The 121,378-nt window shown below is 53.4% G+C and overlaps 40 protein-coding genes and 1 non-coding gene across 41 annotated transcripts; 13 read left to right on the top strand and 28 right to left on the bottom strand.

Moving 5' to 3' along the window:
- Window positions 1–4,291: 4,291 nt before the first annotated feature.
- On the bottom strand, window positions 4,292–5,251 carry BZA05DRAFT_453814 (uncharacterized protein; the record flags this gene model as incomplete). The annotated part of the gene is made up of 2 exons (XM_051487503.1): window positions 4,585–5,251; window positions 4,292–4,540 (listed from the first exon to the last, which is right to left on the bottom strand). The coding sequence occupies exons 1-2, from the start codon at window positions 5,095–5,097 to the stop codon at window positions 4,292–4,294; spliced, it is 762 nt and encodes a 253-aa protein (XP_051338837.1). The 5' UTR covers window positions 5,098–5,251.
- A 1,260-nt stretch (window positions 5,252–6,511) lies between these two features.
- Window positions 6,512–7,975, bottom strand: BZA05DRAFT_474384 (Alpha/Beta hydrolase protein). Its single transcript, XM_051488122.1, has 3 exons — window positions 7,850–7,975; window positions 7,589–7,792; window positions 6,512–7,523 (listed from the first exon to the last, which is right to left on the bottom strand). Exons 1-3 carry the CDS (start codon window positions 7,857–7,859, stop codon window positions 6,913–6,915), a joined length of 825 nt encoding a protein of 274 aa, XP_051338836.1. The 5' UTR covers window positions 7,860–7,975; the 3' UTR covers window positions 6,512–6,912.
- Window positions 7,976–8,459: 484 nt separating this feature from the next.
- BZA05DRAFT_399727 (uncharacterized protein) lies at window positions 8,460–10,968 on the bottom strand. Its single transcript, XM_051483834.1, has 3 exons — window positions 10,527–10,968; window positions 9,303–10,454; window positions 8,460–9,247 (listed from the first exon to the last, which is right to left on the bottom strand). The coding sequence occupies exons 1-3, from the start codon at window positions 10,575–10,577 to the stop codon at window positions 8,684–8,686; spliced, it is 1,767 nt and encodes a 588-aa protein (XP_051338835.1). The 5' UTR covers window positions 10,578–10,968; the 3' UTR covers window positions 8,460–8,683.
- BZA05DRAFT_399725 (cytochrome c oxidase biogenesis protein Cmc1 like-domain-containing protein) lies at window positions 10,969–11,932 on the top strand. The gene is made up of 2 exons (XM_051483833.1): window positions 10,969–11,361; window positions 11,418–11,932. Exons 1-2 carry the CDS (start codon window positions 11,199–11,201, stop codon window positions 11,669–11,671), a joined length of 417 nt encoding a protein of 138 aa, XP_051338834.1. The 5' UTR covers window positions 10,969–11,198; the 3' UTR covers window positions 11,672–11,932.
- Window positions 11,933–12,967, bottom strand: BZA05DRAFT_399724 (transcription initiation factor IID, 31kD subunit-domain-containing protein). Its single transcript, XM_051483832.1, has one exon. It carries the CDS (start codon window positions 12,848–12,850, stop codon window positions 12,152–12,154), a length of 699 nt encoding a protein of 232 aa, XP_051338833.1. The 5' UTR covers window positions 12,851–12,967; the 3' UTR covers window positions 11,933–12,151.
- A 249-nt stretch (window positions 12,968–13,216) lies between these two features.
- BZA05DRAFT_399723 (histidine biosynthesis trifunctional protein) lies at window positions 13,217–16,310 on the top strand. Its single transcript, XM_051483831.1, has 3 exons — window positions 13,217–14,276; window positions 14,345–15,886; window positions 15,947–16,310. The coding sequence occupies exons 1-3, from the start codon at window positions 13,427–13,429 to the stop codon at window positions 16,141–16,143; spliced, it is 2,589 nt and encodes an 862-aa protein (XP_051338832.1). The 5' UTR covers window positions 13,217–13,426; the 3' UTR covers window positions 16,144–16,310.
- A 946-nt stretch (window positions 16,311–17,256) lies between these two features.
- On the top strand, window positions 17,257–18,413 carry BZA05DRAFT_338541 (RGS domain-containing protein; the record flags this gene model as incomplete). The annotated part of the gene is made up of 3 exons (XM_051480893.1): window positions 17,257–17,393; window positions 17,457–18,310; window positions 18,364–18,413. 3 exons carry the CDS (start codon window positions 17,257–17,259, stop codon window positions 18,411–18,413), a joined length of 1,041 nt encoding a protein of 346 aa, XP_051338831.1.
- A 971-nt stretch (window positions 18,414–19,384) lies between these two features.
- On the top strand, window positions 19,385–22,100 carry BZA05DRAFT_58765 (glycosyl hydrolase family 3 N terminal domain-containing protein). The gene is made up of 4 exons (XM_051488457.1): window positions 19,385–20,061; window positions 20,118–20,251; window positions 20,301–20,776; window positions 20,834–22,100. The coding sequence occupies exons 1-4, from the start codon at window positions 19,480–19,482 to the stop codon at window positions 22,090–22,092; spliced, it is 2,451 nt and encodes an 816-aa protein (XP_051338830.1). The 5' UTR covers window positions 19,385–19,479; the 3' UTR covers window positions 22,093–22,100.
- A 517-nt stretch (window positions 22,101–22,617) lies between these two features.
- BZA05DRAFT_474378 (uncharacterized protein) lies at window positions 22,618–25,216 on the bottom strand (the record flags this gene model as incomplete). The annotated part of the gene is made up of 2 exons (XM_051488121.1): window positions 22,966–25,216; window positions 22,618–22,915 (listed from the first exon to the last, which is right to left on the bottom strand). The coding sequence occupies exons 1-2, from the start codon at window positions 25,140–25,142 to the stop codon at window positions 22,618–22,620; spliced, it is 2,475 nt and encodes an 824-aa protein (XP_051338829.1). The 5' UTR covers window positions 25,143–25,216.
- Window positions 25,217–25,306: 90 nt separating this feature from the next.
- On the top strand, window positions 25,307–26,687 carry BZA05DRAFT_399716 (cell division protein ftsj). The gene is made up of 5 exons (XM_051483830.1): window positions 25,307–25,591; window positions 25,645–25,671; window positions 25,738–26,115; window positions 26,180–26,341; window positions 26,395–26,687. Exons 1-5 carry the CDS (start codon window positions 25,340–25,342, stop codon window positions 26,515–26,517), a joined length of 942 nt encoding a protein of 313 aa, XP_051338828.1. The 5' UTR covers window positions 25,307–25,339; the 3' UTR covers window positions 26,518–26,687.
- Window positions 26,688–26,741: 54 nt separating this feature from the next.
- BZA05DRAFT_338277 (DDHD domain-containing protein) lies at window positions 26,742–29,834 on the bottom strand (the record flags this gene model as incomplete). The annotated part of the gene is made up of 8 exons (XM_051480883.1): window positions 26,742–26,864; window positions 26,918–27,424; window positions 27,484–27,730; window positions 27,785–28,184; window positions 28,238–28,367; window positions 28,422–29,188; window positions 29,244–29,607; window positions 29,697–29,834. 8 exons carry the CDS (start codon window positions 29,832–29,834, stop codon window positions 26,742–26,744), a joined length of 2,676 nt encoding a protein of 891 aa, XP_051338827.1.
- A 575-nt stretch (window positions 29,835–30,409) lies between these two features.
- BZA05DRAFT_58673 (calponin homology domain-containing protein) lies at window positions 30,410–32,829 on the bottom strand. Its single transcript, XM_051488455.1, has 4 exons — window positions 32,364–32,829; window positions 31,628–32,292; window positions 30,635–31,561; window positions 30,410–30,579 (listed from the first exon to the last, which is right to left on the bottom strand). Exons 1-4 carry the CDS (start codon window positions 32,595–32,597, stop codon window positions 30,492–30,494), a joined length of 1,914 nt encoding a protein of 637 aa, XP_051338826.1. The 5' UTR covers window positions 32,598–32,829; the 3' UTR covers window positions 30,410–30,491.
- A 277-nt stretch (window positions 32,830–33,106) lies between these two features.
- Window positions 33,107–34,745, top strand: BZA05DRAFT_58697 (uncharacterized protein). The gene is made up of 2 exons (XM_051488456.1): window positions 33,107–33,737; window positions 33,794–34,745. The coding sequence occupies exons 1-2, from the start codon at window positions 33,486–33,488 to the stop codon at window positions 34,652–34,654; spliced, it is 1,113 nt and encodes a 370-aa protein (XP_051338825.1). The 5' UTR covers window positions 33,107–33,485; the 3' UTR covers window positions 34,655–34,745.
- Window positions 34,746–35,078: 333 nt separating this feature from the next.
- On the bottom strand, window positions 35,079–35,518 carry BZA05DRAFT_399706 (uncharacterized protein). Its single transcript, XM_051483829.1, has one exon. The coding sequence runs from the start codon at window positions 35,395–35,397 to the stop codon at window positions 35,134–35,136; it is 264 nt and encodes an 87-aa protein (XP_051338824.1). The 5' UTR covers window positions 35,398–35,518; the 3' UTR covers window positions 35,079–35,133.
- Window positions 35,519–36,186: 668 nt separating this feature from the next.
- On the bottom strand, window positions 36,187–36,863 carry BZA05DRAFT_374237 (uncharacterized protein; the record flags this gene model as incomplete). The annotated part of the gene is made up of 2 exons (XM_051481757.1): window positions 36,801–36,863; window positions 36,187–36,669 (listed from the first exon to the last, which is right to left on the bottom strand). The coding sequence occupies exons 1-2, from the start codon at window positions 36,837–36,839 to the stop codon at window positions 36,187–36,189; spliced, it is 522 nt and encodes a 173-aa protein (XP_051338823.1). The 5' UTR covers window positions 36,840–36,863.
- A 3,026-nt stretch (window positions 36,864–39,889) lies between these two features.
- BZA05DRAFT_354135 (serine hydroxymethyltransferase) lies at window positions 39,890–41,774 on the bottom strand. Its single transcript, XM_051481359.1, has 3 exons — window positions 41,526–41,774; window positions 41,404–41,460; window positions 39,890–41,348 (listed from the first exon to the last, which is right to left on the bottom strand). Exons 1-3 carry the CDS (start codon window positions 41,634–41,636, stop codon window positions 40,020–40,022), a joined length of 1,497 nt encoding a protein of 498 aa, XP_051338822.1. The 5' UTR covers window positions 41,637–41,774; the 3' UTR covers window positions 39,890–40,019.
- Window positions 41,775–43,362: 1,588 nt separating this feature from the next.
- Window positions 43,363–46,612, top strand: BZA05DRAFT_399702 (magnesium transporter NIPA-domain-containing protein). Its single transcript, XM_051483828.1, has 6 exons — window positions 43,363–43,814; window positions 43,905–44,074; window positions 44,214–44,290; window positions 44,351–44,652; window positions 44,711–44,846; window positions 44,903–46,612. Exons 1-6 carry the CDS (start codon window positions 43,774–43,776, stop codon window positions 46,310–46,312), a joined length of 2,136 nt encoding a protein of 711 aa, XP_051338821.1. The 5' UTR covers window positions 43,363–43,773; the 3' UTR covers window positions 46,313–46,612.
- A 91-nt stretch (window positions 46,613–46,703) lies between these two features.
- BZA05DRAFT_419131 (uncharacterized protein) lies at window positions 46,704–47,201 on the bottom strand (the record flags this gene model as incomplete). Its single annotated transcript, XM_051485562.1, has 1 exon — window positions 46,704–47,201. The coding sequence occupies one exon, from the start codon at window positions 47,199–47,201 to the stop codon at window positions 46,704–46,706; it is 498 nt and encodes a 165-aa protein (XP_051338820.1).
- Window positions 47,202–49,664: 2,463 nt separating this feature from the next.
- On the bottom strand, window positions 49,665–51,132 carry BZA05DRAFT_58563 (uncharacterized protein). The gene is made up of 4 exons (XM_051488454.1): window positions 50,828–51,132; window positions 50,311–50,729; window positions 50,122–50,241; window positions 49,665–50,071 (listed from the first exon to the last, which is right to left on the bottom strand). Exons 1-4 carry the CDS (start codon window positions 50,837–50,839, stop codon window positions 49,780–49,782), a joined length of 843 nt encoding a protein of 280 aa, XP_051338819.1. The 5' UTR covers window positions 50,840–51,132; the 3' UTR covers window positions 49,665–49,779.
- A 609-nt stretch (window positions 51,133–51,741) lies between these two features.
- Window positions 51,742–52,561, bottom strand: BZA05DRAFT_58545 (uncharacterized protein). The gene has a single exon (XM_051488453.1). It carries the CDS (start codon window positions 52,371–52,373, stop codon window positions 51,888–51,890), a length of 486 nt encoding a protein of 161 aa, XP_051338818.1. The 5' UTR covers window positions 52,374–52,561; the 3' UTR covers window positions 51,742–51,887.
- A 1,193-nt stretch (window positions 52,562–53,754) lies between these two features.
- On the bottom strand, window positions 53,755–55,494 carry BZA05DRAFT_374232 (uncharacterized protein; the record flags this gene model as incomplete). Its single annotated transcript, XM_051481756.1, has 4 exons — window positions 53,755–54,177; window positions 54,361–54,595; window positions 54,677–54,917; window positions 55,005–55,494. The coding sequence occupies 4 exons, from the start codon at window positions 55,492–55,494 to the stop codon at window positions 53,755–53,757; spliced, it is 1,389 nt and encodes a 462-aa protein (XP_051338817.1).
- BZA05DRAFT_58523 (uncharacterized protein) lies at window positions 55,470–56,230 on the bottom strand. The gene has a single exon (XM_051488452.1). The coding sequence runs from the start codon at window positions 56,183–56,185 to the stop codon at window positions 55,628–55,630; it is 558 nt and encodes a 185-aa protein (XP_051338816.1). The 5' UTR covers window positions 56,186–56,230; the 3' UTR covers window positions 55,470–55,627.
- Window positions 56,231–60,293: 4,063 nt separating this feature from the next.
- On the top strand, window positions 60,294–63,735 carry BZA05DRAFT_374229 (PXA domain-containing protein). Its single transcript, XM_051481755.1, has 3 exons — window positions 60,294–60,836; window positions 60,892–60,980; window positions 61,042–63,735. The coding sequence occupies exons 1-3, from the start codon at window positions 60,342–60,344 to the stop codon at window positions 63,371–63,373; spliced, it is 2,916 nt and encodes a 971-aa protein (XP_051338815.1). The 5' UTR covers window positions 60,294–60,341; the 3' UTR covers window positions 63,374–63,735.
- On the bottom strand, window positions 63,713–65,346 carry BZA05DRAFT_399686 (glycoside hydrolase superfamily). Its single transcript, XM_051483827.1, has 4 exons — window positions 65,062–65,346; window positions 64,470–64,903; window positions 64,138–64,414; window positions 63,713–64,077 (listed from the first exon to the last, which is right to left on the bottom strand). The coding sequence occupies exons 1-4, from the start codon at window positions 65,173–65,175 to the stop codon at window positions 63,970–63,972; spliced, it is 933 nt and encodes a 310-aa protein (XP_051338814.1). The 5' UTR covers window positions 65,176–65,346; the 3' UTR covers window positions 63,713–63,969.
- Window positions 65,347–67,419: 2,073 nt separating this feature from the next.
- Window positions 67,420–68,784, bottom strand: BZA05DRAFT_419126 (uncharacterized protein; the record flags this gene model as incomplete). Its single annotated transcript, XM_051485561.1, has 3 exons — window positions 67,420–67,562; window positions 67,624–68,580; window positions 68,670–68,784. 3 exons carry the CDS (start codon window positions 68,782–68,784, stop codon window positions 67,420–67,422), a joined length of 1,215 nt encoding a protein of 404 aa, XP_051338813.1.
- Window positions 68,785–77,103: 8,319 nt separating this feature from the next.
- On the bottom strand, window positions 77,104–78,231 carry BZA05DRAFT_58358 (uncharacterized protein). The gene has a single exon (XM_051488451.1). The coding sequence runs from the start codon at window positions 77,830–77,832 to the stop codon at window positions 77,209–77,211; it is 624 nt and encodes a 207-aa protein (XP_051338812.1). The 5' UTR covers window positions 77,833–78,231; the 3' UTR covers window positions 77,104–77,208.
- Window positions 78,232–78,974: 743 nt separating this feature from the next.
- Window positions 78,975–79,576, top strand: BZA05DRAFT_419125 (uncharacterized protein; the record flags this gene model as incomplete). The annotated part of the gene is made up of 2 exons (XM_051485560.1): window positions 78,975–79,189; window positions 79,246–79,576. 2 exons carry the CDS (start codon window positions 78,975–78,977, stop codon window positions 79,574–79,576), a joined length of 546 nt encoding a protein of 181 aa, XP_051338811.1.
- A 4,660-nt stretch (window positions 79,577–84,236) lies between these two features.
- On the bottom strand, window positions 84,237–85,576 carry BZA05DRAFT_58341 (uncharacterized protein). Its single transcript, XM_051488450.1, has 2 exons — window positions 84,783–85,576; window positions 84,237–84,676 (listed from the first exon to the last, which is right to left on the bottom strand). Exons 1-2 carry the CDS (start codon window positions 85,452–85,454, stop codon window positions 84,383–84,385), a joined length of 966 nt encoding a protein of 321 aa, XP_051338810.1. The 5' UTR covers window positions 85,455–85,576; the 3' UTR covers window positions 84,237–84,382.
- A 2,806-nt stretch (window positions 85,577–88,382) lies between these two features.
- Window positions 88,383–90,163, bottom strand: BZA05DRAFT_58323 (uncharacterized protein). Its single transcript, XM_051488449.1, has 6 exons — window positions 89,775–90,163; window positions 89,678–89,703; window positions 89,574–89,610; window positions 89,430–89,506; window positions 88,988–89,364; window positions 88,383–88,928 (listed from the first exon to the last, which is right to left on the bottom strand). Exons 1-6 carry the CDS (start codon window positions 89,935–89,937, stop codon window positions 88,448–88,450), a joined length of 1,161 nt encoding a protein of 386 aa, XP_051338809.1. The 5' UTR covers window positions 89,938–90,163; the 3' UTR covers window positions 88,383–88,447.
- Window positions 90,164–91,229: 1,066 nt separating this feature from the next.
- Window positions 91,230–92,585, top strand: BZA05DRAFT_436612 (uncharacterized protein; the record flags this gene model as incomplete). The annotated part of the gene is made up of 5 exons (XM_051486417.1): window positions 91,230–91,305; window positions 91,352–91,395; window positions 91,463–91,536; window positions 91,979–92,015; window positions 92,053–92,585. 5 exons carry the CDS (start codon window positions 91,230–91,232, stop codon window positions 92,182–92,184), a joined length of 363 nt encoding a protein of 120 aa, XP_051338808.1. The 3' UTR covers window positions 92,185–92,585.
- Window positions 92,586–98,912: 6,327 nt separating this feature from the next.
- BZA05DRAFT_374224 (uncharacterized protein) lies at window positions 98,913–101,538 on the top strand. Its single transcript, XM_051481754.1, has 4 exons — window positions 98,913–99,617; window positions 99,689–100,091; window positions 100,148–100,306; window positions 100,363–101,538. Exons 1-4 carry the CDS (start codon window positions 99,205–99,207, stop codon window positions 101,314–101,316), a joined length of 1,929 nt encoding a protein of 642 aa, XP_051338807.1. The 5' UTR covers window positions 98,913–99,204; the 3' UTR covers window positions 101,317–101,538.
- Window positions 101,539–103,908: 2,370 nt separating this feature from the next.
- Window positions 103,909–104,158, bottom strand: BZA05DRAFT_399666 (uncharacterized protein). The gene has a single exon (XM_051483826.1). The coding sequence runs from the start codon at window positions 104,152–104,154 to the stop codon at window positions 103,939–103,941; it is 216 nt and encodes a 71-aa protein (XP_051338806.1). The 5' UTR covers window positions 104,155–104,158; the 3' UTR covers window positions 103,909–103,938.
- Window positions 104,081–105,441, bottom strand: BZA05DRAFT_58243 (uncharacterized protein). The gene is made up of 3 exons (XM_051488448.1): window positions 105,015–105,441; window positions 104,811–104,952; window positions 104,081–104,755 (listed from the first exon to the last, which is right to left on the bottom strand). Exons 1-3 carry the CDS (start codon window positions 105,208–105,210, stop codon window positions 104,170–104,172), a joined length of 924 nt encoding a protein of 307 aa, XP_051338805.1. The 5' UTR covers window positions 105,211–105,441; the 3' UTR covers window positions 104,081–104,169.
- Window positions 105,442–106,131: 690 nt separating this feature from the next.
- Window positions 106,132–107,316, bottom strand: BZA05DRAFT_419117 (uncharacterized protein; the record flags this gene model as incomplete). The annotated part of the gene is made up of 5 exons (XM_051485559.1): window positions 106,132–106,168; window positions 106,253–106,270; window positions 106,415–106,447; window positions 106,769–107,250; window positions 107,308–107,316. The coding sequence occupies 5 exons, from the start codon at window positions 107,314–107,316 to the stop codon at window positions 106,132–106,134; spliced, it is 579 nt and encodes a 192-aa protein (XP_051338804.1).
- Window positions 107,317–110,067: 2,751 nt separating this feature from the next.
- On the top strand, window positions 110,068–110,885 carry BZA05DRAFT_474360 (uncharacterized protein; the record flags this gene model as incomplete). The annotated part of the gene is made up of 2 exons (XM_051488120.1): window positions 110,068–110,198; window positions 110,261–110,885. The coding sequence occupies 2 exons, from the start codon at window positions 110,068–110,070 to the stop codon at window positions 110,502–110,504; spliced, it is 375 nt and encodes a 124-aa protein (XP_051338802.1). The 3' UTR covers window positions 110,505–110,885.
- Window positions 110,377–110,885, top strand: BZA05DRAFT_399649 (uncharacterized protein). The gene has a single exon (XM_051483825.1). It carries the CDS (start codon window positions 110,520–110,522, stop codon window positions 110,730–110,732), a length of 213 nt encoding a protein of 70 aa, XP_051338803.1. The 5' UTR covers window positions 110,377–110,519; the 3' UTR covers window positions 110,733–110,885.
- A 2,349-nt stretch (window positions 110,886–113,234) lies between these two features.
- On the bottom strand, window positions 113,235–113,307 carry BZA05DRAFT_t194. The gene has a single exon. It is a non-coding gene; the product is annotated as a tRNA-Lys (tRNA).
- Window positions 113,308–113,453: 146 nt separating this feature from the next.
- On the bottom strand, window positions 113,454–114,167 carry BZA05DRAFT_58062 (uncharacterized protein). Its single transcript, XM_051488445.1, has one exon. The coding sequence runs from the start codon at window positions 114,042–114,044 to the stop codon at window positions 113,571–113,573; it is 474 nt and encodes a 157-aa protein (XP_051338801.1). The 5' UTR covers window positions 114,045–114,167; the 3' UTR covers window positions 113,454–113,570.
- Window positions 114,168–114,290: 123 nt separating this feature from the next.
- BZA05DRAFT_445434 (uncharacterized protein) lies at window positions 114,291–115,832 on the bottom strand (the record flags this gene model as incomplete). The annotated part of the gene is made up of 1 exon (XM_051486995.1): window positions 114,291–115,832. The coding sequence occupies one exon, from the start codon at window positions 115,830–115,832 to the stop codon at window positions 114,291–114,293; it is 1,542 nt and encodes a 513-aa protein (XP_051338800.1).
- A 306-nt stretch (window positions 115,833–116,138) lies between these two features.
- Window positions 116,139–116,829, bottom strand: BZA05DRAFT_399643 (uncharacterized protein; the record flags this gene model as incomplete). The annotated part of the gene is made up of 1 exon (XM_051483824.1): window positions 116,139–116,829. A coding segment is annotated over exon 1 (302 nt), but the record flags the coding sequence as incomplete, so codon positions are not given.
- A 3,668-nt stretch (window positions 116,830–120,497) lies between these two features.
- On the bottom strand, window positions 120,498–120,813 carry BZA05DRAFT_58050 (uncharacterized protein). Its single transcript, XM_051488444.1, has one exon. It carries the CDS (start codon window positions 120,766–120,768, stop codon window positions 120,592–120,594), a length of 177 nt encoding a protein of 58 aa, XP_051338798.1. The 5' UTR covers window positions 120,769–120,813; the 3' UTR covers window positions 120,498–120,591.
- Window positions 120,814–121,378: the final 565 nt, after the last annotated feature.

The following is a 121,378-nucleotide window of genomic DNA, read 5'->3' as shown; positions in this document are numbered from 1 at the left end:
TGTTTTTGTGTTTTCGCAGCGAAATGATTGGAATTTGGACTTGCAACACGGCGTTCCCTTTTTTTCTTTTCGCTTCTTGTAGATATACATATATCCTTTTTTCCCCCCTTCCTTTCGATTCATCTTTCCTTTTTCTACAGACTCAGCTCAGTTCAGCTCGGCTCAAACCAGATCGGATCAGCTCGGATCAGCTCGGCTGGATTAGGTACCTATATCATATCATAACCATAACCATAACACATAACAAAGCATCGATCGATCAATCTACTATGCATAAATACATAGAGTAAGTATGGTACGCAACCAAACGCTTCAGCCTTCAGCTAGATAGAGCAACTATGGTTGCGTATGTAAATCCACACACACACACACACGGGTTTTGTGTGATAGATATGATTGTGGGGGTGATTCGACGCTAGTTAGCGCGGCATGTAGTTATGCGGCTCTGCGGGAACACTATTATAACTAGAGTATGGAACTAGTGGCGACATGTGGTCCAAGGATCAGGAGGGATCGTCGAGTGTCGGTTGGGTTGGGATGTGCTTGGCTGTGGATAGCCTGTGAGCCTGTGGTGTGGGGACAGTGGACGAAGTTCGATGTTCGATGTTCGGACGGGAATGTTTTGGGAGGTTAGTGGGTGAAACACTGAAAGGGCCGGAGAGGACCAGACGGAGGTCTAATGTGGAACATGGGGTGCGAATTGTTTAACTGTTTGACTGTTTGGGTAGTCGAGGTATGGCTGCCTATGGCTACTCTAGGTACTCGTACATAACTACATTGATGTAGATTGAAGTACATAGGTTGATGTGCGAAATTGAAGCAGAAATTGAACTAGAAGTTGAAGCAGAAGTTGGGAGTTGGAAGTTGGAACTGCCAAATCCAATGGATGAGTAATTTAGGTAACGTAGGTAGTGTGCAGAAGACACCGAGTTATAAGCTGTCTGGCTATCTGGCTGACTGACTGGCCGGTTGATGCCTAGCACAAAAGGCTGTTACCTACATACGGCTTGGATACCAGTACTTACGTACAAGTACAAGCACACCGAGATGACGGGATCCAAGCCTCGCCGCGGCTGGGACATGGCACTTCACAACCCATCACTCACTCGCATGTACTATTCAGTGGCCGCCTCGCCGATACAAAAAATGCTCTCTGTGAACACCTCCCCCTCCTCTTCTAGTCACTGGTATTCAATGACTTGTTATTCCATTACATTGTGGAGTAGCCGTGTCCGAGGCCCCGTGTAGACTTCCCTGGTGACTACTCCGGCAGCCACGGTTCACGGAAACTCGAAAGTGAACTCACTCGCCCATTCACTCGCCCGGCACACCCGCCAGATCACTCGCCGGACCACGAAATACCTCTCGAGACGCAAGTCGAACGGGCACCGTCGGAGTGTACCTACCCACTCAGCTTTCGGACGCACGTAGTCGGTAGTCGGTGGGGTAGGCGGTAGTTGGCGTGCGTTGGGCGGTAGTCAGTGGGTGGCAATCGATAGTCGACGGGCGGTAGTCGGCGAGCTGTGGGCGGTGGGCGGGAACAGTGCGCGGATGCGTAAACTTGACGTATGTACCGCGCGGATGCGGACAACGTGGTGGGTGTGTGAGTGGGTGGATCGGTGCAGGAAAGTGAGCGAAGAGCCGCGGTGTCCCCCGTCCCCCGTCCCCCGTCCCATCCCCCCCTGTTTCGGCGGCTGTCATGGTGATCAAGTCGGATTGAGCGCGAAGGAGTCTGCAGTCTGCAGTCTGCGGGCTAGGCTCGCGCATGCCACGGGAGAAAGAAGGGATATCTACCTATGTATGTACCCTTGTAAAAAAAGGGGGGTCTTATAAACGTGAGCGGTGGGTTGGGAAATGGTTGCGCGATCATTAGATTTCACAAGCGGCCCCGCAGCATTGCGCAACTATTCCGCAACTATTGCATCTAGAATAACGTGAGCCACGTAAATCGATGCGGAAATAAAATAGTGATAGATAGTACACCCATTTTAAATTGTAAACTCGGCAAAAAGCCAGACAATGTGTGAATTTGTCATACGTTGATCTAACGCTTAAGTAACAGGAACTGGTGGAAATATAAAAACACAAGTTCGAGATATATCGTTGGTGCTCACTTAAGCGTTTTCTTGGCATTTTTCTACCGTTGTCGTCACGTTTCGACAATTTAAACAATGTCTTGGTATTTTTCTACTGTTTTCCGGTGTGGGGAGAGATGAGCGAGCTGCCACGGGAGGGAGTAATAACAGGAATGACTGAGTCAATCCGGTAAGTGACTCTAACAATGACTTAATCAGTTCGTCAAATGACTCTAGTCATCGAACAGGAATGATTGAGTCAATCCGCGAGATGACTCTAGTAATTACTGAGTCAATTCACAAGATGACACTGGGAATGACTTACAGTAACAAAAATATAGGGTTTTATCTTACTACAGTAAGACGGCTGGTGGGAAATAGCGGTACTGCAGTTGGCTTGGATGTAACCGTGCCACTGGAAAAAACTTAGATTGAAGACAGCCTGATTTGTAGGCAAAGCTAGCTTAACTGCTGAGCCGGAGCATCGCAATTTCATCTCTTTTACATCCTCGCCATCTCATCTCTTCCGCTGCAAATACTCCTTGCGAACCTATACACCTTACATGCAGCTATCGTCACGAGCCGGCTGTTTTGATGAAGTTGAATGCCGATACAGATACTCACACCTTCCTACTCAGCGATCCTATCTCCTGATGGTGCGGAGGAGCTGTGGGAGGAGGTCCCAGCAAGAGGAGGAAGTGAAGGAGGACTCTTGTTGGCGGGAGGAAATGAATGTGGTTAGTAGAGGGCACCAACGTTGGCGGGCATGGCGGGCATGGCGGGTCGTATGCTTTTTTAGCCATCTTCCTCTTCTTTTTCTTCTTCTTCTTCTCCCACCACTCTCCCTCCCGCCGCAATTGCTATTGCCCCCTCGCCGCAATTACTACTCTCACCGCAGCTCCTCATCTCCCTAATAGCTTCTCTCGCTAATAGCTCATGTTTCTTATAGGTAGCTCACCTTGCAGTAGAGTAATGCTTGTCTGGCTGCCGTGGATACTGGACACTGGATATTGGATACTGGATACTGGATACTGGACACTGGCCCGTAAGTAGTACTAGTACATAGAATAGAAATCCATTTAGGTGCTCAATGCTTCAAGACCAATTGAAAAATGCTGCATAAGCGAGAAAACCCGAGCCCAGTTTCACACGTTGCACTCCTGCTCCCATGCTTCAACAGTTCAAAAATGGTTCAAAAATGCCAAGAAAACGATGCTGTAACTTTTTAATGCACTTAAACGCTTTATTTTAACTACATAGGAGAAATTTGCAACATATTGAAAAAAAATTCGAAGTAATTCTTTAAATGTGTCTAATTGCCGGCCATTTAACTCTCTATAATCGGGGTCACTTGTACTACGGCTTCCAATTTTCACGGGAAAAGCCTGTGAACTGTATATCCACTCCCTCCGTTAAAAACTTGCAACACGTCTGTAAATCCAACACGGAATGTACAATGTTTTGAGTGGTGCGATTATCAGTCCAAATCCGATACTATTATAGAAACAAAAACTCTTGAAACCGAACCAACTATCAATAGCGTGCTGGAAGCGCCGATGATACTCTCTAGAATACTTCCGAATGACGTGATATATTGTCCTACCTTTGCCTTCATTCTGCTTGTCCTCGCTGTCAAACGCTATTATCAAGATCGCCGGAGTGGCCGCAAAACCAGAGACCGCCGTAATGCATACAGCTCCATGATCGATTTCAGCACAGGGTCTAGTCAATGATAGAGGGGCAGGGCACTGTTGATCTCGTAATACCTTTCCAGAGGTAATGTTCCGCCTCGGTCGGAAAGTGGAGATCCCAGGCCGACAAGTGAATGCCCCCGTACACCGCGCATAGAAACCCAGGGATGCCAAGGATGGCCGACCCATTGGTATTTAATATGTCTGCTGTGCTGACGTTTATCGCTCGTCTTTTCAAGTAAATCCCACCAACCCAAGAAGTCTCAGAAGACCGCAAACCCACCTTAGAAAACCGATTTAAGGTAGGCTGTGTAGCGTTGAACACAGTGGGGTCTTGGATATCGAGAGGCTTTTTGAACCAAAGCGCGTACATCGCTAAAGCGCAGATGACATGGACCAGCGTGTGAACTTCCAGCAACGTCAAAGCATATCCGTTGGCCTTTCTGGCAATCGATTGACAACATACTATATTAGCAGAATGAACCTGGGAGGTGCTGAGACTCCACCTACTTGGATGACTAGAAACTAAATCTGGAAGCAAACAAGGAATTTGGCAAGTACGTTTGCCTTACTCTTGTCCTCAATCGTTTCTGCGCTGGCGATGGGGAGGGCGTCTCCTTCTAGCCCTACTATATCAATGATCTGATCCGGCGTGAGGGTATATCTCCCAGCCGGATAACTTCCCATGAGCACCGGAGTATCCATGACATAACCTCCCATTACTGCGTAGAAGCCGTCCGCTAAGGTGAGCGACCGGGTCTCTTTCGCGGTAGCCTGCTCCTGTGTGGTAATATGAGCTGTGAGCATACTGCACCTACAGTATTCTCATCTGAAGATACAGCTAAGCGGATTTCCGAATCCTCGTTGCCCGAAACCCGGATAACTGATTTGACCTCTGGTGGCTGGGGGCTGCTTGCGGAGTTGACTTGCTCCTCGACACTCTGCTTGAACCGCCACTCGAGGACCTCATTGAATTCCCGGCAAAAGTGTCTCGCTCCATACCACTGCTCCCAGGCTGCGTATAGTACCACTTCAGGTCCAAAAAGTGCAATCAAGACCCACTTGGCCTTCCGTAGATAAAACGAGGACCGGGACTCCTTCAGCAGCACATTCAGATGGATGACGGTGTAGACGCAGAGGGCGAGCGTGAAACTGCAATTGTACAGTATTTCGAAGGTTCCCCGCGTGCGAGGACTGGAAACCCAAGGCGGTGCTATCACCTCTTGCAGTGCTGAAGAGTTGCCCAGTGGCGGTCGCAAATCTTCGATCGGAGCTCCGAGGGCGCCGCAGGCCAGTCCGATGACATGGGAAACAAAGAGGAGAGTGCTCATATTCGACGATGCGCGGTGTGTCGGTGTGTGTTGTGGAGGGTATTGGAACTCGAAGAATCGCTCGGATCCGCTACTTAGGTAGGTGGAGGTTGAATGCTGGACTTGCAATAGTTGCCATCAACGAAGTACTCATGTACCTACTTATGAGCCCCACGGTGCGGAGACCGTCGATTAAAGCAGATTATGCGTGTTGCGAGCGGAGGATGGAGTCTCACACGTGCATGTAGAGCATCGCTGCACCGCCCGTGGCCACCGCCATTGGTGAAGCAAGACTCCTGTGTGAGACAACTGACCTGCAGCAACTGCGGTGGAGTTACCTAGTTAAAGCACAATGCAAACAGACCGACTCGTGGACTTATCTAATAGGTATATATTTTTGGCAATGTCGCAATTCATAGCTGCTTTCCAAAGCGGTGAAGAACTTGTAGGATTTTTACTACCGATGTAGTTGTGTACACGTAGAGAAGCTTCTCAATTGTGCCAGTTCGATCATCGATGCTCAGCGCTCAATGGCGCGAGTGACATCACATGCACGGAACTTCTGGATCAAGCAGGGTTAGACCAAGCTGCTTGGATTCCCACGTCTACAATCTCCCAGGTAATATATGGTGTGTCAGAATACGCTGAGCACCCACAGCTGCTGATCGTCTGTGTGAGAGGTGTTAAAAGACAGTAGGGGTCCTCAAACCTATTAGGAAAGCGGCCCGCTACGCTTCTCTCCAGAACAGCACCCAGATAGGTTTGAGGACCCCTAGTATGTATGTGCTAGAGTGGCGGCTACTATCTATTCCTATAAAGGGCAGTGGTGTGGCATTAATACTGTTCTTTAGATGGAAGTTCAACGACTGCCACGGCAACGACGAAGAGTCAGAACACTACAAGGCGTGGAAACAGATACTCAGTCTCTATTTCAAGATCGTATTTCGAATGATGCCGCAGAAGTTACGATGCCGCTAGATCTACCGATTGAACTGACTGTACCTGCTCCAACTCACTCTGGGGATGATACCGCGTATTGCAGAACCTGCCGGCAATCACTTTCCGTCATTGCGTTTGCTTTCTGGAGACCTGGAGTACGATACAATGAAGGCAACTGCATCGTGTCTGCCACAAATACGCCCTGACCGCAACGTATATACTTATGACTTTACATTAAGTGGCGCTGTCCTAATGACCACACACCGTGTGGTCGCCACATGGATGTTTACTAGTACCTAACGATTAGTTGGTAGCGACAGATTGGCGAGTCTCGGTTGTTCACGAGTGGAAGTATGGAAGGGCTAGATGTGTTGAAAGTATGCATAGTACAACCAACAAAATGAGAAACCCGTATCCAGACATCCGAGCCTCGAGGTCCTGCTTAGGCGACGGACCAGCATCGCAAAAGGTAAACCGGCTCGTTTGTACCAATGTTGTTTTCAGTTCCAGTTTTAGAGTGAAATTCAGTTTCCCGCCGGGACACCGAATACTGTCCAGTTTCAGTTTCCGGAAAACTGTGAGGTGAACAGAGTGTTTGGCAGTTCTCAGATTACTCAGCCATAAGTCTGAATAATGGGCTTCACCAGAACTCTAATAGTGGACACATTGTGGCCCCGCTTTTTTCTCTTCCCCGTAAAGGGAGTCCATGGTTGAAGTTAAAATGCGATACTGAGTGGCGGCAAAGAAACGACCTCTCGAGGTCAGTACTAGTTTCTTCGCTCGAGCCGCATATTTTTAAAAAGTTTTTGTGCCATTCAAACGGGGTCTCAGTTCCATTTGCTCGGTTTCTCGAAAAACTGAGGCCATCCAAACGGGCCCTAAACAACAAGATTCCGTTCAGAGGAACTTCTTGAACCACTCGACTGCCTGCTTCGCAGCACCCTCATAGTGCTCCTTATCCATGACCTTCCCCAGATCCGCCCTAACGGCAAACCCATGTAGCGCTCCCTCATAAACGTGGACCTCAGTCTGCACCTCCTCCGGCGACGCCGCCTTCCCTTCCAACAGCTTCTGAATCTGTTCAACAGTCTTAATCCCCATCACCTCATCACAGTCTCCAAGCGCGAGACTAGTCGGCCTCGCAATCGCCGTGATATCCGACGGAACTGACAGCAACGTGGGATGCGCGACGAACGCGGCATTGACGAATCCTCCCTCGCGGTATCCCCCGCCATTGCTCATCATCCACTGGTTGCGGTGCGTCAACAGCAGTGCGTAGCGTCCGCCCCACGAGTATCCCGCCACCATCACCGTCCGTGTTCGATCCTCTTTGTACAGGGCCTCGAAAAAAGCAGTGACGATCGGCAAGGAGACCGCATCGCGGTGCCGCACCAACCACGGACCAAACGCCTGCACTCGACGGAAATTCCATTTTGCTTTCTCCATAAACCCGGGCTCGCCCTCGGGCTCACCGACCAGCTCGAGATGCTCCGTCGGCACGGAATCGCCTAGTAGACATCCGCGTCAGCAACCCCGCACTCATGTCATTCCACGCTCCTCACTTGGAACTCACCGGCCAGAAAATCGGGAACATAAACCGTCGCGCCCGTCTCCCGACGTATCCGATCCGCCAGCAACCGTGTGTTCGGCAGCTGCCACCCGAACATGTCCGAGATTATGACGATGATGCCGCGGTTCGGTTCGCCAGCCGTGACATAGGTGGGAAGCGAGTGGATCTCTTCTTCGGTGCCTGCCGCATGCGCTGTGTGGAGGTAGCCTAGGCGCACGATGTTAACAGAGAAGCTTATGGGTCGCGGTGCGCGGTGATACGTGCCTGGAGCCATGGTTATTGTTCTATTGGTGGCGATGTTGAATGTGATGGCAAGATAAAGGTATCTCGGTGGGATTGCTCGGCGGTTATCAGGACGATAGGTATATAACTGGGATAATAGCAAGGGTGCATGCGGTATTCTGTGTAGATAGCCGGCGGCAATATATGGAACGTAAATTAGTGCAACCACCTTGAATGTCATCCATCCTACACAGTCTACATTCGGCTTACTTGAATTTCCTCATCTCCAAATTCCGTCTTGCCTGATCACAAAATCAAGTAATCCCTTTGATTGTTTTCAGGCGCTGTTACGGTCTCAGAAGCGGGGAGTGGGAGGACTGACGAGGCCAGTGTGTAGGGGTGAGGTCAGACTGCTGGCGAGTGCTGTGGCGAGCGCGGCGGAACAGAAGTTTTGCTGAGTGCCGCCACTTCACCTAGGCATCACCGCAACACCCATCTCCGCTGCGCCGCGATCTCCGTATCACAAGCCAGCCTTCTTCAGCTTGATGGTGAATTAATTCTGGCGAGTGCTCTGTTAGTTGCTCTGTTGGTGACTCCCCCTCTCCCCCACTCGCGCCCAGGTGGGCTGAATTCTAGACGATGTAAAGGATGTAGAATGTGATGATCAGTAACATCATCATTAACATATCAATTCCTCAGCGCAGGGTAGAACCCAGCCGCTAACCAAAGTCTTCAGAAGTTATACTACAAAGAATTCCAAGAACGAACAAAAAGCACAATAAAGAACACCAGCAATGCAGCACAACCCATCTGATCCCATCAATATCAAACTCATCTCACTCTTCCACATGCATTAACCACACAAGCCATTCAGGTCTAGAGATCCGCAATCGCCAACACCGTCCCTCCGCCAAGTCCTTTGCCCTTGTGTTCCGACAAGATTCCGAACCGAATCGTCACCTCGAAGAGCGTAACCAAAATACTCAGCAAAATCAGCCAGATGATGATCCACGTGATACGGCTCATATTGGTGTCGGCAATGGAATCGGTCAAGATATCCGCGAGGTCCAAGAACACCCGGCAGCGGCTATTGAGCACCATGACACGTGGTTGGATCTCAAGGTACTCTCTAACCGCAATATACAGTGGATGAAGCGTAGGCTCCGCCCAAAAGAATTCCGGCACGTCGAGGACATTCGAAGAAAGATTGACTTCGACACGTAGACGGAAGAGGCGACCGGTCATCTTGATAACTTCTTCGCGCTTCATGCCTAGTGTTCCGGTGAGGGCGAGTTTCTTAGGAATGTGCTCAACGCCTGCCATGGTGGTGTTCATGCTTTCTTCAAAGCGACACAGCTTGGTGGACTGCGCTATTGCATGTGAGATCGCGAGCTTGATCATTATATCGCCGGATCGGAGGGTGATCATGTCGTTGTATATCTGTGCAGTGTTATCAACTTTGTCACTCGTCTCAGACTAGAATGGGTTTGCTTACCCGAGGAGACCTGGTTTTCGAGGAGTACTCAAAGTGAAACTCCTCGGTCTCGAAATCCTCCTCTCGCATCGGTCCGGAAATAAGAGGAGAATCATGTCCCGGCGCAAATGTCAGGTCGGCGAGGATGTCCTTCTCCTGCCTTTCGGTGAAATTCCAGAAGACGACAACGCCATAGCTGAAGATGAACATTTCGGCGATACCATTCATATCCATAGCATTATGCGAGTCCTTCGGGCTTCGTGGTCTTTCGTGCAGTTCGGGGTCCGTACTTTCTCCCTGAATATTGACATTTTCATCCCTGGGCGTACTGCCAGGTTCTCTATCGTCCTCCTCCACGGAATCCCTGCGCCCTCTGTATTCCTCATCGAAGTAGCCCTCATGGTAGTTCCGTTGCTCCGAACGCTCAATCTCAACGTCCAACACTGGTTTCCCGCCAGGATTCTTCAGCGCCGGAGAGCTGCGAAGGCGACACCCTTCGCCACCAGCCAATAGCGGTAGATGATACGCGACGTAAAGGCACTCATCATACAGCTTTGTCCTAGCATGATGCGCCTCCCTCAAAAACGTCGACGCACTCTTAAGCCGATAAGCATCCGCTGTGCAATATGCCGTAACCCTTGAGAATTTCTCGGCACGTCGACTCTTAGGTAACCGCTCAGCATAACTCTTCCGGGGCGGCAGTCGTCCGACCGTCTCATCGCCCTCCTCAGGACTATGTCTCGAATCATCTTCATCATCCCTCAACGGCCCATCTTCATCCTCCTCCTGATAATCCCATCTACCGAGCTCATCCTCCTCAGTCTCCGGAATCAACACCAGCTTCTCAGAGACCTTCGACGATCTCGACGGCAGCGTCTGTCCCTGATTCACCACACGGCGCGGATTAACCGGGCCTGGCGGAGCCCCACGATATGACGATGCTGAGGAAACGGGCGTTCGAGAGCGATGCAGATACGAGAGGGCGTTTCCACCGCGCACCTGGCCGGACGGGATCTCCGAGGTCCCGCGGAGGACAGAATCGACCGAGACGAAGCGAACCATTCCAGGGGCGTTTCCGTGTGCGCCAGCATTGGAGGAGAGGGCCGACGATGATGCTCGGCGCGAGTTGGGGCGACCCGAAGAGTTGGTGGGCAGGTCGCGAGAATCGGTGACCTGGAGACGACGGCCGCGGGTAAGCATGGTGCGTCCGCGAAAAAAGGAGGTGGAGAGTATAGCTGTACTTACTAGAACTGTGGCTCGCCTCTTCGGTGCCATTGAAGGAGGTGGTGGAGGCATTGTTCAGTCTGTAGTTCGTGATTGCTGGATTGTTGGCCAATATAGGTATTTGTATGTTGGGGGCTGAATGCCGAAGGGCGATGGAGGTTGCTTGGGTAGCGAGAGCCGTTAGTGACGTCTGCGGCTAGAATAACCAAACTTGGGGCTTGAGTCTTGGGAAGAAGTCGATAACTAGAGTACTTCATGCCCTCCTCTCTGGTCTTCAGTTTATGGTCTGATTGTTTATAAGACACACTTTGGCTGTTTGCTTTGGCTGCCACAACTAAGTTTGTTCAAGAGCACTCCAAGTACATGCCACATCGTGATATTCTCAGAACTAGGTAGTCTTTAAAGATCTACATGACGAGAATCTGCGTGATATCTACCGCCGCTTTGTTCAAGGAGCCTTCCCTGCGTGGCAGTCTGTATGCGCTTGCTGCGTGTGTGTGAAGGATTTCCCATCGATGGCGCCCGTCCGTGCATTGAACTTCGGATGATGCAGCCAATCTCACCACCGCCGCTTCCGTCATCAACATTCCCCCCACCTCACCTCACCTCACTCAATTCACCCCTCCACAACTCCCCACCACAACCACAGCCCACCATCACCACAAGCCACGAACGGACGAACGAACACACGGAATGACCATGGCAGCCGAGAAAGCATCCCCAGCAGCAGCAGCGGCAGCAGCAGCTTCGCCCCTGCAACCCCGAAACCCAATGCCCCTCTCAGCATCGCAGGAAGGTCAGGTCCGCGACCTTTACTACGCCCGCGTCCGTGGGTTCTGCGCGGAAGAAATCCGACGTTTGGCCCATCCACTCCGGCGATGTCCCGCAAAGACTAACGCTGGGGGAAAACAGTCTTTGCCGAATGCGCGCGCGGGCGAACCGTCACAGCGACATGGGCGTGCCGTACCGAGCGCGGGAACATGAACAAGTGCATGGTCTCGCACGCAACACAAGAGAACAATGACGCTGCCCGCGAGGAGTGGTTTCGACAGAGGATGGAGAGGAAGAAGTTACGGCAGGAACAGGATAAAGCGAAGATTGCTGTAGAGGTTGTCAAGGGTCGTCCGAGGGAGGAGCCGATTTCGGCTGAGAAGCGCGCTCTGTGAGGAGGTGTTGTTTCGTTGGATTATACGCTGTCCATGGGATCCGAGTTCCAATCTCAAGGAAACTTCCTTTCCCCACATCCGGATAAGGGACAGAAACGGACGACGGCCTTGCGAAGAGAGGTGTATGGTAGAAATGGCGTTTGATTCTGGAATTCATGCGCTTTGTTGTCTTCAACGTGTTTAATAGGTATGAGGAACTGTACATTAAAACTGTATATAAAGCTGGGGACGCCAAGCAACATCAGAGTAAGACTTGAAGCAATTCTCTACACACGTAGCAAGTAGAGATCGATACACACAACCAATACCATAGCGCCCAATAACTCCATGAACTTGATGAGATAGGTGCCCCGTACAACCCAAGAAAGAAACCCAGAAAACATAACTCGCGCTGAAACAAAAAATACGAACACTATAATGAGATATACCCACGACACCGAACTGCGCGGACAAGAAGCCATGCACTTTTAGTTCTACAGCTCATGCATCGACCATATTGCTATCCCCTCCGTCGCCAAACAAGTCCTCCACATCCATCTGATCATCACCCTCCTCCGTCCTGGTGTCAACACTCCCTCCACCCATTCCAATAGGTGGTCCTCCCAAGCTCTGTCCCAGTTCGTCCTCATCCTCATCGTCCTCGACATCCATCCACTCGTCGCCGCCCGCCTTCAAGTCCCAGTTAACGCCGGTCAAACAGTACTTCTCCGGCGGCAGCCGCACGCCGAATTCCGGGCCAACAGTCGGCAACGCCACGCGATTCCGCTCCTGCGCAATCTCCAGCAGAAACTCCTTAGGTAACGCCGTGTTGAACTGATGATTGATTCTGCTGCCGATCGACATCCTAAGATCGTCGTTGCTGATCATCGAAGGCGGGTTCTGAGAGCCGGTATTGGCCGTGCCGTTGATTGCATCTGAGAAGAGGAGCGCGTCCTGTAGTACGCCGGACGTGTAGCGGTACGCGAAGTCCATCAGCATCAGCGGGACGCGCTCTTGGTAGGCGGTGACGTTCATGCTCGCTAGCACGAGGTGGATCAGGCGTGCATCGCGTGGTTTCGGAGGCGACGACGGGTTCTGTTTCGATGTGTCGGCGGGAGCTGCGGCGGCTGCTATCGTGGGGTCTGCTGGCGCTGGCGCGGGAGGAGCGGGAGCGTCCGGGGTGCCGTTTCCATTAGTCATGGCGGGCGAGGTTTGGTGGTGGGGTGACGATGGTGAGTGACAGTGGTGGGTTTGAAAGTTGGAGGTTGGATGTTTGGGCTGGACTGTTGCGCGATTCGCGAGTTCGTTTTGGTGAAGGTTGCACGACTCGAAGAGCTCCAAGCCTTCCCAATTGGTGGGGAAGATTTAGGAGGCTGAAATCGACGCTAAGCCGTTTCCAGTCACTTCCATCCCCACCCCACATACATCTCCCGAACCCCGGCATTCGCATCGTGTTTATGGAGGACCAATGATTATCAGCATGCCGAAAATTCTGCTGTCACATGCGGATATCCCGCCTTCAAACTCGATGGTCAATTCTGGAGGCTCGACCTACATACAGCTTGACTAGCATCGAAATGTAATTTTGGCTTTGGCTTGCTTAGTGCTGGTACCCCCACTAAAGCAAAGTAGAACCCCGCCATCATCAAGCAAACCTATCCTTGGAAGCGTTTTTGCAGTGACTCGGCCGACTCTTCCATTCTCTCTCGACATATTTCCCTCCTCCTCCTCGGTCATTGACCACTAGAGCAACTTCTTCCTGACACCACATTCACCATGGCACTCCCACTTCTAGCCGGCATTGACATCTCGCAGCAGCCCTCTACTGGCCTCTCAGCCAACGACCTTTCGCGACTAGGCAATGTATACCTCGATGCCACTCCCGAGAACGTCGACGATACCATATCCTACATCTTCTCGCACTTCCGTTCATACTCGATATCCGTCAACGTCACCACTCTTCCCGACAATGCGCAGGTCACCTCGTTGTTGGATGCCGGTGCCGCGAGAGTTTTCGTTTCCCACAGACAGCTAGAGACGATCCAGGGCTCCGTTGACGACACTCGCCTGGTCCTCTTGCTCGAGCCCGATGTTCAAAACAAAGAGAAGATCATTGACGCCATCGCCAACACCTCGGTCGGAGTCTACGCGCACCAGATCGAGGACATTGACTTCATTACTGGCTGGCTGCGGGAGTACGGAACGGGCGACAGACCCCCCGTTTTCGTGTCGTTCCGAGCTCCGGTCACCATCGAGACCGCCGTGGCAGTAGGCAAACTCGCCGCTACACCGATCATCCCGCAGGAGGCTTTGACGACCGATCCCGAGAAGAACCCCGAGCTGCTCTCGGTGGCAGAGATCTTCATGGCCGGTGTTACTTCCGACAGACCGGATAAGCTCATCGCCACGGTGGTTGTGGATGAACAAGGTGTTGCTCTTGGCTTCGTCTATTCTTCCGTCGAATCCGTCAAGGAAAGTCTGCGGACGGGAACTGGAGTGTACCAGAGCCGCAAGAGGGGCCTCTGGTACAAGGGTGCTACGAGCGGCGCAGTTCAGGAGCTCGTCAAAATCGACAGTGACTGCGACCAAGATTGCTTGAGATTCTTCGTGAGGCAGAAGGGCGCTGGTGAGGCTACTGCTCACCCTGCAACACTCTCGGAAAAGGGAGGGAGGGCTGATTATACAAAACAACAGGCTTCTGCCACCTTGAAACCGCTACATGCTTCGGCCAGTACACTGGTCTTCCCAAGCTGCAGCAGATACTGCAGGCCAGGAAGGAATCGGCGCCGGCGGGATCTTACACTGCCAGACTCTTTTCGGATCCGGCGCTTCTTCGGGCAAAGATTATGGAGGAGGCAGAGGAACTTTGCGACGCCACTGAAAAGCAGGATATTGCCTTTGAGGCGGCTGACCTGATTTACTTTGCTCTCGCAAAGTGCATAGCCGCTGGCGTGTCACTGACGGATGTCGAGCGCAGTCTTGACGCGAAGAGCCTGAAGGTAAAGAGGCGGAAGGGTGACGCTAAAGGCAAGTGGGCCGAGAAAGAGGGACTGCCTGCAACTCCATCTCAGCCTGTGAAAGCACCTGAGCCAGTGAAGATCGATGGCAGAATTGAGATGAGGCGCTTTGACGCAACTACTGCGACTCCCAAAGAACTCGAAGATACCCTCCGTCGTCCTGCACAGAAGAACATGGACATCATGGGAATAGTCACACCTATTATCAACGAGGTCCGGACACGCGGAGACGCTGCTTTGATTGAGTATGCCGCCAAATTCGACAGGGCAGTAGGTCTCAAGTCGGCCGTCATCAAGGCGCCTTACCCAGCAGAGCTCATGCAACTTGACGAGGAAACCATCAAGGCGATTGACATTTCCTTTGAGAACATCCGGAAGTTCCACGAGGGGCAGAAGGAGGATAAGCCCCTTGTCGTCGAGACCATGCCTGGTGTCAAATGCTCGCGCTTCGTGAGAGCAATCGAGCGTGTTGGATGTTACATCCCGGGTGGCACTGCAGTGCTCCCTTCCACAGCGTTGATGCTCGGTGTCCCAGCACTCGTCGCCGGCTGCAAGCAGATCGTGTTCGCCTCGCCACCCCGGCCCGACGGAACTTGCACTCCCGAGATTGTCTATGTCGCCCACAAAGTTGGTGCGGATGCAATCGTGCTTGCAGGAGGCGCACAGGCCGTTGCTGCACTGGCATACGGAACCGAGAGCGTCCCCAAGGTGGACAAGATCCTCGGTCCTGGAAACCAATTCGTCACTGCCGGCAAGATGTTTGTTAGCAACGACACCAGTGCTGGTGTGAGCATCGACATGCCCGCCGGTCCTTCCGAAGTTCTGGTTGTCGCAGACTCGGATGCCAAACCGGCGTTTGTCGCGTCAGACCTGCTCTCGCAGGCAGAGCACGGAGTCGACTCGCAGGTCATCTTGATCGCTGTGGATCTGACCGAAGAACAGCTGAAGGCGATCGAAGACGAGGTCCACGATCAGGCGATGAAGCTGCCCCGCGTGGATATCGTCCGAGGCGCAATTGCCCACTCTGTTACGCTGCAAGCAAAGACAATCGAGGAGGCGATCCGGTTGAGCAATGTGTACGCGCCAGAGCATCTTATCCTGCAGGTCCGCGAGGCCAGCAAGATTGTCGACTTGGTTGAGCACGCAGGAAGTATCTTTGTTGGCGCGTGGACTCCAGAAAGTGTTGGTGACTACAGTGCCGGTGTCAATCACTCGTTGCGTAAGTTTTCCTGGTAGTACTTCGTCTTTGGTGGGGCATTGCTAATTAGGGGATCAATAGCTACTTACGGATACGCCCGGCAATACTCTGGTGTCAACCTGGGAACGTACATCAAGCACGTTACATCGTCGGAGCTGACGGAGGAGGGCCTCAGGAATGTGGGTGCGGCCGTGATGCAGTTGGCGAAGGTTGAGGAGCTGGAGGCCCACAGACGTGCGGTCGAGATCAGGCTCGAGTACGCTGACAGCAAAAAATAAGCGGCTGGTTGAAGTTGTGGATTTATGACTGCTATGTAGACTTTTTCTTCTTGTTTTGCGGATATATTGGTTCCCTTGCATTTCTGGGGTACATTGTATGGAAGTTGTTGCTGTGCGACCTCGGTGTTGACATGCCTCCTGGCGGCGATAAACATAGTTATTTTCACACTTCTTTGAAACTGCCCTGTGCAAGAATCTGAAGCCGCTTGTCGTGCTAGCGGCGGGCATGCATCATTACTACTAGCAGCAAGTGGATAGAGGGCGGCGCGGGTTAGCCACGCTGAGGAGGGGCACCGCTCTGGAAGGCCCCAAAATTCAGCGGCGACATCACTCGACACGAGTTAATCTATCTACATCATGCTGCATGGATTGCCGAGAGAAGCCCTTGCCCGCACAATTTCCGAGCAAGGTACGCATCACGGGATTCCCTGGAAGGGGGATTGTCGCCAGGCAGTGGATGTTTCGTGACACCGGTCAGCGTCAAATCAGGGGCAAGAAGCGGTGGATACGATGGAAGGGGTCTAGAGAGTATCCAGAAGCTGAAGAGTTCATTCGGCGGCATATCAGAGTAGAGTAGGTACTCTACATAGAGCGCATCTTGCTGGTCTTCTTTCTTTCCACCCACACTCTCTCATCTGCGCGCATCTCTCATTTTCTCGGCTCACCCATTTTCTGTCTGACAACCCCCCCGTTGAACGTGGTGGCTGTTGTTGTTGTTGCTACCTATTGTTGCCGTCCATTCATTCATCCATCCATCCATTCATTCATTCATTCCTTCTTTTTTCTTTCCTTTTGCAACGCTCGCAATCAAATCTGGCGCAGATCGATATCTATCCTGCGCTTGCTCGCTCGTCCCACCACCTAACTACGCTCCGAGCACACGGCCGCCAGCACACTTACGTGTACACCCACCCACCATCACCGCTTCCAAACTCCTACACCACTACCACAACATACACGACCCCCATACCCGCCAACTCCGAACTCCGCTCCGTTTCTCGCGACAGAAAATTTCGCGCTCGTTCACTCCAATCGATTCCGCATCCAGCACGCGCAAACGCTCCGATCTAAGCCTCGCAGTTTCTCAGCTTTCTCCCGCTACCGACCGACGGAATGGAGGCCACTACCAGGAACCGACTCCCGACGCTGTTCGAGGTGCTGAGCAGGAGGACCTTCCCCCCGGTCGACCTGTTCTCGTTCTTCATCTACATGAGGGACCACCAGCGATCGCTGGACTATCTCGATTTCTGGTTCGTGACTTGCTCCGCAACAGTTCGCATTGTTGGGCAGGTTGGCTGATTTTTCGCTCGCAGGCTCGATGTCGCACAGCACATGTCGCTCTGCCGCCACTACGTGCGTGAGCTCCGTCGTAGTGTCCTCGTGTCGACGCCGGAGCTTGGACAGGAGAGGGATGTGAGCTCGGGCCAGTACGATTTCGCGGACGAGGACGATAAGGATAGCAACCAGAGACTCTCCGCGTTCCTGAGATCGGCAACCCCGGACCCAAGTATGTCGCAGCAGCGACGATCCACGGGCGACCACCTCGAGACTCCTCCCACTGGCGGCCCCTCGTTCATGTCGTCCTCGGGTAACGACCCGACGACTTCGTCGTCGATCGCCCATACCGTCAATCGTGCCGATGTGCGCGCCTCGGCCGAGAAGATTCTCTACACCTATCTGCTGCGTGGTGCAGAGCGCGAGATCGTTCTCCCCGAGCCGATATTGCAGTCGATACAACACGCGATAGAAATCGAGTTGAGGGATGACCCGGATCTGTTCATGGACGCCAAGGACTATGTGTTCCAAGCGATGGAACGCGATGCTTTCCCCGGCTTTCTCAGATCGAAGGCGCTCGGGAACCTGGTGCCCACCAGTGTGATGTTGCGGTTGGTGATTGGACTGCTAGCGATGTTTGGAGGTTTCTGGGCCGCGTTCTCGCTCATCTTCCTCGACATCCAGCCGAGAGTGACACGGCTTTGGCTCATTCTGCCGTTCCTCATCGGTGTGTACTGTCTGATCGCGAATCAGTACGAGCTGGACCCGATAATGGGCTTGATTGGAGTCAGCGAGTACACCTTCATGGAGTTTTTTGCAGTCCGGGAACCCTACGTCCGCAGACTGTTGGTCAAACGCTCAATCTGGATTCTCATTCTGACGCTTGGAATTGGTGAGTCACCCCGTCACATGCATCCTATCTGTTCCCCGTGCTAACTGAAGCAGTCGTGGCGCTGGTTTGTCTCTACACATTTGTTCCAGGCAAGCGATTATAATATGCTACGCTGGACGGGAAATGGATGTATTTCTCACGAACTATGGGCCTTCTTCTCTTCTACCTTCCTTAGTGTTTCTTTGCCTCTTTTTTATCCTGGCGTTTTCTTTTCTATGGTGGGAATTTTTTTTTTTGTGTTTCTGCAAAGGTGTAATCTGAGGATGCGGGTGCAGTTTAACGTAGTAGTATACCCCCTAGTTGAGTAGTTTCTTGCTTTGCTTTCCGATGTTTCAACTTTCGTCTGTCTGCTAGCCACTGCGCCGCGCCGCGTTTTTTATGATCTTCCCCTCGTCTTGTCTTGTCTTTTATGTATGCAAACAGGCTGTGGGTCTTGGTGGTGAGAGCGGGTTACTGTGATACATACCTCGTACCAGAGAACAAAAGGATTCATGAGGAGTAAGGCATCCAGCTGCGGGTGATGCACGATGATTGGCTGTGAGGAACCAGGAACCTTGATGTGTAGACACGGGCCATTGTGTAACACCGTTGCTCCGCAACGCAGCGAACTCGTCCGCCCGGCGCGTCACCGTCAACAACAACGGCAGGTAGATATCTCAACCGCGTGAAATTCACACAATTCATACATACCACAACAGCTGTCACCCTGCGCGCAACGCTACGTTCATGCCGTGAAACCGCGACTTCTATCAACATATTACAGCCATCAACCGCCGCAGTGGCGTCAACAGCCCTCCTCCCCTCCTACACCGACACCCCCACGAACGTCCTCATCCCCTCCCCCACGCCCAAGTCGCGGCTGAACACCTCCTCGCCGGGCACATCCCTCCGCGGCTCCGGCGGCGGCGGGGGCGGGTTCTGGCGTACAGCCCGCAGCTGCAAGCGCTATGCCGTCGGCGGAGTGCTCTGCATCCTCGTCCTCCTCGGGCTCGGGCTCGGGCTCGGCCTAGGACTGAAAAAGCACACGGAAGCGAGCGGGCCGCCCGGCTGGCGGAGCACGTACTCCCTCCCGCTCGCGACCCTCGCCGCGCGTGTACCCGGCGCCGCGCGGCAGCGGCGCGGGGAACTGGAGCGCTGCGTATCAGAAGGCTGCTAGGCTCGTGGGCGGAATGTCGTTGGCAGAGAAGGTTAATATCACCACCGGCACGGGGTGGCGGATGGGGGCTTGTGTGGGGAATACCGGCCAGGCCGGGGGGTTTCCCGCGTTGTGTTTGCAGGACGGACCGATGGGTGTGAGGTTTGCGGACGCGGTCACGGTGTTTCCGGCGGGGGTCACGGTGGCGGGGACGTGGGATCGCGAACTGATGCAGCGGCGGGGGAAGGCGCTGGGGAGGGAGATGCGCGCCAAGGGCGTTAATGTCATGCTTGGGCCGAGTGTGGTCGGCGGGAAGTTTCCGGCTGGGGGGAGGGGGTGGGAGGGGTTCGGGAGTGATCCGTATTTGGCGGGGCAGGCGGTGGGACGGACCGTTAGGGGTGTCCAGGGAGAGGGCGTCGTCGCTTGCGTTAAACATTTTTTGGCGAATGAACAGGAGACTTTTCGGCAGGCGGCGGAGGGCAGGGCCCAGGGCTGGCCGTTGATCGAGGCGTTGAGTGCGAATGTGGGCGGCAGGGCGTTGAGGGAGATTTATGCTTGGCCGTTTCAGGATGCGGTAAGGGAGGGTGTGGGGAGTGTTATGTGCTCGTATAATCAGGTGGGTTCTTCCGGTCGGTTGGGCGTCATTCGTGCGGTGCTGACTGCGTGGTCGAGATCAATAACTCGTATGGCTGCCAGAATAGCTATCTGCTCAATGGAGTCTTGAAGGAAGAATTCGAGTTCCAGGGATTTGTCGTGAGCGACTGGATCGCTCAACGCAGCGGCGTGGCCAGTGTTCTTGCCGGCCTGTGGGTTCCCTTCCCTCTCTCCATCATTGTTAGTACTGACGGGACTCAGCGACATGTCCATGCCGGGCGACGGGGACTCCTTCTCCGACGGCGCACCCTTTCTTGGCTCCTCTTTAACCCGTGCCGTTCTGAATGGCAGTGTCCCACTAGAACGCCTCGATGACATGGCGCTCCGCATTGTTGCAACCTGGTATCAGATGGGCCAGGACACCAACTACACGGCTCCCAACTTCTCGAGCTGGTTCCGGACCCCCCAGGGGCCACGATATTTTGGTACTGATGATGAAGGGAAGAAGGAGCTAGAGGGGAGGAATCAGTATGCTGATGTCAGAGAGGAGCATCATGAACTCGTCAGGGAGATTGCGGCAGAGGGGATGGTGCTGTTGAAGAATGGTGATGCTACGCTGCCGTTTGGAACTGGGAAGGATGCGAGGAAGGCTATTGTGGTCTTTGGGAGTGGGGCCGCTGGGAATCCAATGGGAATGAATTCGTGCGGCGATCGTGGGTGCAACATCGGCACTCTTGGTAAGCTATACTTTCGATACGAGGGGTGGGAATGTGATGCTGATTGAGTTGATTCAGGCCAGGGCTGGGGATCCGGTAGCGTCGACTACTCAACCTTCAGCAGTCCCTTATCCGCCATCTCTAGCCGTGCAGAGTCGGACCGCACCATGCTCGAATACGTCCAATCAGACGACGACTACAACCTGATCTTGCCCATGGCCTCAAAAACCCCCAACAGCACTTGCATGGTCTTCGTCAGCTCTGACAGCGGCGAAGGCTACCTGTCCGTCGAGGGCCACAAGGGCGACCGCAACGATCTCAAGCTCTGGCATAACGGAGACAAGCTCGTTCGCTCAGTGGCAAGTGCGTGCAAGGACACCATCGTGATCATTCACTCCGTCGGCGCAGTCGACATGGAGGCGTGGATTGAGCACCCGAACGTTACCGCCGTACTTCTCGCGCACCTCCCCGGGCAGGAAGCCGGGAGCTCGCTGGTCGATGTCCTTTGGGGCGACGTTAACCCCTCCGGTCGGCTGCCCTACACGATTGCGAAATCACTCGAAGACTATGGCCCGGCGGCGCAGGTCCTGTACACACCCAACCACCGGATCCCGCAGCAGGACTTTACAGACGGGGTGTATACCGACTACCGGCACTTCGACGCATACAACATCACCCCGCGCTTCGAGTTCGGGTTCGGGCTCGGGTACACGACCTTCAACATTTCCGACGTCACCGTGGAAACGCTGGTGGAGAGCCCGGGGGAGTTCCCGGCGGAACGGACGGACTCGGCCAACACCACCACCCGGATCACGCTCAACTCCACCCTGCCGGACCCCCAGGATCTAGTATTCCCGCAGGGCCTCCGCCGAATCCAGAAGTACATCTACCCGTGGCTGTCCTCTGCCAGCGTCGGCAGCGGCCCGTACCCATACCCAGCCAGCTACTCGACAACGCCACGCCCCCGCGCAAAGGTCTCGCAAAGCACGCTCTACGAGCCCCTACTGCGGGTCACTGCCCGAATCCGGAACACCGGCTCCGTCGCCGGAAAATCCGTAGCCCAGCTATACATCAGCTTCCCTGCCAATGCGGCCACGGCCGAAACGTTTCCTCCGCGTGTGCTGCGAGGGTTCGAGAAGGTCGCGGTCGGCGTGAATGGCACGGAAGTGGCAACGTTCGATCTCACCAGGAGAGATCTGAGTTATTGGGACGAGAACGAAAATTCCTGGAGGCTGCCGGTCGATAAGGATGCACGGTGGGGCGGGTATACGCTCAGGGTCGCGGAGAGTAGTAGGGGGGCTGGGGCGGAGACGGTTGTGGAGTGGGTGGATGTGTAGATACCAGGACGTTTTTTTTTGGGGGGGGGGGGGGGGGGGGGTTTAATGAGTGATGATTCATGAGGGATGGTTTACAGGGGAAATTGAAGTTTTTTTTGGGTTCAATTAATAATTGCTTGTGACCTAAGTAGATCATGGTTGTATTATAGTACACATCTCAAAGGGAAGTTGAAGGGTGATACGCAACTTCCAAGTGATCGGACGAGTGAGTGATCGTTAATGATTGGCGATATTCAATTGAACGGCGAGTGACTGGCAAGAAGGAAGCCAAATGAATGGCAGTTCGAAGGCTGATAGGAGGTAATAATCCCCTAAGCCGAGCAGATGAAATTTTCTATGTCAGAATGAATGAGCCCAAGGGAAGTATGTAGCATAAGTAAAGCCAGGCATCACTAGTGCATCATCCGAATGGATGGATTAACCACTCACTCCGTCCACGTCGCTTCCTTCCACCGCCCAAAACAGCCAAATAACTAAGTACAGCTAAACCAAGTGAAAGATATAATACAAGAAAGACCGCCTCCCCTAGTTCCCCACCCTCTTCTCGAACGCCTCCCTATCCCTCCCCGCCCTTTCTGCATCGAACCCCTCACTCCCCCGAATATTTAGCGAGGACTTAAACACTGGTTGTTCCTCCGGCATCTCTGGTTCCAAGAAGGCAAGCTCGTCTGGCGGTAAGAACTCGCCTAGTTCATTTGGCGGCGGGAGATTGGCGTTGAGCTCCTCCTTCACGCTAGGCCACGTTTCCGGGAAGTCCTTTTCTAACCACTCCTCAAGTTTGAGGAGGCGGGTGCGGTCGAAGGTTGAGTGGAGGGTTAAAAGGCTATTCACGTTAGCGAAGGAGAGAAGTTGGTAGGTGTGGGGGAAACAAACACGTTGTGCCCAGGCTTAAAACCTAAAGTTGCCTCTAAGCTAGCAATAACCTTCAATACCTCATCCCAGCGCTCTAATTTAGCGAGAGCCTCGATGTAGGCGGCCACATTCTCCTGCGTCATCTTCACTCCCTGGCGAATATACCGTGCCCACAGCCCCTGCGCCTTCTTGAGGCCCTTGTCCGACCGTCCACAGGCATTGAATACATGTGAGATGGTGGTATTATCTGGTCCTTCAACACTGCGTGCAATCTCCTCGTATACGAAGAAGGCACGCTCCGTCATCCCGCAGCGGATGTAGGCGTACATCAATGCATTGAGGAGGGTGGTATCAATCTCGACATACGGGTCCATGTTGAGTAGTCTATGGGCGGGGTGGATATTCTCGACAGATCGAGTTTGGCCAATACCGATGAAGGCAGCCGTGTATTCATATTTAGTGGGTTTGCGGTCTTCGGTTCGTGTCATGTGCTCGAGCACTCGGACGGCGGCGACGGGTTTACCAAGCTCGAAGAAGAGGTTCATCATCCGCCCACGGTCCTTGATAGAAGTCTCAGTGAAGACGCGGACTAGTAGCAGGTAGGCTTCCCATGCGTCCTCGTTTGGTGTAGTCACTCGGTGAGTGAATTCGATGATCTTTTGGATCACGGTTTCTCGCTCGGCGGTTGAGAAGAAGCCGACTTCTCGCTTAAGGAGGTCTCTAGCGCCGGCGAAGGCGGCTTCTTCGAGGTGAACGTTAAGCATTGCAACGAGGGTGGCGCAATTGAGATGTATCTTCATCTCGATGAGGTCTTTGTAGAGGGTTATTAGTCGAGGGAGGTTGCAGTCGGGGTATTTTTCTGCTACCACACGCAACAGGTCCTGCGGGATATCGGCCGTGTAGTTTTTGGGCACATCATGGGTGAATTTGAGGCTTTCAAAAACCGTCATTGCACCGTCGTGGTCGCCACGCAAGGTCAAACTCTTGAGCTGTAGTTCGAGTGAGGTTCGATTGGGCTCTATGCCCCGCGCGGAGAAGATGGAAAAGATTTGATCAACCATTTCGTGGTTGTTCAATGATATGGCGGTTTCGAGAAGGGTGTTGATTGTTTCTGCGGATGGTGGCTGACCGCCTTTTCCAGCCCGAGAAGCCATGATGTCGAGAAGCTGGTTCACCTCTTCAGTGCCTTCCGACGTTCTGGCTGCGAATTCCAACACCGTATCCCAAGCTCCCAATCCCATCTTGATGGCAGGGTCCTTCGCATGTCTCGTCAATAGTGTTCCTAATATCTCCTTCCCCCATTCAAACTGTCCGCTGCGTAAACACGCTTTGAGTAAGCTGAGATAAACGCGGATCGTATTGGTCCCTCCATCCGAGAGTACCGCAACCGCCCTGTCATACCACAGCTTCGCATTCTCCAGATCATCCCGCTTGCAGTAGTATACCACAGGATGATAGTAGAGTTGTGCTGCCGCTGCTCCCGTCTCCTTGGCAAGCAAGTCCTCCAACGTCTCCATTAGTTTCTGCTCCTTCCCCTCCTTCCCAAGCCCCTCTAACGTCCTCTCCCATATTTTTCGCCTAGCCCCCTCCTCCAAGCTTCCCGACCACTGCTTCGCAACTTCCACCGCCTCCTCCGGGAATCCCGCGGCATTGAGTGCCACAATATAGCAGTAAACATCATCCCCAGTCGCAACGAAGCCTTCGCTCCCCACCAGATCCTTCCACACCTCCCTCGCCAGTGCTAGCTGCTTCGGACTCTGACCCGGCAGGGTCACCAGCGCTTTCCTCAGCACCGCCGGCTCGAACCTCAGGCCGTGCGTGCGTATGTACTCGTATGCCCTCGCCGCAAGTGTAACATAAGAATCGCGCATGACGCGGGGATAGTAGCTCTCGACGAGTCTCGTGAACGCTACCGCGATCGCCTCGGGAGAGGGCGCCGCACCCAGTTTTTTGTCCAGGTGGTTGACCAGCGCAACTAGCGTCTGCATTCCTGTCACATCTTTCGTTACTTCTGCGCTGCCCTGGAGGAATTTCGGAACGTAGATGGCTCTGCGCTGTTGGTGCTGTGGTGGGAGAGAGGAGGAGGAGGAGGAGGGGAGCTGGGCGGAGGTGGTGGGTGCGAGGCGGTGCGGACAGCGGAGGATGTCACCGAGTAGTGGCCGGCGTGGGAGCTGACGGAGGGGGTTGCGGGGACGCATGGGGAACGTCAATGGCTGATAAGGTTGATCCGGTGGACACTGGTGATGGTTGAATGGTTCTTCGGAGGTGCGGCGGCGACAGCGGCGGTGGTGGGGTGACAGTAGCGATGGTTACCCTGTTGCCCCACCACCTCCGAGAAACCTGGTTCACGAGCCAGGCCAAACGAGTAGTATTCCCGCCGCGCAATGCCGACATCATGACTACAGCTAGGTCTCTCTTCCGTACCTGCGCCTTTCGGGCCTCCGTCGTGCCCATTATCAGACCATCCTACCAATGCATCCGCCACGGCTCCTCCGCGTCATCGACGCGCTGGCTCAACAGGCAGAGCAACGACCACTACAACAAACAGGCAAAGGTCCTACGTCTTCGGTCTCGTGCGGCTTTCAAGCTTCTCGAAATCAATGAAAACTACGGATTATTTAAACCGCGGATGACAGTGGTGGACCTGGTATCCTCTCTCCTTCCCGTCTGTTACCGACACCCCCGAGCTGACACAAACAGGGCTACGCACCAGGCTCATGGAGCGAGGTTTGTCTTCGCCCCCGAGCCCCTCAGCAGACCGCGCAGCATCATAACCTCTGCGGGAAGAACTAGGTGGCGATAGACCGTGTATCACCGGGCGGGCGGGTAGTAGGCCTCGACATCCTCCCGGCGCAACCGCCGAAGGGTGTTTCAACCCTTCAAGGCGACTTTCTCTCACCTTCGGTGCAGTTGATGCTCCGCGACTTCCTCTCTGATCCTGAGCGCGGACGGGCGCGCGCATCAGTAGTGGACAAAGCGTACATCGACATCGAGCGCGAGGAGACAAGCGGCAGCCACGTGGAAAATCCGGAAAAGACAGTTGATGTGGTCCTCAGCGATATGTGGATACCCTGGGAACCGCCGCCAAAAAACTTTCTGCGGTCTCTGACCGAACCTTTTAGGTTGATGAATACCAGCGGGATCCGGTTTAGGGATCATGCCGCCAGCATGGTTTGTCACTCCGGACTTTCAACGATGAGGACGACTGGTTGACTGACAACTGGGGCGGAGATAGGACCTCTGCAATGCGGCACTAATGTTCTGCCTGGATGTCCTTAAGCCAGGCGGCCACTTCGTGTGCAAGTTCTATCAGGGAGCCGAGGATTCAATACTGGAAGCGAAACTAAAGAAACTGTTTACGAAGGTGCATCGCGACAAGCCAGATAGCTCTAGAAAGGTCTGTCCAAGCCGCAAGGTCCTCCCGTAACAATCCGACTGACGAAAATTCAGGAATCTCGGGAGTTGTACTTTGTCGCGCTCGCGTTGAAGAAGAATGTTAGTAAGGCTATGATTGAGGAGAAACGGCCAACAAAACCAGCACAACCGCCACCAAAAGAAGAGGAAGAGTTTTGAGTAGTCCACAGGGCTGGTAGGTAACTAAGGAGGCTGTCCAACAAAGTTGGCGGCTGGGAGGGTGAGCTGTTACAGCGGGTAGTTAGTATGCAGCTAGGCCACCGATGAAAGGCACGGGTCTTGGTTGTACATTCTATCGATAGCATCGGTCCATACAATGCAATAATACATCAATACTCCACAATCAGAAAGTGCATCACTCTCATATGCATATACCCACCAGCTTACTCTAGCCCGCCAATGCTCCACCCATCTCCCAAATCACCCTTACCCAGTCCTGCTTTATGGCTCCGTTTCATAACCCTAGATCTCGATAGTAGCTGCGAGACCACGAAATGATTTACATCCTGCAATCGCGTTAGCATCAGCACTCCAGCCGGACTATCACCATTCAACATACCTCGTCACCCCAATAACTCAAGTGACTAGCAATGCTCGCGATGACACTGATGTCAAACACACCCTCCTGAATCGCAAAGTCTATGCGTCCAGTCGAATTAAGTGCGCGGACTTTATCCTCCTCATTTCTGACTCTAGACTCATCCACGTCTCCATCTGACAAGACACCACTCTTCCGCTGCTTCTGGAACCCGGCGAACAACGTCTCGATCTCAGCATCGAGCATTGTGGGTGGGTGTTTCCCCTCCATCTGGTGTATTCCTGATTTCTTGTCACCGCCGGAAGTGCTAATGGATGTGATGGGCTCAGTGATGCCTAAGCTGCGATTGAGAATCGAGCTCGCGATGCCTGAGTAGACAGAGCTCCACATTGTTGCGACGCTGCGAGTGACACTTTGGCCGATGCCAGAAATCCCGCCGACGATTTGGCCGTTGGAGCTGAAGAGGCCGCGCTTGGTATAGGGGAGGGGTTGGGGCTTGAGTTGGGCCATTGCTTTCGATACCAAGGGCTGCGTGTCGTGTCAGCTTTCTGAAGACGCACAGATGTCAAAGATAGCAACAGACGCACCTCCATGCGGTATGATATTGGGTCTGCAGGGTGAAAAACGTTGAACAGTTGCGCACATTTGGGCGAGGAAACGAGGAAGGGAATCTCAGCCGTGGATGAATGTGGTTTAGGATCGAAGGGCCCATAACTTTCGTCCAGAGGAGAAGTGACGGGATCTCCTCCATGGTTAGGACGTGCACTGATGGTTCGACCTTTGAGCATCTGGAAGAGTCCAACCGGAGATCCCAACGCAAAGAAATTTTCAACACTGCGTTTCAAGGTTTAGTACAGTTCCTTCAGTATTCAACCAAGAGAAACATACGGGAAATCTAGTGACGGTAGCTCATTCTTTGCCAGCACAATCCCAGGATCACCGGGTTGCCGACAGAGAATGTCAAAGATAATTGCCGATCCCAAAGAATGTCCCACAAGGCTGATCTTGCCTTTGAATCCGGGATTGCGCTCCTTGAATAGCGCGTAGATCCGATTGCACTCTGTAAGAACTGTTCGAATGATATGCTCACGATATGTCCCACTTTGATATAGTAAAACGTCCAGTGCGAGGTCCGTCATGAGGTTTCGAACATAAGGAGCACCTTCGACGGTAATATCCTCGAGGGAGGGATACTCCTCCTCATAACCCGAGTCCTTGCTGCTAAGATCTTGCTCTCCACGGTTCTGCCTCAATGACTGCTTGGGGAAGTCAAGTAGATGCCTCCAACCTTTTGTAGGATTAGCAACGAGAAGACATAAATTTCATAGACGCTTCACATACAAACTGGTAGGCATTGTACTCGGCAATTCTTCCGCTTGCTCTCGGCAGTTTCCCCGTTGAGCACCTGCAAATCCGGACTGACAGCGTAGACGCCCTTGAGCGACTTTCGGAAGACGTTGACATCATGCACCTACACTCCTGGTCAGATCTAAACTCATAGATTCACTACTCAGGTAAAACGCACAAAATTCACACTCTCCATCTTCATCGACAGCTTTTGCCCGATTCCATGTGTCACCAATAGTAGATGTTCAATTTCTCTTCCTGGGTCATCAGTTTCGTCATCGTCGCGGTAGTCCTCTTTGATCTCAGCCTCCATCATCTTCTCCTCGGCCTGCTGGTCCACGTAGGAAGACATTTTACGCTCCAACGCCAGTCGGCCAGAAGAGACGCTCATGCGTCGGTCCGGTGCGTCGTCCGGATGCCTTATAGTAGAACTAGTAGACGATGCAGCCGGCGGCATTCGTTGCTGATATTTCTCGTCAACAGAAGGTGCGGACTTATTTTCAGCTACTGGAGCCGCTGGAGCTGCTGGAGCCGTTACAGTAGATTTCGGCTCGGAATATCCTCTGACGAGCTTTATTCCTCCCATGTGAGTACCGGCTGACATGCGCTGCCACACGGTGGCAGCGAGTTTCCCGTAAAAGTCATCTGTAAAGAGCCATGCTGTATTCGGATCGACAAAAACTACGAATGAGTTAAGGTGTGCACCTAACAGTCTCCACGTTTGCTGTTGGGCTTGGGTGGATGAAGTTGAAACGCCATCTTTTGTTGTTGTTGTTGCTACAGGCTTTGCAGGAGCTTCTCCATCAGTGCTTGATTCCGTCGTCTTCGATGGCTTAGCCTCCGGCTGCTCCTTAGTAGCCGCTGCCACCACCGTCCGGAATGGCTTTAAGTTAAGGTAGCCCTCCTCGATTTGCGTAGCCAAATTCTCGTCGCACGGCCTGCCCTCTGTCCGTTATTTTAGCTTCTGTACTTTCCGCACACACCCTCTCGATCTAGATACCTTGATAGAACCACGTCCCGCGCTTAACCTCATACACCGGCCCCTCCCAATAAACCGGTCCCAGCTCTCTCCTCTTGATGTCCACGTCAAAGAGATAATCCTCATTGACGGGGACCTTCACCTCCTTCTCCTGGGATGGCTTCCCAAACCCTCCAAAACTCCCCGTACCCACGCTCGCATCCGTAAATAGCTCGATCGCGGAAGCACGCTTGTACTTCGTACTCTCGGCGAGCTCCTCCTCTTCTGAAAGCTTTTGGAAGGCGGCCTCGATGGCGCGGGAATCGCGAGCGCAGAACGCTACGAACTTCGACGGAGGTTTCGACGGCGGAGTATTCTGGGGTTGGAACGGCTTTCGCTTCGGGACCTGTCACCCCGCACGGGCATGAGTTAGCTCGTGTTCCACGTATGTACGCCAGCGTCACGTATGTATGTAGCTGGGGGAGAGAAACTGACATCCACCGCGTAATACCACCGGACGTTGAGCGGCGGACAGTCCGGCGGATACTCTCTCTGCGATAGCCGATGCAGCGAGGACGTGGCATGATCGTTCGTCGGCTGGTTGGAAGGAAGCGGAGTTGTCGGTCTCGACATCGAGGAGCTTCCTCCTCCTCCCAGTGGTCCCGGCGTAGGTGTCTGTAGCCGTGACGGGGAAGTGTTGCTGGTCGCCATTATTGCTTTCGCAAGTCGTTGTGGTAACTGCCGGTGGACTTTCCGGGCAATATATCGAGCGATGAGGGGCAGGCGGAGCAGCTTGATAGCTGAGGTAGGGGTCTTGCCGTTCAGGGCAGGGGGGCGGTACGCGTATGAAATGTAGGTTCAGAGCTCCTGAAACTTAGAAATTGGGAATTGAAAGGAAAGAACAGCTTGCTTGACGCTATCGTGGTATTACTATAGCAACTACAGCTAGACGATTGATACTACACGGGGGTTCATGGTCCAACAAGCTACTGTCCAATGACGTAGGGAAATCTTGAGCTCCGATGCGGCTCTTTGGTGGAGGGTGCGAGACCATGACTGGCCAATATTCAACTAATGAATTGTTTGCTCACTGCCAAAAAACTAAACGCACATACGAGCAACTGTAATGATTCTAGGATGCCTCCAACGTATCAATCCCGTCTCTTCAAGACAAAAAATAAAACCACCGCTTTTGATACCAATACATTATCGTCATCAGTGCTACGATAGAGAAAAGCAAATGAAAAGCGTGCCCCTAGCTAGACACATCCACATCCGCAACAACAAAGCCTACATATGCTCGTAAGTGGCCATCAAACTGCCCAAGAAGGTGACAACGAGTCTGCTTCTCACAGACACGATATCCTCAGGAACCAGCCTATCGCAAGTTAGCGTCGGAAAATAATTGTAATCGGAGGAGATTGAGAACATACCAGATGGTTGCACCCATCTTCCTTGCAATACTGATACTCAGTTTGGCGTTCATGTAGGCGTCCTCCTCGGTCCTGCCATCATTCACCAATGCATAATCGACATAGCCACTCTTCATGCCGTTCAGCACATCCAGCAAGAAGACTCCAGTGCCCAAGCTCTGGTCCTTGAAACTTCTGACACTGCTTCCACGGCCACCGCGCTTCGCCATTTCGTTTGCCCACTTGAGCATGTAGGAATCGGTGATCTCAGCCATTCCGACCTTCTGCGCCAATCCTTGCAGAGTGCGAGTGATATCCCGTCTCATCAATTGCCAGGTGATGGCAAGGGTGAGAGTACGCTGACCATCGGTGATGTCGGCACCCTGGATACCGACAAGCGAGAAGCGGTTCTGCTTTCCGAGCTCGACAGCGTAGTTAGTGTTCTCGACAGCCTTGAACCGCATCAACTCGCCTCCGTGAGCAGGAGCCTTGTTGACATGCCGCCAGTTGACCGAGCCAGGAATGACTTTGTCGTAGGCTTGAAGCAGGATGGTTCCATCGCGCAGGTCATCGAACAAGGAGTTCACCGAAGGCTGGACATCTAAAGAATTGAGCCACAAGGTGAAGACACGAGCCTCACGTTCGCCCTCCGCGTCGAAATCGTCGATTTCCACTTTCTCCTCCTCGGTCAGGGCATCAAGACCAGGGTGGGTGTTGAAGAGGTTGGCAACAAAAGCCAAGTTAAGCTTGGGATTACCAGCGACGATGGACTTAGGGGTAAGGAACTTGCGGCAGTCGAGTTTGTCGGCGTTCTGGAGGACTTGCTCGGCACGGTCGTGAAGGTCCGGGGTGTTTAGAGGGCCGCGAGAACACAGATCCGGTGCGAGCTGGTTCAAAAGAACAGTGTAGTTCTCACCGTCCGAAACATCTTTGCTAAAGTTGTTCACGCTGCAGAAAATACGGTCAGTCAGGCCCGGTGAGCTCGCCCCCCGCAATTGGCATGCAGTCACTTACGTTCTGTGCCATTTCGCAGCTTTCAAATGGTAGTTGAACCACCGCAGAAGGATCTGCTCCGGAGGCAGCCTCAAGAACTGCTCCAATGTCTCATCCTCGTCCAGCAGCCGGTACAGCTCTGGGTGAAGCTTGATATCGATCTTTCCGAGCAAACCGCGGCGGATAATCTGCCAGATCAACCCAAGGATCAAGTGCTCCCTGACCTCAATCATATCCCCAGAACCAATGTTCACGACCGAACAACCAATCGCCTTCGCCGAGTTGATCACAATGTTGTTGTTCTCCGTCATGTGAAACTGGTTCAGCTTCTTCATGCGAGTACTGGTTCTATTCAATACACGCTCATCGATGGTATCCGGCACAGAGTCGTTGATGAGCTTAGCGAGCACCAGACCGTCCTTGCACTCGTCGAACATCTGGAAGGTATCGGTTGGGAAAGGTAGCCGGTCACCGATATCGGAATCCCCAGCCAGGACGGCATTGATGTGTCTAGTGAACTCGGTCCTTTCGTCCTCGTTGATGGTGTGCGCACTGCTTCCGGTTGCTCCGGACATCTTGATCACACCACCTCCCTTACTCCCAGTTCTCGCATGAGTAACCGCTGGTACAGCCCTCGATGCCGCAGATGTTGGTGCTGACTCGGAGACTCTCAGTTTCGAGATCAACTGTCCCTCGAAACACGCATTAGCTCTCATCCACCCCCTACCACAACTCTCTCAGGGAGGAGGTAACTGACATCGACGAAATCATCCAATTCAACCCTCCTGGAGCTATCCAGCTCCACCTGCTTGAGCGCAGCCCTGACCTCGTCGTACGACTTCCTTTCCAGCTGCTGCACCACCTTGATGGCCGTCGCTTCATCGAGATATCCATTATCCTCCTCGTCGACGCGCTTGAACGTGTCCTGGAGCGCAAAGATCCCGTCCTGTCCGAACTGCGGATACTTCCGGGCGAGCTTTATCACGTTCATCGTTTTCGTTGTTGTATCGTATCGGTGAAGGTTGTTTGGAGGGGTGGAATGAGGGGTTTGTTTGTGCGACGTATGTCTGAGATATCTGAGCGATAGTTAGAGAGGGTGCGAGCTCCAGGAACGAGCTCATATATATAGAATTGTTCCGAAGTGAAGTTAAGCACTTACGTATCACCGCCACAAGGGCTGGGGGCTGGGTCAAGATGTGTGATGGCTTGCTTGCGTGGCCTCTGAAGATGGGGATGTTTTGGTTGATGGAATGTTCGCAGGCGGGAAGCGGAGTTCCCTGGATCCTAGCCAAGCCACCATCTGTTCGGTGACGTTTGCCCCTGTTTGGAGAAGAGCTACTCTAGTTACTCACAGTAAGCAGAGCACAGCTTTGTTCGTACTCGTACACCATCCCTACAGCGGTACCAAAGCTTAGGGCGGCAATGGGTATCTTTCGTTTCCGGTGTCCGTGTTCGACTGTGTTCTATGTAGTCTCTGACTCGCATCTAGAGTAAACCGACATGCAGGCCACGATCACCGTCGCTTCAGCTCGACACAGCTAGCCTCAGAGGGTCCCGTTTCCCTACAGTACCGAGGCATCTAGGCCCTACGCAACTCCAGCGAAAATGGGCCCTGAGAAGGCCAAGAGAAGCCTCGTCACTTGCTGCGCGTGCAAGTGACTCGCCATGATCAGTGGTCTTCATACCCGTGTGGCCATGGGCGTGACCGGATTCACTATGGATAACGTCACCGTGCAGAGAGCCCCCTCCGATCATCAGCTACGTTTCTTGAAATCCCATTGGCTGCGGAGACCTTCATACGCGCCCCACACTCCATCATAACCCTTCACCCCGCCTCACCTCTCGTCTTTCACATCTCCTAAATACTTGGCTATACAGGATGTCCGCAAAAACCACGATCTTGCTATCCAAGAGCAATCTCCCGGCTGATGTCGAGATCATAATCTTCGGCCAACGGTACCACCTCCACAGCGCCGTGCTGCGCTTGTTCTCCGGGTTCTTCGACGGCAGTCTGTCCGAGAATTGGTGGAAGCCCGAAAATACAATCTCCGGGCCGACGTCGATAAGTTACCGGTATGGCTTGTGCCGAGATGAGAGTGGCGACTTGATGCTAGTGCCGGTGGGGCCGGATGTAAGCTCTCCAGAAGACGGAAGACGCGGGAACACCAGTGACTGATACCACTCAAGGTGGTGTTAAACGAGGTCCTCCCTTCAGCACCGGGGATGCCGCCACCGCCCAACGATGAGGAGAAAGCCTACCTCGACCGTGTAGACGCCGAAACCGAGATGGCGCGGTCCTACGATAGTCTCTTCCGGATAATCTACCATGCGCCGATTACCGGCTACCAAACCGACAGCGAATGCGAGAGCCTGCTAGAAGTCGCAGATCTGTACTGCAGTCGTTCCGTCGTTGCCGCGCAGATCGAGCACAAGCTGCTTTCGTCCCCGGACATCGCGCAGGCGCTGGCGCACAGAGCGCTGGAGTTCTTGAATCTCGCGACGAAGATCCGCAGCAAGAAGTTGTTTAAAGACTCGTTTATACATCTTGTGGGGAGGTGGAAGGTTTATAGAGAGGTGCGGGATCTGGACTTGCCGGAGAGCATCACGGTTCTGGCAGAAGAGGAGTACAACCGCATCGGCGAGATGATTTCGGCTGCCTCCAGTGAGATAGACCGGCTCACGGCGGGCTCGGAGGAGTATTCGATGGCATATCCGGTTATCCACCGGATTCTCCGAAGATCCTTCACTGACCCGGGAAATAGCGGGAGCACGAGAGAGGGAGTGATGTACCGGCAAATCAGCAGCCCGACGACGTGGGTGATGAATGAGGAGGAGGAGGAGATACAGGCAGGAATGGATGCCAGGTTTCCTGAGAGGGCGGGCGGGTTGCATGCGTTTTTGGCGAGGATTCCGGAGAAGGTGCAGGGCATCGTTGCCCCGCTGCTCAAGAACAATCTCGTGCTTGGGAAGGGATTGAATTTTCAGCATTTGACCTGTGCTGAGCTGGGAGATGATCGATATCCATGGGACGATAAGGAACTGTGGTAGATAGATTTGGTGGGGAATTTGGTTGGTTGGGTGGACTGATGGAGCAACTTTGACGGTCGAGCGATGTTGTGTCTACAGCTCCAATGTTTTATTCCGAGGAGTGTCGTCTATGTACTTATGATACCTATACTGAGTTACTGCATCAGAGTTGGAATTTACCTGTCCACAGTATCACATACACCTACAGATAGCACTTACCTACACTCATTGCTGTGCATTTTCGAATCCCAAACTGGCCAGCTAAACAGTATACGCAACACTGGCCAGTCTGCCCCCAAATCACGGTTACATCACCATATCTACCACTTCACGTTTGGTACCGGATAGTGAGGTTACCAACCCATCATTCATCCGCCATTCACCATTTGTCCGTTATTCATCATCATCTCAGTATGTCAGTCATCAACGCAAAGAAATCCCAGTACAGAAAGAAAAAAGAAAAAAGCATATGTCAAGCAGACAATCCCCCAAGTCACATTTCAGTGACATAACAGCATATGTAACCTAACAAGATCAACGCAAACGCAAACAAGCCATGATATCCCCGTAAAAATGCTGCAGACCATCCTCCCAAATAAACATAACACCGTAAAGTTCATCTTCCCGTATCCGGACATCCTGTCGGTGAAATCTCCCCAGTCCACCGAGATTTCGTCAGAGCTCCGCTCCGACAGAATAGAGGCTGAGAGCCTACAAGATCCGGACATAGGAAGCATGAAAACAAAAACAGAGAAAAAAAACATAACACCATACTCATCCTCCCATGTCCAGACATCCTGTCGGTGAAGTCTTCGAAGTCCACCGATATTTCGGCAGAGCTCCGCCGAGCACTCCGACACAATAGAGGCAGAAAGAGCCTCGGATATCCGGACATATGAAGAACGAAAAGAAAAAAAAACAGAACAAAACATCACAACAATGGTCCTTCGGGAGGAAACCATCAGACAAATGAGAAGAAAAAAAACAGAAAACATGTAAAATCCCCAATGTTTACTAGAGCTATGTGAAATCAGAAAGGAGATGTCGTAGAGGGCATCGGAAAAGAAATGCCAAGAAGGACAGATCGAATTTTAGGGGGAAGGGGGAAGGGGCACGGGAAGGGAAAAGGGCAAAGGGGAAAGGGGGCAGGAAAGGAAAGTTGAGACTAGGATATATGGGATTAGGTATATTCCCGTCTCTTTTTTTGGGGGGTAGGTGATTAGAACGTCGTCAGCTTATACTCTCCCGAGAGAGAGTTCAAGATACGAAATTGAATCACCCACGCCATAGATCCGCGATTAGCGAGTGGCATCTCCACTCTCGGGACCCAAGAAAAGGTCCGCGAAGCGAGAGACACCACGGGGAGGAACAGCGTTAGTGTTGGTAATCCTGCGGATCGGCGGGGCCAAAGGCCTGGAAGTCCTGAATCCAAGAGCTCCAGAAGCCCCAGACTCCCTCCAACGAGTCGTGGCACCGTAGGACTGAGCAGCAGTATCAGCCCTCCGCTCGGGAAGGAACTCATCTAAATATCGATGTGTTAGAAATTTAAGCCACTATGGGGGGAGAGACCTCGAGGACTTACGAGCGTAGCAGCAGCGGGAACCGTACGTGCATCCTCCATTCACCCATGCCAGGCAAGTCTTAGTTTTCCACTGGCCATGGCGCTGGACAACACGAAGCTCCTGGGCTCCGTGAGCGAACTGGCAAGACTTTCCATACTTGCACTCTCCAACCTCACTCCAGTTGCGGCACATCTCAGTCTTGTAGAGATTGTTGGTCTTCTTATTGGCATGCCGAGGAGTAAGAGGAACACTCTGGCGACCACTTCCACCGGGAACGGATGGATGGAACGCGGCAGCCGATGTGTAAGGCCTAACCGGAGTCCTAGGGGTGTTTGGGGTCGTGGGCGTAGTGGGCGTAGTCGGTTCGAACATAACTCTCCTGCCGGAAGAAGGGGTCCTGGGAGCAACTAATGCGAAGGACTGCCGAGGGGTGGCCGGAGTGGCCGGAGCAGATACGTTTTCCCTCTTGAGAATCTATACGAGAGCAGTCAGTTAGTCGAGAAAGAATTGAAGTTGATGAAAGGATTTAGAATTCCATCGGAATAACTCAAGCAACATTGTTTCCGTGGCACAGAAGAGCCACTAAGGTATGTGAAGAGACTCACCGAATGGGGCTCGGAGGCACCAGCACTGGCATTGTTCATCGCCTGAACGTGAGCAGCATTGTGCATCGCCTGAGCGTGAGCAGCATTGTTCATAGCCTGAACGTGACCGGCATAACCCGCTCCATTGATTCCACTATAGAACAGAATTAGTTCGACTCTTAAGAATAGTTGAGAACGATCTGGACGGCTGCAACATACTTTGATCTAGAAGCAGCGCCAGCATTGTTCATCATCTGAACTTGACTGGCATAACCCGCTCCATTGAATCCACTGTAGAACAGAATTAGTTCGACTCTTAAGAATAGTCGTGAATGATCCGGATGACTGCAACTTACTTTGAACCGGAAGCAGCGCTTGTGGTTCTAGTGAGCATTGGAGGGCCCTGGAGCATTGGAGGGCCCTGGAGCATTGGAGGGCCCTGGAGCATTGGAGGGCCCTGGAGCATTGGAGGGCCCTGGAGCATTGGAGGGCCCTGAGGCATTGGAGGAGCCGCGAGCATTGGAGGAGCCGCGAGACGCCTGTGCTCGACACCTATTTCGCGCATAGTGTTCGTGGCCCAAGGAGAGTGGCACATCAACATGCTCTTGCTGTGCATCTCCAGTCCCAGAGGCGAGAAGAAGATAGGCAGAGGATCCATGGTATCTCCGACATACAAGCCGCAGTTGATACCAACCACACGCTCTCCTACATGCGCCTGCGTCGATAGGTAGATGAAGTTGCGGTTCTCAACGGAGCCGTTGCGAACAAAGTTGCCAGCAATCAGCCGAAGAACCTCCATCTTCATGATGAGGTTGGTCCTCAGGAAGTAGAGGCCCTCGAACCGGTGGTTGCGAACAACGCAAGCCTCACTTCCGAAGAACTCCTGAGGCCTGTCTCCAGCGATAAAGTGGATTGCACCGCCGTCTGGCAAGATGAACAAATGTTCACCAGCGGGCAGATGGAAGTCTGTTGGAGATGTTAGATCGAGCCACAGCCACCGAGGGGGAGAAAGGAAAAACTTACATTCATCTAGCCTCGGAAGAATAGTTTCAAAAGACTGCATCGTCTGCTGGGGGAGATCAAGACGGTACTCATTCTGTTGCTCGAAGCGGTTATATCCGGATCCCGAAGAGTCACCAATGTTGACACAGTTTTCGCCGTCTTTGATGGCAGCCTTGCTGAATCCACTCAAATATTCCTGTTCAAGAAGGACCATAACCATTGAATGGAACATTTATCACGCTCATCACGAGAGAGAGGCAGTAGCGATGTTAATGTCTCGTTGGCTAGAAAACTGAGCGAGTGGAATGCTGTTGACCGATGAGTCTACCTTGACTGATGTGTATCTGACCAGCTATGTGCTAATAGCATTGGATGCAAACCGCATGCTTTAGGAACGACAAGCTGGTCGAGATCATCGTGGATGTCAAGGAGAAACGATCAGTCAGTACGCTCTTCCAGTAGCGACAACGGAAGACATGTCATCCGCCACTGCCATGTCTCTCATGATGGAGCGCATGGTCCCATTCAATGTAAGGTCCAAGTAGTCAGCAAATGTTTTAAATGTTGGAGATGAGCGAAAGCAAAAAGGAACGATTGATACATCATGTCTCATGTGTTGGGGACAGATGATCAATGAGTTCACCATCATACGATCGATTGTCATGGTGGATAACCAGGAAGATAAACAGGAAGGAAGGACAACTTACGGATATAGGTCGAGAGCCGTGACCGCGACGAACAGAGAGGCTAGCTTGCGGCTGGCTGGTGTCGTCCGACTTGACAATCGTTTCCTCGGATTCAAAAGAACCAACGCTCTGGTCGTTAGAACTAGAGAGCGACTCCGAATCGCCGACTCCGTTCCCGCCGATAGCGTTCTCTCCGACAACGTCCTCGCCTTCGACGTTCTCGGGTCTCTTAGAGGCAGCGTAGTGAGACGCCATGTTTTGTATTAAGGGGGGGGGTAATTAGAGATTGGGGAGGCAGGTACTGAAAGGATGGATTTGTAGAGGGGAGGAGTAAAGACAGATGGAGGACGGGGCAGTCAAAGGAATGGGGAATACCAAGTACTCGCAGAAGTACTCGGCAAGGAAGAGGTGAGTGGTGTGGTGGTTGAGAGAAGAGGAGAGTGAGGAGACGGAAACCGGTGGAGGGGGGGACCGTTGTGTGGACCGTAAGGGTTGGCGGTCGTTTGTGCAGGACGGCCCTTGACCTATGACCAAAAGGCCGTCACGACGGGTTGAGCTCCCACGCTGCTGCGGCGCTGAGCATTTCCACCAAATCTAACCGCAAATCCTTCAAGTTTGGCAGACGGCTCTGAAGATGAGTTAAATTGATTTCCCCTGGTTCTCAGAAGCATCGGCCGCAATGCGTTACATTGCGGGTTAATAGGTATTCCGTTGGGTTCTGGATGACATTGTGAGGGAGAAAGAACGGCCAAAAATGAAAATATGAGTGACGGCGTGTATGTTTGGACTCCACGAAAATGTAGAAATGGATGAAAGCACATCAAAATGTGAGCTGCCAAAACAAATTCTGATGCCCTTCGAATCAATTTGAGCTGAGCTGTGAGTCAACCCTATGGAGGAAGAATGAGTTTATGCTGTGATAGAAGTGTCGAATGACAGTTGATGATTATTGCCTGAATCAGTCATGCATGGGGCGATGGATGGAGTGTCATACATATGGTGATGTTACACAAGATTGCCAAGGAAATCTGTAGGGTTTTTGGGACAGTATATGGTCAGGTTCTTCGATGGCGCTGTGTAGAGCGAAGGTCCTGTTGTCCGAGACCGCAGTTATTGGAGGAGGAGTTGCCGTCCGGCGAAAGGAACAGAGAACAGTGTGAATCGACTGCTAAGGCAGTATCTCAAAGAGCAAGATTCGCCGCCGGTGTAGATATTCTTGGTCCTAGTGCTGAACGCAGCGGGTTCGTGCGACAGCTGATTAAGCCTCGAGAGCCCTTCTGTGGAGCGGATGACCGCTGGGTTTTATGTTTCAGTCCCGAAGAGTTCGAAGACCGGATCCTACCGCTTATAGAATCTTGTCATACTCGTAGTCTCGGCAAAAAGTGAAATTACCTGTCGTTCACGTCCGGCTGGTTTTCAGTGCTCCTGATGTAGCATATATGACTCAACTTATCCACCATGATCAAGCAAATGTCTTCGGCTATGTCAAGCAAAAACGAACGGTATATACATAAGCAAGCAAAACTCCCCGCTCTCAATCAACCCCTTACACTTACTGCTGCCATGGCACGGGGAACTTTCGGGTCCACTCAGCAACCTCCTTCCTTAACTCCTCAATCTCGGGGTAGTCAGTCCCATCGCCGAGCTTCTTGAGGTAATCCTTCAACGTCTGCTTGGGACCAAACTTCGAATCTAGCGAGCGGGCGATCTCCACACCGCGGCCGAGGAACTCCGCAACCTGTGCAAAATCCTCCTCGTCCAGACCCCGCGTCGTCATGGCGGGACTTCCCAGTCGCAATCCACTGGGCTTGAGAGCGCTCTTGTCGCCGGGCACAGTGTTCTTGTTGGTGACGATGTTGGCCAGCTCCAGAATGCGCTCTACGCGTGCTCCGTCGATCTTCTTGGGTCGGAGATCGAGCAGGACGAGATGGTTGTCTGTGCCGCCGGAAACAATGTCGTAACCCTCCATGGTTCGGAGCTTGTTGACAAGGGCCTTGGCGTTCTTGAGGACCTGCGACTGATACTCTTTAAACTCGGCTGTCTTTGCCTGACCGAGGGCCACAGCGAGAGCAGTGATGGTGTGGTTGTGGGGACCACCCTGGTGGCCGGGGAAAACGGAGGCATTGATGGGGCCCTCGAGATCGTACGGGACTTCTTCGCCGTTCTTTTTCACGCTGCGGACTCCTTTACGGAAGAAGATCATGGCTCCTCTGGGACCACGCAACGATTTATGGGTCGTTGTCGTGACGATGTCGGCGTCTTTGAAGGGGGATGGAATAACGCCCGCGGCGATCATACCGGAGAGATGTGCGATATCCGCCATCAGGTAGGCGCCGGTCTTCTTGGCAATTGACTTCATGAGGGAGTAGTCGATGAAGCGAGAGTACGCCGTTGCGCCGGCAACGATAACTTTAGGGCGGTACAGGTCGGCGAGCATGGCCAAGTTGTCGTAGTCGATCAATCCCGTTTCGATGTCCAGGCGGTATGGCAAGGTTTCGTAGTACTTCGAGATCATACTAATCTTCTTGGTGGGTGTCTGGTAACCGTGCGAGAGATGGCCACCATGCGGGAGATCGAGTCCCATGATCCGGTCGTGGGGTCCGCACACCGCCGAGTACGCATATAGGTTCGCCGGAGATCCGGAAAGAGGCTGGACGTTGACTCCCCATTCCGCCGGATTCAAATCGAAAGCCTCGAGGGCGCGCTTCTGACAAAGAGTCTCGACAGCATCGATCTGCTGGTTACCGCCGTAGTATCGTGCGCCGGGGTAGCCTTCCGAGTACTTGTTCTGCATCGGCGAGCCCAGAGCATCGAGGACAGATTGTGATGTGAAGTTCTCAGATGCAATGAGGTTGATGCATTCCACCTGACGTTTTTTCTCCTGCAAGGCTTGTGAGTCACGGCCGCAGAATACTAGGGTTTGTATGTGTACGTACGGCTTCGAGGATCTTGGAGACTTCTGGGTCGGCGGTGGTAAGGTGGTCACGTAGGAGCTATAAGAAGTTAAATTTCGCTCTAGAGAACTCCGAAGGCGGAGGAGCTGGGTGGCAAATCACACCTTGTCATGGGCCGCTGGCAGAGTGCCAGCACGACGTACGCGAGAGGTTGAGAAGGCAGCCTTAGAGCGGACCGAAGCGGTACGCTGTCGAAGAACAGTTCTGGCCAACATCGTGGGTGGCTGATTGAGGCTATGGAAGTGGTGGATAGAGGGAGAGCTGGAGAGTTTGTGGAGGTGCTCAAATGGAGGATTGAGGTGGGGAAGTTAATGGGGTCTCAGTTCCTACATATCCCCACACGGGTTCCGGGCAACGGCCCGCCTAAGTGTATCTACCCTGCTAACTTATTACCAACTAGTGTCGCATTCTACGCTACCTATCAAGAAAAGTATGAAGTTGAAAGCTTTTAAAGGTCAAGAAAATCATAGTGCAACACCTACGGGAGCTTCGAAGGTTTCAAGGCATCCTCGGACAAAGAACTCGGGAGGATGATCATGTCCATCTCTCTTGGGATATTCCAAGCCTCCACCTAGCTGTCATCCATCGACACCACTGCCCTGTCCGAATCTAAGAACTTTATTTTACCGTGTGAGATCTTTATTCAAGTGGGGTACCAGTGTGAGTCTCGGCACGCAAGATTCGCCAGACATCAGAGGACGCGCACATGCTACATAAGGCAACCGGCGGGCCAGAGATTCGCGACCTAGGCTTATGTAAGGTTTTTCGTTCCTGCGTTTTCGTTTCCGACGTGGGCGATATCAGCTTCCTATATGCCTATGTGCTTATATTTCTTCTTCCAAAGCTCGTCATTCTTCTCGCCCCTCTCTTTTGCTTCTTCCTCCCATCCAACCTCCGTGACGATGGCCATCAGAACAGCAGCAACCTCGGTTCTTCGTTCCAGATGCGCGATATCGGCTTCCGCGGGGTTCCTACGCTACCATCGCTCCCATTGAATAGCCACACCCTTAGATGGCCTGATCCTCTGCGTAAGTAGTCTGGGTCCCCCTCCAGTGGTCGCTGGTGGGCACCGTGGTGCGGAAATCCGACGGCGACTCGTACTCGATGATGTAGCGTCGAAGTACTACCTATATAGCGGCAGCAACACTCGAAAAGGTGGCCAATTCTCCTGCACTCCACTCGACGCACAAGTCCGGCGCAAACAACCGCGATGCTTCAGCTCCGCAGCTGTGGCGGCCACATATCTCCCGTCCACTCAAAGGTAATCGAGCATTCGCGCATGAGCATTCGACCACTCGACCATTCGAGCTTCCTGATAGGGGCGAGGTGCTGGATATCATGGGTCAAGTAGAGTGCTCTCCCTCCTGTTCATGCAGAAGTTGCTTGGTTGCCTGAAGCAGCGACATAGAGTACAGAGTAGCCTGGAGGTGGCGAGGTAAACAAGGTGTGGTTGTAGCATTTTTCCTCACCGTGGTACGGAAATAGAAGTAGTAGTTGGACTGTTAGAGTCTAGTATCTACTGCAGTTACCGGGCTGCAGGGAGTGCGTCACTGGATTCGTTGCCATGGCAAAGCCTGGATTGGTGGCTGACCCGGCCCACAGAACATCGAGGGGAAGAACAAGTACTGAGTACACACCGTGGCCAGCGAGAAACACGGAGCTGGACGAAAGAAGGAGAAGACAGAGTGTTGGAAAGTGATCGTCCAGCCACCACACCCTCCTCGTTCACCGATAGGCGCCTCTTGTACAACTCCCTCGAAACCAAGGCAAAACAAATTCCACGGACAGTGAATTCGTTGACGTTTTGATAGAGTACGGTAACTATTGGCACCGACCGCTATTTGTCGCAAGTACCTCACCTGTACTCCCGGCCTTGTAGATATTCCCTGCTTTGCCGCGCGCACTCAACCCTCCCCCCTCCCCAATCATCTTATCTGCATATCTACCTTCGTCGGGTCCGCCGGGGGTAATAACCAGTCGCAACACCGCCTCTCTGTTTGCTCTCTGGCCACAACAACAACTGTTTAATGACCTGCCCTCGAACCTCCGAAACCCTCCACAACCTCGAGCCGCGTCCCCCTCTGCCTCGCAACCCCATCGGCCTCACGAGTTCCACGGCTTCCTCCGCCCCTACCGCTTCACTCACACCCACTACGTTCGCTTCTGCACGCGATTGGAGCCGTTTGACCTGCCTCCGAAAAGCCGTGCCCCCTCCCCCGGCTGGCACCACCGCATCCAACAACCAGCAAGTCTCGTTCCAACTCGGCCCCGGACCACCTCCTCGAACCCCGTTCTTTTCAGCACTACTCGTCGTGAGGGCTCTGCAGCCCTCCGTCTCTACCGCCCTTCATCATGACGGGAATTAGCGGTTCGACGCAGGAGCGACCTCCGATGTGAGCTTCACCCCGAGCCTGCGCTACGTACCGAAGCGCACCTCCGGTTGCGCGACAGAACTGACGAGAGACCGCCGGTGGTAAATACAGATTCAAAGCCGTCGGTGTCTCCTTGGCGGTCGCATCCGGTGTCTTCATCGGAATCTCGTTCGTCCTCAAGAAGAAAGGGCTGCTAGCAGCAAACGTCAAAGATGGAAAGGAGGCTGGTGAGGGTTATGGCTACCTGAAGAATGCGTGGTGGTGGACTGGGATGATTTTGAGTATGAATTCTTAACCCGGGGGAGGAGGGAAGAAAAGATTCGGCGCATTCGGCGGGCAACAGAGGAGTTGGGGGATGGCCGGAATGAAGGGAGGAAGAAAGGAAGGAAGGAGGACAGTGCTGACGGAAACTCTATACAGTGATTTTGGGAGAAATCTGCAACTTTGCGGCTTACGCTTTCGTGGATGCACTTTTGGTTACTCCTTTGGGAGCTCTGGTATGCTCTCTCGCGGCGCAAATTACGTCCCGATAAGATTGGTTCTGACATGTGCTGCAGTCGGTAGTAATAACGGCGATATTATCGTCGATATTCCTCAAAGAACGACTGTCGTTTGTCGGAAAGATCGGTTGTTTCATGTGTATAATAGGGGCCATCGTCATCGCCATCAACGCCCCCGCGCAAAGCTCCGTCACGACTATACAAGACATGCAAAAGTTCATCATATCGCCCGGGTTCCTCGTCTACGCCGGGATCATAATCATCGGTTGCATCTGCATCATCATTTGGGTGGCACCTAAATACGGGAATAAGAGCATGATGGTCTACCTGACAGTGTGTTCACTGACCGGAGGTCTGAGGTGAGTCCAAAGCATTTCTCGGCACATGCACCCCATGCTAATGTGTCTCGCTTTCCAGTGTCGTGGCCACGCAAGGTTTAGGTGCCGCGGTAGTTACGCAGATTGGCGGAACACCGCAGTTCAATCAGTGGTTTCTCTACGTATTACTGGTATTCGTGATCGTAACTTTACTAGTCGAGATTATCTATCTCAACGTATGGATTGACCCAATCTCTAGCATACAGCGAGCGCGTAGACTAACTGCGAACAGAAAGCTTTGAATTTGTTCAATGCCGCGTTAGTCACTCCAACATACTACGTGATATTCACATCGGCGACGATCGTAACGTCGGCTATCCTCTTCCGCGGCTTTAAGGGCACTCCGGCATCGATAACCACTGTAGTTATGGGCTTCCTTCAGATTTGTTCCGGCGTCGTCCTCCTGCAACTTTCCAAATCCTCAAAGAACGTTCCGGATACCGAGATCTTCCGTGGAGATTTGGATCAGATCAGAACTGTCGCCGAGCAATCCGAACCCGAGTCCGAGCCTAAAGCCGATGCCATCCGCGGAACGGCAGCCATAATCCGGCGTATTTCGGTGGCCAGGCGTACCGCCGAAGTTGATGAGGCCAGGAAGATCCACGAGGATCGCCAGCGGGATATGCGCACGCCTTTGTCAGCAGGCGAGACAGTGGAATGGGATGGCGTCAAGAGACGAGTGACGTGGACAGGCGAGCACGGCCGCCCCGGCCGAAGAAATACGCTTAGTGGGCAGCATCCGCCGTTGGGCATGGCGAGGATTCCCGATGAGGAGGAGGCACGAGAGGATCATCCTGCCGGCCGGAGACGTAGTATGTCGGTCGACGAAGCTATGAGACAACGCGTGTATGGGCAGGAACCGGAGGGGGAAGAACCCCATCCCGAGAGTTTCTTGGGCAGGGTCAGAGGGCTACTCACCAAGCGGAGCAAGGCAAGCTTGAGAGAGCCTACCGATCTGGCTACTATCGTACCGCATCGGGATCTCCGAGATATCAGTGGCTCCAACCCGATCGTAGGCATGTCTAGTACCCGTCCGAGGGTCTACTCAGACGCGACATTACCCGACAACATACAGTCCTCGGCGGCGTCACAGTCGTCCCCGCACATCAATCATATCACGTTTGCTGGCGATGTGGCGACTGAGATGAAGACGTACGACTTCGCCGCCGCACCCGTCTCCGCACCAGGCTATCAGCGAACAACCAGCAGAGACGGAAGCGAATACCAGTCTGTTCCAAGCGGTAGACTAGCCGTACCGGAACCAAGCACGATCCTGGGAGGCAAGTCTAAGGACAAGGACTCGCTACGACCGGATAGTCGGCAGTCGGCGAGAAGACAGTTTAGTTTCCAGTTCTTACATCGCAACGCGCACGGCCGGAGCGAGAGCCAGGGCAGTGTGGAGTCGGATGGCGGTGGGAGGCACGGCTTGAATTGGAAGCAGAAGTTGCCAGTGGGTGGATCAAAGACGGAAGAGGAGCGGCTGGGCCTCGTTAAGGGTGATAGTGTCAGCACCGGGCAGGAGACCCTGAGGAGTGATAGCCCGAGCTCGGTGGAAAAGGATGGAAGCGTCAATATCGTACCTCGTGACGATGATATCCCGAGCGGGGAATGGAACGAAAAGTGGGGTTCGAGGGGGACATGAGTTTGATGAGATGCGTTTTTAATTTTTTGGGGTGTGAATTTATGACCTACTATTGCTTCTGCGCTCTTCTTTCGTACTAATAGCTAGCGGGAGCCTTTTGGGACAAGAGGGGTTTTTTTGGCTGTGAGGATAGGATCGAGGTTCCTTTTGTTTATACCCTGGGTTTTTTTTCTTTTCTATGCTGGGTTACGATGTATATAAACCAGCCCATGGCAATCGGGCTGAAGGGCTTCGTGATGGCTTATTGTGAGGCCGTAAATTGTGTGGGGCGAAAATATATCGGCGACGTTTTGGAGGAAGAATATCCGCACCAGCGAGTGACATGAACATGATTAATGGCCGCCGGCAGCCATCCATCCATAGCATTGCATATTGCTCTTTCCCTAGGTACCTACCAAACCCACGGCTCTGTATTATATCCGTCTTCATCCTCCGTGTCATCCACCACCGCTTCAGCTAATTCATCCACATCCACATCCACATCACTATCACTGACACTAACACTAACAACCTCCCTCTCCCTTTCCGTCTCAATGAGCCCGACAGTAAGGAACGTTTCCATCCTCGCCTCCGCATCCACCCCATCATCGTCGCCATAGGCGAAAGGCCCAGCCCACGTGCCCGCATCGCTGTCGCACGAGCAGTCGAGCCGGTACATCACCCCGCTGTTGGTCGTTGCGTTCAGCAGGGAGATGGTAGTGGTGTTTTCGAGGTCGAGGTGGTCGAGGTGGTGGTAGTCGAGGGGGTGCTGTGGGGCAGTAAAGAACGGGAGGAGCGCGGAGGGGAAGTGGGTGGGGTCCGGGAGGGCGTGGGCGAGGGGGAGGAGGAGAAGGGGGGGGGAGGGGAGGGGAAAGGGGAGGAGGAGGGGGTGAGGGGATAGTGGTAGCATTCTTAGGCCAGGCCCGGGAGGGGGTGCGTTCTGGAGTACTCTATTCTAAATATTCTCCATTGCCGCGGCGGCGCGGCAAGCTTTCGGGGGTTTAGGAGCGCCGGTGGGCAGGTTGAATGGCGGGTGGCGGACGAGTTGACCATCCCCCGCCCCATACCTCCCCCTTGGTGCCTGCCTGCCTGCCTGGTTGCGTTCGTTCGTTCGTCTTCCGCGCAAGTCGAGCGATCGCCGAGTGCGAGTGATACGTGAGGAATGGAGCAGACCCGAGTGACGGCACGCAAGGGCTACATCTACACACCGGTATGTAGGAGAGGGGACGGTTGGAATGCCGACTCTCGTGGGATCTGCCTTACCCATTGAAGATCCGCAGGTGCGTATGTGTAAGTAATCAATGGGTTCTGCCACACTCCATACATTAGAACCACAGCAGCGTAAAATTTACGTAGTGTAAGCACTGCCTGATATGTACTTCTCAATTCCGTAGGGACTTAGCAGCTCCACTGTACAGTGTATTCCGCTCAATCCGCACAGTCTCCTCTACAGTATTTATTCCGCAGGCCTATGGCACTTCCTGCACTACACGAATGTTGTAAATTCTTGCTTGCGTACAGCACGTCTTACGCACAGTACGTATTTGTGAAATCAAAGAGTTTCTACCGTATGCATACCGGATTCAGTGACTGGAGTATTCTGCTCAGCACGGCATTTCATACCTAGGACTCTTGTCGTGGTTTTACTACAGTTTAGAACTACGCGATTCGCATGACATCGTTTTCTCTGCACTAGGTACGTTGTGCGAATAGGATAGTTCTCTGGTGGTTCTCTGATATTCCGGACAGTGCGTAACATGTTGCATTTGGAAGAACTGCGGTAGTTCTTCCGGCTTTTTAGTAAGCGTACCTTTCACAACACCACGTATAATTTTGCAATACTGTAGAATTGAGACTATAGGGGACAAAAACAAATACCAAATTAAACCTGTATTCTCCAAGATTGCTGGATTCAACTCCCAGCAGTAGCACTACTGGCGATCCCCGGCATCAATCGCACCCCACTTTTTGCCACTGTACATACTCTCTCACTCGGTCGCTGTAGTCACCTCCGCAGTCACTACAGACAGAGACAGGTGCAATAAAAATCGAAGCGACAAGCTGCAATCAGCGCTATTGCATGCTTGGACGCGAGTTGCTTACACAGGCTGCATTCGGCATTCTGGCATTCTGGCATTCTGCTGTGATGTTCGTACTTCGGAATGCAAGGCCGTGCTCGCCACTAGTAGTAGCTATTCTGCTTACCACCACCACCACCACCAGCAAAACTTTAGATTCAATTTTAGGATTGATCTTCATAAAGATGATGTTTAAATTCTATATTTTATCGCCAAAACACCACCACCAGCCACCAGCCACCAGCCACCAGCCACCGATCATAATGTGCGATCTCACGTCCAAGCACCAACACGCCGGGTGATAACGGTGGTCATTGACGAGTAACAGAGATATGACGGATGCCATTATCGCATCATGGGCAATGGCGCTTGATTCGATGGGAATGCGTACAATACATCTATCCATATGCCGGCTTCGTAGGATACATTCGGAAGAAAAGAGGAGAGTAGAAACATTGGGGGCCCGGGAAATATAGTATTTGGAAATCGAAAGCAGGGGGTACAGGTTGAAGTATGTAGGAGTACTATGGGAAAAGAACTTCCGATTACCCAAGTAAGTACTTACTTAGGCTAGAAAGAAATGGTGAAGGCTTTGGTCGGTGTAGGTATAAAAAATAAAACAATATTATGTAGATCGAAAACATGTATCAAGCGCCAGATTCAAAAAAAAAATGTGGGTACATAAAACGCCCCACCACTGCATGCAACGCCGTCAATACAGCCACTCGCAAAACAAAGCAAAAACGCGCACCATCCCGCTCGACTACAGTCATCTGCATGGAGCATCATGATGATCATTCATCGCGGCCCCTCAACTAGGATCCATCTAACCGGCCGAATTTCCCACCAATTTTGGCAAAGAGATTGTTCTTGCACGCCGCTTGCATCATCCCCTCTGGCATCGGGTACGGACTCTGATCCTCTGCCTCGTACCGGTCCGTCACCATCTCGAGCCAATCGTCCTCTGGGAACGAACACTTGCTCGGATCCACTGCAGGCCATCACAGTTAGCAATACATAAAGAATTGTTGGGTGGGTGGGTGGGTGAATTTACCATGCACCATCATATCCTCCATCTCATCGTCGTCATGTGTGGAGACATCGAGTTGCATCGTCATCTGCGTTTCCGCTACACCGCAGTCCAGACTCGGTTTCATCGATGCACTGGCAGTGCCAGTGACGTATGCACTGTCTGAGACTTGCGAGGGAGGGTTCTGTGAGATCGGTGAGGTAGAGTAACTGGGTGCAATAGGAGCGCAAAGATGTGGACCGCCAGGCTTGGAGTGGTAGTGGAACTCTTCGGGGAAGGCCGACAGCTGTGGCTGCGCATTCTCATCAGCCCGCTTAAATGAAGCCGAGAGCAAGGCCGCCGGCGGCGGCGGCGGTGGCGGTGGCACTGGGAAACGTCAGTTATCCACGAGCAAGGCTGTCGGAGACAGACAGACTATCAACTCTTGCATCCGGGCCACCGGTATAATCGTAGATTGGCTCGCCATTCGGCAACAGAATCGAACGTAAATCCTCAGTAGTCTTCGCATCCTTTAAATCCTTGTTTAACAGTTCCATCTGCGAGCTAAAGAATTTGTTTAGTCTGATAGGGCAGCCCGAATGCTTCAAATGCTGATTCAACTTCGCGGCGGCGCCGAATCGTTTACCGCAGCCGCAGAACCAGGGCTTTAGGTGGATACAGCGGACGTGCGCTCTAGTGTTCATTATCAGCATGCTTTCTTGATGCGGGTGGTAGGTTCATACCTGGCGTAATTGATTTCGTCGAAAAAGACGCTACCCAGAGCTACCGATTGTGGGCCTTGCCGGTCCAATCGGAGCTCGCAAATCGGGCAGATGAATTTGTGGATTTCCCTACAGTGCTCCCTAAAGACCTATAAGCAGAAGTCGGGGGAACAGATCCATCCCGGGATGGGAATTCAGAGAAGCACCTACAGGAGACCGACGGCATCTGAGTTTACTTGCCAGCACTGGCGTGCCGAATCCTTCCGATTGAATCCCATGCTGGATTTGGCCTTGTCCAAGACCGGACATCTGTTCTCGACGGGCGTCCCTCTTTCCTGGGCCGAAGCGATCTGCGGAGGGGCAGTGGTATGGGTAGCGGCAGGAACCGCAGCAGGAGGGGCGGCGGCAGGAGCACAAGCACGAGCAGCAGCGCGGGTGCGGGTGCGGGTGCGGGTGCGGGCGCGGGCACGGGCACCGGTACTGGCACGAGTAGAGCCACCAGCAGGAGCGGAATTAGGAGCGGGGGCAGGAATAGGGGGAGTAGGGGGAGTAGCAGATCTGTCCCAAGCACCAAACGTTGACCTCGCCGCAGAATCTTTAGGCCACTCATTGTAGAAGCGTTCCAACGGCTATCGGAAAGGCACAAGTCAGCACAGGCGGCATCAATAGAATCTAGGGATCTGCGTAGAGTGCGACAAAGAGAAATATGAGAAACAGAAGTACCCACTTTCTCGGCCATGGTGTGGAGATTGGGCGGTAAGGCTTTGGGAGGATGGGATCGGAGTTCAGGCTGGGGGCCGTTTGTAAGGACGAAGGAGTAGGACGAGGACGATGGTCCTGCAAGGACGGAGGGCGGAGCAGGCTGGCGGATAGCTGGATAGCTCGATATCTATGAGACGAAAGCTGTAAAAAAAAACAGTCGAAGCTGCCTACGCTATTGAAGTTTAGGTAAGCTGAAGGGGAGCTGGACGTGTGCTGCACTTCCCCTTCCCACCTTTAAAGCTATTGCATCTGTGGGTGGGGGGGGGGGGAGTACGATTTTTTTATATACACATCTCGTTAAGCTGATTCGTTTGTTGATGCGTTGCTGCGTGGAGTCGCCATGAACCCCAACACCCTACCCACTAAAACTGTGACGTAGTGTAACACGAAAATGTGCCGAATGAGTGATATTCCATGATTGTGTCGTCCGGAGCCATTAGGAGACAAATCTCTGGAGGTTTAGAATCTTGCTGGGCATCTGGAAGGCAATCGGCAAGATGGCTGAACGTCGATTTTGAAGTCGAGCTTCGAGATGTTAGGTGTCGGGAATCGGGAGCGGTGGAAGCTTAAGATGTGTACGAAGCGTGGAACGAACGATGACTCTGCTCCGACCGGTACCGTAATCGGCAGCCAAAAGAAGAGGCAAAGAGTTAAAATGCAGTCCAATCCTTCTTTTCCTTCTTCTTCATCTTCTTTCTCCTTCTCGAGGGAAGGTGTGTATCTCTCTATTTAATCTATCCCGTGCTGGAGTGCAGAGCGGAGATGTAGGTACCACACCAACCTCGCAATATCAGTGCGGGGTACGGGCAAGCCACAGAGAATTGCTTTTTGGGATCAATTGACAGCTTTGATTTCGCATCGTTGCCGATCCTGCTGCTTTTGATAGCTGATGCAGCTCGACGGAGCATCCTGAGCTGAACCGAATGTCTTGCTTGGTGCCTGTGTTTCGGTTGTTTGCCGAGCTGGTGTGTTGGGAGCTCGAGGATGCCCGTTGCTCTGAAAAGAGTCTAGAGCCGAGATGTACTCTAGGGTACTATGATGTATCCTTCCTCTCTGGATCGACCGGTGTCTGAATGCCCGGAGTGGAATCTTGATGTTTGTCCACATTCCTCTGGTCGGAGTACTAGACGGCACGCCCGAGGTTCCGACTTACAAACCTTCACCCTCACTTTCGACCTAATCAAAAACATGTCAAAGCTCGCACGGTACATCCGGCAACGATCAGGCGAGTACCGGTACTTACCTAGTACTCTAGCGGTCCTCGATTCCATTGCCCGGTGCCAAATGTCCCAAAGCTCCAGGACTCCACAGTTCGACGACGCCTCTGGACAGCGAGCTCGTCGTTTGTGAAAACTTCCGTCCCTCCCGATGTCCAGCGGTCCAGCCCACGGGGCCCGATTCGAGGATCCGTCAACCTCATCCATCACCCAGGATTTGTATTGGTTGCCGGTCCGGGTCCCTCGGAAGATGTCCGCAAACGATATGATACATACCAGAAAGCGAGCCCCCATTGCCCAAAGACCGATGCCCAGCGATATCCCACAAGTAGGTACCGAAGATACCGCTTCTGCGAGGGTGCCAATGCCTCTCCAGGCCGGAAAGCGGCGGGTCGAGAGAAGGACTCGGGAGAACACACAAGGAGAAGGAGGAGATAGTAGTTGATCGTCTATTCTGTAGATGATGGTCAAGCGACAAGAAGAAGAAGAAGAAGAAACCCCCTCCTCGCTCAGTAGTCTACCCCGCCATGCCCGCCATGTACTAACCACATCCGCTTCCTCCCGCCGATCGGTCCTCCTCCTTCACTTCCAAGTTCCAAGTTCCAAGTTCCCACTTGCCGCCAGCTCCCCCATTGCTCCGCCACACCCGAGTCCGAGTCTCACGCCTCACGCCTCACGTCTCACGCAGAGACTCCAGGGCTGAAAAACACCAGCCGTTTTCCGGTCCCTAATCAAAACGTGTTGGCCCTCCAGAGTCCAGAGTCCAAACATGATATCCGCCCCCCCCCCCACACACACACCCCGCCGAGCCCACATATAATCAGCTAACTATCGACAGCGATGGGACTTGCGATCTCAGATCGGCCCTCTCCCCAATTCCCAACTGTGAGCGCAGAGCGCATTGTGCAGAGTGCAGAGTGCAGAGTGCAGATACATATCCCACCTGGCCTGCCCTGCCGTGCCGTGTCATGTTGGGGTTAATACAGTACCGTATCCCTTCCGGCGGCACCAGCGGCCGTGTTATAATATCACCAGTAGATATAGATATAGATATAGATCCCCTCGGGAGTCGGGAGTCGGGGGTCGGAGCGGTGGTTGCTTCGACTTCAGCTTTAACTTTGTGTATTCCCGGTTACAGTTGAAGTCCCCAGTACTCTATGTATGATACATGGACTCTGGAGTGCAGAAAACAGTTCATCTCAAGTTTCGTCCCAACATGTATGTAGAGTACATACCCCAAACTATCCAACGGCAGGCAGGCAGGCTGCATTGCGGTCAACCGCCTATTGGCCTGTAATTATGGGATGAAAGCGCACGTTCCAGTCACCATGGCCGATGGGACCACACGTCAAACAATAGTGCACACCAGTGGAGTAGGTAGGAGGGCATCCAATAAATAATCGTTATGAAGGCTGTGGGGTAGAGATAAACCGCCCGCGCACAATGTCGATCATGAATTTGCTAAAGCCGCCCATCTACATCTATGATGCACTTCGTCGCCTCTCTCCGCACGCAGCCCTTACTCCACCCGCCAGCCAGCATCCGCAAAAAAAACACTGAGCAAAATGAAATAGGATAAGATTGATCGTCAAAAGTATCACATGCAAAAAACGATAGCCTAGTGAAGGAGACGGAAGAAGGAAAGAGGAAGGAAAGAGGAAGGAAAACTTCATAGCTACATCTTCTTCTCGTTCCTTGTGACATACTTCAGAACTGTCACGAGAGCCCTAGCCGCCTCAACGCGGTCTTCGGGCACCATCAGACTGTAGTACTTCGTCTTGTTCAGATGCAGCTTCTCCCAGCCTCCCTCTTTGATGAACGCATGGTGCGGGTTTGGCATTTTGCCCGTCCTCAGGAATCTCAGGTACGGCTTGCTCACGCGTAGGTGCGAGATCGACACGTGGTGGTGCAGACTGCTGACCATGAACACGTCGTCCCAGTAGCTTCCCTCGACTTTCCCAATCGCACGAAAGCGCACCTTCTTCTCCGTGGCACCTTCTTTCGCCCTCATTTGTGCTATCGATAGCAATGCTGCAATCTCCCTCGTCACGCCAACCACGTCGTGGGCAGCCCCATCATCGCCGACAACAAGGATCCCCTCATCGCCAAGGTCTTCAACTTCTTCCTTCATCTCGCCATCCAGCGGCGTCTCCTCTTTCTCCTTCTCCGGCTTCTTCGCCGAGGAGGAAGATACGGCCCGCTTGGCACGGCGTTCGGCGCGTGCCTTTTCCTTTTCCTCCTTCCTTGCGCGCGCTTCCTCCTCTTCAGGGGTCGGGGGTACTTTGGCGGCGAGTGCTGCCGCCATAAGCTTCTTGCGGCGCTTCTTGATGGCTGCTGCCGGGTCGTTCAAGGCGCGGAAGGCATGTTCGTGGCGGATTTGCATTCCAAGGGCCGGTCCGTCGACAAGACCACTGCGGGCCTCTTGCGAGTCCGTCGGCGTCCAGTGGATGTGGTAGTTCAAGTGAACCGAGAACTTGGAGTGCTGGACATGGAGCTTTGGAGGGGCCCTGGGCGGGCTGAGAAGAGCATTAGCGGCGAGTTTCGGAAGAGAAGCTTAGATACACGAACGGAGAGGGAATGCGGGGGGGAACACTCACTAAACTCTAACACCGTGACCCCAGCATATGGGCTCAACGAAATTCTTGACCAGATCGTCGCGGAAGCGTTCTGGCATAGAAAACTTTTCCTCCTTCTTCCCCTCGGGACTCGGATCGGATTCAGGGGAAGCCCGATCTTTCTTTGCGGTACCGGCAGCTTCCTCAGACGCGGGCCGCTTGCCGTTGTCGTTGCTCGGGGGAGAGGGTGAATCAATGTCCATCATGGATGCCGCCGCCTCGGCTTCCTCCGCCCTCTTTTCCAGCTTCAACTTCTGCTGTTCCGGATCCTCCTCAACTTCCCCGGCCTGCTCAGCATCATAGGCAGCACATTCGTCCGGCATTCCATAGTATGGCGTCACCATCTCGAGCGCCTGGAAGAACTTGTACATGTGGCCCAGCTTTATATCCCTACGGATGCGAGCCATGACCTGATACGCCGTGTCGTTCTCAATCAGGAGTTCCCGTTTGCGCTCGGCCCAGATCTCATCGTCTTCGTCTTTGGGGAGCCATTCCTTCCCGCCCACCAAATCCTCTACGGGGACATCGTACGATACGCTGAGGTTAAGCACGTCTAGGTGTTGCGGCGTCACGTCGGTGGCCCGTTTGATCTTAGCAAAGTAGGTGTAGAAGTTCCTCTCGCCATCAGGGACAGCAAACGTCGATTCTGACGATGACGATGAAGATGATGATGATTCTTGCGAGACTGCCGAGGCCGAGTATTCGGGGAAGGTTAACGGGCCCTTGTATTTGAAGATTTGGCAGATAACTGCGGAACGGGAGCCGTCGCCGACGGGGTATGAAGACCAGCTACCGAACATGGCGGAGGGTTGCCGGAAGGGTGAATTGAGGTGATGGGGGAGTTTTGGTTTGGACTGGAGAGGTAGGCTGGAGGAAGGATGAAGCGGTAGGGGAAGAAGAGGGGGAGGAGCAGTCAAGTATGTTGGTAGCCACTCAATCAATCCCCTCTGCTGCCGATTTGGGTAGGGGGGGAGGGGGTGGGAGGGGGAAAGCGAGAGACTCGGTACCCCGACGATCTGGGAGTGGAGTAGTGGCGGTGGTGTGTGTGGAGAAAGCAAGTGTGGTGTGTGTGTGAGTGAGTTGGTGATTGAAGCGTGTGGACGAAAGCAATGCGAGCTTCAAGAATAGTTGCGCCGCCTGCAGGAATGCAGAGACCGGGGGGGCGAGAGAGGGTGTACTAGTAGTGGATATGATGTATCGGAAGTCGCTCTCCATGCAGGTCTCCCACTTCTCTCCACGTACATGGAGAGCGATGTGAGCGAGCGATGTGAGCGAGTGTCCGACTAGTAGTAGAGACATTGTGGCTGAAGATCTCGAGAAGCAACCAAGAGAGCGTGTGCTCAAAACAAAGCTATGTACCCACCGTATTGTTGGAGGCCAGTGTCTCCCCTCTCCACCTTGCCCTCTCTGCAACTCCTGAGTCAGCAAACGATCGATACAATGAAGGCAGTCAACGGGTTGGCCGTGATGTGGTGGAAAGGAGGGCCTCATACATACGAGGGGAGTTGTGGCGGATCGGCGATCGAATCGGAGCGGGCGGGCGGGCGGGGATTGTGCTGTCGGTTACATAAGCCAGCCATCCAGCCCATCCAAGGCGAGAGTGGCTTGCTGCAGAGCTGCGCGATTCGGGCGGGAACCAACATCAATGGACAGCGGATAACCGATCACGAGCAGAACACATTTGCTGGTGCTCCTTCCCTTCCCTCCATATCACATCCCCAATCCGACAGACGCCCCGCCGATAACTATCGCTCCTGTGCTTCGTTCTTTGCTCCGCAAGACAGATCTTCCCTCGGCTCCACACCGCGTTTTCCGTGACCGTTGGTGCACTTGCAAGCTCGTTTGCTACCGAGCAGCCTTTCCGAGGGCTAACTATCATGCATCTAGTCAAGCCCGCTTGACACACCGCTTTCTGGGACTGGGACCCTTCCGGCAGAGCTTAGCCGCGCGAGTTATCGCTCCCCCGCCATGTGTCATGGTTTGGAATGCTTGGCGTCGTGAGCTCGCTGAAGAACCCCTAGAGTGACTTTATGACGCGGTGCTTTCTGTGGGCTGACCGTCTTCATGGGCCAAGATCCGGCATGGGGTTGTTATCCGGAGTAGCTATGGCCAGGTAGGCTTGACGGGTTCAGTTCGATCATGGTACGTGCTTACCTAGTACTTACTTGGGTTCTTGATAGGGTTGCACGGGAAGGCTGGAGTACCGAAGGCAGCGTAGGAAGCCGTAGCTCGGGACGGAGATGAGCGGCAGCAAGCCAGACGACAGACCCGGCACGAAGCGAGGACGTTTTTTTAGTAGCTGTGAGTCGTGACCTCCAGTTCAGCGGAACCCGTTTTCGGCGCCAGTGTGCTTCCCGCGGCGGGCATCCCCGGCACTACAACTTACGCCGAGTACGAGATGGCGACTCTGTCACTACATAACTATTATTCCACGTCTAACTACCATTGACCTCGCATACGCCTCGCGTGGATGGTTTGGCGCCACGGACAAGCCGTGGAAGTCGGGCCTCTTTGAGTCGAAATTCACCTGTGTCCTACTCCAGCAAGAAACGTCCAACAGGAGGATTGTTATTGCCCTTTCAGAGAGACATCCCCGGAGCAGCTCACACCCGCCCACAGCGCGGGCGGGTAAAAGCACGCAGAGAGACAGCATGCACAGAGACAGCATACCCAGAGATACAAAAATACCTCGAGTCTAGAGTACCTTGGGACTTGGTATGTACATCTACATACTTTCCTATCACAGTGTGCACTGTAGCAGTTGCGACCGGAACTCACCCGGGCCCCGGCAGCTCTTCTCGAGCATCCGGCTTGGTCTAGCTTCTTCTACGTCCGCTATGTCGCAAACCGTTGCGATTTGTTTGCCGAGAAAACCGGGGAACGTTTTTCCGCAGAAAGAATGCGGGGGCTGTAGGTAGTCGGTGCGGGTAGTGCCGAGAAACCCGTCGGCGGACGGATGTTGTGGATACTATGTACCTAGTAGGGTTGCATGTAACAGGTGGTGAGGCGGCGAGGTGGTGAGACGGTGGCCGAAATCGCGGGAGCAAAACACTGCAAATAGATGTAGATACTCTACTGAGGATAGGTATGAGTTGAATTCGACAGGTGTGAACGCTGCTACGGCAGGTACATACTCGGTGCAAACGTGGACGCCGCACATACACATGAGAACCTACCCCTGCAACTGCCCGTCCCACCGAAGCTTGGGCTCGCGAACAGTGAACAGTTTCTCCGAAAACCCGGGCGTTTATAATTCCTGATTGCAACTTGTTTGGCTGAAACTAGTCTTGATTCGCATGGGCTCGCGGCTGCAAGACCTAAGACCTAATAACTCGACAGGTGAATGTTGAAAATATGAGTGTGATAATATTCAGTTGCTTGATTCATTTGCAAAACAGAGCGCATGACCAGCTAGACATACCAGACAGAAGCAGAATAAACAGGATTCTCGAGGCGCATATGACCAATATGACAAATGTGCAATATCTTGGACGAGTGACGACGGTGACTTTTCAACGAGAATCGCAATAGTGAATGCCGGTAGTTACCGAGTGATATCCCATGTGTCTGTCACAATCCTTGCCCATAGCGCCTGTCGTATCCACATACGTGCGTGTAAATTGATGGAGTGGGTACTCAAGTAGGGAAAGTGGCGGCTTTCGTGCGGAAGGTACAACCGGGGGCAATTAATATCTGCGCGGGCGTCACATAGTACGATACATGTTTACTTGCCTATACCTACATCCCAAGTATACCCAGCCAAAAGTGCCGCGTTTACTCTACCACTCCCGCGGCAGCCAGTTTCGATAGTTTCGATAGTTTTGATGGCGGCAGGTTCGTCTGCTCTCGTTCATTGCGATTGTTCTTGCGATCGTCCTCACCGGCGGCAATGACTCAAGCAGGCATTTAGTATCTATCGATTAACTGCCTTCCGAGCCTCCGGGGGCAATCAACACTCCAATATGCAAATGTACAAATGTACCGTATGTAAGCCTGAAGCGTGCAGCTCCTCGCTCGCTGTTGGTTAGTTGCCCTCTACATACGCCCCCCACGCCCCCACACGATCGAACAGCTTTCCCACTCCCTCCGGTAACCGTAGCGGAAAAGCCCCGACGTCCGTCTGCTGGACTTGATCTTGTTCCAATTGCGCACGGAAAGCTGTACACACATATGTCATCGGAGCTCGGGCGTTCTGGATGGCTTTGAAATGGAAAGAAATCTCCGAGTATCTAACCTGGGACACGTCGGTGCGACTGTACGTTACGGTACTGGTTCGTTGAGAGCAGTGGTTCTACATACTGAAATACCTATGGGATCTAGCGTGGAATTCTGTCGTGCATTTCATCGTCAATACAGACTGCTCAAACTCGATTCAACTATGTCTGTACTTACCACGCGATACCGAAATTCCAAAAGCACGCCTTCGGACCTTCTCCCACCGGTACCTATATCTCACTGGTGTTGTCGGCACCGCAAGCGCAGGCGTTCAAATACCTGTAGGTTGTTACCAAGGGCTGAGGTGGCGAAGTGAGCTGACTTTGTTTAGCTGTGCAGTCGTCGTCTGTCGTTGATTGCCGCTGGTTGCCGCCGTGAACATCATGGCATAGCTACCTAGAGCTCCATAAAACGTCCCGCCGAATCCGTGTCAGACAACTTTTGCTCCGGACGCTGCCGAGCCCACGTCACTATGGGATACTGAGTTCCGACCTGTGCGTTGCGGATATGGTAGCGAACGCTGAGAGGGATGTCGATCCCGATAATCGTGGAATGAAGGGGTCCTCCCCACCGAGGAGGAGGGCCCGGCGGAAGGTTGGAGGAGTACAGTACCCTGAGCCACTACTACCAGTATGTTACAGTAAAGAGGACGATTGGCCATGATGTAATGCTGTAGAGTATTAGAAGTGAACTGGTAACTACCGGTAGTAAATGCAGAATTCGCCCATAGTTTTCAAAGGTTTTGTCTTCAGCACCATGTGATACGCCTATCGGCTGTGCGCCTGGCGAGCAGCTTCGAATACAGTACGGTACGTCAGACCGAGATCTAGCAACCGTATGTAGAATCTGCAAGGAGTAACTTCAGTTCCGTGGTATCGGGTGAAGCACAGTCGGGATATGATAATATCTCTTCAGTAGATACAAAGGTGTGATGGTCGGTCTGTAAAGTGCCATCCGAGCAACCGGTCTAAATAATGATCTACGTACCTAGGGCGGTCCAAAAAAGACGTGGAAAATGGGACAAAGGGCCGGTACTCTATTTGATACTATATCAAAGGCACAAAAGTGGGTTTTGGCACAAAGAATAAAGGTAGAATTAGAGTAACAAAGTGCTCGCTTCTCCCCGCTTCCTAACGAGATATTCAATACACGGAGTAGTAGACACGTGAATGAACGTTCAAGCTACTATGATATGCATGTCGCTGTGCATTCACTTTTTTGAATCGAATGAAAGAGAAAGAAAAGACTGCGATAAAGCTCCCAGGCCGTCATACGTGACCGGTTGCTGGGTTTGGTCAATTACTTGCGCGATGCGAGAGAACGAAAGGGCTTTAGTTGGGGTGTTTTCCGCTTACGTAGCTTCAATTATTATATTGCAACTCTATCTTCACACACAAGCTCCATCAAGCACTCCCCCCGATCCCGTACAATCATGACAGAAGACGACGACCGACCTACGATCACCACCACATCTCCGCCTCCTTCGGCAGCGTCCCAATCGTCGAACGAAGGACCGTCCACGCCCGCGTCGCCGTCGCCGTCGATATCCATCACCGGTCCGTCGGCCGACGAAGAAAGCAAGGGGGCGACACCTGAAGCGCCACAGCATGTCGCCTCGCCGCCGCCGTTCGCCATCTCGTTGGCCGATATCACAACCAAGGCGGTGGAATTCTTGTCGACCGCGTCGTCCGAACAGTTAATCGCCGTGTCCATTGGCGGCGTGGCTGTGTTGTACATTGTCCTTGGGAAGCTTGGATTGCTGTTTGTCGGCATCGTCGCCGGCGCGGTCGGACATGCCAGCTTGAGCTTGAAGCATGCAAAGAAGGAGGGAAGCGTGTTCAGTCTAGATCTACACGACTGGTGGGATGCGCGGAAAGCTGCCGCCGGCGAAAACGAAGAGGAGGGGAATGGGGTGGTGGTCACGAAGGTTTGCGCATCTGAAGGTTTTAACCAGTCGGGGGGTAACGCTAATACATCTCCAGACGACGAGAATGGATTTTTCGTCGCTCCCTCCAGAAACAGCAAAAGCAATGGAAGAGTTCGCGGATGCGGTTGTACGAGATTACGTTCGGTATCCTTTTGCGCTCCAACTGCTACTGCTACTATTCACGATTTGCTGACCGGATCTGCAGATGGTGGTATACTCCCATCCTCCCCAACGACGACAATTTTCCCAACTCGGTCCGCAATGTTCTCGTTAGCTCGCTTCTCACAATGTACAATCGCATCGCCGGCAAGCGCGGCGCGGATACGTTCCTATTATTCCTGATGTCGGCGAGTAATACGTTTATTGTCTTCCTCCGCGAGCTGGCTGAAGCGCAGTCATCCACGGTTAGGACCTATCTAGCAAACACTCCCGGATCGGCGCTAGCACAAATGCTTGATCGCGATCTGCAGAAACGAAAGTTGCGTATGGCAGCCGACGATGTGCTGCGGAGTTTCGTCGGCAAAGATGTCCTGCAGTGCGAGCCTGTGCGAGTTTTCCTGACAGAAATATTGGCTGGACTGGTGCTCGAGATGACAGTGGATAAATGTTCACAACCGGATTGGATCAACAACTGGCTTGTCTACCTCCTCGAGGAAGAGACGCAACCAGAGGTTCTCCAGAAGATCGATATTGGCGAAGCCACCGCCGCCGCCAGCCAGAGCAGTCAAATAGACAAGTCGAAGAGGGTCAGCCGGGCAGAGGAGGAGATGTCAAAAGCCTTGGAGGAGGCAAAGGAGATGAACCGGATGATCGTGGAAGAGGAGCGCGAACGGAAGCGACCAAGTGGAGAAATGAGCGACAACGAGCGGGTAAACGGGAACGAGAACAGTGCGGAAGGATATATCGATGAGTACAGTGCAAATGCGGAGGACGGCTGGGGCCCAGTGGAACCCGTGCCTGCACCTACACCAGCTCCACGGTCTCGGCGATCCACCAGAGACTCTTTCACATCAAATGACCAGTTTGGATACAATCCGAATACACTCCACCGAGCTCACATCTCCCTCTCGAATCTTTCCCAGCCTCCAGTTGCCAACCCGTATTCGATGAACCCAAACGAAAAGTCACTACAGGCTAAACCAACAACAGCCGAATATCTGCTGGAGATCGAACCTGCGTCTCCATCGATGCCGGGCTGGGTAGTGGTACGGAAGTTCCCCGACTTCGAGGAACTCCACGAGGTGCTCAAACGTATCGCTGCGATCAGTGGAGCCGACACATTCCGGAGACACCATGCCGAGTTGCCGACCTGGCGTGGAGAAACACTTGGTACGCTACGACTCAACTTGGAGGGATATTTGAATGACGCTCTTCACGAGCGTGGAATGGCAGAATGTGAGGGCATGAAGAGATTTTTGGAGAAAGACGCCAGTGCGACTCCGGGGAAGACTGGTTTCGGCATCGGCAAGGGTTGGCCCAATCCCGCTGCGTTCGCAAAGATGGGCCAGGGAGCACTCAACGTACTGTCCAAAGCGCCCCAGGGAGTCGCGGAGGGGGGAAAGGGCCTGTTTGGTGGGATGAAGAAGGCATTCGCCGTTGCAAATCGGGACGATGGGGGTTCGGCACCACCGGCCAACTTGAAGAGACAGCCGACCGATCCTTTCGGGGAGCTCACGTTCGATTACCCGCAATCACGATCGCGGGCCGCTTCGGTCATGGAAGAACCTCGCAGAAATGGCTATACAGCGCCTTCCTCCCGAGCATCCTCCGTGCACCCATCCGATTCGCGGCGGTCAGCCAGCATCCGTGAGAGGGCAACCAGCTTCCGTGACAGCTCGGGCTACGTTCAGCTCCAGCTCCCCGCCTCGGAGGAAGGCGACAGCATTTCTGTAATGTCTCTTCCTCCGCCTCCATGTGACATGCCCGATGACTTCGACGGCCTCAAGCCCGGCACTCCCTTCCCGCCAATCCCGGAGTCTGATTCGACGTCACCACCACCGGCGCACACACCACCTTCTCCACGTCCACAAGAAAAGAAATCGGTGGAACCCCTAACCACCCAGGAAACGCAGTTCATCGTCGACATCGTCTTTGCCGTCTTGTCCGAGCTATACACGCTTTCATCAGCCTGGACTCTACGGCGCTCGCTTCTGAACGTCGCAAAGTCCATCCTCCTGCGCCCCGGTAACGCATCCCTCGAGAACATCAGGGTCATAATACAAGAGACCGTGATCGACGCCAACACCTCTGACGAGGCGGTCGCCGCGCTCATCCGCCAGATCCGCGAGAACGTCTTTCCCACACCTGAGGAGACTGCCAAGTGGGTTGACAAGGGCTTCAAGGGCGCAGAGCTCAGGGAGAAGGCGAGGAGGCTCCTGATGCAGCGGGGTGTGCCCGAGGCTCTGCGGAGCGTTATGGGCGCCGTTGCCAGCGAGGAGGCGTTGGCGGGTGTGTTCGACGCTCTGCAGATGAACGGGATGGCGAGGGGAGTCGTCGGTGGCGTCATGCTGGAGGGAGTGAGGGGTGTTTGTCAATAGATGCTTACACTTTTTTTGGGAGTTGGTGAATAAGTTACTTGGTATGTCGGCTGTATTGTATGGCTTGCGTGTCTGTGCTTGGTTCTTGGTTCTTGAGTGTTTTGTACATTGCGATTAGCGTCTTTGGGATTCACTTACATTCGTCATACATATCATACCTCTTAAGTACATGGCTAGATAGATGAGGCTCTTTGCTTCCGATTGTTTACGAATTGACGGCAGTGTTTGGGTATCAGAACTAGGACGGGCCGTAACTAGTATTTGCTCGGTGATCGGGCTTTCGTCAGATATGTTGGATGTGTAACTAAAACATACTTTTCATATGTGAGGCGATGCAGTCATTTAGTTCAGCTAGAAACGTGAAAGCATATCTAGACCTCTCATGTACTTTGATGATCACCATGAATTTGAGCTTGTTTGCACCTCCGCCCCAGACGCCGTTTCAGATCACATCACCATCCCGCTTCCCTTTCCAAATACATGACGATAAACGAATGCGTATTGCTTCAAAACGATCTCCATGCCACGAAAGGAACAAAACACCAATTATGCGACCCACTTAGAGACAGAGATCTTCCCCCACTTCAAACACATTCTTAGTTACTGGGCTTAGGGCAAACCAGGTCCCACTTGGGCTCTCCGTCGACCGTCATAACACCCCAGTGCTGTTCGACGTCGTTGTTCTTCTCGGCAGGCTTCCAGGGCTGCGTAGTATGTAGGTTAGCCCAGTTCTAAACGGCTCACGTCAAGTAAAGTCAACTAACCTCATCGAAAGCCTCGAAGACGAAGGTGTTGACACCCCATCCGAGCATGCCGCAGACAGCACTGTACCAGTAGGTCTCGGCGTTGTCCTTGTTGGGAACAGCGTCTTCGAAGTTCTTGCCGCCGGTCGGCCAGTTGGTCTCGCCGACCCAGAAGGGAATATCGATGGTGCCCTTGACGTCCTGGACGTGCTGCAGAGCCTGCATGATGTCGTCGAAGAGCATCTGGGTGGAATTGGTGATCTTGCTGCCTTGCCAGTAGGAAAAGGCGTTGGCGAGGCTGAGGACGTTTTGTTAGGGCCTGAAATAAAGCAGCAGCAGCAAGGAGGACTCACATGATGTCGCTCTGTTTGATAGCAGGGTTCGCAGAGCCATCGGCCATCAAGTTCCAGCTGTCGGCGAATCCCACAGGTGTGTCGAGTCCCAACGTCTTAACCTCACCCTGGACCTTCTTGATCAAGTCCGCCAACTCCTGACCCGTCAATTCCTTGCGGTACAGATGCTCGGAGCCGACGGTGATACCGACGACCTGGTCGGCGTACTCCTTCAGATCCCCGGTAAGGGCGGCGATTTCCTTAAGGAAGTGATCCGGGGGGGTAGCCCAGAGGCCTACGACAGCCGTGGATCCCGTCTCCTTGAGCGCCGGCATCAACGTCTTGAACGCCTCGCATTGCGACGTGGTGTAGATGCGCACGACGGAAGACCCGGTCTTCTCCTTGATCAACTTGAGGTCCGCGACGAAGTCTTCGGTGGTTTTGCAGGTTTCGTCCTAAAAAGCCACGCGTCGTTGTCAGCTAGTCATTCGAGATGAACCATGCCACTCCACTCCACCCCCTCCACACCCTACACGTCACAACCGCTGCTATGTGGATCCCGCCTACGATAACCGATATCTGTAGATTGTACGCGACTGTGGGGGGTTCGGACATTTATCTTGTGGATTCCCAATGCGAATCCGAGAGTTCCAGGTGTACCCTGGGCGTTTGCGGCGATCGAGAACGCCAGAAGCGCGGCTTTGAGGAAGGTAGTGAACGACGGCATAGCGAGCGAAGCAAGTTTATACGCAGACGAAGGGGTAAACTGATGGTCGGGTCGAGATGAAGTAAATGCAAGTAAAAGGAAGGGAAAGGAAAGAGGGAGTTTGGTGGAAGGAACGAAGAGCTGAGACCTCTGTTTAATTACAGGGTCGTTTGTGCTGTGGCGGGTACGTGCTACCACAACAAGTGGTAGCCTAAGAATGTAAGGGTCGGGCGAGAGACTGCGGCTGGTGCTTGCTTACTCACTTACCCAAGTCCATGTTCCAAGGAGCAGTTAATGATCACCACGCATAAAATCGACAATTTAAAAGTAATCATTCACGCCTTGATGCGACATGGTGTTTGGGTTACGGTCGCACGTTATGTCACTCGCGTGATAAGATCAGGTAGATAAGATCGCGTACATCTCCTCTAGGTAAGGGTTCGCCATAGACTCCACAGGCTGTATGCGAAATGAATTGATGTTCTCTTTCTCCCCATCTCCACAGTACATATGATGCCTCATACGAGTACTTTAGAATAGTATTTTAGAATAGGTAGGGTAGCGGCTGAGTTCGAATGTCGGTTGCTAGCTTAGGGCCAATGTGTGTGATTGCGAGTGGAGTACGGTACAAGTACACTCACTTCGTCTCTTTCTTCTTCTCTCCGTGGTCTGTTTCCCTGCCTGTACCCCAAGAGCCAGTGGGATTTCTTGACGATTCAAATAGTAGAAAGGGTGATATATAAATGCCCGGAAGAGTGCGCCGAGCGGCCGGGGAGGGTCGAAAAAGGCAGCGCTCCTCAACATGTCGGAAAGGATTCCCCGTTGCCCACACAGATTTGTCAACTACACTTCTCGCCTTCGAGGAAGGGTTTGAGATACAGTATAAAGCAGCTATCCGCTGCCAACAAAAACTCCAAAGGGCAAACTGTCGGTGGGGAAAGCGGCACCATGTCCAATCACTCGCCCGCCCTCATCCTGGACCGATTGGTGGGGTTTCATATCGTTCACATGTCGCCATAGGTATGTAGTTTACGTGAATTTGATGTGAGGACATATGATGAAGCAGAGTGAAAATCATATCGTCCACATCTTTAGACTTTTTGGACGCAGAACCAACTTACTCGAGCTCGGCGTGGTGGAACGGCGGCGAGTGTGCATCATGAGATGTTGCCGCTCACTACCGCTCACCGTCACGCCCACCACCCTCGCACTGACTTCCACCGCTACGGTATCCCAAAGAGGCGTTTGAAGCCACAGTAATCAATTGAACCAAGCGAAAAATGAAATCTATGTGTAAACGGTAACAAGATTGTCGCAAATGTATGCTTGTGTACAGCACGACTTACTCACAGTACGTATTCTTGAAACTAGAGATTTCCTACCGTATGCATACCGGATTCAGTGACCAGGGAATTCTGCTCAGCACGGCATTTCTTCTGTAGGACTCTTGTCGTCATAGTTTTACTACAGTCTATGAACTTCTTGAGTAGCATGACAACGGTTTCTCTGCACTACGTTGTTGTGCGAATTGGCTAGTTCTATGGTAGTTCTCTGGTATTCCGGACAGTGCGTAATATTTTGTATTCGGAAGAATTGCGGTAGTCCTTCCGGCTTTTTGGTAAGCGTATCTTTACAACACTGCGAAAAATTATTTCGATACTGTAGAATTGAGACTAGGGGGGAAAATAATTCCAAAGTAAATCTGTATTCTCTGAGACTGCTGGATTCAAATCCGAGCGGTAGTACTACTGGAGACCTTCCGCATCAATCGCACCCCACTTTTTGCCACTGTATGTATAATGTACCTTCACCTTCTCTTCGCATCACCCCCATGAAGCACGGCCTCGTTCTACAATAAAACCAGTTTAATTCTAGCTACATGTAGCCTTCATCCGCTTAATCCTCCTGGTAACTAACAGGTCTCTCGGTATACACAGGATCACATCACCATCGTCGTTGTCGTCATTGCCGTCATTTTCGTTGTCGTTGTCTTCGTTATATTCGTTATCTTCGTTATCGTTGTTGTTGTCGTTGTTGTCTTTGTCGTTTTCAGATATAGTCGATCCTCAAATCCACAGGCCTATCAAAATCGGTATGCCACCCTAGATACATGCACACCGCACGACCTCCATCTTACAGCCATATATATCCAAACATCAGTCCCCCAGCATCTCTACGAATACCCTAATAGCCGGCGATTGCATGTATAGATAATCCACTCGAAAACATCGAAGTGAGAGCACTCCCAATTCCCGAAAGATCGGGTCAGTTAATCCACCAAATGTCCTCCTCCTCCTCCATAGAACTAAAGAGACTGGTGGGCACAAGGCCACTCGCGCCGACAGCACCGTCTTCACCAGAGATGAAAGGGAGTTCGTCCAGCTCCATTTTACCGTCATCAAAGATCACTGAAGCCTTGTCAGTCACTATATCTCATCGCTCTGTTCACCAAACATTATTTAGACGTACATTGTGGTGGTTCCGACATTCGATCGTCGTCATGGTTGAGTTCAACACCTTCCCAAGGTATGATCGGGTTTCCAAGCTTGGGTATCGCTAGGTCCAGCTTGTTGACATCCAGGCTTGGATCCTCCAAGTAGTTATACAACACCATAAAGCCCACTGATGATATGGCATCTCCAAGGGCGTCCCCCCCGTCCATCGTTGGCCGTCGATGGGGAAAATAATCGACGTCATTGTATTCGATATTTGAATTCCATGTTGGATACGGGTAACCATCGAATTCATATGCCTCTGTTATCCTGGCGTTGTGCACAAACTCGTTTGCCGGTGGGATCTGCGCATGCGCTGGGGGGAAAATAGTGGGAGGCACGATGCTCGTGCGGCTCGGAATGACATCTGAGGCCGTGAGTGGATAGTCCTCATGTGCATGTTCATCTATCATGTCGCCGGCCTGAAACCCAGAAGCCGGCTGGAAATGTGCAGACTCCGAAGACACGATGGCAGGCGAAATGGTTTCCGTTGGGATCCATGGATGATGTAATGACGGGAGTTGGTGACCATCGGGTATATATTCTCCTGCCACCCTGTCTACCATCCCCAATACTAGCGGGAAATCTGCATGCTTCGAGGAAACAGTAGCGAGTGAAACGGCGTCCGTCAGGCTCCATGGAAGATCCGATTTCGTGAGTGGATTGCCGTTTGATACATGTTCATCCGTTGTTCTGGTGTCGGCTAGAGACCTAGATGCAGATGGTGCGTGCGTATTCTCGGGGAGGATTGTGGCAGGTGAAAAGGTACGCGCAAGGCGCGGTAGGCTCATTTTCACTGGCAGTATTGGTGATCCCCGCTGAAGACCGGTGCTCTCAGTCGTCTGGCCGGGGGTCTCGGCTGGACAGAGAGCCACCTGCTCGAGGTAACGCTTCGACTTTGCCGGTGGGTAGTCCAGACATGACTCCTTGAGTCCTACAACTGATTGTTAACAAGGCCTTCGGAAGCCGGAATTTCTATCCCGTGTGCCATGGTGACACAGTTCGGGGGCTAGGGACACTTACTATCGGTTGGAGGGATATCTCGCAAATCGTACACTTTCCTGCTATCCTTATATAGATGAGATTTGAAATCGCCCTTGCTACGGGACCCTCCCAGATGCTCCACAAGACACGCCATTTCGGGGCTGTGATTGGATTTCATCTTACGAAGGAAGCTTATCTGCTCTTTCTTATAAGAGTGGACCATCTCTAGGTGTTTATTGAACTTGGCGGCGGCGCCGAACCGCTTACCACAGCAGACATACGGAGCTAGGTGTCCAGCTAGGAGATGTGCCCTGAGGTTTTCCAATTCAGCAAAGTCCATCATCAATCGGATTAAGTAGCAACCAACCGCAGCGCTGCGGACCCCTCAAAGCATATGTTTCCCAGGTCCACAGTGTCCACCCATTCCGGTTGCGACTCCAGCCTGTCTTCGCAAAAGGGGCACAAGTCTGAAATGTGCTGCTCACGCAGATGCTTTCTAGTCACCAGGTGATTGTTAGAGCTTAAGATACTAAGTGTGAGTAGACAATATAGCAAGGCCAAGCGCTTACAGCTGCTGCTGCTTCCCGGTAAAGTTAAGGTTTTGACAGATGTGGGTTTTCTTGAGCCGGTTTGTCGCCTTCATCTTCCTATACAATGGGCACGGATACGCATCGTCTTTATCTGCATCGGCAAATCTGCCCTCCCTGGGGCGAGCTGTGATGGGAATGTTTAAGCTAGCCGGCGGTGGGTCCGGAGTTTTGCCTTGTAGGCTATGACCTGGTAAGAAGTCGACATCGCACGGGAAAAAGGCGTTGAATTCGTCGATAATGGACTTGGAAATCTCAGCGTAGTTGCGTCCGCCGGCGCACCCGGGAGACCACGATCCCCCGCTCCAGTAATGGGAGGCCGCAGGCTGCAGAAGTAAGGCTTGCGCGATTCCGCTGTCGCGGCTTTGGCTAATTTGAGCATTGATGTAGGATTGGAAGGGTATCGGAAGCTCAATCATAATTTCGAGAGATTTGTAGGAGTTGAATGTTTCGAATAGGAGGAGATACTAGAAAGGGAACAAACGAACATATGTCGGAAGGATTACCTGTGGAACTATGACAGCAGGCCCCGGTAGTTCATATTTATACATTTGCATTCCACACGATGCACCATGCCCCTGTTTTAGACTCTGGGCCGCCGAGCTCGCTCAATGTGTGGGACTGCACATTTATGGCTTCCACAGCCCCAAAACAGCTGCACTACCCCAGAACAGCTGCACTGCCACTGACGGCTGCATGATCATCATCTTCTTGTGATCATGGAGACACCGCTATCCTTGGAGTTTAAGGTACTGACTGTGCATGTCAGCATCAGGTCGTCCACAACCTTAACACCACATCAAGCCACAAATCAAAGTAAATGTTCTGTGCTAAATAAATAATCTTAAATGTCATTACCCATATTCCGTTGTCCGGTGAGAGAGAGAGAATCAATTTGTTGTTGCATACGGCCATATTATGTAGTAGACTATGGCAACCATTCATTGTCGGGTACACCGTGCTTCGAGGTACACTGTGCACCATTACGTCGCCGAGCTATCAAATCAATCGATGGGATAAGAATGAGCTTCCGGCACATTTTAATGCGGACCTATCCGCTTGTGTAACGATCATACTCCAGCGGCAGCGGGGCTGCCAGTCGACTGCAGTGGTCAAGTGTATATACTCTGCTCCACATTTCGATTCCCCAGAGTCCGCACATTGGCAGGGGTACATGTATCGGAATAAGGAATCGGCACGCCTATTAGTACTCTACACCTCGCCCGTAGAGATCAGGTCCGCAGGGTCTGCCTAGGCAAGCGCTGCAGATGTGGGCGTGGCATGCTCTAAGTAGAGGAGTCATTCGCAAAGAGGACCGAGCACCCGCTGTTTCCCCTCACGACGGACTGGTCTCCGGCCAAGGTAAGTACTCTGCATATTCTCTCCTCCCGAGAAAACGCGCTGGCAAAATATGATTGGCTGCAGAACCACCAAAATGTTGAGGCTGAGTGCGAACATTCTGTTGAATGAGTGATACCTGGTGAATGAAACATGGTACCTAGATCATGTAAGCAAGGTCGCATGAAAACGTTCATGTGGGTGCCCCCACCAACCATCTTCTCAATGCGAACCATTTAGGTCACTTTTCATTCGTCAACCGCATCCTGCCAAAGCTTCCGTTGGGAGAGGGAGAGAAGCGAGTTGTCAAGTTTGATTGGTGGGATTAGATTCGAAGATGTAGACTTCGAGGTAAGTTGGTGGCACAGCTTGCCTTCCCTGTTCTGATATCTAACCACCGTAGCACGGTGCAAAACACGACAAGTTGGACGCCTACGGTCAGTTCGAGGCCGCTAACATCCTCTTCTCCGTAGCTCTGGCCGAGAAACTCGGACCACAGGGTCTTTGCGGTTCTCTGTGCATCCGAAAGTATTGTAACCGGCTTGTAGCGATGTGTCCCGACGGACGAGTTGATTGCGCTGAGTGAGTTAACACCCCATTTGGCCAAGAAACAGAACTGATGTCCACCTTACCAGAGATACAATACCCCCCAGTAATGCAAAAGACACTGCAGCAGGGGGTGGCGACGCATATCATCGCTGCATTCGACCCCAGAATGACCTGCCGGAATGGTGGGTCTCTCGTCGATTGCGGGGTTAAGAAGCCCATGGTGCATGCTGGCGATCCGACCCTGGCCCGAAAGCTGTGGGCCCTTTCGGAGGTCTTTGTCTGAGGGAAGTTTGATATCGATGGATGGCGTCGCCACGAGCGACGAACCATGATCCATATTTCGGTTCTTTTGGTAACCCACGGACAATAGGCTGTAGATCTCTTTGTATCTTTTATAATCAAATCACCCCTTGTACATGATCCCTAGACTTGGATCTTTTGCACAGCAACCGTGAGAGACCGGTCGATGCTCGACTCCCAGCAGCCCACAGGTCACGGTGGAGGCCCTGTACTAAGTCTGTGAATTATTCCATGCGGCGGGTAATTTTCTTCTCACCTCCAACCAACTTTCAGGGCAGAAAGAAAGACCTTGGTATCGTCGCCAAAGATACCTCGGCCTTCTCCCATCACATAGCTCGCATCCATGCGCACGTCGCTCCCCACTGCCGGAATTATGGGTCCACAGAATGCTTGTTCCCACCCGCAGTCGGGATGGCCGGGAAACGCTCGGCACGGCAGGGTGTAACGGAGGGACTTCTTGATCACGGCGGATAGGCGGCCAACGTCGCCCCGGTACCATGAGCTTTGCGTAGACGAAGGGGCCCGGGTGCCTACCGGTTTTGCGAGGGCCCTTTCGCCTATGCCTCTCTAGGCCGAAAAGCGAGTCTAGGGGGGAGAACGCACAAGGAGAAAGGGGAGGTAGAGGTTGATCGTCTATTCTGTAGATGATGATGAGAGAGAGAGAGAGAGGGAGAGGGTGAGAGAGAGAGAGAGAGAGAGAGAGGAGGTCTCTCAAGTTCGCTCCCTCCCTACTGGCTGCCCTTGCCATCCACACTAACTGCATCCGTATCCTCTCGCCGCCGACAGCTCCTCCATCACTTCGCTTCGCCGGTATGTGTGTACTACATACTAGCAGCTCAAGACGAACGCACACACCCAACGTTCCGGCAGGGTCCGATCGGTCCGGTCCGGTCCGATCCAGTCCTAGGGGAAACGCCGGACTTGACGGAGGATCTTCGTGTCCGTCCTGTATCTCTTGTGGACAGGACCGGACCGGACCGTGCCGGACGTTGCACACATCGTGGTGATGGATGTTTCTGAACCGGCCATGAGTACTGAGGGGTCAAACTTTCAAGGCCGGGCTTCCCTTCTCATTCCTCGAGTGCAGAAGGCCGGAGAACTCTGTAATCCTTCTTTACTTGACGGAATCTGGGGGCCTGAGAGAAATTACCCTGTCGTTTATAGGCGCTAGGCACTGCTCGATATTCCTCCGGATCAGCGTATTTCTCACGCCCATCGCGCCCATTGGACGGTCATTACCACCGACGCTTTCCGCCCGGGTCTGGAGTCAGGAGGAGCCCGTTCCTTGGGGGTGGTCTTGGCGATTTCACGGACGAGTCGGTGCATTCTTGAAACCATCACAGATACCCCCCTCTCCCCACCCCAGGGCTGGGAAGAGATTCGGAGAACAATCGTGGTTTACGGCCGCCCACAAGCTATCACTCGGACGAGCACTGCACCTGGCAGTTCCCTTATGTTCCGGAGAAAAACGATGGATCATCAGCCTTATCAACTGATATCACTTCCTACGAAAGGGCAGATCTATCAGCTTTTTACCTCCTATGTATTATGTCATTCCTGGTTTGTAATGTTGGGAGCACACACTGGTGGATGATTAGGTGACCACCCACCCACACACACACCCAACATCACTCGTGCATATAGTATCTTTTCAGCCCGTGAATAGGTAGGTAGGCGAGCTTGTCTACCTACCAGGCTACCACTGGTCGCTTTTGTTTGTGGCCACGGGTGACTGGTCAAGCAGACGTTTTTTCGCAGTTCTGATCTTGTATCCAATTGGGCCTAGCGAAGTACCTATCTTTCGTCCTCTGGAGTCTGGAATCTGGACTCTGGGTATCTCGATACCTATCTCGCGTATTTGGACAGCTTCACCCTCCTGCTTTTGACAGCTCCGGGTCCGGGTCTGGGTGCACCCTGGACGGAGCGTCCGTGGGGCAACATCAACACTTACCATACCTAACGTCCATGCCTTCCCAAGGTCCTCAAACCCGAATTTCATGGCTGGACATCGTTATTGGTCAATCTGTCTTGATGGGTTTCCGGCCGGCCAGATCACCCGGCAAGGTTTGAGGACCTCTACTCTAGAGTAGAGACTCTCTAGTGCCCACAAGCAGATCAGTCCAGCCACGCATTCTATCTAGTTGCGAAGTTACGTTGCAAAGCCGGCGTGATTACCCGAGCGCCCCCAGCCGACGCGGCTACCGGCGCTCGGACCTCGCCAGAAAACAACTCCGAATGCTACGCCGCCTAAACGGGTATTTTCAAATTTCAAGCCTTGTCTCCGGCTCTCCGCCGCCGCCGCCGCCATCAGGCCATGTACATATACCTGATATGTATACAAGAGACTCGTATGTACCGTACGTACGTATGTTCCCGCCGCTTCCGTTCTACATAGGGAGGTAGGGGAGTACCGTGCGTGATACAATGCAAATATCGGTATCCGTTTCAACTTTCAACGGGTTGTCGACTCGCTGTGCGAGAAAGAGAGAGAGAGAGGCTGCGATCGACATTCATCCCCGGGCTCGGGTAGCGGCGCAACCGGTTTACATACGACTGTAGATATTTAGCCAATAGAGTAGAGTAGACAATGTTTTGCGGGGCTCCTGTTTATATAGTCTACCTGAGACTTGAAACGTCGCGCCCCAAGCCGTTTCAGACGACCGCAAGAGGAAAAATGGTCTTCCCGTGTCTTTAACTTCCCCGCTTCATTCATGCCGAACTCTTCAGCCCGCGCTTTGGCCATTTGTCCTTAAGAGTGTGGGGAGGCATGTTTCCCTGTTATTTCTCTCTCTTTCTCTTCCACGGACCACCCCTTCTTCGCGCCGGGAAATCAGATTGCAGGTTTGCGCTCGCCAGTCGAACGACCACAAGGAAGACCTGACCAGCAGAGCTGTAGTTTCGTTTTGTTTCGAGTATGTACCCTCCCTATGTATCTACATACGTTCCAGCGAGAACGAAAAACGAAGAATGCGGTTGTCAGTCAGTTCAGTGCGGTGACCTTGACCGTTTCGAAGACTGCGACTTCCCGACCACATTCTTCAAGTTCCCGACCACACTGCATTCTTCAAGATCGCATTCTTTCCCTGCTTTCGTCGCTAACTTGCACTTGTCGCCTTCGCAGTTCCCCGAGAAATCGGATTCGGCATGCTTTGAAGCAGCTGTCCTTCTCTCTTCTTCTTCTCTCTTCAACATATCTCCTAGCGAGGTCGTTTTCGTTTCTCTTCTATATATTCACTTCGCCTCTTTAAACTTTTCTCGTCTCGACGACGAAGGTGACCGTTGACCGACCAGCCGCTTCCCTAACGGCGACCGTTTTCTCTCTCTCGACGGGGTACATATCGAACGAACGGGCCGATCCTCTCATTCTTGTGTAACATCCGTCCGCCGGTGTGCAAAAATGAAATTCTTACTCGCGCCGCTCCTGCTGCTGGCGACAACTGTCGCGCACGCTCTCCCGCTTCCGATGCATACGATCAAGGACGCGGCGGCCATCATCGCGGAGGCGTTCATCAGCGACAACGATATCGACATGGCGAGCGGTGTCTACAACGTCATCCTGGAGCTGCGACATCAGGATCCCGACGAGCTGGTCGATCCAGATGTCGAAGAACTGGCTAGTTTTCAGCGATTGCATGATGGTCGTCGAGGGTGGGGGTACTCGGAAAAACGCGAGGGGTTCCATCCGTTGCTGTAGGACAGTAGGAGACCAGGTGGGGGCAGGTGAGGTCTTTTCTGTTTGTTTGTTTTTTGCCGGGGAGGTTTCCTGTGCCTGGATACTGTACACGACAGCGGTTTTTTGTATTTTTCGGTATTTTTTTCCTTCGTTCGGGCTTGGATGGAGGTGGCGATTGAAAAGGCGTTCTGGAATGGCGACAACCCGAGTGGTTGCGGAGGTGGATACATACTCTCTCGGATTATCGGTGCAACGGGAGTGCAGGGCCACAGTTGCAGTTGCAATCAAGCAGTACTATATGTACATACATCAAGTACTCTCTTTCGCACCTGGGGCGTCGCAGCTGGGGGTGGAGGTGAGCGTGGTACCCAGGTACATACCGGTAGATATCTGCAGTCCGCCCGACACTTGGCTGCAGAGTCCGACCGGCAAAAGTTCGAGCCGGGCCGCATTCCCGACCATGACCGACCGTTCTTCCACTCGATTGATGGAAAGAAAGCCGTGTCGTCGAAACAAGCTCATGGGGCTTTCGTTCGTTTCTTATCCCACGAGCTTGAGCTCGCACAAGCTAGGTATCGTGCTCTGCACAGCCTCGCCGCACGGCCCCGACACCGACACCGAGTTGACGGGCCTGACCTGGGCAGGCAGCGGGCGGACGGGCAGGCTGTGCTGTGTTCCGCTGTGCTGTGAATCTGTGATCGTCGACCCAGTAGATCCTGCGGTGAGGCTGTGCAAAAATAATGCACGGCCTTAAACTTCCTTTTCATCGTAGGGCTGCGTCTTCATTTCCCTCTGGAAGATGAGTCGTGCTCGCTTGCTTGGCGCCGGCTTTCTGTGGGTTAGTGGCGAATACATGGTCTCCTGTTCGTAAAGATCGTCTCCTGTTCGCAAAGTTTGCATGGCTCCGGCCTGCGGCGCGGTTTTATTTGTTTTATTGTAGGCACTCGCGCATCCAACAATTATGCGAACACCTGAGCGCTTCAGTCATATCAGCCACACACCAGTAACTCGGTCGGCGACAACCACCATCGGCCACTCCAAACTTTCACATGGCCTGAGAGATTCCATGTCCATCTCCTGTTGGCTCCGTTTGATATTTCTATGGTAAGTACGGGTCTTTGTTCGGTTTTTTGTTGCGGCGAAGATTGTTATGTAGCTGAGGAATTGGTGTCGTTTCGTGGTTCTGTGGCTTGTGATTTAGTTAGCGTTGCTCGCATTGTTGTTGGATGAGCGGCTCGCGCGTCCTCGCACTCAGCTCAAGCCCTGCGGCGTAGTCAGCGAGTGATGCCGAGTGGCTGTATGTATAGTAGGTATTGGTGGTCTGAGTGACAGTGCATGAACATCATGGCTGCGCTGCATTGGAGTCTGCAGCTGGCATGTGGAAAACGAATCTCAAAACAGCTGCCGCAATCGACGTTATATTATGTCAGTACCCATCCGTGCCATCCGCTGTCGTGGATTGCAAGATTGTGCAGAACCGAGGTGCGGATACCGGTACCGGTATCGGTGACTTTGAAACCCCCTGGACGCGTTGTTACGGAGGAATTCACGGAGGAATTCCGAAGGCCTTGGGCATGCGTCCGGCATACAGGCCGACGTACTCCAATTACTTGTATGTATGTAGAGTATCTAGAGTACGTGCCTGTGGAGATGATCATCCATAGGCGTTCACTCGCCCCGCTCACATCCATGGCCCTCCGTGAATTTCGGGGTTTCAAGTCCCGCCCTGCCCCATTCTCATGCCTGGCTAATTCCCAGTGACGTACTCGGTGCACGAATCCACGAGTCCACGACGCATCAGCATCATCGCAAGCAATATGTTTCAATCTCTGCACCCTCACCCCATTGCTGTCGCCGAGAGCGGGGAATTTCGACGGCGTTGTTTCTTGCTCGGAGGACGCCGGAACTACCGATATCATAGTGCTCTAGAGACCTAGCTTGGTAGCGAACATGGTTTCTGGAAGCCAGGGCCATAGGTACGGTACCTACCGGTTCTAGCTCCACCATCACCACCACCGTCACATATAGGCAGAATCAAGATTCGATATCATCGTGACGACGAACGTCCTTTGCGCTTGGCATGCCAATCTATGCAATCTTTCCACCGCGCAGCACTCGCGGGGGTTTCCTATCATAGGATGTTGGATGGTGTCAAGAGATCGCGAAGTTGATATCGGTGTGCAAGGGTTTGTTCTTTTGTTTTTGTTGTTGCTGTTGCTGTTGTAGGCGAGCGCGAGACGAACACCAGCGGCGGCAACAGCGTCGCGCTCCGGTCTCTTCTTTTCCCGCCTGAAGGGAAAGTACAACCACAGCCAAACCCAACCCAACCTGACCGCCGGAAGACATACCCCATCCGATCTCGGCGTTGCTTCCATCCCGCTACTCTAGCTGCTAGCGATGCAGTCGACCTCCGGCGAGTCCGGCCCTCCTCCTCCTTCTTCTCCTCCTCCTCGGGGAGTGGTCGAAGCGAGTCTGTAGATAAGTGCTCCAGCTCGCTCGCTTCCTGGCGACGACGACGCGCCGCGGTGGACGACGCACACACGGCGCACGCGAAGCTTCCGGGAGGTGCGGGAAAGGGGAGGGAAGTGGAACATCGTTTATCCCAGCTCCGACCTGCAGACGGGAAAGCAGTCCCCCTCTGCGACGAAGTGCGAGCCGCATCGTAGGAATTAGTTAGGCGGGCAGAGTGGGTCGGATTGATTCGAATTTCGAAGCCTTCCCCTCGTTTATGTGACTTGCAGCTGCATTCCATCATGGTTGGTGGGTTGGGGCCGGTGGAATGGAAGGCGAGATGGCGAGAAGGTGAGAAGGAGGATAGGCTCGGAGATGAACTCGGTGCAACGTCTGAGCCTCGTATGATACGTATGATACCGTAAAGTACATACCATACCGGCGAGTCCTTACCTTTCCGTGTCTTCCTTCCCGCTCAACCCACGCGATCGCGACGGCTGGAGTCTTTTTCTTTCTTTCCTTCTTCTTTGCGGCAGCGGGAGAAGAGGTCTTCGAATTGCGCGCACCAAGCAAACGATGATTCTCGCCGCTCGCTCGCTCCCCCAAAACCTGTTATCGCGGTGTGCGTCCCCCAAGGCTTTTAGCGCTGGGATTGATTGCTGCATCCCCACGCCCGCAACGTTTATCTGGTACCTGAGCTAGGGAGCTCCAGGGCGTGCGATTACCTAGCCAGCGCAAGTGTGCGAAGTCGACTTGCATGGTGGCAGCGCTGCATATCCTGTTCTGTCCTGGCCCCGGGGCTAGGGCATCTTGGTCGCGCGGCCATCTCACCCACACGAGTGACCCCGGGCGGCACAGCGAGAATCGAGAGGGCTAACCGTGTGCTTACCTACCCCCAACTAACAAGCAGAGCGTCACTTGCAGCTGCCAGCCAGAGCTCAGATCCTCTATTTTTGACACCAATTCGATCGGTCTGCAATTTCCCACGGCGCCCAAAGCGGTATGACCTTGCCAGTACCACTCTAGCAGTGAACTCTGCTCTCCATAGAGTCTAGAGTAACTATCATCTCTATCTACTCTAACTACTACCTATACACGCAGCTCGTTGTCACCCCACCCAGCCGACTAGCGCTGGAGGCGGCCTCCCACAGCCAGGTTCGCGTTATGGTGGTGTGGCGGGAAAACTACAGCGCTCCCCAGCCCGCATGGTTACTCCAGTAGCACGGAATTTCCTCTTCGACTTCCCGCATTCTCCATCAACCCACTTGGTATAAAGACGTCCCGCTGACCACTCCGGTCTCGTTTTCCTTTCCTCCTCACCCACAGTCGCTTCGATCAATCATCCCTCGCACTCTCCCGCTTCAAACGCAGTCTTTCGTTTCAAAACATCCGAATACTTAATACACCTTCTCAGTCCCCTCTAAACCCCATACCAAATCCACCAAAATGCGTTACTCTACCATCATCGTTGCCGTCGCTGCGTCGACCGTCTCGGCCTACTCCTACGACAACTCCACTGAGTACACTTCCACCGAGGTTGTGACTTCCTACACCACCTTCTGCGCTGAGCCCACCGAGTACGTCGAGGCCGGCCACACCTACACCGTCACTGAGCCCACCACCTTGACCATCACCGACTGCCCTTGCACTCTGACCAAGACGTGAGTTTTTTCCCTCTTTCCATCAACACCTGAACATTTTCTAACCTCCGTATCAGTTACTCGACCGCTGCTCCCGTCGAGACCCCCGTCGAGACCCCCGTTGAGTCCGAGTACCCCGTCGAGACTCCCGTTGAGACTCCCGTTGAGTCCGAGTACCCCGTCGAGACCCCCGTCGACACTCCCACCTACGTTGTGCCCCCCATGTCCACCGGCACCGGCACTCCCCCCAGCTACGGAAACGAGACCTCGTCTTCCCCCAGCTACGCTCCCTCGACCGCTCCCCCCGCCGCCTCGGCCACCGAAGTCTTCGAAGGTGCTGCCAACCGCGCCACCGTCGCCGGTGGTGCCCTCGCCGGTGTCCTCGGACTCGTCGCCTACCTCCTGTAAATCGCATGACCGTTGTCTCCTCCCGCCAGCTCTCTCGGAGCCGGTAGGCAGGCAGTATGTATTTTTGCTTGAGCGTGCGTCTTTTTGAGTTTGCGGAGTGTAGTTGATGCGATTATGTACGACTTAATTATTTTTCTTTTCATCTTCATGGTACGGGTTGTGCGCACCACTGATTTTTTATTATCTTTTCACGAGAACGATGGGGAGTTTGTGTTGGGACACATTTGGAAATCTGTATTTTATGTGGACGAAACGACGCGGAGTTCTATCGGATGTGGGGATTACTTTATGTGTGTGTGCGCGCGGTATAATGATGTGAGGATTCTGTAATGGGGTGGCGGAGAGGGGAGGGAGGGAGGGAGGGGGAACAATTCACTATTTTGGTTTCCGTGCTATTAATTCGCATCGTGCCTTTGAAGTTTGTGCACGTTTTTTCTTCTTTCCCCAGTGATGTGAGTGATGTGAACAAAAACGTGTCGATTCTATGTACCGACCCTGACGCCCACGGTCTGGCACAGATCGCTTCCTTGCGGTGATCATGAATTGGCGAGAAGCAGCAGCATGCAACGACGACAGACTGCACCGGATAATCTGCCCGGCCACCCGGCTGTGGTCGCTTTTGGATGGCGACACCACCGCGCGGCCATGCCTGCCTGCCTGTCTGTCCGTCTCCACACGACACAACACGGCGTTCTCTCCTGAGTCTTCTCTTCGATCTACACATGCTGTTGTGGTTTGCATGTATGTAAAGCCTTTTCTTTTCATATTTACCCGCTCGCTCGCCATGCGCGTGTGCATAAGTGTTCCTGCTGCAGGAAAAAGGGGCGTGGGTGGGTGGGTGGGTGCCTGAGTGTGGGTGGTGGTGGGTGGTGGTGGCGGCACGCTTGTACTTGCACTGTTGCACTGGCAGTCGTCCTCCCTCCCTCCCTCCCTCCCTCCCTCCCTCCCTCCCTCCCTCCCTCCCTCCCTCCCGAGTCCGTCACACCTCACCACTCGCTCGCTACGGGTGTGCTGATGCAGCGTGCTGATGCGGCTTGTGTGTTTAGCCGAGTGAGTGGCAGGGGAGGACTCAAGGAGGAGCGAGGAGGGAGATTGCTCTTTTTTTTTTTGGCTGCGTGAGGGCAGAAAAGAAAGGAAAGCAAAAGGAAAATTCGATCCGAAGCGCGGCTGACGGGCTGGGCTGACGGGCTGGCTGGCTGATTGATGGTTGTCGTTGTGGTCACGACTCGCGACTGGGGGTGGGGGGGGGGGGTGGGGGGGTGGGGGGGTGGGGGCGAGAGCGAGCGCGAGAGCAACAGACAGAGGGAGAGACAGAGAGACAGGCAGAGACAGGCAGAGAGAGAGACAGACAGAGACAGAGGCAGAGAGAGACAGGCAGAGAGAGAGACAGGCAGAGACAGAGAGAGACAGACATCAGTCGCTCCGAACCGAACACATAAATAAACAAATAAACAAATAAACAAACAAGCCTGCCTGGCTCGCGCGAATCGGGGGGTGTGATGTGATGTGGTGTGAATCAGAGTGATGTGATGATACCAGAGCTCGATGGCTGACTTGTCTGTGATTCCTGGCGACATCTGATCGTAGAGTACCTATTACCGTGGATACACAGCTCGACCAGACAGGAAGCCCCCCCCCCCCCCCCATCTCCCCCACACATACACAAACCCCCATGCACGAAAACTCTTCCCGTCTCTATGTATCTCTATTATTTCCCGTAAGCAGTCAGTAACCAGTGCTCTGTGATGAGTGCGCTCATTACTCGTACGTACTTTGCCTTACTCTAAAGCTACATAGAGTACGCAGGCACACGCTCACATAGGCAGCATATCTCCGATGGATTCATGGATTCATAGATGTGCAAGGCCACGGAGTCGCGGGCGGGGAAGAGGGACGGAGAGACGGAGGGGGGGAAGGCGATTCCATCTGCAGTGCACGATGGGTCTGCGCAGGTACATTTACTTACATATACTAGTACGGACGAACGCAGCAGAAGCAGCAGCAGCAGCGCGAGCGATGTGACGGTACCTGCAGGAAGTCATTCGGACTGGCATGGCGGCCGTCACTTCTGCGCTGCTTGTTGAACCCTTCCGGATGGATCCCCGAGGAGCGAGGGAGCGAGGGAGCGAGGGAGCGAGGGAGGGGGAGAGGGGAACCCCACGACATCACATCCCGTGTTCCTGCTCCGAGTGAGTGAGTGATACAAACGGGATGTATAGCATACGAGCGATATCGAATCTGATATGAGTACAACAGGTAGTAGACCACCCCCACACACTCTCTTCGCTAGGTATGTAGACCACCGTATCTGCAGAAATATGTAGAGTAGATATAATAGCCGTCCACTCGCACCTCCCTACCTCGGCCCCCCGCGATATCCCGCGATACCCTCGCTCCCTCCAGCTCCGTGCGTCGCGCACTCCGATCGCTCGCTCCGCGGACCTTCCGCAAGCTTCCGTGGTACCTAGCTCCCTGCCGGCCGGCCGGCTTCGCTCGGCGGACGCCGTTCGTAAAACATCCGCCCAGCGCCATCCGAGGTGATCCGACAAAGATATCTACTCCACTCTGCACTCTGCAGCAGATCAGGCCAGGGCAAGACAGTTCGAACTTCGGATTCGTACATGCCTACGTCCGGAAGCGAGCCGCGAGAGCGGCAATCTTGATTCTATGTACACAGAGTGTGTGTATGCAGATATACAGGTACTCTAGCGAGATTTCAACGGGTAATATGTAAAGGCACTCTACTATCTGGAGATATTTTTGGCTTTTTCTTTTGAGGGGGGGATTCAGTATATTAATATTACCTCCAGTATAACTACAAGTCCTGTGGAGTGGTGGAGTGGTGAAGGTGGAGTGGTGAAGGTGAAGTGGTGAAGTGTTCGACTTGTCAGACCTGTTCGCAGCTGACTTACCTACTTCCTACCTACCTGGTTTGGCGTGTTCTCCTTGACTCAAACATTGGCCGGCCGGCACTTCTGTGGTGTCATCACTTTATGCGTCGCCGGGATCCAGCTCCAACTCCTGTCAGGCTGTCACCGACACACTACTTAGTAAAGCGGCTGGCAGTCACCGACTCACCGCCTCCGGTCAAAGGTTTTTAAAACCTTGATATTCGCCTTTCTCCATCGCAGTATGTACTACCTAGAATATATCAAGTCTCCAAACGTCTTTCGGAATTAGTGAGTCGTGACGGCCAGCCGAGTGATATTCCGCGGATGCCATCCGGAAATTCTCTCGGCTACGGATTCGAGGCGGCATAATCCCGAGATCTTTGGCTCTCTCGCGACGGAAGTAAACATATGGTAGTCAGCCGCAGTATGTACGGACGGGTGGCTTCCAGCGGCCAGCCTCGATCCGGGAGTTGGCTCGGACGTTGCGGAGGCCTCTGATTCACAGGCGGGGTTCCGGAGTTTGGGGCTCGGGGCTCGAGATGGATGGGAATCGGGATGATCGGTGGCGGGAAGAAGCACTACGTGATAGGCAGTAACCCGATCACCAAGAAGCATCATTTGGCCGCGACTGTGGAAAATGAGAAGAATGAGAAGAATGGCCGCGTATGGCTGCGTATGTAGAGGATGTCGATACCCACCCTCTTCGGCCATGTTACATGGACGTAGCTGGTGATGGCCGTGCCATTGATGATTGGTGTGACTCCCCGCTGTCCGTAGGAAATGTACTCATGTACTATAACCATTGCATGTCCGATGGGGGGCCGTCTGATTTTCTTAGACCCGAGAGGTACATACGAAGCGTGATGGATCATGAATTATGCAGCCCGTTCTCGCTCAAGGTCGGGGTGTGCACGTGAGAGTGATGGGGAGAGAGAGAGAGGGAGAGAGAGAGAGAGGGAATCACTTTGTTTCGCATACCGCCTGTGCAGACTATACCGTTCTTCCCTGCCTGGGCGCGCACAGACTGGATGAGCCTGCTACCGTAGTACCGGTATACGTCGCTCCTCCCGGTGCTGAGCTGTGGCGCTCGCGAAAGCCTGGAGGCTGGGGGAGAAGTTGGGCGGCCAGCGCGCGTCATTCAGGCGCCCCATCCGGGCCACCTCCGATGTTTAAGCGCAGTAGGTATCACAGGAACGCGATATCAATACTTGGATGCACGGCTTTTCTCGATGTCGTGAGTTCACTGACTGTCATTTCTGTTTCTGGGATTTGGTGGTGTAATTTCTTTGTCAATGCTTTATTGTAGATACCTCTGCCGGCCATAACTTTAGGGTTCTATGCTGTATGAACAATCAATCAATCAAAGAGGGTCACTGGTGAAGTGGTACATTTAGCGCGGAAGATGGATGGGTCTTCGATCATTCGCCCAGCAATGGTTCACGGCTGTCAAAAGTATATACCAGCGATCCCTTTTTGTTACATACGGAGACAATATCCTGTAACGATTCCAACCGACTGCCAACCGACTGCCATCACTCGTCGCGCGTCATCCTCATCATCCTCATCATCAACAATTATCGTACTCTGGACGTCTCGTCGTCTCTCCATTGCCGGGCCGGCCTGATCGTTCTCCTCAGCCCATTGTCCGAGCCGGACGATTTTCTTCCCTCCCCCCCTAAACCTCTCCGAATTAAGAGAGATACAAAGGAAACAATGACCGCATTCCACCCTGGGTGTTTCGCTATCGTTTCGATTCCGTCGTAGCCATGGGCTCGAGTGCGTGCCCATGACCTTGCAACTCGCTTCGGGGAGGCCCGGCAGCTTGCATCGAGGAAACACGTAACCAAGAGCGGTACATTCACGACGCTAAGGATCGCCCCCGGCCTGCGCTGTTGTACAACATTTCTTGTCCGTTTTACCAATCATTTACAGCGCCCGCGCCCGTGGGACCGCGTTTCACCCGAAAGCCCTCCAAGAGGTCGTGCATGGCCTCATCCAGCGCATCCGCGAACCCGGCCGCATCGGCATCTACAGCTGATAACGACGATGACGACGCCACCACGACGCGGAAGTAATCGTCCCCTTTCATCTGGCCGGGCGTCGCGACCGGCGACGATCGAGTGGTCGAGGGCGTGGGTGCTAGTGGTTCCGGTGCGAGCTCGGCCGAGAACGGAGAGTCATGTAGGCTGTAGTACTCCTGCTCCTCCTGCTCCTCATCGGCCAGTAGCAGCGACGAATCATCCCCCTCCCCGTCTTCGTAGTGGTGATTCCCACCGAACGGCCTCCGCAGCCTCGCCTCCGCGAGCAGCGGCGACCTCCTCTCGGCCACCACCAGCACCTCCTCGCCCGATCCCTCCGTGCGATCGATCGCGATGTCGTCGATCGCCGCCTGCACCAGCGCCGCGAGCTCGTCCGCCATGCACGCGTACGTCTTCTCGGAACTCGTATCGAGCGGCAGCTGTCGGCGCTTCGACGGGCGGCGGCCGGGATTCGAGACGCTGCGGCGCGTGGTGGCGTTCGAGCGCCCGAGCTGGCTGAAGGTCGGCGATAGTTTGCTTTCGGACGCACGTGATACTGGCGCGGGCGGGGCGGAGTAGCGGGCGGGTCGCAGGGGCGGACACGAGCGGGGTATGGCGGACGACATTGGCGGTGCGATGGTTAGTGTGGCTGCGGGGAGTTTGACTGTTTGAGAAATCCGGGAATATTTTTTTTTCGCACTGCGGGGATCCCAGGGAGGGGAACGGGTTTTTTATATGTCGACGTATAAGGTGGTGGTGGGCGATTGACGGGGCCCGGGCTGGCCATTGACCACGTTGAGGGAACACTGCGCTGTAGAACCATGCAAGAGTTGACAGTTCAGGCGCCCCCCGTTTGCAGGAATGCATTCGTCTTCGTTGGCTGGCCCGCTGTACAGCAGCGACCGGCAGGTTTTTGAGATGGGTTGACATGGCATCAGAGGTATGCACATCTGCTGCACGAACAGCCATTGGTCGGACAAGGTGCTACTGCAGCGCGAAAGGGCTGAGTACTTACGTGAGTGCGATCAAGTGTGGCTGGGGTGAGCTATTTTTGGCACACCAGGCGCTGAACCATTGAGGCTTCTCCCGTTAGAAAGAGCGCGCGAGAAGAGGATCAATAGCACCGTGAGCGGATAGCTGTTCTTTCCGGGCGCATCGAAGAAGTTTAAGAGACTTTCCGGACCGATGTAAGAACATCTCCGAGTGAGAATCAATGATTGCACATGCGAGAACCGCTGATTCTTTGTATTTCTTTTCAAGGCAATGTACATACCTGAATATATACGCCATAGTTATGGAGCATGTGCGGTGGGGCATGGACGCCTGGTAATTTTCCCCGCATGTATGTAGCTTATGTCAGGTCGTCGTCTATTACCAATCTGGCTTTTGTATCTCCGTGCTTCGAGCATCTCCTCAGCCGCGCCGGTGATGTGCCGGTGTTCGTTGGCCTCGATACAGAGGCTGACTAACAAGCTTTAGTCATCCTACTATCGGCGGTGCATCATTGATTGATTGATTGATTATTCATACAGCATGGAACCCTAAGGTTATGGCCGGTAGAGGTATCTACAATACAACATTTTGACAAAGAAATTCCACAACCAAATCCATACAGAAGTGACAGCAAATCCCCTCGTCCTCGCAATATTTTAAATCAGTAGCGCTAATGCTTCGGCGAGCGGGATCGGGGGGGCTGACTCAGTCAGACATAGCACAGTGCGCCGGACTCCACCGGCAAAGGCGACTTACATCCGTGCGAACCTGCCGTGCCGACGACCACGACGAAGAAGCGCAAACTCTTGGCGAAAAGTCCCCGATCAGCTAAGTAAGTACCCACTCTACCGGATATCACTCGAGATCGATCCGCTTTGGCCTCCGGTCGAGGTGGAGTCGCCTTTACCGGTACCGCCGAAGCCGAGCGAGATGAGATCTCTCCTTCCGGGCTCTCTTCATACCGTATTCCGTAGATGCTGGATTTCCTCTCTCACTTTCATCTCCTCGTATGTGGAGATTTTAGGGCATACTTATGTCTTTGTGTCCTGAATCCTCGTATCGATGATCGCCTCAAAAGCCATGAAACGTGCGAAACGGGCTGATCCTTGAGGCCTGAGCCGGGTGTAGTGCTGGGTATATATGTCGGAACCCGACGGACCGCGCTTTGATCCTCTCGCCGCCACCACGACCATGGTACCCACTCCATCCCACGTTTTTGCCGCGCGATGCTTGTTCAACGGCCAAAAGCCATCGACGCTCTCGTCATCAGCGGTTGGTTGGTGGGGGAACGCAGCACGCCTCATCCCTTACATATCTAGGTAGATACACAGTTATATACGGTGGGTCGGTGAGTGTTGATTCGGCTGCGGGCAGGTGAAACGGCCGCAGTGCTGCTGCGCAAGTTCATTGGTACCGTAGACCACCATCACCATGGAGAAACGGTAGAGCCGAAGTCGATGTCGGGACCGCATCTCCATCCAAACCTACATACATATGTACAGTCCACAGACTGGCTTTGAGAAGAAGATCAAAGGAATGGATTAAATGGATAACTGCCGGGATGTCATATGAATCCCTCCCCTCTCACCGCCGGGTTGGATCCTGCACCGCACGGCCCCGCATGGGGGGGGGGGGGGAACGGGGGCGAAGGTGGGATAGGTGGAAAAGAAAGGGCTGATTTCTAGGTTAAATGCCCTCCTCCTCCTTCGAACGTCCGTCATCGCCGGTACGGTGGTGCGTCGCTTGGTCTATGTATGTACTTACAAAGATACGACCATGTTCTGGGAACCTGCTTATGCTGAAACGCGCGGACTGCAAGTATGTAGTGGGATCTACCGGTATACGACAGAAAGAAAAAAGCAGTCGGCGGCGGCGGTGAGATATTTCCGGTTTTCCGCGCACTCGCACTCGCACTCTAACGGTTTGGCGCTTCGTCGTCGCCGTCGTCGTCGTCGCCGTCGTCGTGGGTAAAGGTTGGCATATCTTCCCTTTATGGCCCAGTCGATCGCGCGTAGAAGGCCGAAGGCGGAAGGAAGAAACGTCGCTGATATGTATGATACCTATGATACGTCCGTTCGCCCGCACTCTCTAGGTACATACTCTAGGTACCTACTCTGGGTACATATCACACGCCGACTGACATGTGCGAGCGAGCGCAGTACCAACTCTAGAGTAGAGTAGAGTAGATCAGGCACGAGCGATCGTGATTCGTGATCCATTGGCCCGCAACGCTATGGTTTCGTCGTGATGGTGCGTGTATGTGTGTGCGCGCGTGTGTGTGTGGATGTCGGACCGGCCCGGGGTTCCTGGGGATTCAACCGGCATCGCGACGACGACGACGACGGTCCGTGCGGAAAATTGAATATGTAGCCGTTTAGGATAGATGGATGCCTTGAAACTGCCGTTCTTTGCCGTGCAGCGGATGATATGGGAAGGGGTTTACACCAGAGGAGGATGTGAGAGAGGGAGGTAGGAAGTGGGAAAGGAAGGGAGGAAGGGAGAGGAGGGGCTTGGGAGTGGGTGTTTACCTTGCAAACAGTGTCGAACCCTCCCATTGGATGATATCAGGCCGCCGGTGAAATAAAGTGAACGGGACGGACAATAGCTTAACGGTGCGGTTGCGCTCGTCCCGCACCGATCCCGCTTCCTGGGGCCGCGTAACCCACACTGTGGGATTTCCTGTGTGGCACGGAAGGTTATTACGTTGCATGGTTTCAATTCATTCACATTATTTATATGTAAGCACTTATGTAAAGCTATTAACCGCTCCCAATACTGTGTCGGTACCTTATCAATCCCAAAGAAAAAAACACCAAGAGACAAAGGAAATGGTCATTAAACCACGCCGGAGCAGCATGTCCCCTCAGGCGGGACGGGAGACCGGTCTGTGTCCACTGACACTGCATCTCCCATGCAAAACACACAGAGCTTGTACATATGCAATCGCTCAACCTAAAACATCATCACTCTCACCGCGCGGTCCCGAAGCCAGCATCGCGGACGTGCGCATGCCCCGGTGAGGGCAGATCAAATCCCACGCTCGGTGAAGGAGTTTGCGTGAGTTCGCTCGCGGACTTTCCAATAATCATCTCCTCGCTGTCGTTGCTAGTGGATTTGTTCGGTCCGGTTCCGTAGACGCCCTTGGAGTCGGCAACTCCGAGCTCTTCCAGCCCGAAATTCTGAGCTGTTGCTCTCCTTCGTGTACCGCTGCGTGAGCCGTCGGCCACGTAGCCCTGGCCAGAGGACTGGTAGGCGGATTGGCCAACCGAGCTGAAGATGCGAGGGAAGAGCCTGGAGAACAGCGGCCGCAACGCCGGAATGCAGGTGCATACTACTGCCAGGCAGAGTTCCATGTTGGACCATATGACAACGTCGTCGTACGTCGGGTCGTTCGTGCGGAAGAAGACGCGGTGCAGAGCGTTGAGACGGAGAATCGACATGATGACGACGCTGGAAATGGCCATCAGTTCTGTTTGTAGGTGGGGTGCCATGAAGGAGAGGAAACTTACACTGAGCCGAGTGCGAAGAGGGAAATCAGAATGATACGCCGCTTGACGGAAATCTGCAGACCCCAGAAAATGGGCATAGGTAGGAGGAGAATCCAGAGGTCGGTGGCAGTACTGATTCCGGCGGTGATGAAGTAGAATAAGAACTGGTCGATGCACTTTCCACCAACAATCGAAGGGTCCCAGAAGAAGGCGACGGGCGTGCATTGGAACAGATCGACAATGAAGGTAGAGATTCCCAGCCCTACAGTGAACCACATTGTCGCCCATACCCAGTGATGAAAGGCAGCGTTGATGCTGAGACGCAGATAGAAGAGAAGCAGCGAGGCTTTGGTGAGTGTCAGAACTGGATTATAGAGTAGCTGATTTGCAATAGCCATCTGTGAAGAATGACGTCGTCAGCGCTACATATCTCGGGATTGATAGTAAGTGGCGTGGTGCAGACCTTCTGAGTCGACGTCCATCTCGCTTGCTCGAAGGTGAAGTCCCATACATGATATCCAATGTGGCCGCGCTGGACATCTACATTCCGTGATGTCAGCAATGGAATCGGATGGACAGCCTTGAAGCTAGTTGTGTCGGTACTCACATATTACACTGGTCAAACTGCTTGCCCACAAGCATATCTTTCCACAGCGAAAATATCAGCATCTCTTCGAGCCGAAGCTTCGTGAACTTGGGGCTCAAGCTTACCGCTGCCAAAAATATTGCCCAATCATCTGGACAAGATCGTTAGTAGTCCATCACACAGAGAATTGAGGGTGGGGGAGGGGGAACTGAAGGGACCTACCATTGCCAAAACTGCGCACCACGAATGACCTAGTGTACAGACGACCGAGTACGAAGACCGTCGCAATCACGGTGAAGAACATGATGACTATTATGAACTGCTGCTGTCGATTCGAGTGATCGAGCTCCTCGTACGGAGGCCATTCCACCGGTGCGACTGACATCTTTTCTTGCCGGCTCGAACTCGGGATCAGGACTGCCGTCCGGCGGTGATAACTGAAGACCTATGATAGTGAAGTGTAGAGTCGGTCGTCTTCGAACTGTACTCTAACACTCGCAACCGTGGTGACGGGGCCCGTTTCAACGGGGATGGTAGCTTGGATGATGGTGTGGGGATGGTGAGGTGCTGCAGGGCGTGTCTTTATCATAGATTCCTATGTTAAAGAAAAAAAAGGTTCTGGGTATACTTGGGAAGATGTGTTACGGGGAACTACACCGCCGGGCCGGGGGAGGGGGGGAGGGGTGGTGGGAGATGTGGGAAATTGAGAGAATAAAAGCAAATCTGTAAGACTTCAACCCCTCCGACAGCAGAATCCTTACCGAGAGGGTTCCGTGAAAGCAGGTTTCATGCTAATGCTAAATAAGCGAGTGCGTATGCGGAGCTGAAGAGAGAGGCTATGTATGTGTGTGTGCGAATAGCTGCAGAATGTGAAGAAGCATCGGAATGCTTGCTGTACCTGCTCGATTGCTCCTTGCTGGGAGCCGTGACGGTGGATGTGGCACTTTTGGCTGCCGATGCAGGCACACGGCCTGTGCAAGTGCCAAGAGAGTCACCGTAACCGCTGCCACCCGGTGTCCGGAGTACTATCTGGCTACTAGATAGATGGGCAGTGCGGAGAAGGAGGCTCGTTCGGTGGCAGCGTGGCTGCGTGCGGAGTAGAGTAGAGTGGTAACGGCGGGTGTCTGGAGATCATCCGAACATGCGATAGCGCATCGGGTTGGCCGAAAATCGGTGTATGTAGGTGCTTACTTGGGCACTTGTGACGGCCCGCACGAGAGGCTACGGAATTGACTCCCTGCTGCCCCGATGCTGCCGATCAACCTACACAAACCATCCCCCCAACACCCTCAACCCCGTGGGTCTGTACTCGTCAAACTCTAGTCCGAGCCTCTGACGCTTTACGCACCGAAAATCATCAGATTATCGTGTGGATCACCCAGTGGTTCTTTCCATGATCCCCATGATCTTCACACACCCTTCTCCCACCTAGTTCCGAGGTTTGCATTCGTGTGGGGAGCGCTAGGACAACACCTCCAATCGCAGGTGAGTGAGTTTTTACCCAGCCTGCATGTAAAGTTCTCCACACTAATCAACTACTGCGCACTTGCCCCACTAGCCAAGCATGAAGCGCTTGCACTTGCAGCTTCGGCGTTCGCAACTTTAGAGTACCGGCCCGGTAACTATGGATCCAGGTAGTTACTCTGGCAGTGTGCTCTGTGGCACACGCCGGTCAAGATGAACGTCTGGTGCCCCAGGCAATGGTGTGTCGAGCTTCGAATACCGAACCCCGAGTTCCTGGTTGACATCCTGGGTGCGTTTTCATAGAGTACAGACACACGCACTCGGGTTGCTGGAAGCGGGAAACGTGCAGCCAGTGAGGTCGGTACCGCTGCGACGGAAGGTCAGTCAGCCAGAGGCCCGAGCAGAAGCCATTCATCTCCCCTCTGACTGTCTGACACATTGTACAGCTCACGAAGAGCATGGAAAGTTCCACGGACGCCGAGGGAGCCCCTTCCTTCCTTCCCCTCCCCTCCAACCCCCGGTGAGACACAGTGACCATGGTGCCCTCGAGGCACCCAATCGTCTTCAGCAAGGTCAAAGTTTACCTTCGCGTGGCCCCTTCCCCTGCATAGTACGACGATGGGCGGCGCCGGCCTTCTTCTCAGATCCGGGGTCTAGGTGAATTCTTCTGCGAGAGCAATGGCGAGCGATTGCGATGCACTTCTCCCTTCCCGCCCGTATAGATTATGCCCCTAAGAGGGCTTCATGTGCTGCTGCTGCTGCTGCTGCCGAACGAACGACATTCCGTTCTAGCTCCGCCCACACCGCTACCGACACTTACGCATGCGGATCCATCCATTTCGTTACGCGTAAGCTGAAGAATCCCCCATCCATCCTGCCAAGGAGCAGAGTAACTGCTCTGGCGAGCAGCGTCACACGAGATGACCACGATGTCTCAGTATGCCTACATAATACTACTCTAGGTGCATCTGGTGGCCGGATCGCGAGTTCAGTGGTTCGGTACGTGGCTGAGGAAGGATCTATGATGTGAACACAGAGTGCCAGTTACTACTACTATTACTATTACTACCACTACTACTACTACTACTACTACTACTACTACTACTACTACTACTACTACTACTACTACTACTACTACTACTACTACTACTACTACTACTACTACTAAGTATTACCACTAATAACCCAGTGAGAATTGCTTGGTATGTATTTGCCTACATACAAGCCTCGGAGAACAGACACCGTTTGGTACATTCGGAGAATCTTGAGAATTTCTTCGGTGCAGGCTTTCGTTCATCCCTTCCTTTTAGCCTTCGGTCAGCCTGAGAGTCGTAAAAAATGCCTCTGCTAATAGTCTCAGAGACTGCATTCCTCTCTTATGCAGTTCCTTCCACAGGGTGACGTTTTAGGCAGGAATCTACAAGTAGTTCGATGGTAGTGAGACATTTCTACCGAATGTTCCGTGCGAGTACCTATACTAGAGCAATACATCCATCATAGGATGACCATAGGGGGATCGGGGGGAGAGGGAGGGGGTGGTTGATCGGCTTTCAGAGTTGCGGAATCTGGAGGTCCAGGAGCTCCGAGATCAGAGACATGGGGCAGGCTATGTACCTATAGGTATGTAGCCTACCATAAAAATCCATTCCGTCATGAACTCGGGGTTCTCGGGCCAAATTTCCTTTTACTTCCTCGCGTATCGCAGGACCCTCCTACCTAAGTACCTTCCTACATGCCAAGCCAGGCCACACGTGGAAGAAATACCGGCGCGGAAAGCGTTTAATTGTCATCCGTCCCGGTACTAGAGTAATTATACCTAGAGTATGATGTAGGTAGTACACACATACCCGCCGATTCGCTTCCTACAGTCCTGCTACCGTATTACCTATGTCCGCGTACGGCGGTGCTGTCAATCTGCTTTTTTTTCCTTCCACATCTGCCGTCGCGACTGCTCTGGCCCGTTCCGGACACTCGGTGTAAGTCGCTTCAGCTCTCCCGGCTTTGGTGACGGGATGTACTCTATGCACACATCTACCAAAAACCAGACATTCAGGCAAAAGGCTGAGGAATCACATGCTGAAGAATTTCATGCACGATAGCGTGCCTGAGTACTTACCTATACGAGGAGCAGGAGGAGGAGGAGAGGAGGAGAGTGCGTAAAACACACGTAGAGTAGATATGCCGAATAGGAAGCACTCAGGCAGCGGTTGTGGTTACTTGTAAGGCATGTTTCTTCTATGTAGAGTACCGTATGTATGTGGTAGATATCGCTTCAGTGCAGCGATACCCACTACCATTATTACTAGTATCATGCTCTATAGTATAGGGTCCTGCATTCAATGCACCAGGTACAAATACTCAAGCCACCCGGAGGCAGGACCCCACCTTCCGCAAGAAGCGCCCGGCAACCAGGTACTTAGTTAGGCAGGCTAGGTAGTCCCATATGTACTCTATGTTCTCACCGCTCGGACTTGGGAACTTTGGGGGCTTAATTTTGCAGCAATCAAGCTTCGTCTCCCTCCACCCTCTTTGTCCTCTTCATGTGACGAGATTCCCGGATTGACAGGTCGATACGAGCAGCAAATGAGAGCGCGAGGAGTGGGTGCCACCAGAGGTGTCTTTGTTATGTCTTCCTTTGAAGACAACGCTGATGCATCACGCTCAGTGGTCCGAGAGGTGATCTGATTAGCCTGGAGAAGAAGAAGAAGGAGAAGAATGTGAAGATGATGCAGATGAATTAGAGAGAGCGGAGGTAGAAGCAAAAGTAGAAGTAGAAGCGGAAGCGGGAGCGGAAGAAAACGAAGAAGAAGGAGAAGAAGAAGGAGAAGAAATAGAAAGATCTATCGAACCTCATGCTCTACTAGTAGAACCATGAACTTCACCCTGCATTCTATGCACACGCCACTCGCCCACTTCCCATTCAGAAAAGTTTTTCGAACTATCTACCGCAGCACATGTAGTACCTATATCATCACATCTTAATCATCTCACATCTCGCATCCATGTGTCCCGGGGGCAGTGGGAGTAAAACCGGTGCGGCGCGGCTATAAGCAGATAATAGGCGGCTATGCCGGGTATACGTGCGAATCCAACTGTACTCAAGTTTTTCCGGCGACGGGGCTTCGCACTCGCTATTGAGGGAGCGAGTCAACTCTATATATGGCCGCTGCGAACGCTAACGTAATTGCTAGTTGGTAGCGGAATCTCTCTGTCGCCAAGTGTCGGCTGCGATGCTGTTCGGCCACTGGTCATTGGCCGGCCAACCCCTCGCCGTTCCGTATCTTTCGCGAGTATTGCGGGCCTACATACTGGCAATGGAGTGTCTGTCGCAGTCCCGTATACGGCCTTCGTCTGCGGTTCCCCCACGGAGACATCTCAGGTCGACAAGCTAGGTGCTCCCCCTTCGTGCAGCCATGCCACAGCCTGCATATCACATTCAAGTGTGCGGATGGAAGGTCTGGCAATGGAATATTCCATGCAATTGGAGAAAAGCCATCCGAATCAGCATCAAGCCACGATGCGGCTTGCATCGTACCGCACCGTTACGTAAGATTGAATGTTCGGTAACAGTACTGTATTCTGTCGTACAGACGGCGGCAAGACAGTACGAAACAGCCACAGTCCACATGTCACGAGCACGGAGCGTATTACCGTAACCGAGTGCTCTTTGGCTCTAGGGTAGAAGGTCAAGTCAACCCCTCCCCGTATTCGCTAGGTAGCCACGTTGTGGAGGGCGCTATGCATGCCTGGTACCTACTGGAGGGCCTTGATCTGACCCTCTCCCTCGATTCGTACTACCAGTACCGTACCTCACCAACCTTGTCGTACATACCTGAAGCTCGAAGGTTCGTCTCGTCTCGTCTGCAACCCCTCTGCCTCCAACTCTAGAACCGAGATCCCCAGACGATCACGCCACCCAGGAGGGGGGGGGAGGGGGTTGCCAGTCCACATGCCAGTCCACATCCGCGCACACTCACTCATGTGGAGCCGATAAAACAAAAACACCGAATACGGGCACGGATTTCCGGGGCCACGGGGCGGGCTGTTCAATGTTTCAACTGGGTACGCGAGTACAAACTACAGTTACACCAGATTTCCGGAGTTTCTGAGCTCCGAAATTGTGCCTCTGGAGAGGACTTTTGGTACTATTATGTGTGTATGTACGCACAGGTCCGCCGGTACCTATAATACCAGCCAGAACCACCGAAACTCCGACAGTCGCCGGTAGAGCGGTTTTTTATTCGGCCGGTCAGTCCGTCCGGGCGGGGCGGGACAGGACCGGGGGAGGTTAACTCCCGTCCTCCGCCGATTGCGAGCGGGAAGCAGACCAGACAGCCCGTCTCCGGTCCATCGGTGCTAAGAACTGCGGTCGGTTGCAAGACGGAATCGAATCGAGAATGTGGAGATTGAGGGGATCGTATATACATACCGGTGGTGTTGTTCCCGTCAGATTTTCGGGCAAGCATGCTGTGGAGTCGTGATTGGATATCCTCCGGGTTACTTGGTGTTGCTCGACTACGAAGCAGGAACCCAAAAAGCGGCGGTTAAGGGAAACTACGACTCCGACTATCCGGCAGGCTGCGCAGTCGACTGCGTCCATCCAGTCCGAGTCTTAGTCATATACTGTGTGAAATAATCCGATACCGTCCATACCTCCAAAGTGGGACGGACTACTACCGTATACCATGGAGAACACTGGAGGAGGGGGGGCATGTTTTCCCCGCGATCTGGCGGGCGGGGAGTCCATCCCGTGATCATTCAGCTCAGAAGGCCATTGGCCCATTGTACGAGACCAGACAAGCGGCTTCCAAGCTCATGGTATGTATGCAGCAGTGGCGTGTCAATCGACCTTTTTACTACATGGACTACCTAGTCCCGTGTAACGTTCCTCATGGTCCGATCCGCACATACTTCGATCTGGACTCTTGACGGGACGGACTGCGTCGTTCCAGGCCCATTTACTACCAATGGATGCGGACGAATGTTAAATAGGTAGTCCATCCAGTCTGTCGGTACATATATCAGAACTCCCGGAGAGCGTATGTACATAGGCGACACGGGATCGTAGTAGTACGGTAGGCTGGGTCACTTGGGTTGGCTACTTGGTAGGGAGAGTGGATACATTGTACCACCGTCCAGTCCCAGTCCATGATCCATCAGGCTCACCGGGCTGCCCAGGCGAGCCTGAGGACCTGAGTGGGCCTAGGATGGACTGGCTTTCGTGAACTCACTAATGCAGTCCATACATGAGAGCTGTACAGGCTGGAGCTGTACAGGCTGGAGTCTGGACTATCACGAGCGCTGCTCTCATGCACCGCCTTGGGAATTGCGAAGAAGGACGCAAACTCCCACGTCAAGGTAGGCTCCCCGCACGGCGAAGCCAGTGCAGTTATTCTACATAGGTAGTCCTTTCAGTCCAAACTCTGCTGTTCTGCTGGACGTGGTCGGACTACAGTCCAGAAATTTCTCAACATTTCAGCACCAATCCCGCTTGATTCGGAATTCCCGTTTGCGAGTGCTCAATATTCTAGCACTTCAAGATCCGGCGCATATCTATTATCGAGATTTCACCCTCATGCCACCGTCTAGTTCACCCACGGAGATACTTCAGATAAAAATCAGCAAGTGCCCCCTCGACACCCACATCATCGTGATTCGTTGGGGACTTTGGGGATGAGTAGGCTTGGTAGAGAGAGAGAGAGAGAGAGAGAGAGACAGAGAGACAGAGAGAACATCGATTTATTATCGCATAGCTACGGCCTATGGCGACCCCTTACTGGCCTTTCCTGGCAACCCAGCAATAGGGTTTGGTAGAAAGGTTAAGAAAGAGAGAGATCTTAGAAAGGTTAAGTACTTTATGGTATGCAGTCGATGAGTTTAGCATTCGAGTGCTCCTTTATGGAGGAATCTGAGCACTCTCCTGTATTTGATACCTAGTGCTATTGCTGTAGACCTTGCCGTGTTACCGAGCTGACGTGCAGCACGGATTCCGGCAGAGTCTCTCGGGGTGGATCGTTGCCCCCCCACACCCCCCGCCACCTGTCTGGCATGCCACTCATGGAGGAAGATCCATGGCGTCTGCACCGCGGTGAGACAGCGCTCAGATGCGCTACGTGGGCGCGGTTGTTCGGCAGAGGAGCTGATGATGATGATGGAGATAACGGGGACGAAGAGGAGGAATAGATGTTTGCGGCAAGACGATTTCTTCACGAGTTTGCCGGTTGTTTCTTTTGGCTCCGAAACCTTTTCGAGGGCGCGTTTCCTACTACTGCGCGTTTATATGCTTTGACTCTGCGGGTGGCTTGCGGGTGGCTTGCGTGTCGGATCGTATCATAAGTACAAAGTGCAATAACTACCTTGGAGGCTTCTGCCGGCTGCCCAGTAGTAACCGGTAACCATATGTGAGTGGTTTGGTGATTCCTGCACTGGTCGTCACGCTTGCTGCAGATGTGCCCCTTTCGCGGGTGCGTCTACATGATTACGTCGCCCCTATACTCTAGAGTCTACCATACTATAAAGCGAGCCGTAGTTAGATTTGAAACAAAGCGAGCCTGTAGATGTGGAGCATTAAGGCTCGCCAACTAGCGCATCACCCAGCTACCACTGATCGAGCAGTTCGTATACCAGGCTGACTGCTACCTATTATTACTACCCAACTATCCCGGAAAAACGGTTTGCTGTCTGTCTCGTAGGAAGACCCGCGTCAGAGAGAAGGTGCCGCAGTCTCGCAGAGTTGTTCACTGTACTAGTAGTACCGGTACGCCGTTTGCCTTGGACGACCCATACTGAAGAAAAGCTTGTATGCTATGGGACATGTACAATACATGTGATGATATTCTCTACAAAGACACACGAGCCCCTCGCAGTGCCAGCTACGATGACCGCCGGAGCCGTAACTTGCGCGCGGCAGGCGCATGCATCATGCATAGTACTCTGCTATATACTCTAGTATGTATCTCCAGGTGCGCTACCTTCATGCCATCCATGTAAAATCCGCCGTCGATTAATTTTGTCCGCCTGCAGTCCAGTCATACGTGCCGGCGCCGGTTGATATCGATGCGACGCACCCGGGGCAACCGAAATCTGATCCACCGACCAGTGGGCCATTTAGCTCGACCAAGACGGAACCCCACTTACTACTAGTTACTAGTAGTTGCCCATCTGTATGTGCGTATATACAAATCCCCCTCCCCCACCCCCTCCCCATCTCCCCCAAAAGAACCTCCCTAATATGTTCGTACATATGCAGAGTGATTGCGATCGGGTGAGGCTTAGACATGACAGACCCATCCCCTCCCCTGAGTGTCCACTATCCGAATGATTGATTCGGTCAATGCGACCCCCTACTTGCTACAGACGCGGGTAATTCATCATGCGAGATCTCTCTGTCTGTTCCTGCAGCGAACCCCAGCTTCCTTTCGTGTTCGGGAGCGGCCAATACGGACTCGACTCGAGTCGACGAGAAGCTCTCAGACCTCAAAAATCGGTCGCATGCACTCGTGCGGAGGAGAGATTGGGCCGGTATGTGGGGTATCTTGTGCTCTCGTGCGAACTCTTCTTTGCATGTGGGGCTTTCGGCACCGGAACCTGGGGGCACGCCTCGTTGGGCTGTCGAAGAGAGGCCGCAGCAGCAGCCAGGCAGAGCTGCAGGTAGGCATGATGGTGGTACACTGATTGGATCACGACAATTGCAGTTGCAGTTGCAATTGCAAACCCAAGCAAACCACAAGCAAGATCGCGGGAAGTAAGGCGTGGACAATATGGGGAGGGAAGGGGATGGGGGAGGTTACACTGGGTTTCATGCCGTATGTAATTCTAGATTCTGGGGACTGCGTGAGGCAGAGACGTTCTGCATCTATGATAATTCTCCATGGTGACTAGGTCTATTCTGGTCGGGCAATAACCATCGAGACCAGTGCAGGTCAATGGCGCATTTACTCTACGTGGTGGGGTGACTGCACTGTGTATACCCAGGCACTACGTTTCTTTGCTAGGTTCTTCCATTGCGCGCCGCTTCACGCCTCATTCCGACCCATCGTACCCTGGCTACTCCAGGAGTATATTTGCTTCCCTATTCCCACGTTTTCTCTTACTCAACTACCTCATCCGTTCGTTCGTTCTTCACCTGCTCGGAAGCTTTCCGACTGACACTCGTTCCTCCTCCTCAACCTTCTAATTCTCTCTCACGATGAAGTTCTCCCAATCGGTGTCGGCTGTAGGTCTCTTTGCCGCTCTTGCTTCGGCGGCAGTATTGCCACTGGATGCCAGAGACACATCGGACGTGGTTCTTCCCATTGAGTCCACTGTCCTCACGGAACCCGATGTCGCGGATTACCGCGAGCAGATGGGCTTCGGAGAAGATCTCGATGGTGTCGAGGACCAGGAGGATACCAACGAGAAGCGCTCGTCCTCCACTACCTGCAGGTACATTCCTAGCGATTCCAAATGGCCTTCGGCCTTCGACTGGTCCGTCCTCAAGTTCTTTGTCGGCGGAACCCTCGTCAAGCCCGATCCCATCGGAAAGGTCTGCTTTCCCGGATCTGCATACGACGCCGTCAAGTGCGCCAATGTCACCGCCGAGTTCACCAACTCCGACCTCCAGTGAGTATATCCTGCTTCAATCCATTGTTTCGCACGACATGATACTGATATGCATTTTTCTTCTTCTGTAGCGTTAATCATCCCACATCCATCATGTCTCCCCAATACCAGGGAATGACCTGTCTTCCCGGGGATGGTAGCATCGCCAATGCCACCTGCACCGTTGGTGGTTACCCACTGTACGTGGTGGACGCCAGGAACGCGTGGGATGTTCAGGCTGCGGTCAACTTTGCCCGCAACAAGAATATCCGGTTGGTCATCAAGAATACCGGCCATGACTTCAACGGAAAGTCTTCGGGCTCGCACTCGCTCAGTATCCGCACCCACAAGTTCAAGGACATTGCTGTCATCAAGAACTACAAGAGCAATGGATACAGTGGTATTGCCCTCAAGGCTGGCTCCGGTGTCCAGGGGTTTGAGTTGTATGCTGCTGCCAGCGCTGCGGGCCTCATGGTTGTTGGAGGTGAAGGAATGGTGAGTGCTTACTGTTTCTGTTCTATTCTATTTAGCATGATGCTAATTTTCCGTAGACTGTTGGTTGGGGTGGAGGTTACATCCAGGGAGGAGGACACTCTCCTCTCGGTAGCATCAAGGGTATGGCTGCCGATCATGTTCTTGCTTACGAGGTCGTCCTTGCCAATGGCCGCTTCGTGACCGCCGACCGTGACACCAACTCTGACCTCTTCTGGGTATGTGCCGCTCGCTCTTTCCCGACGCACCGTATCGTTCCTAACAATCCATACAGGCTCTCCGTGGAGGAGGAGGTTCCACCTTCGGTGTCGTCGTCTCCATCACCGTCAAGGCGTACGAAGACATTCCCGTGACCATCTCGACTTTCGATTTCACCGTCTCCGCGGCCGACCAGGCCAAGTACGCCGCTGGTGACTACTCTAACGACGATTTCTGGGCGGTGATCAAGCACCACATGAGCCTGTTCCCCGAGCACGGCGACGCTGGAATCTACACCTACTTCAACATCTTCCCCAGCGCAGTTTCTGGCGCGCAGACCTTCACCATGCTCCCGTACTTCGCCCCGGGCAAGACGGTCGCCGAGGTCACCGCGCTCCTCGCCTCCCTCGTCTCCACCGCCGCCGATCACAACATCACCATCACCCCCAAGACCGTCTTGTACCCTGGTTTCAAGCAGGCGTGGGCCGCCGGCTTCCCCAAGGAGACCGTGGGTCTCTGGAACGTCCAGTCCGGCTCGCGTCTCTTCCCCCGCCAGAACTGGGCCACCGACGCCAGCTTCGACACCACCTTCGCGGCCATCCGCGACGTCGTCGCTAAGTCGTACATGGTCGGCTTCAACATCGCGCCCACGCTCGCGGCCGGCGGCGTCACCGCCGACGAGACTGCCGTCAACCCCGCGTGGAGGAACACCGTGCTTCACGCCATCACCGGCACGCTCTGGGACGCGTCGATCCGCGACTTTGACGTCATCGACCAGTACCGCAGCAACTTCACCAACGGCCCGATGGAGCAGTGGCGCGAGGTCACGCCCGGATCCGGCGCCTACCTCGGCGAGTCCGACACGTACGAGCCCGACTGGCGCCAGGCCTTCTACGGCGACAAGTACGATAAGCTCTACCAGATCAAGCAGAAGTTCGATCCCAAGGGTGTGTTCTTTGCCGAGACCGCTATCGGTTCCGAGGACTGGAAGGCGGGTGACGACAGACTTGGACGTCTGTGCCGCGTCTAAGCTGATCATCTCTCTCGCGCTCTCTCGCTATCTCTCGCACAAACACACACTCTCTTTTGCATAACTTCTATGTGCACCACTTCCCTTTGTCAAGCGCTGCATAACCCATATGTATGTACCGTAACTATACTATAGTACACATCACATCTAGATATTTTTATGTTTCCTGTACATACATATATAGCCCGGATAGTTTTTAGAGGGAGGGGAGGATTAATGCAGTCGATTGTCCAGTACACATTGTGACATTGTTTCCGTGCAATCACAATCACGTCGTGTCACCCGCTTCGAAGCCATAGGTACCGAAGTAAGTGCCATATGGGGGCATGTTTTCGCCATAGTCTAGATAGGCTGCATGCGAAATAAAACAGGAAGATCTTTTTTTTTTCTAGGGGGCATGTAATAAAGTTGGAAGCCTTATGTATGCCCTATAAGCCAGGTCAAAGCTAGAGTACAAACCTTCTATAAGCCAGTGTTAAGCACGTGTAGTTCATAAGGCTCCCGTAAGGGTCATGTCGGTTCATGGTCCCATCAGTATTCGACATAGTCTGGTCCGGACAGGACGGACTACCGAGTTCCGCTTCCGTCCAGTCCAGTCCATGGATTTTGTGGGCTGGAGCCGTGTGTGGACACGGCAGTCGACTGCGGTCCGTCCTGCCCTCGAATTTTTTGGACTACCTACCGTACCGTAGTCCGTTCGAACACCGCTCACAGTCACGGACGGAATGCCAAGGTACATACAGTCCATTCCAGTCCAGTCCAGTCCAGTCCAGTCCAGTCCAGTCCAGTTCGAGGCTCGGGATGGATGGACGGACGGGCTGGGCGGACTGGGCGGACTGGGCGGACTGGGCAGACTGGGCGGACGGACGGACGGACGGACTAGACTATGAAGGATACTGCAGCACTTTCTCCGCTTCCTCCTTGAGCTGCCAGCGTGGTGTTCACTCGGCGAGGAGCAGGGTGGGACGCGGTATAGTGAGTGGGGGAGGGTATGGGAATGGGGGCGGGGGACTGCGGAGCGGGGAAGGAGAGTAGGTTAGGGACATAAGTGGAAGGGGAAGAGCATCGCCAAGTGACAATTATTGCACGAGATAAGGTTTGTTGTAGAAGAAATCATTATGTACTACTTAGGATTTCCAAGAATCCTTACGAGCGTATCCCCTGGACCGTAGCTCGTTTTCCGTCAATGTATCCTTAAAATACGGATTTTCTAGCTCTGACAGTCACTCTAATTAGCCAGCTACCCCGCAACTAATGAGATGGACCTCTTCTCTGTGATCTCCTACCGATGATTATGTTTTCAAGATTTGGTTATGTCCCTTGGTGGGTGAGTGGCGACAAGCTTTTCGGACGATGCGATTTTAACCGATTTTTGGCCATTGATAGCTCACCCATGAGCTCAAATATTGTTCTAAAGTCTCAAGAACCTCGGATTATCTCCGCCTTGCTGTACTATGGGTTCTACGTAATGCTCATTAGTTGGCCTTTCCTGTGGGTGGTCACAGCTCCCTCAACATCGCAGTTTTGGCCGAAAACCCGAATTTTTGAACAGCCGCAACTCATGTAATACCAAATATTCTACATCTTTGACTCCGATAACTGAAAATCATCTGATGAGCCCCAAATGATAAGGGGTTATGGGAAGTATTCCTACAGTTTTGGGATATTTCAGCATATTGTTTTCCGCATCTTGACGGCATTTTTCTCCTTAACTAGCATGGGAACACCTAAATTGACGCCAGAATCAGCACTGGGTACCAGGATATGTGAACTTTGAACAGATCATGTTTGGTTGTAACCATATGGTTGCTGAGTTATAGACCCATTTATGTTCAACAACGGGCCGGATGGCCCAGATACAGCATATCTACGATTCAGCCTCCAGAGGATAAGCCTTTCAAGTTCCAACCTTTCTTTTTCAAAACTCCTCATCATCCTTATGAACCCCTCATGAACTCATAAGGCGTGGCTTCTAGTAGGCGTTGCGGAAGGCTTACGACTCGGAGTCAGGAGTCAGGACTAACATCCACAGCACTGAGCACGCAGGATTGTGGAAGCCTTATTTACGAAAAAAAAAAAGACTTACAGAAAAAATATACAAATATAACCAAAACATATTCTCATGCGGGTTGTGTCCGCTTCGTCCTCATAGTTACAAGGCTGCCATAAGGCGTCTAACTTCATTACATCGCTCTTCCTATGATACCTATAGTAGGTGCTTACTGGAAATATCACTCGAGTCCAATCGGAATACGAACGAGTGACGTGAAAAGTTAAAACGGCTTGTGTGTGTGCACCACACCACCACGATCAAGAATCTAGAGTCTAGGGTCTAGACAGGCCGCCTGCAACGCACAAGCAATCCGCGATTACCTACCCACAACCAAAAAACCAAAAAACCAAAAAACCAAAAAGCAATGCAAGTGCAGGTGCTTTCTCTCGTGGCCATATCGGGTTAGGTATACGCTCGCACTGTCCACGAACGGGTGTGGAATGTCAGGGAAACTTCATATGCAGCGAGTGACCTCACGTGCTCGGCATTCGAATACCAACCTTCCCAGCGGGCAGCTCGTGCCTGATTGCTTGCAGATATTCGTAAAGATTCGTAAAGATTCAGAATATCTACATACTTGTAGTGTAGTGTACAATATGCCCATTTTCCATTGCCCACACATCCCAAAGTTCAAACCAAACGCGTCTCAGTCTGCCCACCAATGCCACCATATGTATCGTACTGGTACATACCCCGAACCGTGCAAACACCGCATCATACATGATACATCCCAAACCAAACCGAAAAGAAAGAGCAAAACGCCAAAAACTCCCACCCACCCGCATCCGCCCTTTCCACCCTCACAGCAACGAGAACCCGCCCGCCGCGACGCCCAGACCCAGAACCAGCGGCCAGACCCTTCCGCCCGTCCCTGCACCTGCGCCTCTCGCTCTGCCTCCCGCAGCACTCTCAAACCTTGTAAGATTCATATTCCCGGTCACGTTGGTACCAGCACTAGCATTCCCCGCAAAGCCCGCAAAGCCCGTGCCGTTGCTGGCGGGATACAGCGGCGCCGGCGGCACGATCAGTCCTGACGGTTGCGATGGCTGCGCCGTTCCAGTCCCTGCGGCTGCGGTTATGCGTGCGCCGTCCAGGGCATCGAAGGTCCGGGTCGGGAAGGGCTCGTCTAGGACTAGTGAGGTCGGCACAGCCACTGCGGTCTCGAAGGTTTCGAAGAGGATTGTTGTTTCTGCCTCTGCTGGGAGGAGGGATGTTGTTGGCGAGATGCTGGCGAGGGATGAGGTGGTGGTTGTGATGGCCAGTCGTAGAGGGGGGAGGGTGGAGGAGCTGGAGGAGGATGATGAGGAGGCGACGGAGGCGGAGGCGGAGACAGGGACGGCAGTACAAATACTCCTCGCCTGATCACAGTACGGAGCTTCCTCCGGACTATCGTAATCACGTATCAGCACGCACTCATCCCTCATGAACCACGAGAACTGACCAACACCCCTCAGCCCCCTCGCCCGCACACTCCTCCGCCGCAAAGTCTTTACACTCCTGCAGCCAGTCACACGTTTCGCCCGCGGGACAACATCCGACCACCCCGCCGATATCCGTGCACACCGATCCTTCCACGCAGGAAACTACTCGCACCCTCATCAGCTCCATTCCCGCTGTTCACCACATATAGAAAGAGGGAACATACTCCCAGCAGCATCGTCACAGCATGGACCACTGGCGCACCCGCTGCCGCAGACCTCGCCGAAGCCGCACACCGCCCGCCGAGCGAGCACGTCTCGGGGAATGAACATTATTCCCGGAATCGCAGCGGTTCCTGATGACGACGCCGACGCCGTCGTGGATACGATGGCGAGTAGTAGGAGCGGTAGATGGCGATGCATTGTGTATGTGTATGTGTGCGTGTACTTGTCTGTGTATGTGTGTGTTTCCGTGTCTGTGTGTGTGTCTGTATCTGTGTATGTGCGTGCTCGGCGAGATGAAATCTGAAATCTGAAATCTGAAAGTTGTGCTCGGCGAGATGTACGAGGCAAGATGTGCGAGACGAGACGGTAGGTAGGAGGTAGGAATGCGCGGACGATAGTCGGGACTCGGTTGATCGCAAAGCAAAAAATATAAAAAGAGATAATGCAACGGTCTTGGACAATGAAAACGGAAACTGGCAATCAATCAATCTGAATCAATCTGAACCGATGTGTGAGATGTGCGAGAAGGCTGCGTAATACCTACCGAGCTCCGAGCTTCAAGATGAGGATTCGCGACTGGGATAGGTGGGTATGGAGATGGAGAACGAGTGAAGTGAAGTGAAGTGAATCCTGTATATCCAGCACAGTGCCAGCCTGTTAATCACGAACACGGTACGGTACAGTACTCTACGCGCAGGAAGAACAAATAAATATCAAAAACGACGAGAGCTCGCTCGAGTCTCGAGAAGAGGGGATAAAAGGGAGTGGACACCTCCGTACAAGTACAAGTAGTACGTACTCCCAGCACCGCATGCTGTCTGCAACCGAAGGTCCGGAGTTTCAAGGGATGTTGGTGTTGATGATGCATCCCCCTACATACCTGGGAGCGATCCTATTGGCCCGGCAACGTGAAGCTGAAGCTGGAGTTGCCTCACCAGTGACCTTCCTAGGTATTCTCCCGCAACCGCCTCGCGAGCCGCGACATTTATCCCGGGCCTCCCAGCCGAAGCCACACACCATTGGCCCGACAGTGGACACACAGCCACCCCGTGAAACAATTGTTTTTTACAGAGCGGGGGCTCGCATTTGTGGGCACTGGGCGTGGCGGTTTCGCGATAATCACAGCTCAAACACCGAAACCTGAAACGTGTAGGTACTAGGTAGGTAGGTAGGTAGGTGCGCCTCCTGACCTTGACCTTGAGCTTGGTGCCAGCCGAGGGTTGGCTCCTACTCTACTTACTCTACGGTATTGGGATAACTGTAGGGAGAATAGAGTGGTTACATATCAAGAGAGAGAGAGAGGGAGAGAGAGAAAGCATGATCCGCAACCGCGTACCGCGTGCCGAATCGTGGAGAAGACGATGGTGGGTGCGTAGGTACTTGAGTAGGTATGCATACCTACGTTTCTTTAACCGTAGGGTACTCTAGGTAGGTGCTATGCAGATGTGCATGGCAACAAAAACAAAGGAGTAGATGTGGATGCCGTGCATGAGCCAATTGGATCGCAATCGCGGGGAGAAGGAGGGTGCGAGTGACGGTGCATGTCGTTAGATGGGTCGTGATATAGATGCATCAATGGGCTTCACGTCCAGCGCCGTGTCGCGATCAATCAATCTCTTCCATACTGTGGGTATTTGGTTCATTCGTTCTGCTATGATAGGTACGAATGCAGCATCTTGAACATATGAATGCCCATCGCATAGGTATCCTCTAGAGCAGCACGACCCAAAACAAAAAACAAACATCAACCGTTTACGCCCTCTGGTCCTTCTCCAAAAACCACTTGACGCCCTCGACGAGATAATCATGATCATCGACCTGCTTAAGGCCGCTAACGACAATGACCGCGGCAACGCCATCGACGCCCCTGATCCTGACCGGGAATCCGCCTCCATGGACCGCGTAGACAGCATCATCAAGCGGGGCCATCTCGCTCAACCTATCGCCGGCGAGTCCCTTCGCGACCATCTTCTCGCGCATGTACAATGTCGAGCATCCGTAGCGCAGCACGGTCGCCGCCTTGCGCGTGAGCCAGCTCTCGGAGTCTAATGTCGAGCCCCCGACGGTAACCGTCGTGAACAGGATCTGACCGGTCGGAAGCGTGATGCGGATCGAAACCGGCGTCTCCGGGAACGCGGAGAGAATTCGCGATCGGATGATGCACCCGAGATCGAACGCGTCCTGCGCGTCGAAGTGCGTGAAGAAGAGCGTTTCGTGCTGCGTGGTCAGCTCGTCGAGCTGGAGCGAGGCACGTCAGTCAGTCGGATTTCGGCTACGGGATTTGGAGGGACGTACAGAAGGCATTATTGTACGGTTTTGGTGGGTGGAATGGGTGGTGCGGTAGGCGGGGTGGGGGATGATGGATCCGCGGTAGCGACGAGATGATGATGTAGGGGAGGAGATGCTGATTGCTGATTGCTGATTGCTGAAGCGTGAATCAGGGTTTGTCACGAAAACAATGGTTGATACATACCCGGCCCCGCACACGATGACGTTTTAAAGCAATCACTCTATGTACCGTAGTTAGCAGAGCCGCGCCGACGGGCCGGCGGGGACGTGCATATTTTTCTGGGTGTGGAGACAAAGATGCTTCTAGCGGCTCGTCACCCGAAAGGAAAGAATCAAGACCGGCCCGAAGACTCCATAAAGTTCACGGAACTCAATCGGAGGCGTGGATGGAAACTGTGACCCGTTCTTTGTTAAGAAAAGTAAAGTTTCCCACGAGGGCTGTGATATGTGACTGTTTACGTGATCAATCCACCTCGCTTGGATCGGTCCGGACTAAACAGCAGCAGCAGCCAGCCCTGGCCGGCCGCCCTGGGCCCTGGTACTTAGCAGCCTCACTTTCGAATCGGCCGCCCACAGCCGATCTCCGCCCGCCAGCCTCCACTTCACGGCCACACTAGTTACACGATCTCCCCAAAAAAATCGACGGGCCCTCCTCAGGACTCGATATCCATCAGACATCCTGTGAGCATGATCGAACGGCTGGGTATATATCTACCTATATATGTGTGTCATTCGCGCGTCGATGCCTCCCCTCGGTCGGATCTCGGAACTCCGATGATCGTTCGTGGTTTGCTGTTCTCCCTCGCATCGATGTGGTGGTCCATTGATGATCCCGGAGACGGAGAGCGTCAATCTATTATCGTATTCGTAAGGGTGGAGACAGAGAGCGTCAAGCTATTGTCGTGTCCGTAATACCGGAGAGAGAGAGAGAATACGGCAATCTATTGTCGTATTTGTGATGGTGGAGACAGAGTCGCAGAGAGCGCCAATCTATTGTCGTATTCGTGATGGTGGAGACAGAGTCGCAGAGAGCGCCAATCTATTGTCGTATTCGTGATGCTAGATGAGTCAGCAGAGTTCCCTCTCTGCGGACGTGAGTCGTAAGTGAGCGATGGCCGCCAGCGATGGCCGCAAGGACAGGCCAGGCCGCTAAGGAAGTTAAAACTTGGAAGTTAGAAGTGGTTGCTGTTGCTCTTTCCAGCCACAGCTACATGCTGCTTCAGCTGTGTGAGTCGCACCGAAATAAAAACACCGAAAAAGCAAGTTCGGCTGCGTGGGATCAGCGGCTTCAGCTGCGTGGGCCCGCACGTGTCGTCACTGTCGTGTCCAATCCACGATCTCCCCCTCCCCCGCAAACCCGCTGTCCACTCACTCACGTCGGAATTCGACGAACCGGTCGCCGCCGCTCACCTACATACGGTACCGCACTGAGTGAGGATGCCCTTTGCGTTGCCTTGCTTTCTTGCTTGCTTTTGAGAATGGCTTGCAAACGCACCACGGTTGGAGAGAAAAAAGAAAGAAAGAAAAGAAAAGAGAAGAGAAGAGTTCTTCCTTCTAGCGCCCGACGCATCTCGATTGTCGACGAGCAGAACTCCGAAGCTCCGTCAGCCGGATACATATGGAATTCCGAGTTGCAGCCGAGTTTTTCTTTCCTCTCCGTGCCGTTCCTCAGGTACCAGCTGCTAGCATCACCGCTTATCCTTCACGGCCGGAAGGAGACAAAGAGCCCTGCGCTTATTCCCGCTCCGTCTCCTACCTCCGTAGTCAGCATCTGCCATCAGCGCGGAGTTCCGGCGGTTGATGAATGCAAATGCAAATCCCCATGTCAGCCACTCCATCACATCATCTTCGGATCGTATCATGACTCCAATCGATCCATCCGCCAGTTCGTCCAGCCAGCCAGACGTCAGACGTGCATTACACGACAGCTTACCCCACCCCCTCCCCCACCCCCTCCTTCCCTCTCAGCTGGAAGCTAGAGTAAGCATGTAGAACATACATACATCCATACATCCATACCAGGGTCCGATCGGCTCAAGATCGTGCCGCTTTCCAACCATGTCCGTCGGACCCCGGGTGATGAAGTCTCCGAAAACGAACGAAGAGAAAACTCCGCGAGAACGAGAGAAAGACGGAAACAAGCGTTTCTTCCCTTCCTTGGCCTGCCGGATCAATAAGCGAAACGCAGTAAAAATTCCCTCGCTCGGAACCAAACATGAGTCTCTGTCGTGTGATGGTGGTGGTGGTGGTGGACGGTGGTGGACGGTGGTGGACGGTGGTGTGTACCTACTACGGTACCGTACTCTAGTGGCAGTAAGGTTAAAAAGCGCAGCCTTCCCATCCCACCACAGGCAGTCAGCCAGCCAGCCTATCACCACCACGACGTGGCTGCAAGCACAAGCACAAGCACTCACTTAATATCGTATCCGCATGGAAATCGACTCACCAAGGCCCCCCCGCCTAATCCTACATACCACCCACATCGCCAACGCAACGAACCACTGCCTGCACGGTCCTGAGTGACACATCACACGTCCCGTGCCGGGGGTTCACTGTGAGTTCAGCTGCACCAAGGATCCGGAGGCTTCTGTAAGATCCGTCTGGAGACAAAATAATAAGAAGCATCCCCCCCCACAATCGATATCCCAATCCATCCATCCAACTCGAGGTCCGCACGTTACATACACTCCCCCGCGAACCATCAGCCCTGTACACCGAAACCACTTCGGCCACATACGAATACATCAACATCCGCACACAAATACAATGCGTCCCTCCACCCTCCTCCTCCTCCCCATCTTCACGTCAGTAGCGTCGGCATCACAAATCGCCGTCCTCCCGCGGGCAGAGAACTACGACCTCCTCGCCCCCGCCGGACAAGTACCAATGCCACAACTGTATGCCCCTCTCATTCCCCCCCTCACCCTCACCCATCCCTCATTCCTAACCTCTCTACCAGAAGAAACAACCACACCCCCGCCTCCCTCCCCTCCTCGGCCGAATCCACGGAGTCCGCAGAGTTCAGCCAGATCCGCACACAGACACAAACACAAACACGCACTCCCGCCCGGCGGCGACGCCGCTCCGGCAAGACGAAGTCGGCGGAGAGGGAGAAGGAGAGCGCCGGCGATAGGAACGAGGGTCTCACCGCACGGCAGGTCGTTGGTGCTGTGGCGGTCGCGGTGTTGGTGGCTGTGTTTTAGCCGTGCTGGGGTGGCATGGGGGGGAACGGGGAGTCTGTTTTTGGTTTTTTGGTTTTTATACCTGGCGTTTGGGCGGGGGGAACGGAGCTTTTGTTTATGGCGTCTTATGGGCTTGGGAATGAATGGACGGACATGGGAATGGGAATGGGAATGGATGAACATAGGTATGATCGGGGGAAATGGCGGGGAGGACGGCGCTGGAGCCTGGATCACTGCGATGCATCATGATCCGGCTGTGGTGTATTATACGCATGTACATTGTGGAGGATTATAGGATGTAAATATTTTCCGCGGGAATGCGCACAAATGGGCCAATCGATCAAGAAAGAAAGTTGATCATTTAATATTTATTTGGTTCATAAGTGAGAATTCGGGTGTGGGTGATTATGGTAATTATACCGAGTACGAAATCCCGTTTATAAGGAACTCGGATATCTAGGACTTTGCCATCCCGCTGTTTAATCTTCCGCCCGTCCGGACCTCTAGTGTGGAGTAAAGTCCAACCGTGATACAACCGCGATCCAACCGTGACCAACTGAAAAGATGGGTGATATCGTATGACGGCTCACGCCCGTCTACTCGTTTATTCGTATGTGTTCGCCTAGCAGGCAACCCCGGCTACATAGACAAACATGCATCTGCCAACCATCCAGCCAGCCAGGCTCCAAGAGATGCACTTACAAGGCAGCCACCAGACTGCCCGCCAGGTTGCTAGATTGCCAGCTAACACCGCCCACCGCCCACCGCCCGAACACTACGAGCCCTCCAGATATCCAGCCGGACATTTAGCCTACAAATCTCCGAACCTACAAACCTCCGAACTTCCGAACCTCCGAGCCGCCTTCACCGCCGGCACCCCCGCCCCCACCATCCGCACGCCCCCGCCCACGCCAACCCCCACCATGCCCACCATCCGAACCCGCGGTGCACCCGTAAAACCCGTAGTTCCGTACGTGCATACGTCACGGCTCATCTTGACTCTCGAGCTCGCACCCAATCAGCACCCAACCGGCAGCTACATAATCGGCACCCAACCGGCAGTTAACCAGCACCCAACTGGTAGCTATCCAGCAGCGGGCACGGAGCACCCACCAGCGGACCCACCGCTCATTCCGGATCTTCCAGAATTTCCAGAATTTCCGAACCTTCCGCACCTTACGGACCCGAACCCCCACGAGCCCCGTACTTCCATACATACATACGTCAGGGCCGCTCTCGAGCTCGTATATACCGAGCCCGCAGTTAACCAGCGCACGGTGCACCTAACCAGCGGACCCACTGCCCCTTCCGGATCTTCCGGATCTTCCAGAACTTTCGGACATTGCGGATCTACCAGATCCACCAGATCTTTGGGATCTTCCATGCCTTCCAAATTTTCCAGAATTTCCAGAACTTCCGAACCTTCCGTACATACGTCACGGCTCATCTCGTTCGCACCCAACCGGCAGGTAACCAGCAGCGCGCACGGAGCACGCACGGAGCACCTGCTTGCGGGCCCACCGCCCATTCGGGACCTTTCAGAACTTACGGGCCCTTGGATTCCGGACCCTCGCGAGTCGTAAGTCCCCGGGTGGGCGGTGGCCAAAGCGCTGAACGTTGCACCCTGCACCCTGTTTGCGCGCGGAGTACTTTGTTTCCCGCTTTGTTTCCCACACTCCCCACTGCTCTGTGTGGCTACTGGCTGTCGGCTCCACGGCTTGCGCCCGCTGGCCGCGAGAGCACCCGCGAGAGCTGGATGTGCGTGGAAACTTCAAACCATATGCTACTACCAAGTATGTGGGTATGTGAGTGATAGCTAATGATGCCCTCACTGCTCGTCACTCGACGGCTCATGAATATCCGTGTCGTTCATTCATCAGTTATCACGCGTCTGCTTACCTATCCTAGACTAGCTCCCATCAGCCTTGGCACTGCCGCAGACTTCTCCATATCCCCATCTTGTATGCAGTACCTTTCTCTTCTCTGAGCAATCCATCTATCTACCATTGTATATCTCCAACAATCCGCCTATCGGTCATTTAAAACTGAAGATCTCTCTCTCTCACGTCTACATGCCCATTTCGATGTCGCTAGTTCTTTCCCTGTTCCTTTATCTTTTTGCATCGTCGCATAAGCAGCCTTTGTGGCTTTTGTGGCTTCTCAGAATTGTCCCTATCTTTTCACCAGAATCAGTCTCTTTAGCCCTCAGCCCTCGGCCTAGGTAGGTAGTCCGGCATTGTCTATCGTTGCATTTTCTATCTAAGGCCTAGCTTCATCTCGTTGTTTCCCTTTAAAAGCAATTTCTTTTCTAGTTTTGCTCGTATCATCACATCAACCAGGTCAAGTTCTTCCCTCAATTTTAACACCGCCGCACGTAACTACGGGCGTGACTGGGTTTTGTGGATGGTCCACCTCTCTCTGTCGTCAATGTTTCCCTCTTTGGGTGCGGGCCGTGCAGTCGAGTATCTTGCTTGCCGGGCAGAGGGCGTATGTATGAGACGGGGTTGCTATTACCCAGTACACTGAGCCAGTGATCTGGACTCTGGAGTCTGGGCTGTGGACTGTGGTGGTGAGTGTGGATTCCCAGGGAAAAAAATGTCCGCCACTATAATCCACACTCCCTACAGCTTAAATCCGGCGAGAATCAAACAAATCGTACTCCATTGAGTTCCGTGTAAACGCCTCCACAGTCAACCCCGCTGGAACACAGCAGGGAAGAACCCAGAAAAAGTCAAAAAGGTCAAAATTGAAAGCCCCACGCGGGGGTCGAACCCGCAGCCTTAAGATTAAGAGTCTTACGCTCTACCGATTGAGCTAGCGAGGCTTTGCTATGTTTGCGCTAGTATTATTAATACATACCCATCTCCATAAAGAGAGTAGTACTTCATTCGCTCTGGTCGATTCAGTGATTGTAATTTGTAAACAGCCTCCACTCTTGAATCTTCAGCCGAAAGCAACACTGAGCAACACCAAGCAATGAGTAACGAGTAACGAGTATGTAGAGCAGTCAATCCGAGCAGTCAAGCCCCACAGTCAAGTGAACACTGAAGTAGAGCAAATAGAGCAAGTAGAATAGGTATGTAGTAGTTATGTACAATCGCTCCTCGCTCCTCCCGAGCCCCTCATCTGTTTCACTTCGCTCCTCCTGATACTCCTCCTGATACTCCTCCTGATGCTCCTGATGTTCCTCCTCCACTTCCCCCTCCACCCAACCGTCTCTAGGTGCCCAGCAATGACCCAGCAAAACAAATCTAGGTACTCAATCTCAGTATGTACTCCTCCCCCGTCCCCGCCCCCTTCCCCCCTCATCCCCGCCCTCTTCCAACATCCATCCTTCCAAAGGCCGGGGCCCAGGGCCGGAGGCAACATTAACCAACCCAACCGTAAACCAAAAAATCTGTATGGAAAAGAAAAGCAACAACCCCCAAGTTCGAGAGAGAGATAGAGAGAGAAGAAAAGGAAGCGGAAACGCAAGGGAAAGAAAAAATCAACAGTCGTAACTCCTGGACCCCAATTTTCAAAGAAAGAAAGAAAAACACCGAACAAAACCGCGCACGCCATGGAGAAAGAAGGAGAAAGGAATGAAGGGGGGAAATAAAACAGTTAGGTACATACTTGGGTGGATTGGTATCACGCAGAGAAAAACGAAAGTTAATGAAACATTGAAGCAAGAACGACCGTCCCGAAAGGGGAAAAAAGAGGACAAAATGAATAACCTGTACACCTGGGATCTCACCGAATCGCATGTGTGTGTGTGTATGTGTGTGTGTGTGCGTATGTGTGTGTGTGTGTGCGCGCGCGCTCCGTCTATACGACGCCTCTGACTGTGCTATCCAGCACTGGCGTCGCGGCCTCCGACTCCCGGAAGCCATCGGGAAGACTCAATGCGATATCGATTCCCTTTCCGTCGCAGATTCCAACCGTGCTCCACCGTTCCTGCCCGACCTTCTCCTCCTCGACGCCGTCCAGCGAGAGCAGCTTCGGTGCTAACCTTCCAACGCTCCCCGGTCCACCCTCCGACGGCTTGACGTCGACGCTCCGGACTCTAACCGGCACCTTGACCGCACCCGCGGCGTCATCCCTGTCCGGGAGTTCCAGACGATACCGCCTGATGCTGCCGCGATCCTCGTCTCCATCTTCCCAGAACTCCTTCTTCCCACCGCATCCCAGGATTCCCGCGCCGCACAGAACACGCTGCCGGATCCACACCCACGCCGACCGTTTCCGCTTGTCGGCGGCCGCATACTCTGCTCTGAGCGATTCGAGGTCCTTCCATGCGATCGTAGTGGGCTCCAATGGGGTGGCCGGGGCGACCATGGTATCCCCTCCGGAAGATGATGTGTGTCTTGGTGGCAGGAACTGAACGGGGGAGAGGGAGTCCGCCGAGTGAGAGAACCCTGTGCTGAACGGGAGGAATTCGCCGTGCACACGGTCGTTGGGGTATTTATGCGTCAACGACTGCTTGATCTCCAGCCGCTTCTGCCGCCGTGCCTCGGTGATTCCCTGCGCCGAATCCCAGCTCCACTGCGGCCACGGTGATTTGCTGCTGGAGGCGGGTGGAGTGAGTACCCCTGATCCCGACGACGAAGGCCGCGCATTGAGTGTCGTCGACGAAGAGATGATGGAGACCTCTGCCGATGTCGATGGGCGGCGCCCACGAGCGAGCCGATTACTGTTGGCAGCGGCGGTCGATGCGGTCGATGCGGATGTGCTCTGACGGGAGAGCATTTTTGGATTCGATGCTGTCGATGCGGATGTGCTCTGACGGGATACCATTTTTGGAGTCTTGGAGTCGGTGCGAGTTAACGGTGGTCGTTCGTTCTCCTTGTTCCTCGAGCTCCGCCTAGATGATCGAGTGGCAGACGCATTGCTATTGCGCCGTGATCGGGGAGGGGGCACAACGCTCTCTCGTCGCTCCTTAACATCCTCCCACGCGTCAATCTTGATCACCGGTTTCGACTCACTCCTCTCCTTGTTCTCGGTGGGCTCCTCCGGGTCCAGTGGCTCGTTGGAGACACTTGCGACGGCGCTCCACCAAGTCGAATTCGAGACACACGATACATTGCTCAGTGTTCTCGCCCTGTTGCAGCTGCGCAGCGTACACGTATCCGGCTTCCTTCCGGTGCCCAAAAATCCACCCCCAGTAGCAGAAACGCATTCGTCGAACGGCAGACCGCCAGGTGAAGACATTCCGATATTCCGTATACGGGGTGACAGGCTATTCGGATCAGGAGAGGTGGTTGAAGACGGAGTTGATGGGGCTGTCGAAGGCGCAATATTGGGAGTGAACGATAGAAAGGTCGACACCGACATAAATGAGCGCGGAGTCTGTGCACGGTCGTCCGCCATGACGGAGAAATTACAGAGGAGAAGTTTGGTCCGGTATTATAAGCTTGGTCCCTCTCCGCGCCCGCTGTGACTAATTAGATTTCACTAGGACGCTCTATTATGCGAATGTTTCCCGTTTCGAACGGACGAAGCCAGCAACGTCACAGGGTTGCAAGGGGCAGTGCTGCGGTCGAACGCTGAGCTCGGGTGCGGAAGCAACGTTTTTTTTCTTTCTGATTGTTTGTGAGGAAGTAAGGCCAAGCACATAAAGCTGACGTTGCTCACGCAGTGGTCGAGGCGCGGGGCAAGCGGCAATTGCGGAAGCTGTCCGGCTTGGAGTGGATCGTGGGTAGTGGTGGAGGTGGAGGTGGTGGTGGTGGAGGTAATTGTGGTGGTGGTGGTGGTGGTGGTGGTGGTGGTGGTGGTGGTTGTGGTGGCGGTGATGATAGTGGTGGTGGTTAGGGGTTGATTGGTTGACGATGCCTGAGCCCGCAGGACTTTGTAGATGAAGCGTTGACAGCAGGAACAGCGGAGTGCGAGGCGGGAGGGGGAGAGCAAACAAAGGTGGGGAAGAAGAAGGGGAGCCGTCCTTTAGTATCGTCCCCGCTCCCCAGAATTTGGAAATACTAGAGGATGTCAGTCTCGTCCATCCACTCCGTATCTGCCCCCGGGCCGGATCGAGTTGTCAGGAAGCGGCGTAGCGGCGGGCGAGCGGTTTTACCGAGTGCAGTAGAAGAGCAGCAGAAGCACGCTTGGGTTGGGAGGGGGGGGAGGGGGGTTTGAACTTTGGGGGGGTCCCGGTCCAGGGAGGAGCGGTGCTCAATGCTCATGTATCTCTGAGACCTAGAACGCTGTGTCTCGACTCTCCAAACTTCGCTGTGAGCGCCGTCCGTTTTAGCCCACAGCCACGCCCAACGAAACAAGCGGTTCAACACCATGTGGACGGACTCACGGAACTACATACCAGTACTAACTAGCAGACAATACCCTTCTACTTCTTCTTCTTCTTCTTCTTCTTCTTCTTCTTCTTCTTCTTCTTCTTCTTCTTCTCCTCTCTATATATCTCTCCTCTTTGATCTTCAAGGCTTCTGCACGAGCGAGACGAGATTAAAGACGCAGCGGCGAGGGGTTTTTTTCTCGAAAGCAGTCCCGACATGCACAAGAGCGTAGGTATGTAGGCAGGCCCGACTGCAAGCAACTGCAACTGCAGTTCAAACCTCACGATGCTGCCCTTTGCGCTCGCTGATCACCGACTCGCGCATGCACACACAAACACACACTAGAGAACCCAAGCCACTTTCGGTCCGGGTCTGGAAACTCAGAGCACAAGAGGGCGTTAGTTAGCTGCGGGGGGGGGGGGGGGGGGGGGCGGCGGCGAGAGTCCGCGGTGGTGGTGGTGGGTGGAGTGACCTAGAGCACCCAGAGTACCCAGAGTACCCAGAGTACCCAGAGTACCTGCCTTGCTTGACCGACCGCTTCTCCTCTGTCTCAACTCGAGCCCTTTTTCGTTCCTTTTGTTTGCTGCTTCTGCTGCTGGGAGAGGGGGATGGGGCCGTACTGGACTGGACTGGATTGGCTTCGATCCGCGGGACTTGCCTTTGCCTCTCGCGTTTTGCGGCTTGTGCGGATCGAGTTAAACCGGGGGGTGGTTCACGCGTGTAGATAGATAGATAGGCGAGAGGCCGAAGCCGAAGCCGAAGCCGAAGCCGTGGCCGTGGTCTTGGTCGTGGTCGTTGTTTGGTGGAGAGGAGGAGACGAGATCTGGGTCGACCGCGGGTTGGAAGGACGAGCTGAGCATGAACGCCGTTGGGTGAGCGGGAGAGGAGGGGCGGAGGAGGAGGAGAAGGGCGAGGGCGGAGATTGCAGAAACGGCAGGACAGTTATCTATCAAAGTGCTTTTGCAGCAGCATCAGCAGCAGCTCCTCGTTCTCTTGTTTCTTTTTCTTCGTCCTCCATTCTATTCCCATTTGCTTCACGGGACACTCCATCTATGCATATCTCGATACATGACCAACCACTTTATCACCTGCCCCCCCTCGTAGGTTCGCACTGCTCTGTGTGCTCTGTGTCACCCGTTTCCGTCGTCGACCCTCCTCGTGGACCTCTCTCATGCAACACGAACATGCAAGGGCGGACAGGCCGCGTGAACTGAACGGACCAGTGCTGCATCCATCTGCATGTGAACCCTTCCCCCTCTGCAGCAGCAAGCAGCAAGCAGCAAGCAGCAAGCAACCAAGCAAGCAACCAAGCAATCAATATCTACACCGTTAGTTTGCAGAGTTAACCGACAGCCTGCAGAATTTCAGCAAACTCTTCTCGAGGGGGGGGGGTTTCATCTGGCAAGCACTCGCGTCGAGTTGGTGTTTGTTCCCGCCACCGTCGCCGTCCGCGTCCCTGTCCGCGTCCCTCCCAACTCCAACAGCAGATCGCCAGGTGTACGCCCGACCAACCGGCAAACAGGCAGGCACAGCAAGAAAGAAAGAAAAGAAAGAAAACCCCCCCATCGGCTGTGGGCGTCGGCTTACTATTGCTGGAGCCTCCCGCATGATTCCTGGACATCGAACCCACCCCACCCCACCCACCGCAATCGCTATCCTGGTGGAATCTGGATAAATCCATCCATCGATTCTTCGGATCTATCCGAAGAGAGAGCAGCAGGAAAAAAAAACTGCTGTCGTGCACGCACGCAATGTTCCGCCAGTTAGAAGTAAGCTTAAAGGTGGACTGCATACTTGTATGTAGAGTAGGTAGAGTACGAGTAGAGGCGAGTGCGAGTGCATACATATGGTATGGTGATGAGCACGCCTGCGCCTGCGGACTGCTCACCGCCACTACATACGGCTCCACGAGAACTACGAGAACATCTGAGGCGGGGTATGTACCGGTGTTGGAGTATCTACATAGAGAATCGCGTTCGCTCGTTGGGTGTCATATGTACTCTGCTCATGTAGATACTCTACGGTACTAGTCGGTTATGTACTCGTTAGTAACGACTCGGCGTTCACCTCGCGATGTCCATAGTGTGGAGAGGGGAGGGGGGGTGCTTGGCGGTCATGGTCACTGGACCTGGTAAAAGTATCTTCCGTACGATGTTGCATCTCCATCTCCAGCGTGCAGTGGGGTCGCAGACCCGCAGACTTGCAGACTGCCAGGATGGGCCTCGGCACTTTGAAGGGCGACTGGACGTTGGGCGCGACGAAGCAAGGAACCCAGCCGCCCGCCCAACAGCAGCTCACCCTCCGATTATGTAAAGTGCGACCATCAGATTATGTTCTTGAGAGAGAGAACCGTCCGTCAGCGAAGATTTTCACTTTCACTTTCACATGCTCGCGAGTCATGCTTGCGAGTTGCAAGTCGATCCTGACTGAGGCTGACTTCTCACTCCTGCTCCCTAGACGTTCGACTCGACTCGAAGGTCGAGAGTCGACGGAGTGTTCAGGTGACATGTGCGATGTATCATGTAACATGATGTATGATGTCGGCGGCGCCGCGGCGGTGAACGCAAGTTACGCAATCGACGCAACCAATCAACGCAACCAACCAGCGTAACTAACGCAGCCTTGCATTCCACAGCCCCTCCCATCCCCCCTCCTCCCCCGCGCAGGAGCTCGATCGCCCAGTCAGTGACTCCATAGCCCCTCCGTCATGCCATGACATCCCACCGAGAATCCTAATCACAGCCCGCCTACCGTATGCCTTCCTTCTCGTCCCATACGGTAGAGTACGTTTCGAATGGCAGGGGACCAGGGAAGGAACCGCCTTATGCATCATGAAACGTGAAACGTGATGTCGTCGTCGTCGTCGTCGTCGGCCTGCGGCACGAGCTCGGCAGTTCGAAGAATGTGGCACTTGGAGTCTTGGGCTGGCGGGCCACGGCTATGGCTGCATTGGCTGGTGCGATCATGGTGCAATACATACAATCTAAATAGGGAGGTTCTGCAGATTCCACGCACCACAACTACAACTATCAGGGGGTATCAGAGGGGTTTAGCTAATTGTTGAAAAGTGGGAGGTTCTGCACCGCGAACTAGAACCACAACTACAACTAGAACTACTGTTGGGACTACAAAACACGCAATAAAACTATGGAGTGGTGGCGCGGCCGTGCACAACTGAGCGATACCGCAAGAGACAAGCGTTGGAGACAGCGACATGGTTTGCACCCTGTCTTTGGCGCTTTCATCCAATCAGCGTGTTTGTTATGATCCAGAATAAATCGAGCTAACTCGCGCTACTGACGAACTTCAGTAGTTGTTGGTAGCGTCGATGACCCCGGCCCACACGACAGCTAGCCTGATGACCTTCCTCAATCAAGTAGGACCCATGTCCGTTGCTGTGGGTGATAGTTGTAGTTGTAGTTCGCGGAGGGGTTGCAGAACCTCCCTAATAGCACTAGGCGCCGTGGCCTTGCGACGCCTGCGACATCTTCGCCACTTTGTAAAGTATCATACCGGTAGGTAGTCTACAAAGTACCCAGGTACTGGTATGTAGACAGACAGGCAGGAGAGTGGTCTGCGGAGATGGCGATACTCAAAGTATAGGTACTCTACAACAGATATCACGGCTTTGACGGGCGCAAATCGCGATGCAATGGCGGGGCGGCGGGATGGCGGGGCGGCGGGATGGCGGCGGCGGCTCCGCCCTCTTCTGAGCCCTCTTCTGAGACTCGACTCGACGGATGAATCCGCGCGCGAGCGAGCGGTGAAGTGTGCGGTCCCAAATTCCAAGTTCCAATCCACATAAGCCACATGAAGCCACAAATAAGCCACATCTCCACAGCTCAACATCTCCACATAACTAGAGTATAGTAGAGTATCGATTCACCCGGTACTAGGTAGAACAGCCTGAACACCCGCGAAACTACAAGTCTACTCAGGTATGTAAAAGAAAGAGAAAGAAAGAGAGAAAAACACCCCCCGATGCTCCCCCCGATTCTCCCTCCAATCCTGTTGGACATTTGGTATTGGGCAACTGTCCACACACGTCGTATGTATCGTACTACTCCACAGTAGAAAACGTCTGCGAATTTAAATTTGTGCGGCCCCGGCCCCGGTACGGCAGAGTAGGTGGGTAGAGTATTTGATCGCCGGCTTACATACGTACATCATACATAGAGTACTTGGTACAGTGATTACAGTGCTGCACCCGGCACCGCCGCACCGCCGCCGCCGCACCGCCGCACCAGGCGTTGGGCGGCCCAGCAGCCTAGCATCCTTCCTTCTTCTTTCCTTCCTCCTTGATATACTCTACATATCATATCGCTCATCTCATCCCCAAGCCTCAAGGCTCACACCCACACTGCGGCGAGCATCGAGCATCAAATTGAAAATTCTAGCAACGCGTGCGCCGGGCGCAGGCATATGTATGATAGAGTACAGAGCAACATGGTAGTAGAGTGCACACCACCCGCACCCGCCTTCCCCTGCGCAGGGAAAAAACGTTATCACGGCTGATCGGTCGGCAGGGGGAAGGGGCCGGCGGTGTTTGATATATACCCAGGTGGGTAGTAGGTACCTAGTAGGGTAGTAGGTGGTACTGGTACATATGAGATCCACATATGGGTTTGA

The sequence above is a fragment of the Tricharina praecox genome, assembly GCF_024521635.1.
Source record: "Tricharina praecox strain CBS 144465 chromosome Unknown BZA05scaffold_14, whole genome shotgun sequence".
Classification (NCBI taxonomy): Eukaryota; Fungi; Ascomycota; class Pezizomycetes; order Pezizales; family Pyronemataceae; genus Tricharina; species Tricharina praecox.
This window is presented reverse-complemented; position numbering and strand designations above follow the sequence as displayed.

Coding starts and splice junctions, on each gene's coding strand:
- BZA05DRAFT_474384 (XM_051488122.1), bottom strand. Junction 7,524..7,588: donor TGTTCCCGATTTTCTGGCCG/GTGAGTTCCAAG, acceptor GATGTCTACTAG/GCGATTCCGTGCCGACGGAG.
- BZA05DRAFT_399727 (XM_051483834.1), bottom strand. CDS start 10,577: ATGCCTCCACCACCTCCTTCAATGGCACCGAAGAGGCGAGCCACAGTT. Junction 10,455..10,526: donor AGAGGCGAGCCACAGTTCTA/GTAAGTACAGCT, acceptor CGTCGTCTCCAG/GTCACCGATTCTCGCGACCT. Junction 9,248..9,302: donor CGAAAACCAGGTCTCCTCGG/GTAAGCAAACCC, acceptor AACACTGCACAG/ATATACAACGACATGATCAC.
- BZA05DRAFT_399725 (XM_051483833.1), top strand. CDS start 11,199: ATGACCATGGCAGCCGAGAAAGCATCCCCAGCAGCAGCAGCGGCAGCA. Junction 11,362..11,417: donor CTGCGCGGAAGAAATCCGAC/GTTTGGCCCATC, acceptor GGGGGAAAACAG/TCTTTGCCGAATGCGCGCGC.
- BZA05DRAFT_399724 (XM_051483832.1), bottom strand. CDS start 12,850: ATGACTAATGGAAACGGCACCCCGGACGCTCCCGCTCCTCCCGCGCCA.
- BZA05DRAFT_399723 (XM_051483831.1), top strand. CDS start 13,427: ATGGCACTCCCACTTCTAGCCGGCATTGACATCTCGCAGCAGCCCTCT. Junction 14,277..14,344: donor CGTGAGGCAGAAGGGCGCTG/GTGAGGCTACTG, acceptor ACAAAACAACAG/GCTTCTGCCACCTTGAAACC. Junction 15,887..15,946: donor CGGTGTCAATCACTCGTTGC/GTAAGTTTTCCT, acceptor GGGGATCAATAG/CTACTTACGGATACGCCCGG.
- BZA05DRAFT_58765 (XM_051488457.1), top strand. CDS start 19,480: ATGTCGTTGGCAGAGAAGGTTAATATCACCACCGGCACGGGGTGGCGG. Junction 20,062..20,117: donor TTATGTGCTCGTATAATCAG/GTGGGTTCTTCC, acceptor TGCGTGGTCGAG/ATCAATAACTCGTATGGCTG. Junction 20,252..20,300: donor GCCAGTGTTCTTGCCGGCCT/GTGGGTTCCCTT, acceptor GACGGGACTCAG/CGACATGTCCATGCCGGGCG.
- BZA05DRAFT_399716 (XM_051483830.1), top strand. CDS start 25,340: ATGACTACAGCTAGGTCTCTCTTCCGTACCTGCGCCTTTCGGGCCTCC. Junction 26,116..26,179: donor GGGATCATGCCGCCAGCATG/GTTTGTCACTCC, acceptor GGGCGGAGATAG/GACCTCTGCAATGCGGCACT. Junction 26,342..26,394: donor AGCCAGATAGCTCTAGAAAG/GTCTGTCCAAGC, acceptor ACGAAAATTCAG/GAATCTCGGGAGTTGTACTT.
- BZA05DRAFT_58673 (XM_051488455.1), bottom strand. CDS start 32,597: ATGAACGTGATAAAGCTCGCCCGGAAGTATCCGCAGTTCGGACAGGAC. Junction 32,293..32,363: donor AATTGGATGATTTCGTCGAT/GTCAGTTACCTC, acceptor TTCGAGGGACAG/TTGATCTCGAAACTGAGAGT. Junction 31,562..31,627: donor GCTGCGAAATGGCACAGAAC/GTAAGTGACTGC, acceptor TATTTTCTGCAG/CGTGAACAACTTTAGCAAAG.
- BZA05DRAFT_58697 (XM_051488456.1), top strand. CDS start 33,486: ATGTCCGCAAAAACCACGATCTTGCTATCCAAGAGCAATCTCCCGGCT. Junction 33,738..33,793: donor TAGTGCCGGTGGGGCCGGAT/GTAAGCTCTCCA, acceptor ATACCACTCAAG/GTGGTGTTAAACGAGGTCCT.
- BZA05DRAFT_399706 (XM_051483829.1), bottom strand. CDS start 35,397: ATGTTTTTTTTCTCTGTTTTTGTTTTCATGCTTCCTATGTCCGGATCT.
- BZA05DRAFT_354135 (XM_051481359.1), bottom strand. CDS start 41,636: ATGTTGGCCAGAACTGTTCTTCGACAGCGTACCGCTTCGGTCCGCTCT. Junction 41,461..41,525: donor TGCCAGCGGCCCATGACAAG/GTGTGATTTGCC, acceptor AACTTCTTATAG/CTCCTACGTGACCACCTTAC. Junction 41,349..41,403: donor TCTCCAAGATCCTCGAAGCC/GTACGTACACAT, acceptor CAAGCCTTGCAG/GAGAAAAAACGTCAGGTGGA.
- BZA05DRAFT_399702 (XM_051483828.1), top strand. CDS start 43,774: ATGACGGGAATTAGCGGTTCGACGCAGGAGCGACCTCCGAT. Junction 44,653..44,710: donor TCACTGACCGGAGGTCTGAG/GTGAGTCCAAAG, acceptor CTCGCTTTCCAG/TGTCGTGGCCACGCAAGGTT. Junction 44,847..44,902: donor TCGAGATTATCTATCTCAAC/GTATGGATTGAC, acceptor AACTGCGAACAG/AAAGCTTTGAATTTGTTCAA.
- BZA05DRAFT_58563 (XM_051488454.1), bottom strand. Junction 50,242..50,310: donor TCAGATGCCGTCGGTCTCCT/GTAGGTGCTTCT, acceptor ATAGGTCTTTAG/GGAGCACTGTAGGGAAATCC. Junction 50,072..50,121: donor GACGAAATCAATTACGCCAG/GTATGAACCTAC, acceptor AATGAACACTAG/AGCGCACGTCCGCTGTATCC.
- BZA05DRAFT_58545 (XM_051488453.1), bottom strand. CDS start 52,373: ATGGGGGCTCGCTTTCTGGTATGTATCATATCGTTTGCGGACATCTTC.
- BZA05DRAFT_58523 (XM_051488452.1), bottom strand. CDS start 56,185: ATGAGGCCCTCCTTTCCACCACATCACGGCCAACCCGTTGACTGCCTT.
- BZA05DRAFT_374229 (XM_051481755.1), top strand. CDS start 60,342: ATGACAGAAGACGACGACCGACCTACGATCACCACCACATCTCCGCCT. Junction 60,837..60,891: donor ATGGGGTGGTGGTCACGAAG/GTTTGCGCATCT, acceptor ATACATCTCCAG/ACGACGAGAATGGATTTTTC. Junction 60,981..61,041: donor GTTGTACGAGATTACGTTCG/GTATCCTTTTGC, acceptor CCGGATCTGCAG/ATGGTGGTATACTCCCATCC.
- BZA05DRAFT_399686 (XM_051483827.1), bottom strand. CDS start 65,175: ATGCCGTCGTTCACTACCTTCCTCAAAGCCGCGCTTCTGGCGTTCTCG. Junction 64,904..65,061: donor TGGGAATCCACAAGATAAAT/GTCCGAACCCCC, acceptor GTGGCTTTTTAG/GACGAAACCTGCAAAACCAC. Junction 64,078..64,137: donor TCTTCGAGGCTTTCGATGAG/GTTAGTTGACTT, acceptor CATACTACGCAG/CCCTGGAAGCCTGCCGAGAA.
- BZA05DRAFT_58358 (XM_051488451.1), bottom strand. CDS start 77,832: ATGATGGAATGCAGCTGCAAGTCACATAAACGAGGGGAAGGCTTCGAA.
- BZA05DRAFT_58341 (XM_051488450.1), bottom strand. CDS start 85,454: ATGGCTGTTCGTGCAGCAGATGTGCATACCTCTGATGCCATGTCAACC. Junction 84,677..84,782: donor CTGGTGGTGGCCGAGAGGAG/GTCGCCGCTGCT, acceptor GCCGATGAGGAG/CAGGAGGAGCAGGAGTACTA.
- BZA05DRAFT_58323 (XM_051488449.1), bottom strand. CDS start 89,937: ATGTCAGTCGCACCGGTGGAATGGCCTCCGTACGAGGAGCTCGATCAC. Junction 89,611..89,677: donor GGGCAATATTTTTGGCAGCG/GTAAGCTTGAGC, acceptor CGCTGTGGAAAG/ATATGCTTGTGGGCAAGCAG. Junction 89,365..89,429: donor GATGGACGTCGACTCAGAAG/GTCTGCACCACG, acceptor CATTCTTCACAG/ATGGCTATTGCAAATCAGCT.
- BZA05DRAFT_374224 (XM_051481754.1), top strand. CDS start 99,205: ATGAAGTTCTCCCAATCGGTGTCGGCTGTAGGTCTCTTTGCCGCTCTT. Junction 99,618..99,688: donor TTCACCAACTCCGACCTCCA/GTGAGTATATCC, acceptor CTTCTTCTGTAG/CGTTAATCATCCCACATCCA. Junction 100,092..100,147: donor TTGTTGGAGGTGAAGGAATG/GTGAGTGCTTAC, acceptor AATTTTCCGTAG/ACTGTTGGTTGGGGTGGAGG.
- BZA05DRAFT_399666 (XM_051483826.1), bottom strand. CDS start 104,154: ATGCGGGTGGGTGGGAGTTTTTGGCGTTTTGCTCTTTCTTTTCGGTTT.
- BZA05DRAFT_58243 (XM_051488448.1), bottom strand. CDS start 105,210: ATGCATCGCCATCTACCGCTCCTACTACTCGCCATCGTATCCACGACG. Junction 104,953..105,014: donor CTGTGACGATGCTGCTGGGA/GTATGTTCCCTC, acceptor GGGTGCGAGTAG/TTTCCTGCGTGGAAGGATCG. Junction 104,756..104,810: donor GAGGGGGCTGAGGGGTGTTG/GTCAGTTCTCGT, acceptor TGATTACGATAG/TCCGGAGGAAGCTCCGTACT.
- BZA05DRAFT_399649 (XM_051483825.1), top strand. CDS start 110,520: ATGGGGGGGAACGGGGAGTCTGTTTTTGGTTTTTTGGTTTTTATACCT.
- BZA05DRAFT_58062 (XM_051488445.1), bottom strand. CDS start 114,044: ATGGCGTGCGCGGTTTTGTTCGGTGTTTTTCTTTCTTTCTTTGAAAAT.
- BZA05DRAFT_58050 (XM_051488444.1), bottom strand. CDS start 120,768: ATGTCCAACAGGATTGGAGGGAGAATCGGGGGGAGCATCGGGGGGTGT.